The sequence below is a fragment of the Lathyrus oleraceus genome, chromosome 7 (assembly GCF_024323335.1).
Source record: "Lathyrus oleraceus cultivar Zhongwan6 chromosome 7, CAAS_Psat_ZW6_1.0, whole genome shotgun sequence".
Lineage (NCBI taxonomy): Eukaryota > Viridiplantae > Streptophyta > Magnoliopsida > Fabales > Fabaceae > Lathyrus > Lathyrus oleraceus.
The window spans coordinates 2,833,399-2,977,577 of NC_066585.1; the positions used below are offsets into that span (position 1 = coordinate 2,833,399).

Here is a 144,179-nt window from a genome sequence, read left to right on the forward strand (position 1 = left end):
CGCCGATGTGACGCCCTTTCGTTTATATGCGTGCTTATTTACTCTGATTATATGTTAAGTATTTTGGGATAGAAAAAGGGGTGTTACATTGGTGGTATCAGAGCCTGGTTGACCAGTTGGTCAATAGTCGTTAGGGTTTTCCATCCCGTTGTATTTGATTTGTGTATCTGACACGATCGATACTGTTTGTCTGGTTGTTTGGGCTGTTCAGGACGATGGTTGCAGGCAGGAATGACGATGCAATTGCTGAGGTGCTGAGGATGTTGGCTGACTCCATTGGTCAGATCCCTCAAGCGAATGCTGGTAACCGAAATGGAGATGATGATGAGTTCCGTGCTTTGGGGAGATTCCAAAGGAACAATCCTCCTGTCTTTGAGGGTGAGCATGAACCTGATAAAGCTCAAGCTTGGCTGAAGGCAATTGAGAAGATCTTCAGAGTCATGAACTATACTGATGCTCAGAAAGTGTAGTTTGGTACTCATATGCTTGAGAAAGAAGCTGAAGATTGGTGGAGTAACACTCTTCAGAGGTTTGAAGGAGACAACATTGTGGTTACTTGGGCTCTTTTCCGTGATGTCTTCTTGGAGAACTATTTTCCAGAAGATTGTCGTGGGAAGAAAGAAGTGGAGTTCCTTGAATTGAAGCAAGGAAATGGTACCGTTGCGGAATATGCTGCTAGATTTCAGAAGCTTATCAAGTATTGTCCTCATTACAATACTGCTAATGCCGAGAGATCTAAATGCTTGAAGTTCGTGAATGGCTTGAGACATGATATCAAGAAGGCCATTGGTTACCAACAGATTACTCGTTTTGTGGAGTTGGTTAACAAGAGTCAGATTTATGATGAGGATAGTAGGGAAAGTGCTTTTTTCTACAAGAGTTTGAAGGGGAAAAACCAGGATCGTGGGAAACCGTATGATAGCAAGAGGAGACAATCTGGTTTTGGCAAGAAACCAAGTGGGGGAGGATCTTCTACTCCACTTAAGTGTTTCAAATGTGGCGTTGAAGGTCATCGTGCTGTTGATTGTAGTAAGGATTTTGTGACGTGTTTCAAGTGTGGCAAGAGTGGTCACAGAGCAAACCAGTGTGGAGTTGGTTCGAGTGTGACTTGTTACAATTGCGGTGAGAAAGGTCACATTAGTACCAAATGTGATAAGCCAAAGAAGGAGCAAGCGAAGGGAAAGGTGTTTGCATTGTCTGGTGCGGAGGCCACTACCGATGATAGGCTAATCCAAGGTACGTGCTTTATTAAGGGTACACCTTTGATTGCCATTATTGATACCGGTGTAACACATTCTTTCATTTCTTTGGATTGTGCTAAGCGATTGAATCTTATATTATCTGATATGCGTAGAAGTATGGTTATTGATACACCTGCTATGGGTTCTGTTTCTACTTCCTATGTGTGTCTGAATTGTCCGTTGAGTATCTTTGGTAGGGATTTTGGAATTGATTTAGTTTGTCTTCCTTTAGAGCAACTTGATGTGATTTTGGGTATGAATTTGTTAATACCTTGGGATTGGCATTAATTTTGTAAAACAAATAATGTAATCATCTCTGTTGTTTTAATATGTTGGGTTGAAAAAGTTCAACATCTGGACCAACATGTCATGTACGATGTCACGACATCATGCCTGTGACATCGCACATGTGTAAAAAACTGAATTAATTAATTCAGTATATATTCTAGGATTAGTAAGGATATTTGGTGAATATCCTAACTCCCATGTGGAGGTCTTAAAGACTCAATCAGAATATATATAGGCTCCAAATATGGAGATATATATGGAGAGATTTTAGGATTGAAGACCTTGTTTGTAGCAGAAATTTTCTGCTGAATTTGTAACAGCAAAGAACAAGTTTGCTGCGATTTCTGAAGGCCCAAATCCAGTTGGGTGATTAGGTTATAAATAACATATTGTAACCTAGTTTTTGTAAGCCTCTTAGAATGAAAAATTAGGGGTGTGTGTGAGGTAAACCTCCCAACTTGTGGGAAGGTTACCATGTGTTTCTCAGTGGTCAAAGCTGAGAGTATTTGTAACTCAAAGCCTGTAGGCAAGAGTGATTATGGTCTTGAATGAAGCTGTGAAGCAAGTTCAAGTTGTTTTAACATTACATTGTATTTGTAGTGATAGGAATGGAAACTGGAGGTTTCTATCTAGGAGTTCCTAGGTATAGATTGCATTGGGTAGGGATTAAGTGAAGAGTTGTAAACGGGGGAGTTTAACTATGAATTAATACTGCTGATAGTGGATCTTCTTCCTGGCTTGGTAGCCCCCAGATGTAGGTCATGTTGGACCGAACTGGGTAAACAATTTTCTGTGTTTGTTTTCCTTCTGCATGTTATAATCCTGTCTGCCATAACTCAGGTTGTAAGTCATTATGCTTATCAAGTTAATAACAGACCTGATACATAGCCTTCTGTTTGAATGTCAATCAGAATGTTTTGACATTCATCATTAACAACACATACTGAATAATAGGCATGTTGATCTCAGTTCAGTATTTAGTTAAGTCTGGTCTTCAAGAGGATAACAGACCTGGCCAAAGGATCACAGTGAAATTGTCAAATTGGATGTCTTGACAGTTGTACGTGTAGGCTGATACTGAAGTAGAGATTGATTAGTCTTTCACAGTATAGTAAAGTTAGCACAGTCTGTTTTCAGGAACATAATAGAATCAGCATGAGGTATATGTTCTGAATGTCAAACTAAATGTTGTGACATTCACGCCTGACAGTTGGTGCTAAATTGTAGGATAATTAGTTTTTCTGTTTCAGTATTTTTCTCAGGCTAATTTAAGGAATCCAACAGCTGAGCTAAAATCCAGGAAAATAACAACTAACCTACAATTAATGAACCTAACAAATAGCCTATTTGTCAGCTCCCTAATGTGTGGAAATTAGGTTACCGTGTTTGACTTTTTGTTTAGGAAACACGAGTACTAAGCCAGCAAATTGGAATACAGTAACAGGTGATGTGTAAATCAATATTGATATATCATGCTGATAACTGTCCAAACCCAACAGAAGTAAGTGTGGTGTTTGATCTCTGCTGTGCCTTTGTACAAGAAGGACAGAACTAGGTGTTCTTCCATTCCAAGGTAATACAGTAGCGGATGTCGTGACTACTGTGAAATCATGCTTGAGTACAGGGTTTTAATTTGTATAACTGTCTTGCTGTATTAGTTACAATGTTGGATCAGATGTCATGACTTGGAGTAGAACATCTGAATTCTGACTACGCCAGAATTTCAATTGGTATCAGAGCGGGCATCCTGTCTGTTTCTGGATGAGATCCATGGGTGATACTTTCTGGTATCTTGCAAGGAGTTATGTTAGCACTGATGCTGGAACCTGTGAAAGGTTCTGTAATTTCCCTGAATGGTCCCTTGAAGTAGGTGGATGGACTGTTCATGACGGGAATGGTGTGTACCTGTCTCTGGAGGTTGGCAATTGGCCTTTGTGTGGGACAGCTGTGCCAGTATTGAATCATATTCAAACTTGGTATGGTCTTGGAGGCTGATCTGGTGAAGTGTGTGTTCATAGGTTGAGTTGTATTATGATTTCCGCTGCATAATACCTGTCAAAACTCAAACTCTGATGTAGTTTCCCCTCGTGTGGATGAAAGGCTGTTGGATTCAAGATGTTGTCATAATCTACTGAAGATGTCCAAGATACTTGAGTCTCCTCAAGTCCACTCATCATGGTAAGGATCACCTGATCACTGATTCCTTTTACTCCCTTGGGTAGTGCATATAAAGTCCTTGAAGACTTTCAAGGAGAGTTCGTACCAAGGAGGTGGAACTAATGTTCTATGAGATGTTAGAACATGCTGTTCAACAAGTATGCAGCTACTGGTTGAAGAGCAGATGTTTAGGTGTCAAACAAAGGGATACTTTTGTTTGGAACCTACTCCTGACCTGGAAGAGGAGACATCTGTGAGTGCTAAGTTGACAAGGGTAGGGTCAACTGTGTGTATGCTCAAGAAGGTCACTTTTAGAAGTCTGATCTCTAAAAGTGGAGATGGTTGAGATGTGACATTGTGCAATCCCTGATGTGTGCCTTATCCCTGTAGATTGATCAGGGTTGGATAGTTGTTCCCTGAAGTACTATGTTGTGTTGGAAGACAAGTCCCCTGGATGTTAGAAGTCAATAATGGGGTAACCTGACTGCTATTTCATTTAAGAGGATTGGGACCATGAATCTTGTTATTCAAACACCACGATCAGAAGTGGCAGTTCTTTCAAGGAGTGAGAATATGAAGATTCATATGTTGGTTGATGTAGTATGCTCTGGCAATGCATGTCTGCTATTGACTGGTGTTCCTTTAGTACTTATGGTCAGTTGGAGTCTGATTGGTGTGATTGGAGTATGTCTAGGTTTAACTCTTAGAGTTAGGTGCCACAGGTAGGGATGGTGTATGTACAATGCATGAATATTGGTGTGAAGTTTCCATGATTGTTAATTTGAGGGGGAGTTTTGGTTAACCTCCTCACGTTTGGTCAGCCTAGGGTCTGGTTGACTGTTGACCTGTATCACATGGTTCTGGGTGTTGTGTGACACATGTGCAAGGAAGGATTCATCTCTCTCATTCCTAAGGGTGAATCGAATCTGGAAAGATTCTCAAAACTGTTGAGGTACTTGCAAGCTGAAGATGTTGACACAATAAGAGTATTTTCAAAGTATTCTTATGATGAAAGTGTCTGGGAAAAGATTTAAGATCAATGTCTACTTGTGCCAAGTACAAGTATTTGATTGATTATCCTTGGAACTCAAGATAACTGATGTCCTAAAAGATGTTGGAACATCTCTTCTTCAAGACTCTGTGCAGAATCACAGGAAGGATAGTACATTGGTTTATGGTCTATCTCTTTGGTGGCAGCAAAAGCATATGATCTCTGAAAAGGTTTCCTGGCAAGAAACATGTTCAGACTTGATGTGTACAAGAAGAAGAAGACATCATAGTCTTGGTGATGGTTACTTGGATCAGTTTATTTCTGATCTAGGTAAGGAAGTGCATTGACTAATGCACACTGTGGAGTTAAGAATAAGTGGCAGCATTCTTAACATCATGGAAACAGCCTTGCTTTAGGAAGTGGAATCCTTGGTATAGCTGAAGGGTTAGTCTCTAACTGGTCCTTCTGAAGACTCATGCATCAGAGTGTCTGATGTCTTTGGAGAAGAAGCAGGGATTCATCAAGGTGTGAGCTTGGATGACTTAACTGCAAACCTGCAGGATGGAGGTTGTTTACTCAAACTTGGTTCCACAACCAAGTCTATGAGAGCATTGAACTCTTGTTCTGTGTAGGGAGGAAGTTCTTTCAAGTGGCAGAAGAAGGAGCTGAATTCAACAGCGAAATGTTAAAACACAATGTTGTGACATTTGGTTCAACATCAGAATCTTAGTTGGTGAAGTGGCGCATCAACTTAAGATAGAAGGGTCTACAGAGTTGTAGTTTGGGCACTTCAAAAAGATCGTTCTCATTGCAGTTCTTTGGAGTTGCTGGATGGAGAAGATGGTACATGTTCATGTCTTAGAGAATCTAAGTTTCGTTGAACATGTAGCTTGAAGTTCAAGTCTCACTTGGAAGGTCAGAATATCTTTGGGAGAAGTCTGATAAACTTGGAGAGGTCAAAAGGTGGCATTTGACTTGTTCATATGAGGATTCATGAAGGAGGTAATCAACCAGTGGCATTTGGTCTATCTCAGAAGTGAGTTCGAAGAATCAAGATAATCAACATATGGCAGCTGATTATTCTTGAGGAAAGTCTGAGACAAATTACTTTTGAGCAGAAAAGTAGTAAGTTGAAGACAAAAAGAGGTGTTTTCTATTCATCTCTTGGAGCTTGTGGTAGGAGTTCTGAGCTATCTATGGAAGATTATCTCTTGTAATGGGATGAAAATGTATATGTCCCAATTTATGTCTGGGATTTCTTGATCAAGCTGGTGACTCAGTGATATCTGAAGACTATCAGATGGTGTGCTTTGTTATGTTGTGAAGGATGTCCCAACTAATGTTAGAACATTTTGTGGAGTGGTGTTCTGTTCTGGTTAGAAGAGAGATTGACACAGAGTGTGGACGTGTTCAGCCCAAAGGGTTGAACAGAGGGGGTGCTCTTGAAGACATGAAGATGCGTCTTATGTTTTCCATTCATCAAGTGGTCTGAGTTCTCTTTGAATCAAGAAGTATTTGAAGGTCCAACTCTGGGGTGTTGGATATGTTCCTGTGTGATCACCAAGTATCAAGAGGAGAGTTGGATGTTAATGACAAGGGGAGTTATATCCTTGTGCTGCAAGTAATCATCAAGCTGGTGGTCTATGTGTTCTCAGATAACAAGGCATGGCACCTTGTTAGCTATTGGGATGATGTGGTGCATGTGAATGCTGAGTGAGCACAAGAATGTCTGACCGGATGTCATGACATTGCCTGGGACAATAGTTTTCCTTCTAAAGCTCACAGTCATTAGGAAATATGGATGTGATGTGTCTAATCAGAATAAGCCTGAGTGCTACAGTTGTGTGTTACAGGGGGGGTAACCATCTACTGATGTGTGGGATTTTGGCTGTAGTGGTGCCAGATGTCAAGCCACTACTGGAGGCACGAAGAATACATGAAGAATACAGACAAAAGCCACGTGGAATGTTAAGACATCGCGTGCAACGCGTCTGTCTGCATATATGGAATAGTCTTCATGCACTGGAACTGTTGTTTCGGAAAAGAAACAATCAAGAGCTATAAAAGGTATTCAAAGATAGCCTGAGATTTTTTTTGGTGATTCTCTGACTGTTTCTCAGCAGATATTAATGAATCTTGACCAAGCATTTATTCCCACCGTTAATTCCTAAGCACGGGCTGGACTATTTAAAGGATGTATCAGCTCTCCTCTTCTCACAAGAGATACATTCCATTCCCTCTAAACCATGGGGTATGTCAAGGTATGGGCAAACTGCGCTTGGATCTGGTTTTGTGAAGGGTTCAGTTGTAAATGTTTAGCTAAAAAGGGGGAGAGAAATAGGGTCCTGAGAATGTACCAGAAGCAAGCAAACTGTGATAGCAAACAGAAGTTGGCGTCAGGCACAAAAGCCACCAACTGGGTATATCACTTGTGTCTTGTGATCTGAGTTAAGAAGACAGATGTGTCTTGTGATCTGAGTTACATTCTCTATGTACTCAGCATTACATATTCTTCAGGAAGCCCTCCTGCTGAGGGGAAGGGCTGTGATGCAGCTGCGCCATGTACCTCTACTTCCTCATGTACACCAACTTTGGTGTTTGTGGTGGTGGAGATAATGACAGAGGCTTATTTGTTTTAGCTAAAATTTGCCAAAAGGGGAGATTGTTAATACCTTGGGATTGGCATTAATTTTGTAAAACAAATAATGTAATCATCTCTGTTGTTTTAATATGTTGGGTTGAAAAAGTTCAACATCTGGACCAACATTTCATGTATGATGTCACGACATCATGCCTGTGACATCGCACATGTGTAGAAAACTGAATTAATTAATTCAGTATATATTCTAGGATTAGTAAGGATATTTGGTGAATATCCTAACTCCCATGTGGAGGTCTTAAAGACTCAATCAGAATATATATAGGCTCCAAATATGGAGATATATATGGAGAGATTTTAGGATTGAAGACCTTGTTTGTAGCAGAAATTTTCTACTGTATTTGTAACAGCAAAGAACAAGTTTGCTGCGATTTCTGAAGGCCCAAATCCAGTTGGGTGATTAGGTTATAAATAGCATATTGTAACCTAGTTTTTGTAAGCCTCTTAGAATGAAAAATTAGGGGTGTGTGTGAGGTAAACCTCCCAACTTGTGGGAAGGTTACCATGTGTTTCTCAGTGGTCAAAGCTGAGAGTATTTGTAACTCAAAGCCTGTAGGCAAGAGTGATTATGGTCTTGAATGAAGCTATGAAGCAAGTTCAAGTTGTTTTAACATTACATTGTATTTGTAGTGATAGGAATGGAAACTGGAGGTTTCTATCTAGGAGTTCCTAGGTATAGATTGCATTGGGTAGGGATTAAGTGAAGAGTTGTAAACAGGGGAGTTTAACTCTGAATTAATACTGCTAATAGTGGATCTTCTTCCTGGCTTGGTAACCCCCAGATGTAGGTCATGTTGGACCGAACTGGGTAAACAATTTTCTGTGTTTGTTTTCCTTCTGCATGTTATAATCCTGTCTGCCATAACTCAGGTTGTAATTCATTCTGCTTATCAAGTTAATAACAGACCTGATACATAACCTTCTGTTTGAATGTCAATCAGAATGTTTTGACATTCATCATTAACAACACATACTGAATAATAGGCATGTTGATCTCAGTTCAGTATTTAGTTAAGTCTGGTCTTCAAGAGGATAACAGACCTGGCCAAAGGATCACAGTGAAACTGTCAAACTGGATGTCTTGACAGTTGTACGTGTAGGCTGATACTGAAGTAGAGACTGATTAGTCTTTCACAGTATAGTAAAGTTAGCACAGTCTGTTTTCAGGAACATAACAGAATCAACATGAGGTATATGTTCTGAATGTCAAACTAAATGTTGTGACATTCACGCCTGACAGTTGGTGCTAAATTGTAGGATAATTAGTTTTTCTGTTTCAGTATTTTTCTCAGGCTAATTTAAGGAATCCAACAGCTGAGCTAAAATCCAGGAAAATAACAACTAACCTACAATTAATGAACCTAACAAATAGCCTATTTGTCAACTCCGTAATGTGTGGAAATTAGGTTACCTTGTTTGACTTTTTGTTTAGGAAACACGAGTACTAAGCCAGCAAATTGGAATACAGTAACAGGTGATGTGCAAATCAATATTGATATATCATGCTGATAACTGTCCAAACACAACAGAAGTAAGTGTGGTGTTTGATCTCTGCTGTGTCTTTGTACAAGAAGGACAGAACTAGGTGTTCTTCCATTCCAAGGTAATACAGTAGCGGATGTCGTGACTACTGTGAAATCGTGCTTAAGTACAGGGTTTTAATTTGTATAACTGTCTTGCTGTATTAGTTACAATGTTGGATCAGATGTCATGACTTGGAGTAGAACATCTGAATTCTGACTACGCCAGAATTTCAGAATTAGTTAGAATTTAATCGGGTGTATATCAACTATTTCGAGAAGACAGTTATTTTTCCTGAGGTTGGTGCGAAGGAAGATTGGTTTGTGTCTGCTAAGCAAGTTGATGAATTGGTGCAAGGTGGTGGCGAGTTGTTTATGTTGTTGGCAACTTTGGATATTCGTGAGAAGAGGACGATTGAAGAATTGCCAATAGTTTGTGAGTTTGCGGAGGTATTTCCGGAAGATATAAATGATTTACCGCCGGAACGCGAGGTTGAGTTTTTGATTGATTTAGTTCCTGGAACTAGTCCTGTATCGATGACTCCCTATCGAATGTCTACTTCTGAGTTGAAAGAGTTGAAGAGTCAACTTCAAGACTTGCTCGAGAAGAGGTTTATTCGTCCTAGTGTGTCGCCGTGGGGTGCACCTGTTCTGTTTGTCAAGAAGAAAGAAGGTTCTACGAGATTATATGTTGACTATAGACAACTGAATAAAGTGACGATTAAGAACAAGTATCCACTTCCGAGGATTGACGATCTGATGGATCAGCTGGTTGGAGCTTGTGTGTTTAGCAAAATTGATTTGAGGTCTGGGTATCATCAGATTTGTGTAAAGGCTGAGGATATTCAAAAGACTGCTTTTCGGACAAGGTATGGTCACTACGAGTACTCCGTGATGCCTTTTGGTGTGACTAATGCACCTGGTGTATTTATGGAGTATATGAATAGAATTTTTCATGATTATCTGGATAAGTTTGTTGTTGTGTTCATCGATGATATATTGATTTATTCTAAGAGCGAAGAGGATCATGCCGAGCATTTGAAGGTTGCATTATCGGTGTTGAAAGAGAGGAAATTGTTTGCTAAACTCTCTAAATGTGAGTTTTGGTTGAGTGAAGTAAGTTTTCTTGGACATGTGATTTCGAGTGGTGGTATTTCTGTGGATCCTACGAAGATTGAAGATGTATCTCAATGGGAAGCTCCTAAGTCTGTTGCTGAGATTAGAAGTTTCCTTGGTTTGGCTGGTTATTATAGGAAGTTCATTGAAGGATTTTCTAAGTTGTCGTTACCATTGACGCAGTTGACTAGGAAAGGTCAAGCTTTCATTTGGACTTCGCAGTGTGAAGCGAATTTTCAAGAGCTTAAGAGAAGATTGACTATGGCTCCTATTTTGATTTTACCGGATCCGTCAGAACCTTTCGTTGTGTATTATGATGCTTCTTTGTTGGGTTTAGGAGGTGTTTTGATGCAAAAAGGGCAAGTGGTAGCTTATGCTTCAAGGCAACTTAAAGTTCATGAGAGGAATTATCCGACGCATGATTTAGAGTTGGCTACCGTTGTGTTTGTGTTGAAGCTTTGGAGACATTATTTGTTTGGATCGAGATTTGATGTGTTTAGTGATCACAAGAGTTTGAAGTACTTGTTCGATCAGAAAGAATTGAATATGAGGCAAAGGAGATGGTTGGAATTCTTGAAAGATTATGATTTTGGTTTGAATTATCATCCTGGAAAGGCGAATGTTGTAGCCGATGCATTGAGTAGGAAGTCATTGCACATGTCTATGTTGATGATTCGAGAGTTTGAATTATTGGAGCAATTTAGAGATTTGAGTTTGGTTTGTGAAGCGACGTCTTCGTGTGTTAAGCTTGGTATGTTGAAGCTTACGTGTGGCATTCTTGACGAGATTAGAGAAGGTCAGAAGTCAGATTTGAAATTAGTCGATGTTACGACATTGATTAATCAAGGCAAAGGTGGTGACTTTCGGATTGATGAGAATGGTATCATGAGGTGTCGTGATCGAGTTTGTGTTCTGGATGTTGCGGATTTGAGAAAAAGGATTCTCGAGGAAGGGCATAGAAGTGGTCTGAGTATTCATCCTGGTGCTACTAAAATGTATCAAGACTTGAGAAAGATGTTTTGGTGGCAAGGTATGAAGAAGGATGTAGTGGAATTTGTGTATTCATGTTTGACTTGTTAAAAGTCAAAGATTGAACATCAAAAGCCGTCTGGTTTGATGCAACCGTTATCTATTCCCGAGTGGAAGTGGGATAGTATCTCTATGGATTTTGTTTCGGGTTTGCCGAGAACATCGAGTAATTGTGAGGCGATTTGGATCGTTGTGGACAGGTTGACGAAATGTGCTCATTTTATTCCGATAAGGATGGATTATTCGATGGAGAGACTTGCTAAGTTGTACATCGAAAGGATTGTGTGTTTGCATGGTATTCCGTCGAGCATTGTTTCGGATAGAGATCCGTGGTTCACTTCGAGATTTTGGGAAGGTTTGCAAAGTGCTTTGGGTACGAAGTTGTGTTTGAGTTCGGCGTATCATCCGCAAACTGATGGTCAAACATAGAGGACTATTCAGTCACTTGAAGATCTTTTGAGGTCTTGTGTTTTGGAACAAGGAGGAAATTGGGATAGTTTCTTGCCTTTGATCGAGTTTACGTATAACAACAGTTTCCATTCGAGTATTGGAATGGCACCTTTTGAGGCTCTTTATGGCAGAAGGTGTAGAACTCCTTTGTGTTGGTACGAATCGGGGGAGAGTGCTGTGGTTGGACCCGAGTTGATTCAAGAGACTATGGATAAGATTAAGATGATTCAAGAGAAGATGAAGGCTTCTCAGAGTCGTCAAAAGAGTTATCATGATAAGAGGAGGAAGGCTCTTGAGTTTGAGAAATATGAGCATGTGTTTCTTCGAGTTACGCCAATAACGGGTGTTGGTAGAGCTTTGAAGTCGCGTAAGTTGACGCCGCGTTTCATTGGTCCTTATTAGATTTCCGAGAGGGTAGGTGAAGTGGCATATTGGATTGCATTACCACCGTCACTTTCTAATCTTCATGATGTGTTCCACGTGTCTCAATTAAGGAGGTACATTGCGGATCCATCGCATGTTGTTCCAGTAGATGATGTTCAAGTGCGGGATAATTTGACGGTTGATACATCACCTATGCGAATTGAAGACCGAGAAGTGAAGAAGCTTCGTGGTAAGGAGATTGCTTTGGTGAAAGTGATATGGGGCGGAGCCGCCAATGGCAATATTACTTGGGAACTCGAGGATAAGATGAAGGAATCGTATCCGGAGTTGTTCGTTTGAGATAAATTTTCGAGGCCGAAAATCTTTTATGTGGGGGAGAGTTGTAACAACCCAATTTTAGTATTTATTTCTTATATTATTATTATTATATTTTATTTTATTTATTTAGAGTGTTAATTAATTAATTGGTTGTTAGGTAGTATAATAATTGATTATATTAATTGATTTGGTGTGTTAATTAATTATTTAGTTGATATGAGATATAATTGAATAATTGATTATATTAATTAACTTGGTGTGTATATTGTGTTGGTTTAATTTATTTGAATTAAATAGAGATATTATAATACTAAGTATTATTGGGCCTAATAATTAAATTAGAGGTATCATTCTTTAAGCCCAAATATAATACTAGGATATAAGAGGTGAAGAGAGTGAGAAGTAGGATTCATTTGATCATTTGACGGCAACAGAGAAAAAAAAGAGGAAAAGTAAGGAGAAGAGGGGAAGAACAAGAGAGAAGCTAAGGTTTCCCGAAAATTGAAGAGGTAAGGGGGAGAATCCTTATTATTATGGGTTAGTATGATTGGGTCAATGGGTAGAAATATGTTTACGTTGAAATCCCTAAATTTCATGGTTTTGGAATTGTTAGGTTTTGATGAGTATTCTTGATTGTGGTGATTTAATTGTGTTAAAACTGAAAATTAACTTTATATACTTAGAGTATTGTATGAGTTATAATTTTCTGAGCGTTTGGCTTTTTACAGAATCGAAATCGGAGGTCCGAAAGTCCTCCAACGATGAAAAACGCAGAAAATTCTGCATTCTGTTTTTGTGTTAACCAGTTACCCCGAGAGCGTTAACCGGTTACTTGCTCAAAAACCTGCCCAGAAGTTGATTCTGTTTTGTGTTAACCGGTTACCCTGAGAGCGTTAACCAGTTACTTGCTAAAAATCTGCGCAGGAAATTGCATTTTGTTTTGTGTTAACAGGTTACCCTGAGAGCGTTAACCGGTTACTTGCTGTTGAAAAATGAAAAATTGAGATTTTAAAAGTTGTATTCATTTTGAAATGAAATCTAAGTGTGCGTATTTGATAATTAGCCTACAACTGTGAATGATATATTGTTATGAATGTGTATATGTACCATTGATGGATAATTCATAGAGTTGAATTATGGTGATATGTGGAATGTTAAGATGGTAGAGATGATCTTAATTGCATATGTGTTGGTATTTGTACATTCATTCATGGCATGGTCGGCTTCATGGTGGAAGCGGTGAAACTGTGGGTTCACATGGTAATAGACGTTGTTCCTTGAATGGAAATAGGCGTAGCAGACGTTGATCCTTAATTGGAAATAGACGTAGTAGCTTTGATCTTGTTCGGATCGGAAGCGTGGCTTGGATTCTAGATATTGAATCGGAAAGCGGTGAAACGTTGGGTTCACATTGCGGTACCACATGCATAGAGTCACATGTCCTGCATTGAGTCACATTAGAGTTATGTGATAATTGCATGTTTGCATTGATGTGATTGTGAGGTGTGTATGAGATATAGTAATTGAATTTGGTGATGTTTGGATACATAATTTGGCAAAATATGTGATTATGTGATAATTGTAGTTATGTGTATAATTGGGAATATAGTATTGGATTATAATATTATACTCCCTGAGTTCTTATGTGTGCTTGAAACATGTGAAATAAATATTGGTTAATATTATTGACATGGTTATACAAGGTGTGATGAATTCCGTGCATTGTTGATTTAATCATTGTGCTTTATTATACTTCTTCATAATGATTTGACTTCTCACCCTTCTGCTTGAATGTTGCTTTACATGGCATCGTGCAGATACTCCAGAGTAGTATTGCGGAAGTAAGTGGACGGTAACTCACTCGAGATTAGCTGGAGAGTTCCGGTGCTTTGTTTTAGAGACTAAGTAGTGAGTCAATGCTCTGATCATGTAACACGGGGTAGATTGGTAGTATTGAACTCATATCTGATTCAGATACGTATTATGTTATTACTTGTGAACATGTTTATTTGAAAATTGCGGTTTGAGAGGCCATAGTGCCAAATATTTTGGATATGGTTTTAGTTATCTTGAGGAGATTATTGAGAGATGATCATGGTATGGGACATGGATCATTTTATGAAATACATGAGTATTCATTATTTTCCGCTGCGAACGCATATTCTTGAATATTCATGATTAAGTGAAATGTGTTATTTTAAATGACCAGGTGTATTGTATATTGATGATGAATGATGTTGGTTTTTGAAAGCTTTTAGTTTTTGAAAACGCCGATGTGACGCCCTTTCGTTTATATGCGTGCTTATTTACTCTGATTATATGTTAAGTATTTTGGGGTAGAAAAAAGGGTGTTACACAGTGCACATTTAGCTGTATTGCTTTCCAGTTAGGCTATGAGTCTTTCATAACGGAAATCGTCGTTTATAGGCACTTGTTCAGGTTCAATACCTTCCATTCTTGACAAGTGGTCGGCCATAATGTTTTCAGTGCCCCTCTTATCCTTGATTTCTAGGTCAAACTCTTGTAGTAGTAAGATCCACCTTAGGAGTCTTGGTTTGGCGTCCTTTTTATTTAACAGATACCTAATTGCAACATGGTCGGTATAGATAATTATCTTTGCTCCTACTAGGTAGGAACGAAATTTATCCAGAGCAAACACTACGGCTAAAAGTTCCTTTTCTGTGGTGGCGTAGTTCATCTGTACAGGGTCTAGGGTTCTACTTGCGTAGTATATTGCATGAAGTTTCTTATCCCTTCTCTATCCTAAGATTGCACCTACAACATAGTCACTAGCATCACACATGATTTCAAAAGGTAATCTCCAATCGGGCGGTTGCATGATAGGTGCAGTGATAAGAGCTGTCTTCAGTTGTTCAAACGCCACTAGGTATTTGTCATCAAAGATGAATTTGGCGCCTTTCATCAATAAGCCTGTCAGTGGTTTGGTGATTTTTTAGAAATCTTTAATGAATCGCCGGTAGAAACCGGCGTGTCCTAAGAAGCTTCGTATTTCTCTTACGGTTTTTGGAGGCTGAAGGTTTTCTATAACTTCTATTTTAGCCTTGTCGACTTTGATCCCCTTATCGGATACTATGTGTCCGAGTATGTCGGACCATGAAATGACACTTTTCCCAATTTAGCACGAGGTTCACTTTTACGCATCTTTTAAGTACCGTTTCAAGATTCGATAAACATCCTTCAAAGCTCTGTCCGCATACAGAGAAATCATCCATGAAGACTTCCATGATGTCATCTATAAAATTAGCAAAAATTGACATCATGCATCTTTGGAATGTTGCGGGAGCGTTACATAGTCCGAACGACATTCATCGGTAGGCGAATGTACCATAGGGAGATGTGAATTCCATTTTCTCTTGGTCGTCAGAATGAATAGGAATTTGGAAAAATCCCGAATAACCGTCTAAGTAGCAGAAGTGAGAATTGTTAGCCAATCGTTCAAGCATTTGATCGATAAACGGTAAAGGAAAATGGTCCTTCCGAGTGGCTTTGTTTAATTTTCTATAATCAATGCACATTCTACTTCCAGTAACCACTCTTTGTGCTATAGATTCTCCTTTTTCATTATTAACAACTGTGACGCCTCCCTTCTTTGGTACGACATGTACTGGGCTGACCCATTGACTATCTGATATTGGGTAAATAATACCTGTTTCTAACAACTTTTGCACTTCTTTCTTCACTACATCACTCAGAATGAGATTTATCCTTCTTTGATATTCTCTAGAGGTCTTACTGTCTTCCTCTAGCATTATGCGATGCATGCACATGGAATGGCTTATTCCTTTCAGATCTGAGATGTTGTAGCCTAAAGCAGTTGGATACTTTCTTAAAATGTGTAGAAGCTTTTCGGTCTCTATCTGCCCTAAGTCTGCATTGACTATTACAGGTCGCTCGAGTTCAGTGTCTAGGAATTCATACCTTAGATTTTCGGGTAGCGTCTTAAGTTCTAGGGATGGATTCTTTGGGCAAGGCATATGATCGGGCGTTAGTGCTAGGCATTCACTTAGGCTGTCATCTTGGTAATCCTCACTCCAATTTTCATCTCCAAAAGTAGGAGGCCTTGGAATTTTCAGTATTTCGGAGTATGATGTTTGTTCATTCTTCATTTCTCTTATACATTCGTCGATGACATCTAGTAGACAACATGTATCGTCTATAGCTGGTGCCTTTAAGAATTGCGTCAAAATGAATTCGACTTTTTCCTCACCAACTTCAAAGGTTAGCTTGCCTTTCTTAACATATATAATGGCTCCGGCAGTAGCTAGGAATAGTCTTCCTAATATGATAGGGATATTGGAATCCTCTTTTATATCCATGATTATGAAATCAGTAGGAATATAGAATTATCTTATGCGTACCAGAACACTTTCTAACATACCTATGGGAAATTTGACAGAACGATCTGCAAGTTGTACGTACATCCTAGTAGGTCTTAGTTCTCCCATTTTGAGCCTTTCGCATATGGACAAGGACATTAAGCTAATACTGGCTCCTAAGTCGCATAGTGTTTTGCCTATGACAAACTTTCCGATTACATAGGGTATGGAGAAACTACCCGGGTCTTTCAGCTTAGGAGGCATATTGTTTTGTATTATGGCGCTACACTTAACAGTAAGTGTAACGGTTTCTTTATCCTCTATCTTCTTCTTGTTAGATAATATTTCCTTAAGAAACTTAGCATACGAGGGTTGTCGTACCTCGAAAAATGAGAACACGAAGCTCGTGAAGCGCAATTGCACGCTCGCGGGATAGACTGAACAGAGTCGCCACCAAAATTGATTTATTCCCAAAGAGGAAAAGGGAAAATATCAATAAAACTCCTAAAAGAAAGGATAAGATATGGTCGTCGCAACCAATATTAGGGTTCAGGAGTCGGTTACGCAAGGGGAAGGTATTAGCACCCCTCACGTCCGTTGTACTCAACGGGAACCGTTTAGTTAGTTTTAATTTGAATATTAACTTATGTTAGTTTCTAATCTTCTACTTATTTGGGATAGGGAAAGAGAGAGAAGAGAAATGTTTTTGAATTGTATTAATGAGAAGGACCTAAAAATATTTCCATTATTAGGGGGGCAGAAAGGAACTAAACCTAATTTTTTAATTAATGGACCTGACAAGATTTCGCAATCCTTCTCCTACGTATCTCCAGGTGCAATAGAGAATTCAAGGCTTACGTAGTTCTGGGTAGAAAAATGTTTGTTTATTGGTTGATTTTAGCGAAAGCTATATTGTATTAATCGACGAAAAACATTGTCTTACCCAAAACAGATGAGGAGCAGACGTATACCACACATCAAATGGATTTACAAATCAACATTCGGAAAAACGTGACTTATCTCAACTCAACAATTATGGACGGAGCATTGCTTTACATCATCTTAAGACAAAATGTCTTTCGTTTATGAAAAGGTTTTAAGATCAATCGTACGACGAAAAAAAAAGAAGTTTGATGCGTTGGATGTATTTTTTGGGTGAATGACGAACATTTGATGAGAACGAGACATAAGCCTCGGGACCAATCATTCAGGGTTCCACCAGAATGCTAGATTCCAACGGTCCTTTTTCAATCGAATTAATTGAGAAAATTGTTTGATGGACAACAAACGCTTGATAAGAATAAATTGTTCAAAGGGTTGAGCCAGAATGCTTGATCCCAACGACCCTTATTTTATCCAAGTTAATTAAAGTGTTTTAGGGATGAAAGAAAAGAATGAACGGTTAACTCAAAACGCGAGACTCAAGACCGATCATTCGAGGGTTTCCACCAGAATGCTAGATTCCAATGGTCCTCTTCTTTCGAGTTATTTGAAAAAAGGTTTTAATATTTTAACTTAAATAATAAAGCGTTTGAATTGGGATAAGAAACAAATTAATCAGATTAAAAGGTACAATTTGGGGTAGGACCAAAGTTTAAGAAATTAGTCATAAGTATTTTATTCTATTAATTAATTAACATCATTACTAGATATTTATTTAATTATTTATTCGTAATATTCTAATAATAATAAATAAAACTACAAATAAAATGATATTATTTAAAAAAATAATAATTCTATATTTATTCAAACATTTAGAGAAATTTAGTTGAAGAAAAATACAATTATATTCTTTTTATATCTAGTAAAATAAAGTGAGAAAATAAGACCAACTTAATATTAGACATATGCATATTATTTATTTGAAAAAAGGTCTGATAATAAAATAATAAAATACTTTTTTTTGTTCTCTTTGAAATCTAAATAAAATAATCACAAAAGAAAATAAATTAAACATAACCCTTTTTTAGTTTTCCTAACATAATCTAAAAATAATAATAAATATAACTAAATTAACTCTTTTTATATTTTTATAAAATAATTTGAAATAATAATGAAAATAACTAAATTAACTTTTTTTCTGTTACTTTTTATATTTTTATGATATGATCTAAAATTCAATAAAATAAATGGTAAACTCTTTTTATAAAATAAATAAATGCTTTGAATCTTGATGTTTTATTTTTCTGTTACTGTGCCTTCTTTTTAAAGTTGTGGTCTTTGTTTTTTGTTAAGATTTTTTTATGGCTACTAGTTTTTGATTATATGATATATGGTGGTTTTGAAATCTTTTTGAAGGTTGCTGGTTTTCGATTCTATGATGAGTTTTGATGCTGCACATTGTTTGAAATTTTTCTCCTTAAGTTTTTTTTTGGAACTCTGATATCTGGTGTTGATTTTATATTTAAAGATTAGGGTTTCAAAATGATATTTGTTGTTGCTGAGATATTATCCATGATAATAATAATGAAAAACTTTCTAAGATGCTATATGTTGTCTTGCCATTTCAATACAAACTTTCTGGTGTGTCTCAAATTATCAAGTTCTGTTATACTACTTTATGGTTTGACTTTTCTGTTCAAAAGCTAAGTAACTAAAATGTGTTAACTGTGTACTATAATTTTTGCAGGAACAAGACAAAAATCTTTTTCTTCTCAAAGACAGAAGTAGCAGTAAATGGCAGGAGCAACTGTGCTGAATTTTTTTAGTTTTTGCTTTGAAATGTCACTGTAGAAATTTGATTATAGTGGTTACTGCTCAATTGAGGACCCTTTACTTTGTAGAAATTTGATTATAGTGGTTACTGCTCAATTGAGGCCCTTTGCTTTGTAATTGCTACTGCAACCAATTTAGAAACATATTGTAATAACTAATGCATTGGAAACCAAATTATTTATTTATTTAGTTGCTATAAAAAATGCAAATGTCTAACTAAAGATTTTTTTTAAATGTTATGTTTTTCTTATGATGTAGACAAAAAGTAACATAAAAATTAATTTTTTAAAACTATTAAAATAAAATAATATAATATAATTATAAATGTTACAAAAAATTCAATTAAATTCAAATGAAGGAAATAAATTGTAAAACCAAGTTTAAAATTGTGAAACAAATTGTAAAATAAATTGTAAAACAAAATGTAAAACAAAATGTGAAACAAATTGTAAAATAAATTGTAAAACAAATTGTAAAACAAATTGTAAAACAAATTGTAGAAAAAAAATTATCATTATCATTTTTTTTAATTCATATCTTAATTTGTGAAACAAAAATTAATTTGTCAATACTTATTTAAATATAACATAAAAAACTTTCTTGCTAGAAATTTAAAAATAATACCAAGGCAAACCAGAAAGAACCTAATTTTTGAGAATGCAAAGATATAACTCTAAATAATTAAAGTTAAATCTTCTATAACAAAAATCTCTAAACCTACAGGTACTCAATATAATGCAACAAGTGTCGATATGAATGCTTATGAATGAAGATCATGTTTTTTTATGTGAATTGGTAAAAAGAAAAAATTCTAATGAAAATTAAATAAATATCATTAAAATGAAATTAAAAAAATGGAATGATTTATAAATATGAATGGATGCAAATTGATAAATACAAATGCTTGAAATGTAAATGAATGCCTTTAGGCGGGGCAAAATTTAGGGTATGACAAGGACATTTGAGTGATAGCTTCTGTAAAGGGTATTGTGATATTCAATTGTTTTAGAAGCTCTACAATTTTTTTAAACTGCCTTACACTTTTAGATTTAACAAGTCTTTAAGGATAAAGGATATGAGGTTTATACGGTGGTGGAGGCACATAAGGTTCTTCTTTCTCTATGGCCTCTTCGCTTTTATCTTCCTCTTGTTCGTTTTCTTTCTCAGTTACCTTATCAGGGTCTTGGTGCATGGTTGGGTTTTGAATTCTAGGGTCAGCCGGTCAGTCTAGTTTTGTCCCACTTCGTAGTATAATAGCATTTGCATGACCTTTCGGGTTTGGTTGCGGTTGTCCAGGAAATGTGCCTGCAGGGGAAGTAGTAGGTGCTTGTTGTTGAGCCACTTGCGAAATTTGTGTTTCCAATATTTTATTATGGGTGTCTAAAGCGTCTACTTTATTTGTTAACTGCTTGATTTGCTCACTAGTGTGTATGTTTTGATTTAGGAAATCTTTATTTGTTTGGGCTTGGGTAGCTATGAAGTTTTCCATCATTAATTCTAGGTTTGACCTCCTAGGAGCATTTTGAGTATTTGTGGCGGCTTTATGATATCTTGGTCGTACATCAGGTGATTGGTTAGGTGCATACAATGCATTTTTGTTTTTGTACAAAAATTTAGGATGGTTCTTCTTGTAAGACCCTAATTTAGACCCTAAGATCCCTCATGGAATCATATCATTGCACATTGCATTTGCCTCAAGGATCATAGCATCTTGACTCCTTAACCCTTGGGTTGGGACTTGTTGTGAGTTGGTTGGAGACCACCAAGCATGCTTGAATTGTATATTATTGCTTTTCTTATTTTGTTTACTAACCAAAAGCACAAAAATATGTCACTAACTTGTTTTGTTTTGTAGCTTGAGCAATCATGTGATCCAAGGCTCCTAGGAGGCCCCTATGCTCAAAGGATGGCCAGATGAAGTTGAAAGCAAGCATGACAATGGTTCACAAAGCTCTCAATTATCATATATGCCTCCCAAGTATCTCAATTTGTCAATTTGATCAAGATAAACCAAAGGGCTTGAGGATTGTTTCCTAAGGAAACCCTAATTCATCTATGCATTGACTGTGCCTTGCTCAGGAAGCAACCTTAAACCATGATCAAATACAATCAAGGGAAGTTCTTTCACTCATCATTTTATGCATATTTGAGCTTGTTTGAGTGTCCTCAATCATCAATTCATCAAGGTTTGTGTAGCCGGGTATTCGTTACCATTAGAGATATTGACTAAATCTAAGGTAAACCATACAAGTCGAGTCGCCGCCGCACTTCTATTTATCCAAAGGAATGGTTAGAAAGCGAACAAAAACTTAAAAGTTTTATCAAATCAAAAACTAGTAAAAATGTCAGAGATCTGGGTAAGGGGAGCCCTTTTCACACTTGTTGTAAGGTTGGTATTTTTTGTGAAAATTTATTTGTGCAAACATGATTGAAGAGATGAGAAGAGAATATACAAGTTATTCACATTTTGTGTTTGGATGGATGAACCCATTGCCTACGTACCAACTTAAAAAAGATTAGGATCAAAACCTCGTAGTTCGGGGTAAAAATCTCAAAATGGGTTAGTGAATTGATTGGTCCAAAAGCCTTAAGGTCTTTTGTTATCCAAGGGAGAAAACTCAACCTAAAACCACAAATCCACCATGTGAGGATAGCTTCAACATGCTAGTGAGGGGTTAACCCTATAATAAGCATGGATGACTCATTGTCCATCACTAAGGATATAGGTGAGCATTACATCTACCTCGAGGATAACTCAAACCTAATAACTAAAGGTTATGAAAAGTTTTAATAAGGAAGTGGCCATTGAAACCACAAAAGTATTTGAATGAGTGTTATTTACCGATGAAAAGTATTTACAAAATATGGTCAAAGTTGACTTAGGATTCAATTCAAAATAAGTGTTATGAAAAGAAAGTTTGAAAATCAAAAGCCTAAGGCTTAGGTTTCTAATGTTTGAAAAGAATGTTAAATGTTTGCACAAAAGTTTTGGCTTGGGTTAGAGTGGAGGGAAGAAGAAGAAGGGCTAAAGTCCTAATCATACAAGAGATAAGGGATAAGAAACAAGACCACAAATGGAGTTCCTCTCTTGAGATCATATTGATGATCCAAGTAGCCTTCATCCTTTGGAATAAGCAAAATAATAGTAAGCTCAAGCAATCAACATAATCAAACAAGCTCTTGGAAAGTTCCTCAATGGCTCTTAGATCTCTCTCTCTTAGAAGCTCATGGCAATGGTTCCTTACTTTGGGCTCAATGTTGGAATCCCTAGCACAAGAACACACACATTAAAAAGTTCTATCAAACAAATCAAGAGTGAACAAGCAAGGGTTTAGGAATTGGTCCTTCCAAAGTTCTCTTTAGCATTTATAGCATTCTAAAGGCTTAATGCCTAGTTGCTCTTTGACTCCAAATTTGCATAGGGAAAGTCCTAGAAACTAAGTCCATTTGTCCATTTCTTTGCATTTGGTCCACAACAATCAAAACAAAATACAAGCACAATAATATATACACAATTATGTGCTCAAGTGAGCAAAAGGCAAATTGCATTAACATAAACATGTGCTCAAATGAGCAAAGAGCAAAACAAATGAATAATATGTACAAGAATAGTAAATTGCATAAATGTAAAGAGCAAAAAAGTAAATGTTAATGGTTAATGGTTAATGTTAGTAGTTAGTGTGCCATAAGGAAAATTTAGCGCTATGTTAAGCAATCGTAATTGGACTTATGTAGAAGTCACAACTATCTGAGGCCGGTCAATAATAATGTAGGCAAACAAACACAAGTTAGAAGTCTTGATTAGTGAACCAAGTTCCAACAACTTGCCATGCCAAAAAGAAGATAAGAAATGATCTTGTATTGGTTTAAGTCCTTTGCATGATTTAAGAAGCAATCTATCCTTAATGCAAAGCCATTCACTTGATCATTTGATCAAGATGAATTAGATTTGAATCAAGGAAGATTAAACCTCCCTAATCAATGCCAACTTATCAATCTTTAACTCATTGATCAAAAAGAAAATAATAATAATAATAATAATAATAATAATAATAATAATAATAATAATAATAATAAGAAGAAGAATGGATAATGGAAATGAAGAAAATAAAGTGCATTAAAAGAAAATGGAATGTACCAATCCACAAATGTTGACCAAGGATAGGGAAGATCAAGGTCAAACCAAACTAGCAAGAAGTGAGATGAAGATTGGAGGTCAAGAAATAAACAAAATATTTTTGGCATTTTTAATATTTAAAATAAAAGCTTGAATTTAAATATTAAAGAAAGGTCAAACTTCAAATTCACTTCAAATCAACTTTGAAAAGTCCAAGTGAATTATCCCAAGTTCAACAAGGTCAAACAAAGTTTGACAAAAAATTTCAGCATTTTTAAAAGTCAGAAACTATTTTTAATCAATTAAAAATGAATAAAAATAACCTAATTGAACTAAAATCTCAAATAAATCTCAAATCAATTAATAAATTGATGAGAATATTTTTCATAGATCCATCATCATTCAAAGAGGTTAGAAAAATATTTTTGTATTTTTTGAATATCAAAAACTATTTAAAATGAATTAAAAATGACCAGAAAAGAGAAAATTATTAAAAAATAGCAAATGATAAAATAAAAAATATTAAAAATCATTTTTAGAAACTAGCAATTAAAAGAGAAATAAGGCAATTGGTCCCATATTTTTTGGACCAATAATAAAAGAGATATGAATTTTAGAAATAAAAAGGAATTAAAAGAAATAAAGAAAATAAAATCAGAAAATAAGAAAATACGAAAAAAGGAGAGGCGTTGGACCCAGTCTCATTAATTGAGCTGGCACATCACACGGCCTCTGAGCGCACTCCCACCATATGCCTTAGTCAACTGAGACACACGAGGCAATATAAAAAGTCATAACAAAGGAGGGACGAGATTAGATCTGGAGATTGAGATCAATGGCTCATAATCAATCTGGCAATGAGACGGTGGCCAGCGCCACCGTCTTCTCCGGTGAGCTCCGACGAAGGTAAAAAAACACAGAGATTCAAATGCTAACTAAAATGAACGATCCAGACACCATTCGAAAGGTGAAGTGATGTACATCACTCCTATACCACTCACTTCCACTCTAGATTCCTATTAAGAGAGAAATCAAAGATGGAAGTTTGGTGATGTTCAACTGAACTTGCTCGATTTCAACAATTAAGCACTCAATAATGATGCCTCTATAGAGAGGACTTCAGACAACACAAAGCCAAGGCAAATGGAGCAAAGTATAAGGAGATTCGAAGCAAAAAACAGTTGATCAAAACCTTTGGATTATGAAGATTTGAGTCTCTTTCCTTGGTTCCTTTTGCAAACAGAAACTTCAATAGATCAAATGATGAAGGTTTAGGAACTTTAGATTTGAAAATTCAACCAAATTCAATTGAATTTTAGATCTGAATTTTTGAAGAAAAATGAACTTTGTTCCTTTGGTATGGTTAGGGATTCACTCTTGCAGCATTTCAGGCGCCTCCAGGTTGGAGAATTATGAAGCATATCACATGTATTTATAGCTGGAAAGGGCCGAGTGCATGAGTTCACTCGTGTGCATGGCAAATGGATTTTGCATTGCATGGGCTTGTGTGATCATGTGGAAGGCCCAATGGAGACTGAAATGACCTGCTGATTTCATGTGAAATGCAAATGGACGTGTATATTAAGTGTAATCAGCTCATGCATGGCAATTGAATTGAATTTCACAAAATGCACTTAATCCTTCATGTCTTCGAAAATGGTGCTTCCAAACTCCAAATGCAACCTTGTGAGTAATGGTTAGAAAGCTTGTTGCATAAGGAACAAATGCTATGTTGATCATAATTCCAATTGGGCTTTGGAAATTAGTGAAATTTGAGCTTAAAGTGTAGGGTGCAAAACATGCATAAGTGAAGTTTCCAAATTTGGCCAATGTTCAAGCCCTTCTGTCTTAATGATGCAAGCTCCAAATGATAAACTCTTCAACATGAAAGTTGTATATCTTTTCAAGACAATCAATTTGGACTTAAAGTTTGCATCATTTGGATTTTTGATGAAGAAGTTATGGGCACTTGAAGTTGGACTTTTTTGTATTTCAATGCATTTGGCCCAAAGTGACCTATAATGTTTTGCATTATCACATGTATTTCTTTTGAGATTTTGCAATTTTTCTCAACATAACATTTTAAGTAGACACAATAAGCTTTCCAATTCATTTGGTCCCACCTCAAAATAATGAAAAATGAATGAGTTATGTTCTTGGGAAGTTGACCCAAAATTAGGGTTTCAGTCAAAATGTCCTATAATGTCTTGGAATGGATGATGATCTTACAAGATTCAAATAAAATTTTGATGAACATGAAAGTTGTTCATATTTCTCTTAAGAACATTGTTTCTCTTGGTATCATCTCCATTTGACCAACACATAAAAAGTTAGGTCTCAGTGCATTTCAAGATAGTCAGATGAATTGACTGATCAACTTCTCAAGTCCACAACTCATATTTTGATGAATTGATGATTGAGGGCACTCAAATAAGTTCAAATATGCATGAAATGATGAATTAAAGAACTTCCCTTGATTGTATTTAACCATGGGCTGAGGTTGCTTCATGAGCAAGGCATTGTTGATGATCAGATGATTTAGGGTTTCCTTGAGAAACAAACCTCAAATCCCTTGACTTGCTTTGATAAAAAATGATGAGTTGAGATGCTTGGGAGGCATATTTGATGGATGAGAGATTTGGGAACCATTACCATGCTTGCTTTCATCTCCTCTTGACATTATCACTGCACAAAGGATCTCCTAGAAGCTTTTAAACCTTGTGATTGCTCAAGCTACAAACAAGAAATGTTAGTGACATATTTTTGTGCTTTTGGTTAGAAAATAAAAATGAGAAAAGAAATGATATACAATTCAAGCATGCTTGGTGATCTCAAACCACTCACAAGAGGTCCCACCCAAAGGTAAGGGGAACCAAGATGCTTATGATCCTTGAGGCTTTGTAAATGCAATGTTATGATGCTATGAGGGATCTTAGGGCCAAAATTGGGGTCTTATAGTTTGAAGTTTGGACATGAGAAGTTGATGAGTCAATTCATCTGACTATTTTGAAATCCACTGAGACCTAACTTTTGATGTGTTTGTCAAATGAAGATGACCCCAAGAGAAAAAATGTTCTTAAGAACCATATGAACAACGTTCATGTTCATAAAACTTTAATTTGAAACTTGGAAAGTCATCATTCATTTCAAAACATTATAGGTCATTTTGACTGAAACCCTAATATTAGGTCAACTTCCCAAGGATCTAACTCACTCATTTTTCATTATTTTGAGGTGGTATCGAATGCATTAGAACGTTTAAGATGTCTACTTCAGTTGTTATGTTGGACAAAATTTCATAATCCTAAAATAAATACATGTGATAATACAAAACATTATAGGTCACTTTGGACCAAAGCCATTGAATCTTGAAAAAGTCCAACTTCAAGTGCCCATAACTTTCTCATCAAAAATCCAAATGATGCAAAATTTAAGTCCAAATTTATTGTCTTGAAAAGATATACAACTTTGATGTTTAAGGTTTCGTCATTTAAGGCTTGCATCACTGAAACAGAAGGGCTTGAAGTTGGTCCATTTTGGCAAAATTCTCATACACATGTTTTGCATCTTGAACTTCATGGCCTATTTTCATAAATTTCCAAACTCCAAATGGACTTTTGTTCAACATAGCATTTGTTCCTCATGTCAAGACCTTTCCAACCATTACCCACATGGATATATTTCAATTTGGTAAAGGGCATTTTCAAAGAGGAGAAGATTTATGTTCATTTATAGAAAACATGTTGAAACTTTGTGCACAAGCCAATTCATTCCAATCTGCACGTCCAAAACACTTCAATTACACTTCAGCTTGCATTTACAATCAAGTTTGGGCCTCCCATGCGCCTGTACAGGCCCATGCATGGAGGAACCAAGCTCATGCACACATGAGAATTTCATTGCTTGCATCATCTCTTGCTATAAATACACATGCCTGGCTTCATTCAAGACCAACCTCAAGGCGCCTGAATTGCTGCAGAAGTAGAATCCCAACCTCCATTATAAGGAATTTTGCTTTTCTCTTTCAATTTTCAAGTTCAATTTTAAACTTCATTGGTTGATCATTGAGCTTCAATTCTTAGACCTTGCTCCCTTGCCATCTCAAGAATACACTGCATCAAAGACTTGGAGGAGATCGTGCCTTGTAAAGCTGCACTTCAAAGGTTGTTGTTCAAACTTTTTTGATTCGAAACTGCTTGGATACTGATCATTTCTTGTGTTTGTTGGTACCTCTGAAGTCCTCATGTGAGAGGCAATTGATCTGAGCTTTTAATTTCATGAATTGATTACGTTCAGTTTGAACTCCATAAATTTCCATCTCAGATTTCTCTTCATATAGTGATCTTGAGTGGAAACCAATGGCACAGGGGTGATGTACATCACCCCAACTTTCTAATGATATAAGGATCGTGCATTTTAATGAGGTTTTAAAAACCTGCAAATCTTGGCCGGAGCGGTGAGTCTCGCCGGAGAAGACGGTGGTGTACACCACCGTCCCCGCGTGGATGAGCTCTGGACCATTGTATTTCATTTCCAGTTTTAATCCCAGCCTTTGGATGATATGACTTTATTAAATGCTTTGTGTTTCGCTTTGACTGGATCCACACCATGAGCGCGCACCTGAGAACCTTAGAATTGGCCATGTCAATTAATGAATGTGATCCAACGCCTCCTGATTTTTCTTAATTTCTGATTTTCCATTCTATTTTCTTTTATTTCATTTTATTTCAAAAATTCATAACTTCTTCATTTTTAATCCAAAAAATATGGGACTAATTGCATTATTTTCCTATTTAATTCTAGTTTCTGAAAATGATTTTTAATATTTTTTATGAGTCCATTTAATATTTTTTGTGAATTTTCTATTTCATAGTTATTTTTAATTCATTTAAAATAGTTTCCAATATTCAAAAATGCCAAAAATATTTTCTTAACATCTTTTGAATGATGATGAATCTATGAAAAATATTCTCATCAATTTCTTAATTGATTTGAGATTTATTTGAGATTTTAGTTCAATTATGTTATATTTTCTTCATTTTTAATTGTTTAAAATTAGTTTCTGTTTTCAAAAAAAATGATGAAATTTTTTGTCAAACCTTGTTTGACCATGTTGAACTTATGATGATCCAATTGGACTTTTCCAAGTTGATTTGAATTGGATTTGAAGTTTGACCCTTATTTGTTTATTTTAATTCCAAAAATACCAAAAAATATTTTTATTGTTTCTTGACTTTTAAGCTTCATCCCACTTCTGTTTACCATTGATTGATGTTGATTCATTTCATATTTGGTCAATGTATTTTGTTTATGTCATTTGACTTTCAATTATGTACATTTCCATTGCTTCTTCTTCTTCTTCTTTTTTATTTTTGATCAATGAGTTAATGATTGGTGGTTAGCCTTGACATATGAGGGGCTTAACCTTCTTTGATCCAAATTAAAGTTCATCTTGATCAAAGATCAAGTGAATTGCTTTGCATTAGAGATAGGTTGCTTCTTGGTCAGGCCAAAAAACCTAAATCCATACAAGATCATTCTTCTTTTCTTTTGGCATGGCAAGTTGTAGGAGCTTGGCTTACTAGTCATGGTCTCTAACTTGTGTTTGTTGCCTATAGTTTCATTGACCGACCTCAGATAGGTGTGACTACTACATTAGTCCACTTACAATTGCTTAACATAGCGCTAAATTGCCTTATGGCACACTAACACTAACTACTAATGACTAACTTTTAATTCAAGCATTTGATTCTTGAAATTTACTTTAATGCAATTTAATATCTTGCACATTAATTCATTTGCCTTTGCCTTTTGCTCACTTGAGCTCATGTTTATGTTATTGCAATTTGCCTTTTGCTCACTTGAGCACATTATTGTGTATATACTATTGTGCTTGTTTTGTTTTGTTTGTGTGAACCCAATGCAAATGGAGAAAGGACTTAGATTTTAGGACCTTACCTATGCTAATGGAGTTTGAAGAGCAACTAGGCCTCATGCCTTTAGAATGCTATAAATTGTCAAAGAGCAACTAGGCCTCATGCCTTTAGAATGCTTAATCTTGAAGAAGACATTGAAAGGACTCCTAAATTATAAACTCACTCTTGTCCATTCTTTCTATTGCATTGTGGAACTTTTTGATTTGTGTGTTTTTGTGTGCTAGGGATCCTAAACTTGAGCCAAGTAGAAGAACCATTGTCATGGATATTCCAAGATAAGAGATATAAAGCCCATTGGAAGATTCCTAGGAGCTTGATTATTATTTGATTGATTGCTTGAGTTGTTTGCTTATTCCTTGCTAATTCCAATGGATGGGAGCAACTTGGATCATCTTTATGATCTCAAGAAGGGAACTCCATGTGGTTTATTTCTCTTCCTTCATCTTTTCATGTTTAGGATCTAGCCATTCTCTTCTTCTCTCCACTCTAACCCCAAGCCAAACTTTTGTGCAAACATTAACATTGTTTTCAAAATTAGAAACCTAAGCATTATTGCTTTTGATTTTTCAAACTCTTTTCATAACACTTATTTTGAATTGAATCTTAAGTCAACTTTGACCATATTTTGTGAATACTTTTCATTTGTAAATACAACTCACTCAATTGTTTTTCTTTTGTGGTTCCAATGACCATTTGTGTTAAAGCTTTTCATAAACATTAGCTATTAGGTTTGAGTTATCCTAGAGGTTGATATAATACTCACCTATATCCTTAGTGATGGACTATAAGTCTTCCATGCTTATTATAGGGTTAACCCCTCACTAGCATGTTGAAGCTCTCCTCACATGGTGGATTTGTGGTTTTAGGTTGAGTTTTCTCCCTTTGATAACAAAAGACCTTAAGGCTTTTGACCAATCAATCCACCAACTTCTTTTGAGATTTTTACCCCGAACTACGAGGTTTTGATCCTACCTTTTTAAGATGGTACATAGGCAATGAGCTTATCCATTCAAACACAAATTGTAAATAACTTGTATATTCTTCTCTCATCTCCTCAATCATGTTTGCACAAATATTTTCACAAATACCAACCTACCTTACAACATTTGTAAAAAGGGCTCCCTTAGAATACTAAGGATGTTTTGGGTGCTTAAAACCTTCCCATTGCATAACCAACCCCCTTACCCAGATCTCTGACATTTTTATTAGTTTTTGATTTGATAAAACTTCTCGGTTTTTGTTCGCTTTCTAACCTTTCCTTTGGATAAATAGAAGTGCGGTGGCGACTCAAATTGTATGATTTACTTTTGATTTAGTCAATAAATCTAAAGGTAACGAATACCCAGCTACAGTTCCAACCTGGGTTGTAGGTGTTTGAGTAAGGGTTTCCTTGAGCATAGTTCACCTGGTCTGTGGAGGTTCCTGTAAGAAGTTGACATTCAGGAGCAGCATGCCCTGGAACTCCGCATATCTCGAAGTTAGGTGCTACGGCAGCCATGGTGGCTGCATGTGTTATGGTCAAGTTATCTATCTTTTGAGTAAGAGCGTCTACCTTGGCGTTGACATGGTCAAGACTGCTTAATTCGTACATACCGCCTTCCGTTGAAGGTTTCTCTATGGAGGTTCTTTCGCTTCCCCACTGGTAATGATTCTGGGCCATACTTTCGATAAGTTGATAGGCCTCATTGTAGGGTTTATCCATCAGTACGCCACCTGCGGCGGCGTCTATTGTCAATCTTGTGTTGTACAAGAGACCGTTGTAAAAGGTATGAATGAACAACCACTCTTCTAGACCGTGAAGTGGGCAAAGCCTCATCATGTCTTTGTATCTCTCCCAAGCTTCAAAAAGTGATCCGTTATATTTTTGTTTAAACCCGTTTATTTGGGCTCTTAGCATAGCCGTCTTACTAGGTGGGAAATATCGTGCTAAGAAAACTTTCTTCAACTCGTTCCATGTAGTTACGAAGTGGGTTGGTAGAGACTAGAGCCAAGCTCTAGCTCTATCTCTTAATGAGAATGGGAAAAGACGTAGTCTTATAGCTTCGGGGCTGACACCATTTACTTTCAGTGTGTCTACATATTGCAAAAACACTGACGAATGTAGGTTCGGGTCCTCCGTGAGACTACCTGAAAATTGGTTTTGCTGTACGAATGACAACAATGAAGGTTTTAGCTCGAAATTATTGGCCTCGATGGCAGGGGCAGCGATGCTGTTATGTGGTTCATCTTGAGAAGGCATTACATAGTACTTAAGAGGACGGTTCTGCGGTCCTTCGGCCATCTCTGGTCGTATAACTGGTTCAGGATTAGAGGTATTAGGATCGAGAATATTTAGCTTGATACGATGTTCTCGTATCAAGTCTCGTATCCGGATTTCTAATCTTAGATAATGCTCAGGTCCGTCGAACGATAACTTTAATTTCCCGCCTTGAGAGCGAGTACTTGGCATACACTCGACAAATTAGAAAGGGAAATAGAATTTTTTGCCTTAGTCTATACTGGGCAACACTGGAGTTAAGATATCGATTAAATTAGTCCCCGACAACGGCGCCAAAAACTTGATCGCGACTTAGTAAGTTTATGGGAATCGTGACGGCAAGTGCACATTCGTATCGTGTAGTTTTAAATATTATTGAACCCACAAGGACTAATAATCGAACGTATCGTTATCTAATGTTACTATGTAAATCTAAGGCTGATGATCGTTCTAAGATTGGAGGGATGAAGAGAAATAACTATAACGTAAATAGAAGATTAATGAAGATATTTGATAAAGGGATATCGGTATGTAACGCATCAAACTTCGGGGATTCGATAGATAGTTGGTGTAATCTTATTGATCAAAATATTCTTCAATAGAAATTATTTATAAAAAGGACTTAGTCTCACACTCTCGCTTTTATTGACTCTGACCATACTCTTAAACCAGAATGCTTGGCTCTCGCGGTCTCATTATGAACTTAAAAGTAATTTTTTAATATGAATAAAGTCTAATTAATCCTAAAACACTCTCGTTGTGTTTAGGATTAATGCCTAGTTTCAGCTGTCTGGTTAAAATCTCAAGCTCTCGTTCTTATTGACCGTAACCTTTGTTTGTTTTGTACTCTCGTACGAAAAACAGTTTTGAATGAAACAAGAAACTAAAACCGGAAAATAATATTTTATAAAAGCCAATACCAATTATTTACGAATCCCGTCGTTTCGACGGTCTTTACATACCGATACCTAGAGGTTTAGCCGGACATGGATCCGATAACATACATGGTATTCAGACAATCAAGCATACAATAAGGCATAAATAATTAAAATGACAATTAAAAAAAAACCTGGAATATAAATCGAGAACTTGAAATAAATCCCGATTCTTCAAATTAAATAATGCCTACAAGCCTTGGAAATCGAGTACACCGTTACAATCAAACTTAGATGCGTAAACAATAAGTTGCAATAGTCCCCGATGTGGAGAATCTATTGCTTTTACAAAGTAAGAAACTGCCTAAGAAAACTAACCAAAAGAATCTGACTGAAAAAATGCACACTTGAAAAGAAAACCGACCCTCCTTTATATACTTTTCACTCCCCTTAATTGTAGCATTCGTTGGTTGAAAAGGCAAGTGGAAGTCATGGCTAAAATTATGGAGGTCGTGGCTAAAAAGGTGGAGAGAAAATAGGGGGGACCGGGTAGATGGCGGTTGCCACAACCCTAGTATGATCTCCGTGGAGAGCTCCACCTTTTGAGGGATGGGATCCACCACGTCCTTGCTTTGTGGAGGGCGCCACCACTCCTTTTAGGTCATGTGGCGGGCGCCACACATCCAAATTGTGGGTGCCACATGTCCATTTGGTGTGGTGGGTCCCATGCTCTCTATTTTTCTCTTTTTCTTCTCTTTTTCTTTCCTTTTTTCTATTTTCCACTTTGCTTGCTTATACATATCTTATTCTATAAATACTTGCAATAAACATAAAATACTGCGTAATAATAAGTGTTAATCAAGTAAAAAGCAATGCATATGAAGCCAAATACACGATACGTTTTCGCGTTATCAGTTTATATGATAAATTTCTTATCTAACCACTAATCAAAATACCAAAAATATATCTTGTTTCCCTTAAGTTTATTATGCAAGGTAGGGCTTTTCAATCAAGAGCATCTCAATGTTTTGTGGCTTACTTCTCAAAGAAAGTCAAAGGTTCATGTGTTTATTTCCATGCCTTCTTCAACAAGCAACTTCAAGATTTGAGAAATTTAATCAAAAGGAAATCAAGGAAACCTTGTTTTGAGTTCATGTGATCACCCATGTGATTTGAAATGCAAGTAAAGTCCAAGTACACAAGCTTGTTCCGAGGGGTTTGACCAAAAAGTTAACATTTTGAAGTCAAGGTTCCAAAGATCACAACTCCTTCAATTCTCAACATTTTTGAATTCTTCTTTTTGCATATGACTCTTATCAACATACTCTACAAATTCTCTTTACATGATAAGAGCCAATTATTCTTGGAGGATCATCAAAAGTTTGGAGATATTATAGGTCATTTGTGGACTTAGTGAAATTTGACCTACTTTCTAGTGACTTTTCCCCAACTTTCAAGATTCATAACTTCTCCAATTTTCAACATATGAGGCCGATTATCTTTGCACAATGTCATTTGTGATTCCCTCTACAAGGTTTCTTCAAGGATCAAGGTCAGAATATGCTTCGAAGGCCGTGGAATTCATTGAAACATTACATGTCACTTTCAGCCATGAAACACTCAAACGTTTCTAAGTTATATGATCATCTTTTCGTGCCAACTTCAACATGAAACAATTTTATGCTAAAGCATCCAAATGCAACCTTTCTTGGAACATTGTAATCTTGGATATGACGTTAACACATTGCGAAAAGAAGGGGATCAAAAAGCCTCCTCAGTAGGGTGCCCCATTGGGTTGAACATGGTGACTTGTAACTGAAGAAGTTGCCATTGCTCGAGTTTTGAACTTCACTAATCTCAATTCCAAGCCAAATTAGCATGTGTTTTGGACCTAAACATGTTTAAATAATCCTTAAGAAGTTAATTGACCCTTAAGATGCATAATTTGGCTGAGTTTTGATGAGTTTCAAGTCACACTTTTCTCACACTCGGATCAAATTCATTTTGCACGAATTCTGCATCATTTCACATGTATTTGGATCCAATCACATTCCTTATAAATAGAGGAAGCTATTGCATTCATTTCCAAGATTTGGAGAGCCAAGAAATCCATGTTGCAACTTGAAATTTTTCTAGAAAGTTCAACTATCATATTTTGAGTTTCAGCTTGTTTCAATCCATTTTCTTGATTCCGTTAGCACCTTCGGCATCCTCTAAAACTTTTGAAACAATTACCAAGCTCTGAGACCTTCTGAAGTTCTCTAACCAGATCGAGCTTCATCAACTTCTGATCACCATTTGGATAAGGTAGTTCTGAGAATCATTTAAACTCAAATAAGTTACCACAATGTAGTCCTTCACTCTCTGATGCTTTCCTATAACTTATCTGGTGTTGATTGATCGTGTTCATCATTTAATTTTATTTTTCATGGCTTGCTTATTTCTGAAACTTATCTAAAATTCCCTTTGCTCAATTTATATAAATGAATTTGGAGCATGAGGTTGAATTCAGGACAAGAAGAGGATCATAATGGTGGTGGTCTCGTGTCTTGAATTTATCAAACGATGAAACTCTGGTGATAGCTTACCAGAGAAGATGACCAGAGTTTTCTTAGGTTATCTGAGTTTGATCAGACATGTTGGAGGAACGAAATGTTCTGATTGGTTGGATTTAAACTAGATCCCGTGTTTGGCTTGCAGCGCGTTCCATCATGTTCTCTAACATATGGAGTGTTGGATTTGCCACGTCAATTAATGAGGCGTGATCCAATGCCCCGTGTTTTTTCTGATTTTAATTATTTTTCTTTTATTATTTTTAATTTCTTTTTCTTTCAAAATTTATAGTAATTTCATTTTTCATCCAAAAAGTCCCAAAATAATTTCTAAAATTCTCTTTTATTTTTCTTCATCTAATTTTTATTTTTCCATATTTTATTTCACTGATTTTCTATTTTTCATGAATTTTCTCTTTTCTCCTTTGTTTTAATTGGTTTAAAAATACTTTTCTGCATTTTTAAATTCTGGCCATTTATATGCTTCTTATTTCACTTCCAACCTTCCATAATTTTCTTGGCCATTTATTTGGTGTTTCGAAGGACTTTAAGGATTTTCCATTTTATTTCTATTTTAAAATTCATTTAAAAATACTTTTGTTGCATTTTTATATCACTTAATTGCATTTTTATTTTTTGACCTTTCTGAACTTCTGTTTGGACCTTAAGTTTCATCAAACTCAATGGATATTGGGTGTTGATGGGGGTGAAAACCCTAACCCACCAAAATGGATGATTGATTTTAATGATGACTTGATCAAACTTTTGGTCCAGTTTAGGTGTGGCTTCTTTGGTTTCTCTCTTCTTCATCTCATTCTCTTCCCTTTGATAAATTGGATGGCTTGTGTCCATCTTGTTCATGATGTATGGATTGATACTTGATGAACTTTCATCATTTCAAATCTACCTTTTAAATAATCATCGGTCATTTAAGGTACTCTGGATTGATGCATAAATTTATCCTAAGTATCATGAACTGTGGATTAAAGTAATGGACCATCCTCATAGCCTTTGTGCTTGATCATCCCCTTTATTTTGTTGTGTGACATGTCTTTAGGAGAATGATTTACATATAATTTCTCTAGCATATATTAACACACACATTATTATTGACCGACCTCAGATAGTTGTGACTTCTACATAAGTCCAATTACGATTGCTTAGCATAGCGCTAAATTTGTCCCGAGAAAAACAAAGGCATTTTTATAAGTGAGATTGTAAGTCTCCTATTCCTCATGTTATTGTGTGAAAATGTTTCTCCTTTTCCATTTGTGAGAGCTAGTGGCATACTTGTTAATTTTATCCAAGTTGGAGCCATTTTCATGAATGAAGTATATGTTCATATTTTCATGCTTGTGAGTGGATAGTTGAGTGTTCTCCAAAATATGACCAAAGCATCTTTCATATTTGATCACTAATATCCTTTACTAACATTTTATTGTATTAACTTTTATTTTATGTTATTTACTTTATGCTTTTTATTCAATGTCATTTGCTTTATGCTTTCATCTTTATGCCATTTACTTTATACTTATGTTAACATCCCATATCATATTATTTATGATTTTTTCATTTGTTCTTTGTCCATTTGGAATTTTCTTTTATATCATTGTAAAGAAGGAATTAATAAATAAAAAACCTAAAAAGAAACTTGGTCATCCTGATTCATGGACTTGTGGTTACTATCCCTGTCATCATTATGGAGTTACGGACTTAGAATTAGGATCTTGACCATTGCTTTGGGACTTATAATTTGAGATCCTAGAATTCACCTGGTACCTTTGACTTGGGACTTCCTTTTGAAGATTTGGTTGAGTCACTCTGGTTTGAACTGATACATGGACTATTATTTACTTATTCTAGCTTGCTTGAGGCTTAATCCAAAAGAGGGAACTGTTGCTTGACTTATGTCATAAAGCTTGCTATTTTCTTGGTAGGATCTCTCCTCCCTACGTTTTATTTTATGCTCCAGTATAGTCTTTTCTTCTCCTCCCCTTCTTTAATTTTTAAAATCCTCTCTTTTTCAAAACCTTCTTATCTTTTAAACTTGAACTACTTTCTTAATAAATCTTTACTTTTGTCAAGTGATTTTCAAAACCTTTTTCCTAATAAATGTTAATCCACTTTAAACATGTTTAGACCAATTCCAAAAGACTAAAAAATGCATAAATCATTCAAATAATTTTGTGCCTTTGTGCATTTTTTCCTTTAAAACTTTTCTTAAGGCATTAGACATAAGTCATTTCTATAGTTGGATATAATTCTCCTATCTCCATAGTATTGATGCTAATTCTTTTTCCATCTGTGAGAGCTAGTGGTATACTTGTGGATCCTTATCCAAGTTGGAGCCCTTCTCATGATGATGCAAAGTTCTCATACTTGTGGGTGACTAGTTGAGTATTTTCCATAAAATCACAAAATGTATTTCCCATTAAAAATGAATCAAAACAAAGATCTTTGTTATTTTTACCATGAACTACGAGGTTTTGATCCTCCATTGCACTTTGTTGGTACGTAGGTATGAGACTTCAAAAGTCTTGGCAATACTTTGCGAGTTATGTTAATTGATATCTTAATCTCAAAACTTTTACCTCTGCAGAAAAGTGGCGACTCTGTTGGGGAGTAGTCCCTAGTGGGTTAAGCCCATCTTTGTTTATATGTATATATTATGCTTGTTATTGTTTGTTATGCCTGGTGCTTGGTGATCTCTATGTGGTGAGATAAGTCCTATACCCAGACTTGAGAGATCTTATGATAGGAGGGTGGTATAGTCATGTTTGGATTATGTGGAGTTAATCCTTAATAAGCTGACTTGAGACCCCCACTCAGTGGAGGCCCCTTTGGGATTACTGATGTCACATGAGTAGTCGCAGTTGGCATTACTTTTTCCGACCTAAGAGCACGAGGATCTGAGGACCTTAGAACCCTTAACCCATCTTGGCCTTTTAGGATGTAGTGCAGTGGCTATTCAGGTGTAGACTTGAATTAGTTGTTACACGATATTACACTCAGACGGGTTTCTCTTGAGAATATTATTGGTTGACGAGTAGTCGTTTAAGCCGGTAATATCCAAAAGACGGAATCATGATTAGGGAACTGTTTATAACCTTGTTCTACACTACATGTGATTATATCCTTAATACATACATTGTGGGTTGGTTTTTACCCTTGGCTCCATGCTCGTGACTCCAAACCTTTGGCCTTGTTTGTGTTCTTTGTGTGATCTTGTTTGTGGTTGTTGCATCATGCACTCATGTCATTCATACTAATTTTTCTCAATTTTCAAGGAACTTAGAGACTCTTTTTGCAAACATCGTAGATATTTTGATCATGGATATTGGAAAGAGGAATACTCAGAAATATAGTTTCAGATGTCTTGATCTTATGGAATTAAGGAAGTTAGAATCTTTTGTGGATAATCCTAAGAGTTCCAGAGACCGTTTTGGAAAACTTTTGTTTGTTATATCTACTGATGCTGAGGATGTCCTTCTTTGTACTATAGTTCAGTTCTATGATCCTGTCTATCGGTGTTTCACTTTCCCCAATTATCAGTTGTTGCCTACCATGGAGGAGTATGCTCATCTTTTGGGTATGCCAGTTTATGATAGAGTTCCTTTTAGTGGGGTGGAAGGAATTCTTGAGTCTCCAGTTATTGTTGAAGCTATTTATCTGATGAAGTCTTACATAGATGTTAATCTCACTATCAAAGGATGTATTAGAGGATTGACTTCGAAATTTTTGATTGAGAAAGCATTTTATTTTGCTAATGCTGGTAGCATGGCGGCTTTTGAAAATATTCTAGCCTTACGCATCTACGGTTTGGTCTTGTTTACCAACATTGACAACTTTGTTGATGTTAATACTATGAGGATCTTCTTGATTAGGAATCTGGTTCCAACTTTGCTCGATGACACCTAGTTTTCCATTCATCATAGGACTTCTAAAGGAGGTGGAACCATTGTCTGTTCTGTGCCTTTACTATACAAGTGGTTTATTTTGCACTTACCACAGTCTCTTATCTTCAAAGAAAACAAGGATTGTTTAAGGTGGTCCCAAAGACTTATGTGTCTAACCAATGATGAAATAGGTTGGTATTCTTCTGTTTATGATAATGTTGAGGTTATTGATAGTTGTGTGGAGTTCTCTAACGTGCCTCTTCTTGGTACACTCGGAGGAATCAACTATAATCTAGCTTTGGCAAGACGCCGACTTGGGTTCTCTATGAAGGACAAACCTAATAACACTTTGTTAGAAGGTTTATTTTTCCAGGAAAGGAAACACACTCAAGGGTTGAAATCCAGAATGATACGTGTTTGACATAATATTCATAGGAAAGGAAAAAGTGAGCTTGATTTGAAGAATTATATAGCTTTGGGGCCTTACACTAGTTGGGTGAAGAAGAGAGCAAAGGAATTCAAGATGCCATACACTTATGAAAGACCTATGTCTTTAGTAATGGTCAAATTTACCACTATTAAAGGCATATAGGAGTTGCAAGAGGCTTTGGATAAGGTGAAGCAAGAGAGGGATGATTGGGAAGCCAAATTTCACACGTCACACCTTGAGAAAGCATAATTGTAGAAGCATCAAAAGGAAAAGGACGGCTTGATAGAATTGCTTGAGCAACATGCTGTGAAGAGATCAAGGGACCAAGAGGATTTATTTTCCTCTAACAGTTCATCATCTACTCATCTCCCTACTTTCGGCATTTGGAAAGGAATTGTATACCATCTCGTGATAAAGAAGGATGCTATGAAAATCGGCTATGAAAGAGAGATCAAAAGGCTTCGTAAGAAGTATCAGCTTGGAGTTGGGTCATCATTAGACATGATTCCATCGATCTAGCTTCTTTTCGTTCATAATCATTAAAATTATATTTCTAATTGTAATCCTTTACATTATTAATAAAATGAGATTCCCAGTACAACAAAATGTGTTATTTATATTATGATGTTTGTAATTTATGTCTTAAAGTTCCTTGGAAAATAATAATAACAATAATAACAATTTCATCTGCATATCATGCATCATGTTGCATCTTGGTCTTGCTTTGAGTAAGTTCACCAGGGGACTTATTTCTTTATTGGTCTTCATCCAGATAAGATTTCTCTCTGATACAATAATTAAGCTAATTAGTTGAAAAAGATGGACCGCCTAGAGAAAGAGAAGCATGAACTCTGTGAAGAGGTGACAACCTTGAGGGACAACTATGAGAGGCTTACTGCTATGATGGAAGCTTTGGTGGCTGGTAAGAATCAGCCACCTCCTCCTCCTCAGACTCCACTTCAGAGGAATGTGATTTCTGAGATTGTCTATACGCCCATCTCTATGGATCCCTCCAGTTCTCTACAACACCACATACCTTCTGGTTTTCCTTGGGGCATGTCCCCTAACTTTGTGCCTAAAGGGTATCGACCTGCTGTTGAAGTTCCTATAGCTCAACCTGTGATGTCAGTTCCACCTCTCGGGGTTCATGTTGTTCCTTTTGTTAAAGAACCTATCTTTCATGCTGACCAGAGTGAGAATGTTGGTGTTTATGAAAGAATGGACGAATTCCAAGATCAGTTTCAGGCTATACAGAAAGAAATTTAAGCTTTGAGGGGGAAAGATCTGTTTGGGAAGAATGCTCATGATTTGTGTTTAGTTCCTAATGTGAAGATTCCACACAAGTTCAAGGTTGCAGATTTAGAAACGTATAGAGGCAACTCTCGTCCTCTGAGTCATCTGGTGATGTATGCTCATAATATGTCGACTATCCATTATTTTCAGGGAAGTTTGACTAGTGTTGCTCTAAAATGGTATATGGGGCTTGATAGTACTCAGATCCGAACATTCAATGACCTAGGTGAGGCATTTTTTTGCTAGTACAAATATAATGTCTACATGGTATCGGACAGGGATCAACTCCGTGCTATGTCTCAAAAAGATAAAGAAAATTTCAAATAATACACGCAGAGATGGCACGAGGTGTCTGCACAGGTTAGTCCTCCGTTGGAAGAAAAGGAAATGACAAAGTTGTTTTTGAAGATGTTGAGTCCATTCTATTACGACTGGATGGTTGCGAGTGCGCCTAGTGACTTTACTGAAATGGTAAATATGGGTTTGAGATTGGAAGAAGGTGTCCGTGAAGGACGATTGAAAGAAAATAGTTCGACTACGAGTTCCAGAAAGTACGAGAATGGGTTACCTAAAAAGAAAGAACACGATGCTAACGCTATCTCGCAAGAGAAATGTAGGAGGCTTTCGAGGAACAATCAACGTCATCAGCATGTGGCGTTTGTAACTCCAGTTATTAATTCTACTCTGGTCGTTCAAGCAACACCGAGCTATCAACTGCGTTTTCAGCAACGTACAAATCAACAGAATCAACATAGTCGTTCCTAGAGGCCCGCACAACTTGACCTAATTCAAATGACCTATAAATAATTATTCCCTTATCCAATTCAGAAGAATTTGGTACAAACAAGAACTCCACCAACTGTTTCGAAAGAGCTTTCGTGGTGGTATAAGCCTGATAAACATTGTGCCTTCCACAAAGGAGCGACTAACTATGATATTGAGAATTGTTTTGATTTGAAAGATGAGGTGAGAAGGTTAATGCAAAGTGGTATCTTGTCATTTTAAGACTCTAGTCACAATGTACAAGCTAATCTGTTACCCAAACATGGCAATGCAACTGTGGATATGGTCGAAGGATATCTAGGAAAGTACCACATTTTTTACATCAATCTAATAAGAAGATCCTTGGTTTAAATGCACGCAACTTTGTGCGAATTGAGCTATTATGAGCATGGCCATGCTTATTGCCAACTTTGTTTCATTGATCCCCGAGGATGTGATGTTGTGAAAAGAGACTTACAAGAAATGTTGGATCAAAACCTTATTCAGGCTACAAGGGATAGAAATGAAGATGAGCATGAGGTGAACCTCATAGTTCCCAATTTTAATCTTATAGAACCGGTTGTGATTGCATATGATGGTCAGAAGACTGTTATTTCTCCGTTGGTTATTCGCTTGGCGGGTCCTACGCCTTACAAGTCTGATAAAGTTATGCCTTACAAGTATAATGATACCATGGTGGAAGACGGAAAAGAGGTTACTATTCCTTCTTTTTCATCCGTTATGAATATTGCCGATGTAAGTGGTGTGACCCGAAGTGGTCGGATATTTGCTGCTGCAGCTCCTAAGAGAACTGAAGATGTGGTGATAGAGAAATCAACTCAAGAGAAAACTCCTGTTATACAAGCTGGTCAATTCAGCAGTGTGAATCAGAATGCTGATCAAGACAAAGTGCTGAAATTGATCAAGAAGAGTGATTTCAATGTGGTAGACCAGTTATTGCATACTCCATCTAAGATATCCATATTATCCCTACTGATGAGTTCATAATCCCACTGAGAAGCTTTGTAGAAGGTTCTAGAGCAGGCCTATGTGGACCACGACATGACTATCGATCAATTTGATGACATTGTGGTTACCGCATGTAACAATCTGAGCTTCAGTGATGAAAAGTTGCCCGAGCAGGGGAGGAACCACAATTTGGCCCTGCGTATCTCTATGAATTGTCAGGAAGATGCCTTGTCCAACATGCTGATGGATACTGGTTCTTCTCTGAATGTTTTGCCTAAGACCATACTGTCTAAGCTTACTTATGAAGGTGCTCCGATGAGATTCAGTGGAGTTATTGTGAAGGCCTTCAATGGCTCGAGGAAGACTGTAATTGGGGAGGTTGATATCCCAATAAAGATAGGTCCATGCTTATTTTAGATCACTTTTCAAGTGATGGATATTCACCTCACCTACAGTTGTATCTTAGGACGTCCGTGGATTCATGAGGCTGAGGCAGTTACATCAACTATACACCAGAAGAAGAAGTTTGTGAAGAATGGGAAGTTAGTGATCATGGGTGGCGAGAAGGCCATGCTAGTGAGTCATCTCTCTTCATTTTTATACATTGATGCCGATGAAGCCGAGGGGACATCGTTTCAAGCCCTTTCTGTTGATAATATTGTTGTTAAGAAGAATGAGGAACCCATGTCATCCTTGAAGGATGCCCAACATGTGTTGAAGAATGGTCAATCTGCTAAGTGGAGACAAGTTGTTGAGGTTGCTGAGAACAAGAACAAAGACAGTTTAGGTTTTTCACCTTGTGAAACCCAAAGAGATTTGAAGAGAATTCAGGAAGTGTTTCATAGTGCTGGCTTTATTCATTCTAGAGATCACTCTGCTGCTGCAATCTTAGAAGATGATGAACAACAAAGAGTGCCAAACTTCATGACAAGTGGATCAATGTGCCAAAACTGGATTGCTTTTGATGTTCCTTATGTTATTCACTTATCAAAGTAATATTTTTTTTGTTGTTATTTTGAAAAAATCCTTTCATTATGCCCAAGGTGAAAGTGGATCTATGTGTGGGCTTTGTTTTAGACTTTGTCATCATTAGTAAAATGTTATTTCGTTTATCCATATTATGTTTTCCCTTTTTAATTTTATGGAAAATGGAAACATAAAAAACAAGATAATAATCACTTTTATGTTTGCATCACAATGTGCGTTTATTTGTTCATATTCTAAAATCAAGCATAAAATCATTGTGCAGATTAATTGTTAAACCCATTGAAAACAATGACCCTATGCCCTCTCCAAACTTTGAATTTCCTGTGTTCGAAATGGAAGAAGAAAACGATGAAGAGATTCATGATGAGATTTCTCGGTTTCTTGAGCGCGAAGAGAAGACCATTCATCCTCATAAAGAGCCGTTGGAAGTGATTAATCTGGGTTCCGAAGATAACAAGAAAAAAGTCAAGACTGGGGCATTGCTTTGTCGTGATGTTAAGAACATGATTGTAGAATTTCTTAGAGAATATGTGGATGTGTTTGTTTGGTCTTATCAAGATATTCCAGGTCTTGATACTGATATTGTGGAGCATCGATTACCGTTGAAGCCAAAGTGGCCACCAGTTAAATAGAAGTTGAGAAGAACTCACCTTGACATGGCTGTCAAGATTAAAGAAGAGGTACAAAAGCAGATTGATGTCGTATTCCTTTTTACTGTTGAATACCCTCAATGGGTCGATAACATTGTACCGGTTCCAAAGAAAGATGGTAAAGTTCAAACATGTGTTGATTATAGAGACTTAAAAAAAGCTAGTCCGACATATGATTTTCCTCTACCACACATTGACATGTTAGTAGATAATAAACCTAAGTTTAATGTCTTCTCCTTTATGGATGGGTTCTCTGGCTATAATCAGATCAAGATGGTGTAGCGGTAAATTCATGACCATTAAGCTATAGATAAACTTAACGTCAATAAAACCAGAGTCGCTACCACGCTTTTATTTTTTCCAAGGGAAAAGGGAAAAGTACAAACAAGTTCGGGTTAGAACTTATCTCACCACTCAGAGATCACCAAGCACAACAGACAAATTATATCACACAAACAAGTATACAAAAATCAAATATACAAATATATGCACATAAGAAAGTAGGCTAAACCCACTGAGGACTACTCCCCAGCAGAGTCGCCACTTAATTTCTGTAGCGGTAAATTCATGACCATCAAGCTATGAATAAGCTTAACGTCAATAAAACCAGAGTCGCCGCCGCGCTTTATTGTTTCCAAAAGAAAAGGGAAAAGTACAAACAAAACCCAAAGATAAGAAGTTTTCAAATTAAAACTAATAAAATGCCAGAGATTATAGGTAAGGGGGTTGGTTACACAGAGAGAAGGTGTTAACATCCAAAGTGTCCTTGGTACTCCTAGGGAGCCCTTTTTTTTATGTGTGTATGCGTTTTGGTATAAAATATGTTTGAAACAAATAGAGTGTGGGGGGTGAGAAAAGAATTCGTTAATTATATTTTTGTGTTTGGCACGACCTTCGGACTTGTGCCTACGTACCAACATAAAAATGAGGGATCAAAACCTCGTAGTTCGTGGTATCAATTTCAAAATGAGTGGATTGCTTTTAATCAAAAGTTTAAGTTAAAAGAGGCACAAAGGGCCCAAAAGTTTGAATGAGTGTTATTTCGTTTTGTCTTTTGAAATTTTAAGTCAACATGGTTAAGTTCATTTACAAATTTGATTTAAGAAAAGAGTTTAAAAATTCAATGGCATAAGGCCAAAGTTTCTACTTTAGAATAAGGTCTAAGTTTTGAAATCACAAGCAAAGAAGATTTTTAAAATGGGGAGAGATTTTTAAATTTAAGAAGTGGGTGGAGATAAAGAGGCTAACCTAAGCATAAAATTAAAATTTAAGAGTTGAAAAGATCTGACCAATGGGATGCAATCCAGCAGACAAAAATGTCATATAGAAAACCTACTTTCCCTTTGGACTTTGAATCGAGCAATAATCAGCAAGCAATTAGCAATATTAGACATCATGAAGATTAAGGCATCAAATAAATATGTCCACATCCAAGCAAGCAAATCCCATAGCTAACAATCTTCTTTGTCTTCTCATGTATCCGATGAAATACTCCTTGATTAACTCAGAGTAAAGCATTAGGCATGAGATCAAAATAACAGTTGCATCAAGATCATGTAGCAGGTAAATTCAACTGGATCCCAATACTTGCATCAGATGAGAGCTCATATCACAATCACTTAGTCTCAGAAAATGTTGGCATTGGCTAAGTCCTTTTGCATATGGAATGCTGCCAAATCCTAAGTCCAAAATCTCAGATCAAACCCAACAGTTCACACAAACATTTTTTAGGGTTTTTGTTGTTTATTAGGTATCTTAGGGTCCTAAGACCACAAACACAAACAAAATACACAAGCAAATATAGACAATCACAATGTATGGCTCAAATGAGCAAAGTAAAAATGACACAAACATAAACAAGTTAATTGGTACGTAAATGACTTGAAATTAAATTGCATAAAGTAAATGACTTGAAAATAAAGAAAAGTTAATAAGAGTGAGTTAAATGTTAGTCAAAGTTAATTAAATGTTAATGGTGTTTTGCTTTTTAATTGATTAAGTCATTCTTTGGAGAACACTCAACTATCTATTCACAAGCATGGATCCTTGAACCAAGACATCTTCCAAATGAAGAAAAAAGGGCCAAGTTTCCACATAATACCATGAAATATGGGAGACTTTCAATCTCACTTACTATAATGCTATGCCTTTAGGGTCAAATTTAGCTCTATGTTAAGCAATCGTAATTGGACTTATGTAGAAGTCACAACTATCTGAGGCCAGACAATAAAAATTTAGGTGCTAATGCATGTTAGAGATTTGGTATAATGAACCAAACTCCTAAAACATACCACATACTAAAAGAAAAAGATCAAAGGATGGACCTATCTCATCCATACTTGTATTGGTTCATCTAACACAAAGTTATTGATGAACCAATTAGCCTTAGGATCTTGAGATTTCATTGGTCAATGAAAGGGATGGGAAAGAATGAGATTGAAGATAAAGAGGGGGGGGGGGGGGGAGATGAGAGAAACACAAATTGGTGATGGGAGGAATTTTGTCAAATTAAAATCATTCATTCATATTGGGAGATGAAATGTACATTTCCTCAATCCCCTAAATCCAATGAATTTAACTCAACAAAAGTCAAATCAACCTTGACCAAGGCCCAAACAAATAGTCAAACATCACAAGTCAATAAAAATGACTCAACATAATTTCTACACAATTAATCAATTAAAAATCAAATTAAAAATACATTTAAATTCAATTTAACTTGGTCAAAACCTAAAATCTCTTCCAAACACGAAACAAATGTCCAAGAGATTTATCCTAGGTCAAACAAGGTAAAAAGACCTTAGACAAAAAATTTCATGATTTTTGAAAAGTCAGAAGTATTTTTAAACAATTAAAAATATGCACAAAAACAATTAATTCATGAAAAATATCAAAATTAATCCAAAAAATAATTTTAATTCATAAAATGAAAGAGGAAAATATTTAAAGATTTTTGGTGAAAGTCTCATATTTTTTGGATTAAAAATGAAATTATTATGAATTAAACAAAATAAATGGATTAAATAGAAAATCAGAAAATAAAAAGAAATTCAAAAAAACAAGGGCCATCAATCTCCCTCATTAATTGAGGTGGTAGATCTGATGGCCACGCACATCATGTCCATGGTGTTCCAAAGTCAGCGCATGTGTACATGTGGTAATTAAAACCAATGGCTATGATTAAAACATTTAAACAAGATCTGATGGTTGAGAGGCATAACAACACACCACCGGAGCTAGGGATCCGATCTTCTTCTCTGCTGGACCTCACCAGACTGGTCCATCATCAACCATCACCAAAATAAAAAACAAGGACATGGATTCAAAGAAAAAATGCTCACGAGCTTGAATCTAGCCTCAATTTGCTTCGATTTGACCTTAAAGCAACTCAATCTTGTTGCCAATATTGGTAGGACTTCAGACAACCAAAAATCACAAAGAATGGTGAAGAATTGAGAGAGAATCGAAGAGATGAAGTTTCTAAAAAATCACCTTCGAGTTGCTTCAAATTCACTTGATCTTGATCTGGATTTGCTTGCTTTCTCTTCCTCTTGCTTGCAGAAACCAATTGAGATGAAAAGGGAAGTGAATTTTTGGAGTTTGAACTTCCAAACAGAAGATGGATTTCAAGTTTGATTTCAAATGAAATCTTCAAAAATCCTATGGAATGGAGGGTTTGTATTGGTCTGGCAAAGCTTGGGCAAGGTATTGATGGAGTTATGATCACAATGCTCCTCTATTTATAGCCAATGCATATGCTTTTCACACACTTTCTTTTGAATGTTCAAAAATAGCAAGTTTCTTCATAAGCTAGAATGGGCGTGTGCAAAACCCAAAGAATGATTACAATCATGCATAGGTCATGCTGAAAGTGTTGCATTAAGCCATGCAATGCTGAATTCAATTGGATCATGAAATTCTTCCAAATGGTACCTCACATTTCACTCATGTGCAAGTCCTTTAATATTGATCCAAATGAGATTATTTTGAACTTTTTGGAAAGGTGAGATCAATGGAAACAACTTTCATGCCAAATACTTTTCCATTTGAAGCTTTTATCAGGATGAATTTTGAGGTGGAAGTTTGGGAAATCAAACATATTTGAAAATTTTCTAAGTACCAAGTCAAATGTTCACTTCTTCCACCTTAAATAACTTTTTATATGGACTTCAAATGGAAAAAGTTCCTTCATAAAAGTTGTATATCTTTCAAACCTATTCAATTTGATCACAAATTTGACCTCACTTGGATTTGGCATTAAGGAGTTATGCATTTTAGAAGTTGAGGAAAATCACTTGTTCAATGGTAATGGCCCAAAGTGACCTATAATGTTTCCTCTTGGCACATTCATTTTCAAGTTGAATTTGAACTTCCTCAAAACATAAAATTTGAATTAGACATCTTTAGTTTGACCATGGAATTTGAATGGCTTTCATCTCAAAAAAAAAATGAGCAAGTTATGATCTTGGGAAGTTGACCTCCAAACTAGGGTTCAGACAAAATTAGCTCTAGCTCTAGAATAATTTTGGAATGTCATTTTGAGTAACGTTTCTCTTGGAATCATTTTCATATGAAAAATATTGTAGGAGATAGGGTATAGGGAACCCCAGTTTTAACTAGTTGACTTTATCTGGTCAACCACTATGAACCATCTTGCTAGCTTGATATTCTCTTGAGTTTTGGGACTCATGGAGGATAATATAGGCATGAGATGATGTAATATGAAGTATCCCTTGAAATATTTGATCAATTGATGAAGAAACTTGCTGAAGAAGTCACACAAGATACCCAGATGAATTAGGGTTTCCAAGGCAAACAAGCTTCAAGCTCTTGATGATTTCTTGATCAAAATGACATGGGAAGATCATGGGTATCCATATATGATGTTCTAGAGTCAATGTGAATCATCTCTTGATTGAAATCCTTGCATTTATGGTGTTAAACCCAAGATATGAGCTTGATATAGCATGGGTGAGCATACACACTACCTACAAAAGCAACAAACTATACATTGACATATTTTTGGTATTTTGGTTAGTAAATAATGAAAAACAAAGTATGATACAATCAAAAGTGCTTGGTGATCTCTCCCAATGCAAACCCAATGAATGAGGGGAAACAAGGATGCCAAGTGTAAGACCCTAATTTTGACCCTAAGATCCCTCATGGTATCATATCATTGCTCATTTGCATTTGCCTCAAGGATCACAGCATCTTGGCTCCTTAACCCTTGGGTTGGGACTTGTGTGAGTTGGTTTGAGACTACCAAGCATGGTTGAGTTGTATATTATTGCTTTTCTTATTTTGTTTACTAACCAAAAGCACACAAATATGTCACTAATTTGTTTGTTTTGAAGCTCAAGCAAGCATGATGATCCAAGGCTCCTAGGAGGCCCCTATACTCATTGATATGGCCAGAGGAAAGTGAAAGCAAGCATGCCAATGGTTCCCAAAGCTCTCAATCTTCATATATGCCTCCCAAGTATCTCAATTTGTAAATTTGATCAAGATAAACCAAGGGGATTGAGGATTGTTTCCCAAGGAAACCCTAATTCAACTGTGCATTAACTGTGCCTTGCTCATGAAGCAACCTCAACCTATGATCAAATACAATCAAGGGAAGTTCTTTCATTCACCATTTTATGCATATATGAGCTTATGTGAGTGTCCTCAATCATCAATTCATTAAGATTTGAAGTTTGGACTTGTGAAGTTGATCAGTCAATTCATCTGACTATTTTGAAATCCACTGAGACCTAACTTTTGATGTGCTTGTCAAATGAAGATGACCCCAAGAGAAAAAATGTTCTTAAGAACCATATGAACAACTTTCATGTTCATGAAAATCTCATTTGAAACTCGTAAGGTCATCATTCATTTCAAAACATTATAGGTCATTTTGACTGAAACCCTAATTTTGGGTCAACTTCCCAAGGACCTAACTCCTTCATTTTACATTATTTTGAGGTGGGATAAAATGTATTGGACAGTTTAAGATGTATACTTCAAATTTTATGTTGGACAAAATTTCCTAATCCTAAAAGAAACACATATGATACTACAAAACATTATAGGTCACTTTGGACCAAAGTCATTGAAATGTGAAAAAGTCCAACTTCAAGTGCCCATAACTTTCTCATCAAAAATACAAATGATGCAAAATGTAAGTCCAAATTGATTGTATTGAAAATATCTACAACTTTGATATTGAAGGTTTTGTCATTTGGGGCTTGCATCATTGAAACAGAAGGGCTTGAAGTTGGTCCATTTTGGCAAAATTCTCATACACATGTTTTGCACCTTGAACTTCATGATCAGTTTTCAATAATTTCCCAACTCCAAATGGATTTTTGTTCAACATAACATTTGTTCCTCATGTCAAGACCTTTCCAACCATTACCCACATGACTATGTTTCATTTTGGAAAATGGTATTTTCAAAGAGGAAAAGATTTGTGTTCAATTATGCATAACATGATTAAATTGCTTGCGCACCACATTGCCTTGCCATGTACACGTCCAAAATCATTTGTTTCATCATCAGCATGCAAATCCAATTGAGATTGGGCCTCCCATTCGCCTGTATAGGCCCATGCATGGAGGACCCAACTCCACATGCACATGAGTATTTCATTGCTTGCAGCATGCTTGGGTATAAATAGGAGCCTCCATTCTCTCCAAAAACCAACCTGAAGGCGCCTGAATTGCTGCAGAAGTAAAATCCCAACCTCCATTAAAAGGAATTTTGCTTTTCTCTTTCAATTTTCAAGTTCAATTTTCAACTTCATTGGTTGATCATTGAGCTTCAATTCCAAGACCTTGCTTCCTTGCCATCTCAAGAACACACTCCATCAAAGAATTGGAATGGATCAAGTCTTTGAAAGATGCACTTCAAAGGTTGTTGTTCAAACTTTTTTGATTCGAAACTCTTTGGATCCTGATCATTTCTTGTGTTTGTTGGTACCTCTTAAGTCCTCATGTGAGAGGCAATTGATCAGTGCATTTAAGTTCATGAATTGAGTAAGTTCAATTTGAACACCATAAATTTCCATCTCAGATTTCTCTTCATATAGTGATCTTGAATGGAAACCAATGGCACAGGGGTGATGTACTTCACCCCAGCTTTCTAATGATGTGTGGATCGTGCATTTTAATGAAGTTTTGAAAACCTGCAAATTTGGCCGGCACTGTGAAGATCACTGGAGAAGACGGTGGTTTCCACCACCGTCCCCACGTGGTTGAGTTCCTAGCCCTTGGATGCTTTGACTCTGATTTAATCTCATCCCTCAAACGTTATGACTTTCATTTAATCAGCGTGTTTCTCTTTTGACTTTGGTCTACCATGCGCGCGCATCTCTCAGCCTTCTGATTAGCCACGTCATTTAATGAGACTAGATCAGACGCTCCCTGATTTTTCTAATTTCTAATTTTTCATTCTATTTTCTTTAATTCCATTTTTATTTCAAAAATTCATAACTTCTTCATTTTTAACCCAAAAAATATGGGACCAATTGCATTATTTCCCTTTTAAATTCTAGTTTCTAAAATGATTTTTAATATTTTTTATGAGTCCATTTAATATTTTTTGTGAATTTTCTCTTTTCTGGTTATTTTTAATTCATTTAAAATAGTTTCCAATATTCAAAAATGCCAAAAATATTTTCTTAACATCTTTGAATGATGATGAATCTATGAAAAATATTCTCATCAATTTCTTAATTGATTTAGATTTATTTGAGATTTTAGTTCAATTATGTATATTTTCTTCATTTTTAATTGTTTAAAATTAGTTTCTGGTTTCTAAAAATGATGAAATTTTTTGTCAAACCTTGTTTGACCTTGTTGAACTTATGATGATCCAATTGGACTTTTCCAAGTTGATTTGAATTGGATTTGAAGTTTGACCTTTATTTGTTTATTTTAATTCAAGTATTATTTTTATTCCAAAAAATACCAAAAATATTTTTATTGTTTCTTGACTTCTAAGCTTCATCTCACTTCTGTTTACCATTGATTGACTTTGATTCCATTTATGTTTGACCAATGTATTTTGCTTATGTCATTTAAATTTCAATTATGTATATTTCCATTTCTTCTGCTTCTTCTTCTTTTTTCTTTTTGATCAATGAGTTAAAGATTGCTGGTTGGCCTTGAAATATGAGGAGTTTAATCTTCTTTGATTCAAATCAAATTCATCTTGATCAAAGATCAAGTGAATTGATTTGCATTAAGGATAGGTTGCTTCTTGGTCAAGCAAAAAACCTAAATCAATACAAGATCATTCTTCTTATCTTTTGGCATGGCAAGTTGTAGGAGCTTGGTTACTAGCCATGGTCTCTAACTTGTGTTTGTTACCTATAGTTTTATTGATCGACCTCAGATAGGTCTGACTACTACATTAGTCCACTTACGATTGCTTAACATAACGCTAAATTGCCTTATGTCACACTAACACTAACTACTAATCACTAAATTTTAATTCAAGCATTTAATTCTTGCAATTTATTTTAATGCAATTTAATTTCTTGTACATTAATTCATTTGCTTTTTCCCTTTGCTCACTTGAGCTCATGTTTATGTTAATACAATTTGCCTTTTGCTCACTTGAGCATATTATTGTGTATATACTATTGTGTTTGTTTTGTTTTGATTGTGTGAACCCAATGCAAATGGACAAAAGACTTAGATTTTAGGACCTTACCTATGCTAATGGAGTTTGAAGAGAAACTAGGCCTCATGCCTTTAGAGTGCTATAAATTGTCAAAGAGCAACTAGGCCTCATGCCTTTAGAATGCTTAATCTTGAAGATGACATTGAAAGGATCCTAATTCTAAACTCACTCTTGTCCATTCTTTCTATTGCATTGTGGAACTTTTTGATTTGTGTGCTCTTGTGTGTTAGGGATCCCAAACTTGTCAATTAGAAGAACCATTGTCATGGACATCCAAGATAAGAGACAAAAGCCAATTGGAAGATTCCTAGGAGCTTGATTGATTATTTGCTTGATTGCTTGAGTCATTTGCCTATTGCTTGCTATATCCAAAGGAATGGAGCAACTTGGATCATCTTTATGATCTCAAGAAGGGAACTCCAATGTGGTTTTATTTCTCTTCCTTCATCTTTGCATGTTTAGGACGTAGCCATTCTCTTCTTCTCTCCACTCTAACCCAAGCCAAACTTTTATGCAAACATTACATTACTTTCAAAATTAGAAACCTAAGCACTAGGCTTTTGATTTTCCAAACTCTTTTCATAACACTTATTTTGAATTGAATCTTAAGTCAACTTTGACCTTATTTTGTAAATACTTTTCATTTGTAAATACAACTCACTCAATTGTTTTGTTGTTCCAATAGCCACTTTTGCCAAAGCTTTTCATAAACATTAGCTATTAGGTTTGAGTTATCCTAGAGGTTGATATAGTACTCACCTATATCCTTAGTGATGAACTATAAGTCTTCCATGCTTATTATAGGGTTACCCCCTCACTAGCATGTTGAAGCTCTCCTCATTTGGTGGATTTGTGGTTTTAGGTTGAGTTTTCTCCCTTTGATAACAAAAGACCTTAAGGCTTTTGACCAATCAATTCACCAACTTCCTTTGATATTTTTACCCCGAACTACGATGTTTTGATCCTAATCTTTTTTAAGATGGTACGTAGGCAATGGGTTTATCCATTCAAACACAAAATTGTAAATAACTTGTATATTCTTTTCTCATCTCCCCAATCATGTTTGCACAAATATTTTTCACAAATACCAACCTACCTTACAACATTGGTGAAAAGGGCTCCCTTAGAGTACTAAGGATGTTTTGGGTGCTTAAAACATTCCCATTGCATAACCAACCCCCTTACCCAGATCTCTGACATTTTTATTAGTTTTTTTGATTTGATAAAACCTCTCGATTTTTGTTCGCTTTCTAACATTTCCTTTGGATAAATAGAAGTGCGGTGGCGACTCGAATTGTATGATTTACTTTTGATTTAGTCAATAAATCTAAAGGTAACGAATAACCCGCTACAGAAAAGTGGCAACTCTGTTGGGGAGTTTTGCCTAGTGCGTTTTGCCTACTTTTTACCTTTGTTGTATTGTATGTTTATATTATTTTGGTGATATATTTTTGTGCAAATTTGGGATGACTGTATTGTTTGTAATGTATGAATTGCTTGATATATCAATTTCTTGTGTGCTTGGTGGTCTCTTGTGAGATGAGTTTTATACCCAAACTTGAGTGCATTTATGATAGGAGAATGGCATAGTCTTGTTGACTTGTGTGGAGTGATTCCTTAGCAAGTTGACTTTCAAGCCCATTAACTTGGTGGAGGTTATGTTGGGATCAATAATGTCACACGAGTAGTCGTGGTTAGGCATTACTCTTTCCAATATATGCCTTAGAAGCCAAGGACCTTAGTTTACCAAGCCCATCTTGGCCTATTTTTAGAACGTAGTGCAAAGGTCGTTCAAGTGTAAGATTTGATACGATTGTTACGCGATACTACACTCATAAGAGTCTCTCTTGAGAATATTTTTGGAATACGAGTAGTCGTTTATCCGATAATATCCGAAAGATGGGATGATGACTATGGGAACCTCTTGTAGAACATGATCGTCAGGTTTAACCATAGTACACTCCCTTTGGGTGGTTCTTAACCGAGACTCCATGCTCGTGACTTGCAACAAACCCTTGATTCATGGTTGATCCGTTCTTGTATATCCTTAATATCAATGGGACTTGGGTGTTGATAAGGTATAAACCATAATCCACCAAGATGGATGATTGATATTAAGGATGGCTTGACCCATCCCGTGACCTTTGTGTGGTGTGATTTGCGTGATCCTTGAGTGTGATTGTTGCGTCCATGCATTCATGCATTCATACACATCCATATCATCAACGATGAGAAAATTTTCGAGGAACTTAAGAGGTCTATTTGCAAATTTTCAGACATGGATAAGCAAAGAAGGAATACGAAGAAGTACAGTTTCAGACAACCCGACTTGAAAGAGTTAAGGAGTTTGACATCCTATGTATTATATCCCTTGGAGTTCAAGGCTCGTCATGGGAAGCTTATATCTATTCTTGCTACTCAGGTGGATGAAGGTCTGGTGAGTGTGTTGGTGCAGTTCTATGATCCCTTGTACCTTTGCTTCACATTTCCGGATTTCCAGCTTTTGCCTACACTTGAGGAGTATGCCCATCTTGTGGGTATACCTATTCTAGATCAGTTGTTGTTCAGTGGCTTGGAGAGAGTTCCTTCTTCCCAAGAGATTGCTGATCTATTGCATATAGATGAAGCTGTTATTGGTGCTCATATGACTACGAAAGATGGAATTCAAGGCCTCCCATCTGATTTCCTCATTGCTCAAGCTACTTTGTTTGGGAAGGCCATGAGTGAGGACGCCTTTGAGGCCATATATGTGTTTCTCATCTATGGGCTAGTGTTATTCCCCAACATCGACAACTTTGTGGATGTGAACGCCATTAGGATTTTCTCTACTCTTAATCCCGTTCCTACTCTGTTGGGTGACACTTATTTCTCTTTGCATATGAGGAATGCGAAGGGTGGTGGTACCATTGTGTGCGGTTTGCCTCTGTTGTACAAGTGGTTTATTTTGCACTTGCCACAGACGCTCGCCTTCAAGGAGAACAAAGGATGTCTATGGTGGTCCACGAGACTTATGTCTCTCACTAATGATGATATCTTTTGGTACAACCGTGTATATGATGGTGTGCAGATTATTGACTCTTGTGGTGAATTCTCCAATGTGCCTCTTCTTGGTACATGTGGTGGGATTAACTACAACCCTATTTTGGACGCCGTCAACTTGGGTTCCCCTTAAAGGATAAACCTAATAACATTTTGTTAGAGGGTGTGTTCTTTCAAGAGGGTAAAGATCCCCAAAAGTTGAAGGGCAGGATGGTCCGCGCTTGGCGCAAGATTCATAGGAAGGGAAGGAAAGAGCTTGGTCCGAAGAATTGTATTGCTTTGGAACCCTATACCTCGTGGGTTAGGAGGAGAGATTTTGAGTACCGCATGCCCTATGACTACCCGAGACTTACACCTATGGTTATGGTTGGGCCTTCAACCCTCCCTGACCAAGGAGTAGAGGAGTTGAGAGATGAAGACCGTTCGCGTGCTTGGGTCCGTGGGCGAGAGGAGCTACTGCAGCAGCTTAGAGATAAGGATGCTTTGATAGAGTTTCTGGAGCATCAGGTTATCGATGAGCCTGATGATGTGGTGACTTCTCTTCTTCCTCAGGCTTCCAAGTTTTGGAAGAGGAAGTATGATCGACTCGCCAAAGAGAAGGCAGATTTGGAGGCAGCCTGTAGCGGTGTATTCGTCACTTTATGATTTATTGATTAAATCAAAAGCAAAGCATACAAAGAATCGAGTCGCCACCGCACTTTTATTTATCCAAAGGAATGGCTAAAAAGCGAACAAAAGCCTAAGAAGTTTTACACATAGAAAACTAATGAAAAGGTCAGAGATCTGGGTAAGGGGTTAATTACGCAATGGGAAGGTGTTAGGCACCCAAAACGTCCTAGGTACTCCTAGGGAGCCCTTTTCACAACTTGTTGTACGAAATGTTATTTGTTTATGAAATATTTATTGTGCAAACATGATTGAAGGGATGGGAAAAGAATGTACAAGTTATTATTTTTGTGTTTGGATGGATAACCATTGCCTACGTACCTTTACAGGATCAAAACCTCGTAGTTCGGCTAAAAGATTTCCAAAATATGAGTGGGTTGATTTTAAAACAGAAGCCCTAAGGTCTTTCGTTATCCACGGGAGAAAACTCAACCTATACAACCACAAATCCACCATGTGAGAAAAGCTTCAACTTGCTAGTGAGGGGTTAACCCTATAATAAGCAAGGAAGTCTTACAATTCAATCACTAAGGACAAAAGGTGAGATTAACATCAACCAACTAGGATAAATCAAACCTATGGCTAATGTATGAAAACTTATCAAGAAAGTGGACATGAGCCACAAGACAATTGAATGGGTGGAATTAATCAATTAGGATTTATTCACAAAAGATGGTCAAAGTGTGATTAGAATTCAATTCAAAAGAAGTATTGTGAAGATGAAGTTTGAAAATCAAAGGCTTAAGGCCTAGGTTTCTAATTTTAACACAAATGGAAATGTTTGCACCATATTTTTCAAGTTTGGGTTAACATGCAAGTGGAGGTTTAAAGAAACAAAAGGTGGGAGGGTGAGGAAGTAAAACTTCTTAGATGTTCACCTCTTGAGATCATATGTAGATGATTCAAGTGATTCCTTTGGAATAGGCAACAAGCAAATAACAGATGAACAAAGTAAATGGATACCGGATGCCAATCAATGGACTTATTCCAATCTCACAAAACAAAATGGACAACAGATGCCAATCAATGGACTTATACCAATCTCCTAAAACAAAATGAAACATGGATACCAGATGCCAATCAATGGACTTATACTAGTCTCCCAAAGCAAAAAGAAACATGGATACCAGATGCCAATCAATGGACTTATACTAGTCTCCTAGGAATGATCATAAGAAACAACTGCCAATGGCTGGACTTACAATTGACTCCTCCCAAGAAACAAACAACAAATGCAATAAGCAAGAGGAAACAAGTTGCCAATAAATGGTCTTACACTCGACTCCAAGGAAAAGGAATGCCAAAGAATGGTCTTAGTTCCAGATCCCACCAGATCATAGGAAACAACTGCCAATAAATGGACTTACAATTGATTCCTCAATGGACAAAGCAAAAATGTCACAAAGCAATGAACTATGACTATGAAATGATATACAAGAAGTGATGATAAATGCACAAAGGCACACATAAACAAATATGCACAGATGAATCAAGTAAGCAAACAAACAAGTCAATTAGCACACACTATATACAATCAATTAGGCTCAAGCAAGGTTAGGCTTTACAGCCAACTGGAATGAGGTATTTTGTGCTCTTAACCCTAACATTAAGAGTTAGGGTGAAGCAGATGAAATGGAGATGAGGGGTGTGCCTCATAGCTTTTATCCCTGGTCAAGGAGAGCTTTAAACAATAGAAAGTGTGGGAGTTCAGAAAGTTGGAACTCTTCTTCACAAATGATTGACTCTATAAGATCTTGGGTTATTATCCACAATGCATCAACACATTGTGTGAGCAAGGTGAATGACACACTGAGTAGCAGGAGATGGATTACACATCTCTTTTATCTGCCAATTGCCTCTTAAGAGGACTTTACCTGCTTGGCACAAAATTAAACATACACAAGCATTGCCTCTTAAGGAGGACTTCAGACAGGTGCCTACCAATAACAGTAGGTCTTCCAGACTACATGAAGATTAGGGATTATACCTAAGTGGTTAAGCAACCAAGCAAAAGCAAAGTTCAAATGAACTTAAAGCAACTTAGGTACCTATGGAAACACTAAACAAATCAGTACAATACTCAGACAAACAGACAACAATCAATAAGCAACAGACAATCCCAATGTACAAAATGTGTTAACCAAAAGGCAAACTCAAATGAGTTAGCATCAACCTACAAAACACACAAGTGTTAGTAATCAAAAGTAAACATCAATATTCAAATGATGAAGCATCATCAACTATGGAACTTGGATGCTCAACCTGAAATCAAAGCTCACATGTAAGCAACAAACCACTAGGTCAAAGCCTAGGGTCAAAGATGGAGAAACAATTCAAAACAGGAGCTAAAATTTAACACAAAGCAACTTCAAACACATATTGACATATTCCAAAAGGTCTCACATCAAAATCAATCACCAATAGCATTTCATGATCAAGTGAAGTTCAAGACAATTTCAAAGCTCATATGTGATCAACAAGAATCAAAAATTCAAATCAAAATAGAAATGATTCAAATAAATCTGGAAAAATTCATGCACAATCAAGACATCTAACATGATCAACATACAAAAAATCAGAAGCATTGGACATCATTTCGCATGGAAATTAAATGGCACAAGTTGGACATTCAAACGTGTGACACAAATTGTCACACCAAGTTAGCACAAGCATAAAACAACAATGGAGCATAGGAAAAATACCAAACCAAAACCAAATTGTCAAGCAATGTGTCTAGATTCATCATGCAAAATTTCAAGGCCATTGGATAAGAAACAAGCATTTCACAATGAGATAAGCAAGGCAAGGTCTCAATTAGACATATGATCAATCATTCTAGCACAAAATAATATCCAGCCAAGCACAACTTGGGAAATCATGATCATTAAAAAATAGACATCTCAAGGATCACTATGCAAAAAACCAGGTATTTTTTGGATTAATTTTCAAATTTGAAGCAAAGTCCTAGCAGATTCTGGAAACAATGATGTTCATAGGTTGAAGATGAAGATCATGATGATCTTCATCTGAATTTTCCAGAAAAATTAAAAAGTGTCCAGAAATCATAATCAAGCACATCATTCGAATCATCATCACATGCACATCAAAAATCAATAACCAAATCATGCAGAAACATCAAAACAAGCTCGGATCGAAGAAAATAAAATTCATCATCAAACTTTCAATCATCCATAACTAACTCAAAACAGCACCAAATCACATGATTCAAAGCTCAAATTCATCAGGACAACACGATCTATAACAATATAACAATGAATTTTAAAATTAAGAGATTCGAATTGTGACCTCTTGAAGTGCAGAGCCTTTGAATTCACACAATCTGCAACCTGGAAGTGTTCCAATCTACTCCACAATACTTGAAATGAAGTTTGATGAATCAATGGAAGCTCGACTGGCTCTAGATCTAGCTCAAAACAGAAACTCCATTTGCATCTTCATGGACATGAACTGCACTTTTCTTCCACGAATTCAGCACAACAAACCTTGATCTCTACTAAATCCAAGCTCAGGAACAAGAATCTGAAGTTAAAATGCAATGGTATTTGGAAGAAAATTGAATTATGAATGAGAGAAAAAATTTGAGAGAGAAAGAAATTTGGATCTTGAAGTGTGAAAAATGATTAATTCCCCTCAATTCTGTTAGGGTTTAGGTATTTATATGGTTTACTAATCAACTTGTTAATCCCTAATTAGTTTGGTTAATGATAATAAGGCAAATTACAAAAATCCAAATTTGCATGTGCATGTATCATTTACACGTGAACAGTACCACTTGCTCCATTATTTTCACTTAAAATCATTTTCTAAAACCAATGGCAATGGCAAAAAGTCCATACAATGCACCAATTTTGAATTTTGTAATTTCCCTCCAAAAAAACCATGGATTAACAAATGATCATGTGATGACAATTCATGTAATGTGATGCATGATTTGGAAATTAGAGGTCAAGAGGAGAATATTGCAAAAAGAACCACTCATTTTGGAGCTTTGGTTGAAAAGTTATGCTCATTTGAAGTCCCATGCACACTTTGCCATGATTTGATCATATCTCCTTAACCACACATTAGAAATTCATGATCTTGGACATTTTGGAAATGGGAGAGAAAGATCTACAACTTTCATGTTCAACAAAATTTCATTTGAAGCTTTCTTAATGATGTAATCTTGAGTTGAAGTTGGTTCAAAACCTTTCCATTTTTGGAAAGTTCAAATTATAGGTCACTTGCTATTTTGGGAAATTTTTGGCTGGACCTCAAATTCTTCAATGTGAGTGTTTGAAATGTCAAATGAGACTTGTTTGAACATGAATGAATTATTTCTAATCACTTCCCACCTCCAAATCCATAGTTAACTTTGCAGTTGACTTTCTAGGTCTTCAGATGACTTGACAATGTTCTGATGAAATTCAAGCCTCTACCACTTGGGATTTTGCTTCAAAATAACATCATATCTCATATGAACTCTTGTGAATGATTATGGGGTCCAAATCTCAAGAATGGCCACCATCTATTGCTCAATGAATGCCTTTGATTGCCTTGACCTGTTATTGCTTCATTTGCAAGACAAAGGTTAGATGACATATTTTTGTACTTTTGGTTAGTGATAAAAGAAAACAATGATATACAAATGCAAACATGCTTGGTGATCAAGAACCAATCAAAAAGAATAACCCACCCACAGGGAAGGAGGCAAGGTGTCCAATGATCCTTGAGGCAATGCAATGATATGATATGATGCCATGAGGGATCTTAGGGACAAAATTGGGGTCTTACACAGCCTATGAGAGAGAGGTGAAGAGGCTTCGTGCAACTTATCTTCCGGTCTCGAGAGCTTTGGATGACTGTTTCTAGGGTTGCATAGGATGTTCATTTTCCTTCTCTCTTGTATTTTATTTGGTTACCAAGACTGTACTTCTTTGGTGTAAAATTTTTTCTAGATATTATTGATGTGATTATTCCATATATGTCTAAATGATTAATATTTTCCAAACATTTGCAAATAGAGCTCTAAAGTTCCTCTGATTAAAAAATAAAATCATATGCACAAGCATTGCATGCATCATGTGCATAAGCAGGTTTTGTTCCAGGGCTTCTTGTTCAGTGGTCTAACTCTGTGTTCTTCATTTATTTCAAAGACAAGCTGACGCACCGGTACTACACCAGAGCCAACTCATCAAAGCTAATGGATCACCTCGAGCAAGAGAACAGAGAACTGAAGGAGGAAGTGGCAAGATTGACTGCCCTGATGGAGTCATTCTTGGCCGCCCAAAGCCAGTCTTCTCCAACACCTTCAACTCCTCCCCAGAGGACGGTCATTTCAGAGATAACCTCCTCTACCGTGCCTGTTGCTAGTGCCTATTTCGCTCCGTCTGCTATGCCAGCCGGGTTTCCCTGGGGGATGCCTGCTAATTTTATTCTAGAGGGTCCTACCCCTACTTTTGCTTCTTTGCCGGCATCTAGCCCGGTCCTTGTTGTGCCACCTCCATCGTGCATACTTTGCCGAGAGTAGATGACACCATTTATCACTATGAGCCATCTGAGGGCCCAGACGTGTATGAGAAAATGGACGCTATGAGTGATCAATTCCTTAAGCTGCGCAAGGAACTTAAAACTCTCCGAGGGAAGGACCTCTTTGGCAAATCTGCTGCGGAGCTATGTCTCGTGCCTAATGTCAAGATTCCTGTCAAATTCAAAGTGCCTGACTTTGAAAAGTACAAAGGAAACACTTGCCCGCTTAGCCATCTTGTGATGTATGCACGCAAGATGTCGACTCAAACCGACAACGATCAACTCCTCATCCACTACTTCTAGGACAACTTGTTCGGTGCCGCTTTGAGATGGTACATGGGTCTGGATAGTGCGAACATCCGCTTCTTCAACGACCTTGGCGAAGCTTTTGTCAAGCAATACAAGTATAACGTTGATATGGCTCCTAATAGGGACCAACTGAGGGCCATGTCCCAGAAGGAGAAAGAAACCTTTAAGGAGTACGCCTAGAGGTGGCGCGAATTGGCTGCACAGATTGTGCCCCCGCTCGAAGAGAAGGAGATGACGAAGATCTTTCTTAAGACTTTAAGCTCTTTCTACTACGAGCGGATGATTGCTAGCGCTCCTTCTGACTTCACCGAGATGGTGAACATGGGGATGCGTTTAGAAGAAGGAGTCAGGGAAGGGCGCCTAACCAGAGAAGAAGGCTTTTCTGCTAAACGTTATGGGGCGTTTGCTAAGAAGAAAGATGGAGAGGCGCATGATGTGTCCTCCCATGTCAAATCAAGAAGACCCTATGTGAAGAGGAAGATTGTGCGTCCCGCCAGTAACCAGTACCAGGTGGCTCATATAACACCTACATTTAGAGAAAACCAACATTATCAGCAACATCAACATCAACAGTATCAGCAACAACATCATCGTCCTCAACAGCAGGCCTACTGTAAGACCCCAATTTTGTCCCTAAGATCCCTCATGGCATCATAACATTGTATTTGGCATTGCCTCAAGGATCATAAGCATCTTGGTTCCCCTTGCCTTTGGGTGGGACTCCTTGTGAGTGGTTTGAGATCACCAAGCATGTTTGAATTGTATATCATTGCTTTTCTTATTTTATTTACTAACCAAAAGCACAAAAATATGTCACTAACATCTTTTGTTCGTAGCTTAAGCAATCACAAGGTCCAAAGCTTCTAGGAGATCATATGTGCAATGATAAGGCCAAAAGGAGATGATAGCAAGCATGGTAATGGTTCCCAAAGCTCTCATCCATCAAATATGCCTCCCTAGCATCATAGCAAGTCAAAAGGTTTGAGGTTTTGTTCTTCAAGGAAACCCTAATTCATCTGTGCACCACAATGCCTTGCTCTTGAAGCAACCTCAACCCATGATCAAATACAATCAAGGGAAGTTCTTTAATTCATCATTTCATGCATATTTGAACTCATTTGAGTGTCCTCAATCATCAATTCATCAAGATATGAGTCATGGACTTGAGAAGTTGATCAGTCAATTCATCTCACTATTTTGAAATGCACTGAGACCTAACTTTTTATGTGTTGGTCAAATGGAGATGATTCCAAAAGAAAAAGTGTTCTTAATAACAATATGAACAACTTTCATGTTCATCAAAAATTGATTTGAAGCTTGGAAGGCCATCTGTCATTCCAATACATTATAGGTCATTTTGACTGAAACCCTAATTTTAGGTCAACTTCCCAAGGCCATAACTCATTCATTTTTTATGATTTTGAGGTGGGATCAAATGAATTGGAAAGCTTAAGATGTCTAATTCAAATGTTATGTTGAAAAAAAATTCAAAATCTCAAAGGAAATACATGTGATAATGCAAGACATTATAGGTCCTTTTGGGCCAAATGCATCAAAAGGCAAAAAAGTACAACTTCAAGTGCCCATAACTTCTTCATCAAAAATCCAAATGATGCAACATTTAGGTCCATTTTGATTGTCTTGAAAATATCTACAACTTTGATGTTGGAGGTTTTTTCATTTGAGGCTTGCATCATCAAAACAGAAGGGCTTGAACATTGGCCAAATTTAGAAACCTTGCATTGACATTTTTTGCACATCACACTTTAAACTCAAAATTCACTAATTTCCACACTTAAAATGAGTCTTTGTCCAACATAATATTTGTTCCTTATACAAAGACCTTTCCAACCATTACCCACATGCCTATGTTTGGATTTTCTAAATGGTATTTTTGAAGAGGTGAATGTTTAGGTCAAAATTATGGAATGCACATGAAATCTTGTTGCACAAGCCAATTCAGAGCAAATTACACATCCAAACCTTTGGCATTGGAGTTCAGCTTGCAATTGGCATGGTTTTTGGGCTTTGTGCATGATCATGCAAGCCCATGCAAGTGGTATCCAAATTCATGAACACGGATCATTTTATCATTCCCTTGCCTTTCCCTCTATAAATAGAAACCCTATGCCATTCAAAATTCACGCCTGGTTCAACCTGAAATGCTACAGAATTCTCTCCATAGCCATTACTAAAGAAGCTAGTTCATTTTCTCAAAAAATTTCAGATCCAAAATTCAACTACATCTGGTTGAATCCTTGGATCTAGAGCTTCTAAACCTTCATCATTCATCTCATTGATCTTCTGTTTTGGCAAAGAAAGCAAGGATTCGAGCTCAAGTTTCCAGAAATCAAGCTTACTCTCCAACTGGTATTTTCTTCGAATCTCATCATCCCTTGACCTATTGGCTTAGATCTTGTGTTGGCTGAAGTCCTCTCAATAGAGGCATCATGCTTGTGCATTCAATTTTTGAAATCCATTGAGTTCATGATGAACACCAGATTTTTCAACTTCTGATTTCTCACACCATGGAAATCTAGAGTGAAAATGGATGGTATAGGGATGATGTACATCATCCCAGCTTTCCAATGATGTATAGATCGCGTGATTTGGTTAAGTTTTGTTTGTCTGCTATGGTGGCCGGAAACTGCAAGCTCACCAGAGAAGAAGGTGGCTCCGGTGGCTGCTTCACTGCCAGATCTAATCTGGACCGTGTGATTGCTTTCCCAGATTCAATCCATGCCTTTGATTGTTATGACTTTTATTTAGTCTCCATGTGGTTGCATTGACCGTGGACTACAATAGGCGCGCGCTTCTAGATCCTTGGATCTGCCAGCTCAATTAATGAGCTCAGATCCAAGGGCTCTCGTTTTTTGCCATTTTTAATTTCTGGTTTTATTTTCTTTAATTCCAATTATTTTCAAAAATCAATATCTTCTTCATTTTTAATTCAAAAATTATGGGACCAATTGCATTAGTCTCCAAATAAATTCTAGTTTCTATTTCTGTTTTTTAATATTTTTTATTTCATCATTTGATATTTTTTATGAATTTTCTATTTTTTGGTTATTTTTAATTCATTTTAAATAGTTTTTGATATTCAAAAAATACAAAAATATTTTCCTAACCTATTTGAATGATGATGGATCTTTGAAAAATATTCTCATCAATTTTTAAATTGATTTGAGATTTATTTGAGATTTTAGTTCAATTAGGTTATTTTTATTCATTTTTAATTGTTTAAAAATAGTTTCCGACTTTTAAAAATGCTGAAATTTTTTGTCAAACTTTGTTTGACCTTGTTGAACTTGGGATAAATTACTTGGACCTTTCAAGGTTGATTTGAAGTGATTTTGAAGTTTGACCTTTCCATTATTTTAATTCAAGTTTAATTTTGAATATTAAAAATGCCAAAAATAATTTGTTCATTTCTTGACTTCCAATCTTCATCTTACTTCTGTTTTTGATTGTTTGACCTTGACTTTCAATGTTATTGGTCAACATATGAGGATTGGTACATGTCATTTCATTTAATGCACTTTAATTTTGCCATTTCCATTTCTCTTATCCATCTTCTCCTTCTTCTTCTTCTACTTATTTTCTTCTTGATCAATGAGTTGAAGGTTGATAAGTTAGCATTGATTAGGGAGATTTAATCTTCTTTGATTCAAATCTAATTCATCTTGATCAATTGATCAAGTGAATGGCTTTGCATTAAAGATAGGTTGCCTTCTAAATCATGCAAAAGGCTTAAACCAATATAAGATCAATTCTCATTTTCTTTTTGGCATGGCAAGTTGTTGGAACTTGGTTCTCTAATCAAGACTTCTAACTTGTATTATTGCCTACATTATTATTGACCGGCCTCAGATAGTTGTGACTTCTACATAAGTCCAATTACGATTTATTAACATAGCGCTAAATTTGCCTTATGGCACACTAACTACTATCACTAACTATTGACAATTAACATTTACTTTATGCAATTTACTTTTATGCAATTTACTTTTATGCAATTTACTATTCTTGCACATATTATCCATTTGTTTTTCTCTTTGCTCATTTGAGCACATGTTTATGTTAATGCCATTTGCCTTTTGCTCACTTGAGCACATAATTGTGTATATATTATTATGCTTGTGTTTTTGTTTTGATTGTTGTGGACCAAATGCAAAGAAATGGACTTAGTTTCTAGGACTTTCCCTATGCAAAGAAATGGAGAATTGGACTTAGATTCTAGGATCTTCCTTATGCAAAATTGGAGTAAAAGGATCTTAATGATGAAGATGGATTAGAAGGACCAAATCTCTAAACTCACTCTTGTCCATTCTTGTTTTACTTCATGGAACTTTTGATGTGTGTGCTTTTGTGCTAGGAGTTTCCATTTGAGCTTATTGGAGGACCATTGCCATGTTCATCCAAGTGGAAGATACAAGATACATTGAGGATCTCTTATGAGACTTGTTTGATTGCTTATGCTTTATGATTGCTTATTCCAAAGGATGGGAGCTACTTGGATCATCAATATGATTTCAAGAGAGGAACTCCTCATGGTGGTTTTGTTCCTTCTTCCCTCACCTTTTTGCTTTACTTAGGACTTAGCCCTTCTTCTTCTTCTCTCCACTCTAACCCAAGCCAAAACCTTTTGTGCAAACATTAACATTTCTTTTAAACATTAGAAACCTAAGCCTTATGCTTTTGATTTTCAAACTTTCTTTTCATAACACTTATTTTGAATTGAATCTTTAAGTCAACTTTGACCGTTTTTGTATATACTTCTAATTGGTAAATATAACCCATTCAAATGTATTTTTGTGGTTCCAATGGCCACCTTCTTAATAAAAATATTTCATAACCTTTAGCTATTAGGTTTGAGTTATCCTTGTGGTAGATGTAATACTCACCTATATCCTTAGTGATGGACAATGAGTCTTCCATGCTTATTATAGGGTTAACCCCTCACTAGCATGTTGAAGCTATCCTCACATGGTGGATTTGTGGTTTGGTTGAGTTTTCTCCCTTTGATAACAAAAGACCTTAAGGCTTTTGGACCAATCAATTCACCAACTTGTTTTGAGATTTTTATCCCGAACTACGAGGTTTTGATCCTAATCTTTTTTAAGATGGTACGTAGGCAAATGGGTTCATCCATCCAAACACAAAATGTAAATAAACTTGTATATTCTCTTCTCATCTCTTCAATCATGTTTGCACAAACAAATTTTCACAAAACGACAACCTTTGCAACAAGTATGAAAAGGGCTCCCTAGGAGTACCTAGGATGTTTTGGGTGCCTAAGACCTTCCCATTGCATAACCAACCCCCTTACCCAGATCTCTGTTTCTTTTACTAGTTTTTGTTAAAACTATTAGGTTTTTGTTCGCTTTCTAACCATTCCTTTGGATAAATAGAAGTGCGGTGGCGACTCGACTTGTATGATTTACCTTGGATTTAGTCAATATCTCTAATGGTAACGAATACCCCGCTACACCTACCAGCCTCGAAACAACAATCAAACCAACACGAGCTATGACAGGAAGAGGGTCAGTTTTGGTCCTATTCCAATGACCTATGCAGAGCTATATCCTTCCCTGATTGAAAGGAAGCTGATTATTCCACGTGACCCACCTGCTATACCGACCAACCCTCAGTGGTGGTATAAGCCCGAGCTTCATTGTGTTTATCATTCCGGTGCCCCGGACATGACGTGGAGAACTGTTACCCTCTCAAGACCAAGGTTCAAGACCTTGTTAGTAGTGGTATTCTGTTTTTCGAGGACGTAGGTCCTAATATGAAGAAGAACCCATTGCCCGAGCATGGGAAATCTGTTGTTAATATGGTTCAGGGTTGCCCTGGAAAATACAAGGTCAGATATGTCAGCCATATCAAACAATCACTGGTCGAGATGCATAGACTGTTGTGTGGATACAATCACTATGAGCATGACCACGACAGTTGCCGTGTTTGCACTGTCAATGAGAGGGGATGTCGTCAAGTCTGAAAAGACATCCAAGAAATGCTGGATCAAGGTGTGATAGAGATACTTCAGAATCGTGATGAGGACGAAGTTAATGTGATATCCCCTGTCTTCAGGATACCTGAGCCTGTTGTTGTCTGATATGATGGCAGCAAGCAGAAGGCCTCTCCTACTCTCATAATTAAGCCAGCTGGCCCTGTTCCATACTCTTCCGACAAGGATGTTCCCTATCGATATAATACAGTTGCCTTGGAAGATGGGAAGGAGGTGCCTCTACCCTCCACTTCTGTTGTGAATATTGCTGATGTCAGTGGTTTGACCCGCAGTGGTCGTGTTTTCTCGGTGCCGTCGAAACTCCAGGCTGACACCAGAAGAGATGATACTGTTGATAGTGTCGTTCGTTCTATGGGGAATTCTTCTAATCTTCCGAATCCGGCACTTGCTATTGACAGACCTACCACTTACTGGAGCTCCTGTCCCTGCTGGCCAGAATGGCATGGTGAGAGAGGACTTTGATGAGATGCTGAGGCTCATCAAGAGGAGCGAGTATAATGTTGTAGATCAGCTGCTACAAACGCCTTCAAAGATATCAGTGATATCTTTATTGATGAAGATATCAGTGCTATCCACCCATCATATAGCTGTTTGTTGTCCAGGCACCGTGGCATCCACCCTACACCAGAAGTTGAAGTTCGTGAAGAACAAGAAGTTGGTGGTGGTAGGGGAGAGAAGGCTCTCTTGGTTAGCCATCTGTCTTCCTTTTCTTATATTGATACTGAGGATGAGGTTGGGACTCTGTTCCAAGCCTTGTCTATTGCCGAGCCTTCTAAGAGAGGAACTTCTTCATTTGCGTCCTACAATGATGCGAAGTTGGCCATTGAGCATGGTGCAACTACTGGTTTAGGACAAATGATTAAGCTGGAAGACAATAAATCCCGGGCTGGCATAGGGTATTCTTCAGGAACTTTCAACAAGCACGGTCTGTTTCAGAGTGGTGGTTTCATCCACACGATCGAAGACCAGGAAGCAGCTGCTGTAGTGGAAGATGATGCAGAGGAAGATTCTGGCAACTTTGTCATCCATGGAGGAGTCTGCAATAATTGGGTCGCTTTTGATGTTCCAACAGTTGTCCATAAGTCCACGTAATGTTCATTTTTGTTTAAATACCCTTCTCACATGCCAAAAGGAGAAGTGATGACATTGTTGGCACATAAATACAATGATATTCATTCAATAATTCATGTTAAATGTTTGTTTTTCCAAATTATTTTCACTTTTTGCTTTTTGCATGAAATTGGTGATCACCATAAAACCCTAAAACTAGAATAAAATCAATCGTTTCATCTGCATAATGATTTGCCTTGTTTGAATTCTAAAATCTCTTTTATATCCAAAATCATTATGCAGGTTGATCAAACCCATTGAACATAATGATCCAACACCATCTCCCAACTTTGAGTTCCCTGTATTTGAGGCAGAAGAAGATGATGTTAAAGAGATTCCTGATGAGATTACCCGTCTACTTGAGCACGAAGAGAAGATCATTCAGCCATATCTTGAGAATCTAGAAACAATCAACTTGGGGTCTGAAGATTGTTTTCGTGAGGTAAAGATTGGGGCACTCCTGGAAGAATCTGTTAAGAAGGGGTTGGTTGAGTTGCTACGAGAATACGTCGACGTCTTTGCCTGGTCGTATGAAGACATGCCTGGTCTGGATACTGATATCGTGCAACATTTCCGGCCTTTGAAGCCTGAGTGTGCGCCTGTAAAGTAGAAGCTCAGAAGAACTCATCCTGATATGGCAGTGAAGATTAAAGAAGAAGTTCAGAAGCAAATTGATGCGGGGTTTCTGGTGACTTTTACATATCCTCAATGGGTGGCCAATATTGTGCCCGTGCCTAAGAAAGATGGAAAAGTCCGAATGTGTGTGGACTATAGAGACTTGAATAAAGCTAGTCCGAAAGATGATTTTCCTCTACCACATATTGATATATTGGTAGATAATACAACTAAATTCAATGTCTTCTCATTTATGGACGGATTTTCCGGCTATAATCAGATCAAAATGGCACCCGAGGATACAGAGAAGACAACATTCATCACACCTTGGGGAACATTCTGTTATCGAGTGATGCCCTTCGGTTTGAAGAACGCCGGAGCCACGTATCAACGCGCTATGACTACCTTGGTTCACGATATGATGCACAAGGAGATCGAGGTATATGTAGATGATATGATTGCAAAGTCGAGAATGGAAGTTGAACATGTAGAGCACTTGTTGAAGCTTTTTCAGCATTTCAGGAAGTACAAACTCCGCTTGAATCCGAACAAGTGTACATTTGGAGTCCGCTCCGGCAAGTTATTGGGCTTTATTGTCAGTGAAAGAGGTATTGAAGTTGATCCTGCCAAGGTCAAAGCAATACAAGAGATGCCTGCGCCCAAAACTGAGAAGCAAGTCCGAGGTTTTCTTGGCCGCTTGAATTATATTTCCAGATTTATATCCCACATGACTGCCACATGTGCGCCAATATTCAAGCTCCTCCGGAAAGATCAGCGTCATGATTGGACCGAGGATTTCCAGAAGGCCTTTGACAGTATTAAAGTGTATCTGTCCGAGCCTTCGATTCTGTCTCCGCCTGTGGAAGGGAGACCCTTGATTATGTATCTGACTGTTCTTGAAGACTCTATGGGTTGTGTATTGGGTCAGCAAGATGAATCTGGGAAGAAAGAGTATGCTATATACTACTTAAGTAAGAAGTTTACTGATTGTGAGTCTCGATACTCAATGCTCGAGAAAACATGTTGTGCTTTGGCTTGGGCTGCTAAGCGCTTACGCCAGTATATGTTGAATCACACGACTTGGTTGATATCCAAAATGGATCCAATTAAGTATATCTTTGAGAAGCCTGCTTTAACTGGGAGGATTGCCCGTTGGCAGATGCTGTTTTTCTGAGTATGATATTGAGTATCGAGCTCAGAAGGCCATTAAAGGTATTGTCTTGGCTGACCACTTGAGGATTATCAGTCAGTTCAGTACGACTTCCCAGATGAGGAGATTCTGTATTTGAAAATGAAAGATTGCGATGAGCCTATGCTCGACGAAGGGCCAGAGCCTGGTTCCCGATGGAGCATGGTGTTTGATGGCGCTGTAAATCAATATGGAAATGGTATTGGGGAAGTGATTATTACTCCTCAGGGCACACATTTTCCTTTTACAGCAAGGCTAACTTTCAAATGCACGAATAATATGGCGGAGTATGAGGCCTGTATTATGGGTTTGGAAGAGTGTATTGATCTTAGGATCAAGCATCTTGATGTGTATGGTGATTCGGCCCTTGTTGTTAATCAGATTAAGGGTGAATGGGAGACAAATCATCCTGGCCTCATCCCATATAGAGATTATGCGAGGAGGATTTCAACGTTCTTTACTGAGGTTTACTTCCATCATATTCCTCGAGATGAGAATCGATGGCAGATGCTCTTGCTATGCTTGATTCTATGATTGTGGTGAAATTCTGGAATGAAGTTCCCAATATTATTGTGATGCGCTTGGATAGACCAGCTCATGTATTTGTAGTTGAAGAAGTGAAAGATGATAAGCCATGGTATTATGACATCAAGTGTTTTCTCCAAAGTCATATTTACCCGCCTGGGGCATCTGTTAAAGATAGGAAGACTTTGAGGAGATTATCTGGCAGTTTCTACCTTAATGGCGATGTGCTTTACAAGAGGAACTTCGACATGGTTTTGCTCAGATGCGTGGATAGACACGAAGCAGACTTGTTGATGACTGAAGTCCATGAGGGTTCATTTGGTACTCACTCCAATGGACATGCCATGGCAAAGAACATGTTGAGAGCGGGCTACTATTGGCTGACAATGGAGTCTGACTGCTGCAAATATGTGAAGAAATGCCATAAGTATCAGATTTATGTGGATAAGATTCATATTCCCCCGACACTTCTGAATGTGATTTCATCACCATGGCCTTTCTCTATGTGGGGAATCGACATGATTGGCATGATAGAGCCAAAAGAGTCCAACGGTCACAGATTTATTCTCGTAGCAATTGATTACTTCATCAAATGGGTTGAAGCAGCATCGTATGCGAACGTGACCAGGCAGGTAGTTATGAAGTTTATCAAGAATCAACTCATATGCCGTTATGGTGTTCCAGATAAGATCATTACTGATAATGGATCTAACTTGAACAACAAAATGATGAAAGAGCTGTGTAGCGAGTTCAAGATTGCACATCATAATTCTTCTCCTTACAGACCCAAGATGAATGGGGTTGTTGAAGCTGCTAATAAAAACATCAAGAAGATTATCCAGAAGTTGGCATGAGATGCTGCCATATGCCTAGCATGGTTATCGTACATCTGTCTGCACTTCAACAGGGTGTAGCGGTGTATTCGTCGCTATCTGATTTATTGATTAAATCAAAAGCAAAGCATACAATGAAATCGAGTCGCCACCGCACTTTTATTTATCCAAAGGACTGGCTAAAAAGCGAACAAAAGCCTAAGAAGTTTTACACATAGAAAACTAATGAAAAGATCAGAGAGTCTGGGTAAGGGGTAAATTACGCAATGGGAAGGTGTTAGGCACCCACTACGTCCTAGGTACTCCTAGGGAGCCCTTTTCACACTTGTTGTATAAAATTGTTATTTGTTATGAAATATTTATTGTGCAAACATGATTGGGATGATGAGAAAAGAATATACAATTTTTATTACTTTTGTGTTCGAACGGATGAACCCGTTGCCTACGTACCTTCCATCAAAGGTAAGGATCAAAACGCCGTAGTTCGGCTAAAAGATTTCCAAAAGTTAGTGGATTCAATTTTAAACACAAGCCCTAAGGTCTTATGTTATCCACGGGAGAAAACTCAACCTTATACAAGCAACAAGTCTACCATGTGAGAACAACTTCAACTTGCTAGTGAGGGGTTAACCCTATAATAGGCAAGGAAGACTTACAATTCAATCAACTAAGGACAAATAGGTGAGATTAACATCAACCAACTAGGATAAATGAAACCTAAGGCTAATGTATGAAAACTTAACAAGAATGGACAAAGCCACAAAACAATTGAATGGGTGAAGTTAATTGATTATGATTATTCACAAAAGGAGGGTCAAAGTATGATTAAGATTGATTCAAAAGAAGTATTATGAAAATGGAGTTTGAAAAAGTCAAGGACTTGGGGTCCAGGTTTTTAATTTAAAAGCATGAAGATGTTTGCACAATATTTATCTCAAGTTTTGAAAGCAATGTGTGAAATGGTTTAGGACAAAGAGGGATGAATGGATGAAGATGGAGTGTAAAACTTCCTAGAAGGTTCACCTCTTGAGATCATATAGAAGATGATTCAAGTGTATCCTTTGGAATAGACAATGAGCAATAACAAACAAACAAAGCAAAAGAGGAAAGTCAACAAAAGCGGATACCGGATGCCAATCACTGGACTTATACCAATCTCCTAAAACAGAACTGGATATCAGAGGCCACTCTATGGACTTATACCAATCTCCTCAACAAAGAAATAAAAAGTGGATACCGGATGCCAATCTATCTGGACTTATACCAATCTCCAACAACAAAGCAAACACTTGGATGTCAGATGTCAATCTATCTGGGCTTATTCTAACCTCCAACATATGATCATGGGAACACAAATGCCAAATTACATGGACTTACAATGGCATCCTCACATAAATCAAACAAATGCATCAAGCAAAGAGAAAGATGAGTGGCCAATGAAATGGTCTTATACTCACTTCCATATCATAGGAACAATGGCCAATGAATGGTCTTACAATTGTCCTCAATGGGAAAACAACAAAGATATGTCACAAAGACAAATGAAATGATCATGCACTAATGAGCAATTAATGATGATAAATGCACAAGGCATGCAAGCAGACATGCACAAATGAATTAAATAATCAATCAATCAAAGGCATTCAGCACACTTATAACCAAACAATGAGGCTCATACAAAGGGTAAGGCATTGAAGCCAACTGGAATAGGGTTAATGGTGCTCTTAACCTTGACATTGAGAGCCAAGGTGAAGCAGATGAAAGGATATGAGGGGTGTGCCTCATCACTCTTATCCCTGGTCAGGGAGAGAATTGAATATCAGAAGGTGTGGGAGTTCAGAAGGATGGAACTCTCTCCACAAGTTAGACTCTATAGATCTTGGGTTTTTACTCACTATGCATCAACACATGTGGTGTGAGCAAGGTGAGTGACACACAGAATAGTAGGAGATAGGTTACATATCTCTTGGATTCTACCAATTGCCTTATTTAAAGGACTTTTCCTGCTAGGGACAAAAGTAAACAAGCACAGACATTGCCTCTTAAGGAGGACTTCAGACAGTTGCCTGGCCAAGTAACAGGCCAGGTCTTCCAGACTACATGAAGATAAAGAATTCTACCTCAATGCAAATGCTATCAAGCAAAGCAAAGCAAGTTCTTAAAAGAACTGAGCAACTAAAGGTACCTGAAACCAGTCAGACAACATTAGTATACGACTCAAAGTCATAATCAAAATAAGATAAGGATCAACAGTCAACACAATCAGTCAAATGTGCAATGCACATAGCTCAAAGCATATGAGCTAAGCACCCTACAAAACACACAAGTTAGTTCATGATAATCAATCAAACTCAAATAACTTGCATAAGTTTCTTTAAGGCATTTGCTTCTTCACCTGAAAAAAACAAACTCAAACATGAGCAACAAGACCACTAGGACAAGCCTAGGGTCAAAAAGAGATAAGAAATCCACAACAGCAAGTGAAATCTATCCATAATCAAGTTCAAACGATTAAGAAACAAACCCAAGTGGTTTCATGTTCATATCATTCATCATTATCATTTCACAAACAAATTAGGTCAAGGCATGTCATATAGAACCTCATAGAAGTCAACAGAATGATTCAATTCAAATCCAATCACAAACATTTCAATAAATTCTCAAATAATTCATGATCAAACATCATCCATAACATGATAAGCATACCAAATTTCAGCTCATTTGGATCAAAGGAAGTAGGTCAATGAAAATCAGAAAGTCAAAGCAAGTTCAAGCAAGCTCAAAGAAGTCAACCAAACATGCACCAACTTTAATAAATCATAAAACAGTGACAACATATGATAAATGAATGGGACCAAAACCATGACAAAGCTTAAGATGTCTACAAATCACATGTCAAGTTTCAAATCCATCCAATTAAGCATGAGGATTTCACAAATCATATAGCATCATGTGTCACAAAGAGTCAACCATTTGGTCAAACAGGGGAGAAATTATCAATCAAATAGGAAATGCATTCCAAAATTCCAGAAAAACTCACATGTATTCTCAACATCCACAAGCATGTTCAGGCAAAAATCCAGACCATTTTGAGTTCAAGAAGCATGGTAATTAAAATCATGAAGTTGGACATGAATGGTGTGACAGAAATTGTCACACCCCTATTCAAAAAATCATAACTCAACAACCAGCAATGATAAATTCACAAACTCTACACCAAAATTACCATAAACATGTCTAGTTTGAGCACAAAAAATTTGGGAAGCATTGGATAAAGTATCACCATTTCACAATCAATTTGGCAAGGCATACATAAAATGGACAACATGAACAATCCCTAGCACATTTTAAAATCCATACATGCAAAAAATCTGGAAAAACTATCATAAAAAACTAGAGATCAATAGAAGCAATCCACAAAAAATCCCATGAAATTTGGATAAAAATTGAAGCACTTGTGATTTTTGGAAGATTGGCAATCAAAATGAAATAAAAATTGCAAAAGAAAATGATTTAATTAAATAAATAATTCGGCAGTGGCATTTCCGTAATATTTGGATCCCTTAAGTGAAACTCTGCGTTTCACTTAAGGATGCGTCGCACACTGATTGGTTCATGGCGATGTAACAGGGATTTCATGCAGGGCAAAACCATCCAACGACCAAACACGTTTTCTGGGTTTGAAAAAAATAGGGTTTTGTGTGCTTCAGTACATCATCATCTTGTTCATCATTTCCAAATTTGCAGCAAGAACTTTTTGCGACCAAAATCGAAAATCAACATATCAATGAACTCATCTTGCAATGTACATCAATAATACAACCATCATTAACCCTAATTCGAACTAACAAGAATGAACCAAGCTGAAACACATTCAAACATCAAATTTCATTTCAACATAACTTCTATAATACTCGACCATTTTCAACGATTTAAAGCTCATCATGTTCAGCATGGAAAGACCTTTCTAAAGCATAGCATGATTTTGAAAATGGTGTGATTCGAATTCTTACCAAATTTGAAAAGCAGTGATGATATAGTGATTGTTTGGTTGTGTTGTGTAGAAACAGATGCTTCTTCAAGTTCCAGATGATGAATGAATGAAGGGTTTTAGCTTAACAACCTTTGAAAAAGCTCCAATCCAGATCTGCCATGTGAGAAGCTTCAATGCAACAGTGACCTTCCTTTGCTTACAGTTGGAAAATGATGCTCACAAATGCTCCAAGAATGTTGGTAGGTGATGAAGCAACCAACAGGGCACGAGTTCCCTTGAGAATTTTTCAGAAAAGTTCAAGTGTAGAAAAATTGAGTGTTTGAGAGGAAATGGAATTTTGATCTGTTTTGCAAAGTGTGGCTAGGGTTGTTCTGCAGAAAATGTGAAATATATACTCTGTTTTATGTTGCTAATCATGGTTAATGAAGTGGTAATCCAATTTAGCTCAAAATGAAATGTTTTTACCAATTTGCTAAAACCACTCAAAAATGCATAGGGTGCATGTAACTGCACGAAAATGGGCCTTAGACACATCCCAAACTTGATTTCTGAACATTTTCAATTGGTAAAATATGTTGGAAATGGTTAATTTGCAAAGTCACTTTTTCACCTCACTCATTTTTAATTCATGCCACTTGAAAAAGGCCATTTTGATTGGTGAATTTTTGGTGAATTGTGATGAAGGATTTGGATAGAGCACATCAAATATGACTTGTAGCAAAAAACCTCACTCAATTTGGCCAAATGGTTTGGAAGATATGCCACTTTGAAGTTCAAAAAATTTTGAGAATGATTTGATCATAACTTGCCAACCATAAATGAGAAATGAGTGTTCTTGGACTTTTTGGAAATGGGAGAACAAGATCTTCAACTTTCATGTTGGACAAAAAATTCATTTGAAGCTTGTATGATGAAGTAATTTTGGGGAGAAGAACTTTCCATTTTTGGCAAAATCCAATTACAGGTCAACTTTCTATTTTTGGCAACTTCTTGTTTGACTTCAAATTCTTCACTGTGGATGTTTGACATGTTATATGAGGCTTATATGGACATGAATGAGACCTTTCAAACCAATTCCCACCATCAAATCACTGATTAAATGTACAGTTGACCACAGTTGACTTCAGTTGACTTTGCTAGGGTTTTGGTTGACTGAACCATGTTCTGATGAATTCCAAACCCTAATCACTTGATATCTTGATTCAAAATGATGTCACAACTCAAATGAACTCTTGATGAATGATCATGGTGCCCAAATTCTTCAAGAATGGCCACCATCTATTGCTCAATGACTGATTTGACTGTTTTGACCTAGTTTGCTTCATCTGCAAGTAACATGGTTAGATGACAATATTTTTGTACTTTGGGTTAATAGACAGATGAAAAGCAATGATATACAAATGCAAAACATGCTTGGTGATCAAGAACCAAACTCACAAGATAACCCACCCACTAGGAGGGAAGCAAAGGTGCACTAAGATCCTTGAGGCAATGATATGATATGGTATGATGCCATGAGGGTTCTTAGGGACAAAATTGGGGTCTTACAGATGCCCCTATTTAAGGTCATTCTAGCCGGAGAAGTGAAGTTTAGAAATCTTCATCTCGACGCGGTAGAATGGGCTTAAATAACAGTAATGAGACAAATTTTGGTCCCTAAGAGACCTCATGATGCAAATGTATGTATGCAAAAGGCACAAATTCTGTGGGGAATACATTTCACACAGAAGAAAAGACGATCCATCGGAGTAATACACTCACCAGGAACAGAGACTCTAACAAGACTCTTGTTGGGGATAGTAAAAGAGAAAAAATGCGTGAGCAGGACACGACTTCAAGTTGGGGAAAAACAAAACTGACACCGCGTGAACAAGACACGACTCTGATTAGGGAATAACAGAAATCAGACTGGAGACCTCACTGGGGAGTGAAGGACTCACACTGGGGAAAAGAAAATTCCAAAGGCAGAACATCCATTGGAAAGATACAAGCTGACTCCTGGGGAGAAGCAACAGGAAACTCCACTGAGGAAGCACCAAAGAATTGAGGTGTTACCGGTATAAGGGCAACAAACTCAGGAAGAATGAATATCTAAGACCGGTATAAGGGTGAGAGATATCAATCAACCAAGCATCTGAGGAAGACCTGGAAAAGGTACATAAACTCAGGAAAAATCTGACTCCACAAGGGACCAAAGTCATAATAGGGAGCAGAAAGGAAGGAACACCAGGGATACCGAGGTATATAATAGGTGACCGACCAAAGCGTGAATTGGTATATATGCCAAAACACTCATCATCCGAAAGGAGGGCTTGAAAAAGCAAATCGACTTACAGGATGGACATTCAAATCCACAATGGGAAGACGAACCTACTCAACTGGGGACACAAACCCAAAGAGTGCATGAGGTATAATATCCATTACCGGCAGACCGTGGATAAGAAAACTCGCATGAGATACATTATCTATTACCGTCAAAACGTAGATAATAAACTCGCATGGTAAGAAACACCAGAGATACCGAAGCATATAATAGGTGATCTACCGAACACGTGGATTGGTATATATGCCAACACACTCATCATCCAAAACACAAACCGGTTAAGGATGGATATTCGAAAGGAAAAGACACCAGAGATACCGAGGTATATAATAGGTGACTAACCAAAAAGAGAGACAATCGATACCAAGCATCCGGGTAAACGAAAGACAACCCAAAGGGATAAATTGCAAGCATCCGGCAATTATCCAACAACAAGGAAATATTCGACTCCGCAAAAGGGAAACAACGAATCTTACTCGACTAGAGAAACACAAAAGGCTTCAACTGAAGAGTGCATGAGATATATTATTCATTACCGGCAGACCGTGAATAATATACTCGCATGGAAGATTATCCACAACCGGTTACTGGGTTAATAAAGGATAAATCAACCGAAAGGAAAGGCATCGGGATACCAAACTAGGTATATAATGATGACCAATCAAAGGGAACAACAACGTTACCAACACAAGGGTAAATGAAAGGAGACCCACTGGGGATAAATTGCAAGCATCCGACAATTATCCACAACTGTACCGAAAGGCACAAACTCCGCTGGGGAGAAACATCAACACTTGGGATTTACAACTACCGAATACGGGGTAGAAGACCATAAACTCAACTGGGGATAGAAATCACCACAGGGAGACACCAACTCTGTTAGGGATAAAACCACAACAACAGGAATCCACTTATAATCAGGACGAACCACAAAGGTTACTCTGTAAGGGGAAAAGAGATAGGACTTACAATTACCGAATACGGGGTAATAGCCATACTCTGGTGGGGATAACCACGAATTAGGGTTTACATCTACCGAATAAGGGGTAGAAAACAAAAAAAACTCTGCGTGGGGATAGAACAAATCACAAATCCGCACGGGAAACCAAAAATAAGGTTTATAACAAATCACAAACTCTGTTGGAGAGTAAGAAACAGGATTTACAACTACCCCCTACTAGGTAGAAAACCAACAATTCTTGCCGAGGAATAAAAGGTATATAACCACCAATTCCGCTGAAAAGGCAAAGAAAATAGGACTTACAACTACCGGTATAAGGGTAGAGGCCCGAAAAACTCCGCTGGGGAACAACCCACTGGGAAGCACAAGACAGATGACAAATAGCCAATCCGGGAATAATCCGAAAAGACAGACTGAATCAAAAGACGTCCTAATGAGGATGTAACTCAAATAGGAAAATCCATCCCAATATATATGTTGGGAGGAAACGGAAGAAACCGTCATCCACGAGGATATATCTCAGTGGGGAACTGCAGAAGGAAAGACAACAGACACTTTCTGCTTATGGGGCTGACTCTATATGGAGAGATTTAACACCCGACATTTGCTAGGGGAGATCTATTAGGGATCTGCACCACCATAGCAAGGAACAATCAACAAAAGATACATGGCGAGAAATGCAACATGAATATCTGAATGTTTATGAATATGCATGAACATGCGTGATTTATGTTTGATGAATGCTGACAAAACAGACATATCTAACACAAACAGGTCCAGGAATCAAACACCCGGTATCATACTTCCAGGGGAAAACCAACTGGAAAGCCAATCTGCGGAGATCCACATGCTGTAAAGCATAGATCTGCGGGTACTACAGGGAAGCAGAGATATCAGGATACACCAAATCTCTGAGTAATGGATCAACGAAACAAACCAACCAGGGTACAGAAAGTCACAACGGGCAAAACAGCCACCAAGACGAATCTGTTGGGGAACAAGAGAAAATCTCGAAGATACGCAGGGGATCTCAGCACCAGCTGAGAAACAAAAAGCTTTGCAACTCTAAACAACTCCGGGGAACAACCCATTGAAGGAGAATAACATCATCCAAGTAGAATCCAACTGCATAAGCAACTCTACTGGGGAAAACTGCTGCTGGAGAAAACTGAGTCTTCAATAACACTCTGCTTGCAACTATGCTGGGGAACAACCCCATCACAAGATCTGGAGAAAGAAGATACAACCAAACCAGGAAATTGAACCAAATGTCTTACCTGTTGGAGATCATGCCACCCTTGGGAGAGCACTGAGAAATTCTTGAGTATCCTTTCAACATTGTGAATATTCACTTTGTTTAAAACAACAATTTTTTTGAAAAATTTGATTTGTTTAAAAACAATGATATTTTATCAATTAAAACATGCAAAACATTTGTTGAATTGAAACAAATAAGAGTGCAAATAATTGGATAGAAAGCTCAAATTGATTTGATGGAATGGTAGCCTGCAAATGGCAAGACTCCATAGATCTGTACAAATTTGAAATCAGTGATATATATTGGAAGAGGGCTACATTGAACATAATGATCCTTTCTCTACCAATTTGAATCTCGATGTATTCGAAGCTTCAGTTGACGACGAATCGAGAATCCTCTGACGGAATGACGGCTGTGGAACAGAAAGTCTTGTCAGGATGCAGTTACTTGCCGAATCCCTAATTTTTGCCTAGATTGCCCCAGAGTGAGGTACTCAATCTAGCGGGATGCAAATATTCTATTATTTTTTCAAGTCTCTAATTTTTGCCCGGATTACCCTTGCGGGTTCTCCACCAAGACGCTCATTTTTGCCTAAGCCGCCCTTTCGGGTTTTCAACTTAGCGAGCCATTCTGTTTTTTCATTTGCATATACTTTTTTTTTTTAGGCAAAGTATTTCTTGACTGCATCTGAATTTACAGGACGAGTGAAATCCTCCCCATCCATTGTTGTAAGCATCAAAGCTCCGCCTGAAAAGGCTCTCTTAACAACATATGGACCCTCGTAGTTTGGAGTCCACTTGCCCCTGGAATCGGGCGCGAAAGACAAGACTTTCTTGAGCACGAGGTCACCTTCTCGGAACACACGAAGCTTGACCTTCTTATCGAATGCTTTCTTCATTCTCTGCTGATATAACTAACCATGACACATGGCAATCAATCGCTTCTCTTCAATCAAATTCAACTGGTCATAACGACTCTGAATCCATTCAGCATCAGTCAACTTGGCTTCCATCAAGACTCTCATTGATGGGATCTCCACCTCTACTGGGAGAACAACCTCCATGCCGTAAACAAGAGAGAAAGGGGTTGCCCCTGTTGAAGTGCGTACAGACGTACGATATCCATGCAAAGCAAATGGCAGCATCTCATGCCAATCTTTGTACGTGACAGTCATCTTCTGGATAATCTTCTTGATATTCTTATTAGCAGCTTCAACAGCCCCATTCATCTTAGGTCTGTAGGGAGAGGAATTATGGTGTGCAATTTTGAATTCGGCGCACAACTCATCCATCATCTTGTTATTCAGATTAGATCCATTATCAGTAATGATCCTCTCTGGCACACCATAACGGCAAATCAACTGGTTCTTGATAAACTTCACAACCACCTGTCTGGTTACATTCGCGTACGAAGCGGCTTCAACCCATTTGGTGAAGTAATCAATTGCTACGAGAATAAACCGGTGTCCGTTGGACGCTTTCGGCTCAATCATGCCGATCATGTCGATTCCCCACATAGAGAAAGGCCATGGTGATGAAATCACATTCAGAAGTGTCGGAGGAATATGAATCTTATCCGCATAAATTTGACACTTGTGACATTTCTTCACATACTTGCAACAGTCAGACTCCATTGTCAACCAATAGTAGCCTGCTCTCAACATCTTCTTAGCCATGGCATGTCCATTGGAATGAGTACCAAATGAACCCTCATGGACCTCAGTCATCAATAGGTTTGCTTCGTGTCTATCCACGCATCTGAGCAAAACCATGTCAAAATTTCTCTTATACAGCACTTCACCACTGAGGGAGAAACTGCCTGACAACCTTCTCAAAGTTTTCCTATCTTTCACAGATGCCCCAGGCGGGTAGACCTGGTTCTGGAGGAAATTCTTGATATCAAAATACCAAGGCTTGTCATCTTTCACTTCTTCAATTGCAAATATGTGAGCTAGTCTGTCCAAGCGCATCACAGTAATATTGGGGACATCATTCCACCATCTGACCACAATCATGGAAGCAAGCGTAGCAAGAGCATCTGCCATCCGATTATCCTCTCGAGGAATATGATAAAATTCAACTTCTGTGAAGAATGTTGAAATTCTCCTTGCATAATCTCTGTACGGAATGAGACCAGGTTGATTCGTCTCCCATTCTCCCTTGATCTGATTAACAACCAGGGCCGAATCACCATACACATCGAGATGCTTGATTCTCAGATCAATGCATTCTTCAAGTCCCATAATACAGGCTTCGTACTCCGCCATATTATTCGTGCATTTGAAAGTTAGCCTTGCTGTAAACGGAATGTGTGAACCTTGAGGAGTAATGATCACTGCCCCAATTCCATTTCCATATTGATTAACAGCGCCATCAAACACCATCGTCCATGTGGAACCAGGTTCCGGACCTTCATCAAGTGTAGGCTCATCACAATCTTTCATCTTCAAATACAGAATTTCCTCATCAGGGAAGTCATACTGAACAGACTGATGATCTTCAATCGGCTGGTGCGCTAAATGGTCAGCCAAGATACTACCTTTGATAGCCTTCTGAGCTCGATACTCAATATCATATTCGGACAACAACATCTGCCAACGGGCAATCCTCCCAGTTAAAGCAGGCTTCTCGAAGATATACTTAATCGGATCCATTCTGGATATCAACCAAGTTGTATGATTTATCATGTACTGGCGCAAACGCTTAGCAGCCCAAGCCAAAGCACAACACGTCTTCTCAAGCGTAGAGTACCGAGACTCACAATCAGTAAACTTCTTACTGAGGTAGTATATAGCAAATTCCTTCTTCCCTGATTCATCTTGTTGACCGAGTACACAACCCATTGAGTCTTCAAGAACTGTCAAATACATAATCAGAGGTCTTCCTTCCACAGGCGGCGACAAGATCGGAGGTTCAGACAGATACTCTTTGATACTGTCGAAAGCTTTCTGGCAATCCTCGGTCCAATCATGAGATTGATCTTTCCGGAGGAGCTTGAATATCGGCACACATGTGGCAGTCATGTGGGATATAAATCTGGAAATGTAGTTCAAGCGGCCAAGAAAACCTCGGACTTGCTTCTCAGTTTTGGGTGCAGGCATCTCTTGTATTGCTTTGACCTTTGCAGGATCAACCTCAATACCTCTTTCACTTACTACAAAACCCAACAATTTGCCGGAACGGACTCCAAATGTACATTTGTTCGGATTCAGGCGAAGTTTAAACTTCCTCAAACGCTGAAAAAGCTTCAACAAATGCTCGACATGTTCAACTTCCGTTCGGGACTTAGCAATCATATCATCAACATAGACCTCTATCTCCTTGTGCATCATATCATGAAACAAGGTAGTCATGGCTCGTTGATACGTGGCTCCGGCGTTCTTCAAACCGAAGGGCATCACTCGATAACAGAATGTTCCCCAAGGTGTGATGAATGTTGTCTTCTCCATATCCTCTGGTGCCATCTTGATTTGATTATGTCCGGAAAATCCGTCCATAAAGGAAAAGACTTTGAATTTGGTTGTATTGTCTACCAACATATCAATGTGTGGTAGAGGAAAATCGTCTTTCGGGCTAGCCTTATTCAAATCTCTATAATCAACGCACATACGGACTTTTCCGTCCTTCTTAGGAACAGGCACAATATTGGCCACCCATTGAGGATATGTAGAAGTCACCAGAAACCCCGCATCAAGTTGCTTCTGAACTTCCTCTTTGATCTTCACCGCCATATCTGGATGAGTTCTTCTGAGCTTCTGCTTCACAGGCATGCACTCAGGCTTCAAAGGCAGGAAATGTTGCACAATATCTGTATCCAAACCCGGCATATCTTCATAGGACCAAGCAAAGATATCTGAATATTCTCGTAGCAAACTGATCAAATCTTCCTTGACAGACCCTTCAAGAAGTGCCCCAATCTTCACCAGGCGAACACAATCCTCAGACCCCAAGTTGACTGTTTCCAAGTCTTCGAGATGCGGCTGAATGATCTTCTCTTCGTGCTCAAGGAGACGGGTAATCTCATCAGGAATCCCTTCAACATCATCTTCCTCTGCCTCAAATACAGGGAATTCAAAGTTGGGAGATGGCGTTGGATCATTATGTTCAATGGGTTTTAGGATCAACCTGCATAACGATTTGGGTTAAGGAAAAACTTTAGAATCTAAACAAGCAAACCATTATGCAGATGAAAAAGATTGCTTTTATTTTTGTTTTTATGGGTTTTTTGTGATCACTGATTTCATGCAAAGAAAAGCAAAAAGTGAAAACAAAGGAAAAACAAATGTTAAACAATGCATTAATTGAATGAAAACATCATTGTATATATGCTTTGCCAACAATGTCATCACTTCTCCTTTTGGCATGGGAGAAGGGTTTTAAACAAAGTGAACAATTACTCTGATCTATGGATGACTGTAGGAACATCTACAGCGACCCAATTGTGGCAGACACCACCAGGAATAACGAAGTTGTTCACATCTTCTGCATCCTCTTCCAAGATAGCAGCAGCTTCTTCTTCAGGTTGATCAGCATGGATGAATCCTCCACTTGTGAACAAACCTTGCTCATTACATGCCCCAGAACAGTAGCCAATGCCAGCCCGGGATCTATTATCTTCAAGTTCAATCACCTTCCCTAGACCAGCGACTGCACCACATTCAATGGCCAGCTTCGCATCACGGTAGGAAGTGAATGAAGGAGACTTCTTCTCGATTGGTTCATCAATAGATAAAGCTTGGAATGGCGTTCCAACTTCATCCTCAGCGTCAATGTACGAGAAAGAAGACAGATGGCTAACCAGGAGAGCCTTTTCTCCCCCTACTACAACCAATTTCTTATTTTTCACAAATTTCAACTTCTGGTGTAGGGTGGATGTCACGGCGCCAGCCTCGTGAATCCATGGTCTGCCTAAGAGACAGCTATAAGATGGGTGGATATCCATTACCTGGAAGGTAACTTGGAAATCACTTGGTCCAATTTTGATTGGGAGATCAACCTCTCCAATCACGGTCTTACGCGACCCATCAAATGCTTTCACAACAACCCCACTCTGCCTCATAGGAGGACCTTGATATGACAATCTGGAGAGTGTGGTCTTTGGCAATACATTTAAAGAAGATCCAGTGTCCACCAGCACATTGGACATTGCATCAGATTTGCAATTCATGGAGATATGTAAAGCCATGTTGTGGTCTCTTCCCTCCTCAGGGAGATCAGCGTCACAAAAGCTCAAAGTGTTGCAAGCGGTAATGTTTGCAACAATACTATCAAATTGCTCAATGGTGACGTCGTGATCAACGTACGCCAGATCCAAGACTTTCTGCAGAGCCTCCCTATGGGGTTCTGAATTCAACAGCAGAGAAAGAATGGAAATCTTGGATGGCGTTTGTAGAAGCTGGTCTACAACGTTGTACTCACTCTTTCTGATGAGCCTCAGCATCTCATCAGATTCTTCATCTACAATGCCACTCGGGCCAACTGAAGAAACGGGAGTCTTTTGTACAGAGGAGGATGGTTTGGCCACATCACGTGCCGGATTCTGAATATTCACAGCGATCCCAACCGGACGCTCAACCGTATCAGAAGCAACAGCCTTAGGAGGCGCAGAAAACACACGACCACTTCGGGTCAACCCACTCACATCAGCGACGTTGGTTACGGAAGTTGAAGGTAAAGGCACTTCTACCCCATTTTGCACAGCAACAGGGTTGTATCTGAATGGTATGGCTTTGTCAGATGAATAGGGCACAGGACCTGCAGGTTTAATGACCAAAGAAGGGGAAACCTTCGGCTTGCTGCTATTGTAGCGAATAACAACAGGCTCGGGCAATTTGAACACGGGGGATATAACATTAACCTCCGGTTCGTCTTCATCAACATTGCGATTCTGCAGAATCTCAATGGTATCCTCATCCAACAACTTTTGGAGTTCTCTTCGTACTTGATCGCAACCCAAGCGGTTGACCGAGCAGACGCGGCACTTGTCGTGGTTATGCTCCAAGTAGCTGTACTGACACAGCAAACGATGTAATTCAACCAACGACTGCCTGATGTGGCTTACATATCTGACCTTGTACTTCCCAAGGAATTCCTGAACCATATTAACTTATTTCCCATGCGCAGGCAATGGGTTCTTGGTGACATTCGGGCCCGAATCTTCGAAGCTCAAAATTCCACACCTCATAAGGTCTTGAACCTTAGTCTTGAGTGGGTAGCAATTCTCGATGTTGTGGCCTGGGGCACCGGAATGATAAACGCAGTGCTGATCCGGTTTATACCACCACTGTGGATTTGCAGGAATGGCAGGAGGATCCCTGGGAGAAACCAATTTCCTTTCCAACAAGGAAGGATAAAGCTCTGCATATGTCATAGGAATTGGATCAAAGCTGATCTTCTTCCTATCATAATTCACGTTAGCTTGATTGGTTGTACTGCCACGAGGCTGGTAGGCCTGTTGTTATGGACGTTGCTGTTGCTAGTACTGAGGCTGTTGATATTGTTGCTGATGCTGATATTGCTGAGGTTGTTGAGCATTGTCTTTGAATACAGGTGCTATATGAGCCACCTGGTGCTGATGACCGGAACGACGTGCGGGCTTCCTCTGAGTAGAGGGTCTTCTATGCTTGGGATGGGATTACACAGCATGTGCTTCCCCATCCTTCCTCTTAAACGCCCCATATCATTTAGAAGAAGAGCTCTCATCCTTCGCCAATCGTCCTTCACGGACACCTTCTTCGAGACGCATCCCCATGTTCACCATCTCGGTGAAATCAGAGGGAGCGCTAGCCACCATCCGCTCATAATAGAATGAGCCAAGAGTCTTCAAAAAGATCTTGGTCATTTCTTTCTCCTCCAGCGGTGGAGTAATCTGAGCTGCCAGCTCTCGCCACCTCTGGGCGTACTCCTTGAAAGTTTCCTTGTCCTTCTGCGACATGGACCTGAGTTGATCTCGGTCAGGCGCCATATCGACGTTGTACTTATACTGCTTGACGAAAGCTTCGCCAAGGTCATTGAAGGATCTGATATTGGCACTGTCTAAGCTCATGTACCATCTGAGCGCGGCACCAGACAGACTGTCTTGGAAATAATGAATCAGAAGTTGATCATTATCAGTCTGGGTAGACATCTTCCTGGCGTACATGACCAGGTGAGCGAGTGGACAGGTGTTCCCTTTATACTTTTCAAAGTCAGGTACCTTGAATTTAACTGGTATCTTCACACCTGGAACAAGGCACAACTCGGCAGCAGACTTGCCGAACAAATCTTTACCTCGAAGAGTCCTTAATTCCTTTCTCAGCTCAAGGAATTGGTCATTCATGGCGTCCATCTTTTCATGAACGTCTGAGCCCTCAGATGGCTCGGAGTGATAGATAGTGTCGTCTACCCTTGGCATGGTATGCACGACAGGAGGAGCGGGAACAGGGACCGGGCTAGATGCCGGCATATGAGCAAAGGTTGGCGCAGGCTGATCAGGCATAAAACCTGGAGGCATTCCCCAAGGGAACCCGGGCGGCATGGCATTGGGCACCTGATGAGCACTGACTGGCACAGTCGAAGTGACGACCTCTGAGATGACCGTCCTCTGGGCAGGAGTTGCGGGCAATTGAGCAGGTTGATTTTGAGCAGCGAGGAGTTGCTCCATCAAAGCGCCAAGTCTGGCGACCTCTTCTTTCAATTCTCTGTTCTCTTGTTCTAGCTGCTCCATGACTCTTGCAGAATTGACTCGCGTATAATACCGGTGAGTCAGCTTGTCTTCAAAATAAATGAAGAACACAGTTAGGACAAGAAGACCAGAAACAAAGGGTACCTGCTTATGCAAAAATGATGCATGAAATGCTTGTGCAGATGCTTTTGTTTATTTTCAAGGAACCCTTAGGGTATTATTTGCAATATTTTGAATAGTTAAAGCATTTTAATTTTTCATGGAAAATATCTCATTTAATATATCGAGACAAAGAAGTACAACATTTTTTAATCATTACAAAGAGAAAAGGGAAATAAACATCCTATGGATCCCTAGAAGCTCGGGATGCTGGAAGACGAGAAGTACACAGCTTCTTGATCTCTCTCTCATAGGCCGCTTCCATGTCTGCTTTCTCCTTTGCAAGTCGATCATACCTCCTCTTCCAGAATTTGGAAGACTGAGGAAGCAGAGAGGTCCAAGTGTCGTTCGGATCGTCGATCACTCGGTGCTCGAGGAACTCAATCATAGCGTCCTTCTCCTTAAGCTGCTGAAGCAATTCTTCCCTTTCACGAATCCAAGCACGTGAAAGGTCTTCTTCTCTCAACTCCTCTACACGTTGGGTAGGGAGGGTTGAAGGCCCAGCCACATCCAACGGTGTAGGTCTCGGATGATCATACGGCATCAAGTACACGGCAGCTCTCTGTCTGACCCAAGAGGTGTATGGCTCCAAAGCAATGCAGTTCTTTGGACCCAATTCGTTCCTACTCTTCTTGCGAATACTGCGCCAAGCACGGACAAATCTGGCTTTCAGGCCTTGGGGATCTTTACCCTCCAGAAAGAACACACCTTCTAACAGAATGTTATTAGGTTTATCCTTTAGGGGGAACCCAAGCTGACGACGTGCGAGAAGAGGCACATTCGGGAACTCGCCACAATAGTCAATGATCTGGACGGTATCATACACGCGATCATACCAGGTGATATCATCATTGGTGAGAGACATGAGTCTCTGAGACCACCGTAGACATCCCTTGTTCTCCTTGAAAGCAACTGTCTGCGGCAAGTGCGAAATAAACCACTTGTACAGCAGAGGTAGACAGCAGACAATAACTCCTCCACCCTTTGCGTTCCTCAAATGCAAAGAGACATAGGCGTCGCCCAACAAAGTCGGAACGGGATTAAGAACTGAGAAGATCCTAATAGCGTTCATGTCCACGAACTTGTCGAAGTTGGGAAACAACACCAATCCATAGATGAGCAGCACAAACAAAGCCTCAAAGGCATCCTCACTCATGGCTTTCCCATAAAAGGTAGCTTGATCAATGAGGAACTCGGAAGGAAAACCCTGAATTCCGCCTTGGTAGTCAGATTAGCCCTAATCAAATCTTCATCTATGTGCAACAAGCGGGCAATCTCTCGAGCAGTCGGAATACTCTCTAGGCCACTGAACGGCACTTGATCCAGAATCGGAATCCCAATGAGATGAGAATACTCCTCCAAGGTTGGCAACAGCTGGAAGTCCGGAAATGAGAAGCAATGATACAGGGGATCATAAAACTGAGCTAGAGTACTCATCAACCCTTCATCAACCTAAGTAGTCAGCAGAGGCAGAAGCTTCCCATAGCGAGCTTTGAAACCCAAGGGATCTAATACATAAGATGTCAGATTCCTTAACTCTTTTACATCGGGCTGTCTAAAGCTGTACTTCTTTGTATGCCTTTTTGGTCTTTCCATGTCTGAAAATTTACAAATAAACCCTTTAAGTTCCTTGAAAATTTTCTTTTTCTCTGATGACATGAATGCGGATGAATGCGTGAATGCATGAATGCAACAATCACACTCAAGGATCAAGCAAGCCACACCAAACAAAGGTCATGGGAAAGCTCATTGTATCCCTAATATCAATCATCCATTTTGGTGGATTTAGGTTTTCACCTTATCGACACCCAAGTTCCATTGATATTAACGGTACATGAACCGGCTCAAACATCCTTAATATCAACCATCCTTTTTGGGGGATTTAGGTTTTATACCTGATCAACACCCAGGTTCCATTGATATTAAGGTTGTCTGAACACCTCAACCACGAATCACGGGTTTGCTGAGAGTCACGAGCATGGGGTCTCGGTTAAGAACCACCCAAAGGGAGTGTACTAGGGTTTAAACCTGCCAGACATGTTCTACCAGAGGTTCCCATAATCATCGTTCCATCTTTCGAATATTATCGGAGGAACGAATACTCGTATTCCAAAAATATTCTCAAGAGAAACTCTTATGAGTGTAGTATCGCGTAACAATCGCATCAAAACTTACATCTGAACGACCTCCGCACTACGTCCTAAAAATAGGCCAAGATGGCTTTGTTAAACTAAGGTCCTTGGCTTCTGCGGCACATGATTGAAAGAATAATGCCTAACCACAAATAACTTGTGTGACATTATTAATCCAACATGACCTCCACCAAGTGAATGGACTCGCAAGTCAACTGGCTAAGGAATACTCCACACCAGTCAACAAGACTATGCCATTCTCCTATCCTAGAGTGCACTCGAGTTCGGGTATAGAACTCATCTCACAGATCACCAAAGCAAACAGCAATTGTATATCAAGCAATTCAAACATTACAATCAATACAGTTATCCCAAATTGGTACAAAAATATGTCATATAACAAATAATAATATAGCACAACAAGGGTGAAAAGTAGGCAATACCACCAAGGATCTGATTCCCCAGCAGAGTCGCCACTTTTCTGTAGCGGTGTATTCGTCGCTATCTGATTTATTGATTAAATCAAAAGCAAAGCATACAATGAAATCGAGTCGCCACCGCACTTTTATTTATCCAAAGGACTGGCTAAAAAGCGAACAAAAGCCTAAGAAGTTTTACACATAGAAAACTAATGAAAAGATCAGAGAGTCTGGGTAAGGGGTAAATTACGCAATGGGAAGGTGTTAGGCACCCACTACGTCCTAGGTACTCCTAGGGAGCCCTTTTCACACTTGTTGTATAAAATTGTTATTTGTTATGAAATATTTATTGTGCAAACATGATTGGGATGATGAGAAAAGAATATACAATTTTTATTATTTTTGTGTTCGAACGGATGAACCCGTTGCCTACGTACCTTCCATCAAAGGTAAGGATCAAAACGCCGTAGTTCGGCTAAAAGATTTCCAAAAGTTAGTGGATTCAATTTTAAACACAAGCCCTAAGGTCTTACGTTATCCACGGGAGAAAACTCAACCTTATACAAGCAACAAGTCTACCATGTGAGAACAGCTTCAACTTGCTAGTGAGGGGTTAACCCTATAATAGGCAAGGACGACTTACAATTCAATCAACTAAGGACAAATAGGTGAGATTAACATCAACCAACTAGGATAAATCAAACCTAAGGCTAATGTATGAAAACTTAACAAGAATGGACAAAGCCACAAAACAATTGAATGGGTGAAGTTAATTGATTATGATTATTCACAAAAGGAGGGTCAAAGTATGATTAAGATTGATTCAAAAGAAGTATTATGAAAATGGAGTTTGAAAAAGTCAAGGACTTGGGGTCCAGATTTTTAATTTAAAAGCATGAAGATGTTTGCATAATATTTATCTCAAGTTTTGAAGGCAATGTGTGAAAAGGTTTAGGACAAAGAGGGATGAATGGATGAAGATGGAGTGTAAAACTTCCTAGAAGGTTCACCTCTTGAGATCATATAGAATATGATTCAAGTGTATCCTTTGGAATAGACAATGAGCAATAACAAACAAACAAAGCAAAAGAGGAAAGTCAACAAAAGCGGATACCGGATGCCAATCACTGGACTTATACCAATCTCCTAAAACAGAACTGGATATCAGAGGCCACTCTATGGACTTATACCAATCTCCTCAACAAAGAAATAAAAAGTGGATACCGGATGCCAATCTATCTGGACTTATACCAATCTCCAACAACAAAGCAAACACTTGGATGTCAGATGCCAATCTATCTGGGCTTATTCTAACCTCCAACATATGATCATGGGAACACAAATGCCAAATTACATGGACTTACAATGGCATCCTCACATAAATCAAACAAATGCATCAAGCAAAGAGAAAGACGAGTGGCCAATGAAATGGTCTTATACTCACTTCCATATCATAGGAACAATGGCCAATGAATGGTCTTACAATTGTCCTCAATGGGCAAACAACAAAGATATGTCACAAAGACAAATGAAATGATCATGCACTAATGAGCAATTAATGATGATAAATGCACAAGGCATGCAAGCAGACATGTACAAATGAATTAAATAATCAATCAATCAAAGGCATTCAGCACACTCTATAACCAAACAATGAGGCTCATACAAAGGGTAAGGCATTGAAGCCAACTGGAATAGGGTTAATGGTGCTCTTAACCTTGACATTGAGAGCCAAGGTGAAGCAGATGAAAGGATATGAGGGGTGTGCCTCATCACTCTTATCCCTGGTCAGGGAGAGCATTGAATATCAGAAGGTGTGGGAGTTCAGAAGGATGGAACTCTTTCCACAAGTTAGACTCTATAGATCTTGGGTTTTTACTCACTATGCATCAACACATGTGGTGTGAGCAAGGTGAGTGACACACAGAATAGTAGGAGATAGGTTACATATCTCTTGGATTCTACCAATTGCCTTATTTAAAGGACTTTTCCTGCTTGGGACAAAAGTAAACAAGCACAGACATTGCCTCTTAAGGAGGACTTCAGACAGTTGCCTGGCCAAGTAACAGGCCAGGTCTTCCAGACTACATGAAGATAAAGAATTCTACCTCAATGCAAATGCTATCAAGCAAAGCAAAGCAAGTTCTTAAAAGAACTGAGCAACTAAAGGTACCTGAAACCAGTCAGACAACATTAGTATACGACTCAAAGTCATAATCAAAATAAGATAAGGATCAACAGTCAACACAATCAGTCAAATGTGCAATGCACATAGCTCAAAGTATATGAGCTAAGCACCCTACAAAACACACAAGTTAGTTCATGATAATCAATCAAACTCAAATAACTTGCATAAGTTTCTTTAAGGCATTTGCTTCTTCACCTGAAAAAAACAAACTCAAACATGAGCAACAAGACCACTAGGACAAGCCTAGGGTCAAAAAGAGATAAGAAATCCACAACAGCAAGTGAAATCTATCCACAATCAAGTTCAAACGATTAAGAAACAAACCCAAGTGGTTTCATGTTCATATCATTCATCATTATCATTTCACAAACAAATTAGGTCAAGGCATGTCATATAGAACCTCATAGAAGTCAACAGAATGATTCAATTCAAATCCAATCACAAACATTTCAATAAATTCTCAAATGATTCACGATCAAACATCATCCATAACATGATAAGCATACCAAATTTCAGCTCATTTGGATCAAAGGAAGTAGGTCAATGAAAATCAGAAAGTCAAAGCAAGTTCAAGCAAGCTCAAAGAAGTCAACCAAACATGCACCAACTTCAATAAATCATAAAACAGTGACAACATATGATAAATGAATGGGACCAAAACCATGACAAAGCTTAAGATGTCTACAAATCACATGTCAAGTTTCAAATCCATCCAATTAAGCATGAGGATTTCACAAATCATATAGCATCATGCGTCACAAAGAGTCAACCATTTGGTCAAACAGGGGAGAAATTATCAATCAAATAGGAAATGCATTCCAAAATTCCAGAAAAAATCACATGTATTCTCAACATCCACAAGCATGTTCATGCAAAAATCCAGACCATTTTGAGTTCAAGAAGCATGGTAATTAAAATCATGAAATTGGACATGAATGGTGTGACACAAATTGTCACACCCCTATTCAAAAAATCATAACTCAACAACCAGCAATGATAAATTCACAAACTCTACACCAAAATCACCATAAACATGTCTAGTTTGAGCACAAAATATTTGGGAAGCATTGGATAAAGTATCACCATTTCACAATCAATTTGGAAAGGCATACATAAAATGGACAACATGAACAATCCCTAGCACATTTTAAAATCCATACATGCAAAAAATCTGGAAAAAATATCATAAAAAACTAGAGATCAAGAGAAGCAATCCACAAAAAATCCCATGAAATTTGGATAAAAATTGAAGCACTTGTGATTTTTGGAAGATTGGCAATCAAAATGAAATAAAAATTGCAAAAGAAAATGATTTAATTAAATAAATAATTCGGCAGTGGCATTTCCGTAATATTTGGATCCCTTAAGTGAAACTCTGCGTTTCACTTAAGGATGCATCGCACGCTGATTGGTTCATGGCGATGTAACAGGGATTTCATGCAGGGCAAAAACATCCAACGACCAAACACGTTTTCTGGGTTTGAAAAAAATAGGGTTTTGTGTGCTACAGTACATCATCATCTTGTTCATCATTTCCAAAGTTGCAGCAAGAACTTTTTGCGACCAAAATCGAAAATCAACATATCAATGAACTCATCTTGCAATGTACATCAATAATACAACCATCATTAACCCTAATTCGAACTAACAAGAATGAACCAAGCAGAAACACATTCAAACATCAAATTTCATTTCAACATAACTTCTACAATACTCGACCATTTTCAACGATTTAAAGCTCATCATGTTCAGCATGGAAAGACCTTTCTAAAGCATAGCATGATTTTGAAAATGGTGTGATTCGAATTCTTACCAAATTTGAAAAGCAGTGATGATACAGTGATTGTTTGGTTGTGTTGTGTAGAAACAGATGCTTCTTCAAGTTCCAGATGATGAATGAATGAAGGGTTTTAGCTTAACAACCTTTGAAAAAGCTCCAATCCAGATCTGCCATGTGAGAAGCTTCAATGCAACAGTGACCTTCCTTTGCTTACAGTTGGAAAATGATGCTCACAAATGCTCTAAGAATGTTGGTAGGTGATGAAGCAACCAACAGGGCACGAGTTCCCTTGAGAATTTTTCAGAAAAGTTCAAGTGTAGAAAAATTGAGTGTTTGAGAGGAAATGGAATTTTGATCTGTTTTGCAAAGTGTGGCTAGGGTTGTTCTGCAGAAAATGTGAAATATATACTCTGTTTTATGTTGCTAATCATGGTTAATGAAGTGGTAATCCAATTTAGCTCAAAATGAAATGTTTTTACCAATTTGCTAAAACCACTCAAAAATGCATGGGGTGCATGTAACTGCACGAAAATGGGCCTTAGACACATCCCAAACTTGATTTCTGAACATTTTCAATTGGTAAAATATGTTGGAAATGGTTAATTTGCAAAGTCACTTTTTCACCTCACTCATTTTTAATTCATGCCACTTGAAAAAGGCCATTTTGATTGGTGAATTTTTAGTGAATTGTGATGAAGGATTTGGATAGAGCACATCAAATATGACTTGTAGCAAAAAAACCTCACTCAATTTGGCCAAATGGTTTGGAAGATATGCCACTTTGAAGTTCAAAAAATTTTGAGAATGATTTGATCATAACTTGCCAACCATAAATGAGAAATGAGTGTTCTTGGACTTTTTGGAAATGGGAGAACAAGATCTTCAACTTTCATGTTGGACAAAAAATTCATTTGAAGCTTGTATGATGAAGTAATTTTGGGGAGAAGAACTTTCCATTTTTGGCAAAATCCAATTACAGGTCAACTTTCTATTTTTGGCAACTTCTTGTCTGACTTCAAATTCTTCACTGTGGATGTTTGACATGTTATATGAGGCTTATATGGACATGAATGAGACCTTTCAAACCAATTCCCACCATCAAATCACTGATTAAATGTACAGTTGACCACAGTTGACTTCAGTTGACTTTGCTAGGGTTTTGGTTGACTGAACCATGTTCTGATGAATTCCAAACCCTAATCACTTGATATCTTGATTCAAAATGATGTCACAACTCAAATGAACTCTTGATGAATGATCATGGTGCCCAAATTCTTCAAGAATGGCCACCATCTATTGCTCAATGACTGATTTGACTGTTTTGACCTAGTTTGCTTCATCTGCAAGTAACATGGTTAGATGACAATATTTTTGTACTTTGGGTTAATAGACAGATGAAAAGCAATGATATACAAATGCAAAACATGCTTGGTGATCAAGAACCAAACTCACAAGATAACCCACCCACTAGGAGGGAAGCAAAGGTGCACTAAGATCCTTGAGGCAATGATATGATATGGTATGATGCCATGAGGGTTCTTAGGGACAAAATTGGGGTCTTACAAGGGGCAACCCCTTTCTCCCTTGTATATGGCATGGAGGCTGTGCTCCCAGTGGAGGTTGAGATCCCATCAATGAGAGTCTTGATGGAGGCTAAGTTGACTGAGGCTGAATGGGTTCAGAGTCGTTATGACCTGTTGAACTTAATAGAAGAGAAGAGATTGACGGCCATGTGCCATGGTCAGTTATATCAGCAAAGGATGAAGAAGGCCTTTGATAAGAAGGTCAAGCCTCGTGTGTTCCGAGAAGGCGACCTTGGGCTCAAGAAAGTCTTCTCTTTCACGCCCGATTCCAGGGGCAAGTGGACTCCAAACTATGAAGGTCCATATGTTGTTAAGAGAGCCTTTTCAGGTGGTGCTTTGATACTTACAACTATGGATGGGAAGGATTTCACTCATCCTGTGAATTCAAATGCAGTCAAGAAATACTTCGCCTAAAATAAAAACAGAATAGCTCGTTAAGTTGAAAACCCGAAAGGGCGACTTAGGCAAAAATGAGCGTCTCGGTGGATTGAAAACCCGAAAGGGCGATCCAGGCAAAAGTTAGAGACATATAAAAAATTAATATATGTATCCCACTATCATACCCCAAAATTCACCCTACCCCGATACAATTTTCATTTGATCCATGACCCTACTACACATGCATACATTCATTATTTCTAAAAAAAATAATCATAAATTTGGGTAACCGGCCTACATAATCATTCACCACCACCACATAAACATACAACTTTCTTCCCTTCCATTTTCCTATCACAACAACCATAGCCACCCTCTTCCAAGCTTTTTGCTTCATTCTCAAACCCAAACACAACAACAACCTAGTTTTGACACCACAATCTTGGTAATATTTTGGACTCAAACTCCTTAATATTTTTGGTTTTGTTTTGTGTTTGAAAAATGGATTTTTACTCTTGGGTTGTATTTTGATAGAGTTTTGAGTCAACTTTGAGACAAATGGTTTTTGTTGGGTTTACACCCTTTTGGGGATTTTTTACTCTTACCACATTTTATCCACCATTTTCAAACAAACTTTGTTTCTTGTTATCATTTATATTTATTGGTTGATGAGATCTATTAGATCATGACTATGGTTGTTTAGAGTTGATAAAACCTTCAATGTCTCAAACCTATTAATGATTGATCAATAGATCCTTCATGATACTTTGAGACATTGATAGGTTGCCTCTATTTCAACCATGTTTGGGTCATTTGATACATAGATGAAACCATTTCTTTTACATTGTTTCTTGTTATTATTTAATATCTATTGTTGACTTGTTGTTACATTCATTTGGTTGACGAGTTCTATTAGGTCATGACCATGGTTGTTTAGAGTTGATCAAATCTTCAGTACTTCAAACCTATTAATGGTTGATCAATAGATCATTCATGATACTTTGAGGCATTGATAGATTGCCTCTATTTCAACCATATTTGGGTCATTTGATACATAGATGAAACCATTCTCTTTACATTAACTTGTTATTCTATTTGCTTATTGTTATTCTACTAACCACTAACCATTAACTACTAACTTCTAACATTTACATTATTTCACTTTACTTCCTTGCAATTTATTTTATTGTTCATTTACATTTAAGTACTCATTATCATCATCATTGTACAAACTCATCATGCATGTTTATTTACTTGTTATTTATTTTATTGTCACCATACTATAAAAATAACAAAAACATGATAAAATGATAAAGACCAAAAATATTCACTCCACTCTTAATCAACTTGGACTTAGAGGATTTCATCTTAGGACCTTTGCTTGGAGGCCTTCCTTTACTCTTTGTGATACTTTGTAAACACTTGGATTTTCATCCGTAACTTATATGCATGTTGTAAGAATGACATCATGGCACCACCTTCGGGGGACATGTTTATAAGACCGTTATCCTTTGTTTAGCTTAGGTCACTTTTGCACACAAAAGGCTTTCTCTTGGGCTACCTTACAATGAGACTCTTTAATTTCTTGTTGGTTACTTTGCATTCATGTTGCATAAGCCAAATTTCATAATCAAAATAAAATAAACCCTTGATTCAACGTCAAGTGGCATTTTTATAATCAAATTCAAAACACTTAATAATTACGATTATTATTGTGTGCCACGAGCCTTAAGTGGTGGAGAATGAGTGAGAATGGAGCATTCCTACCCTTACTCTGATTATTTTGGACGCAAGACGCTTGACTTGTTGTCTAGAAATATCACCTCTGCCCATAGACTTTAGTACAATATAATCACAAACATTCTTTCATAAAACCCTACCCTTTTTTTTATTTCTTTTCTTAGATAGTGTGTTAATCAATTAATTAGATAATACAAAAAAAAAACAAAATGTAAAATTAATCTTTCAAAACAATAAAGATATTTGGTCAACACCAAGCTCCATTTTTAAAATTCAAAAACACTTGGTCAACATCAAGTCTCAATCCACTCCTACTCTCCCAACTTCTCAACTTCACTTCCATATTTAATCATTAATCAATTTCAATTTCTTCAAACCATTCTCAATTCAAATCATTTCAAATAATTTTTTTAACTAATAATGAAGCAAAAGATTACCCTGGATGGAATATCCAGTCGTAATCCCGAATATTAGGCCCAAGTTGTAAGAGCTTGCAAGCCATAAGTATTCGTCTTCTCTTCAAAGCACTCCAATATTCAAATCTTTTTTCTCAATAAAATCCGAAGAAAAAGATTACCCTGAATGGAATATCCAGTCGTAATCCCGGATATTAGGCCCAAGTTATAAGAGCTTATAAGCCTTAAGTATTCGTCTTCCCTCTAAAAACACTTGTAAATATCCAAACCATCTTCTCAATAAAATTGAAAGAAAAAGATTACCTGGATGAAAGGTCCAGACGTAGTCCCGAGTATTAAACCCAAGTTGTAAGAGCTTGCAAGTCATAAATACTCGTCTTTCAAGCCCAAAAATACATCCAATCGATCAAACTTTTTTCACCGTCGTGCGATTGATCAGAAAAACCTTTTCATAAACGAAAGACACCTTATCATAAGGTGATGTAAAGCAACGCTTCAGCCACAATTGTTGAGTTGAGATAAGTGACGTTTTTTCGAATGTTGATTTTGAAATTCTGGTGTAGTCAGAATTCAGATGTTCTACTCCAAGTCATGACATCTGATCTAACATTGTAACTAATACAGCAAGATAGTTATTAACCACTGTACTAATATGCACACGTTCACAGATGTCACGACATCTCATTCTATGTCACCCTAGAATGTATGAACACCTGGTTCTGTGCATCAGGAAGAAAGACTCAACAGAAATCAATCCTAGCACTCACTTCTGTTGTTTTCTTACATGATGTCTTACTGTTGACATCATCTGTTACATTGTTCCAGTGTGTTTGTCTTTTACTTGTATTTCCTGAATTAAAGGTTGAACACGTTAATCTAATTTCCACTTATTAGATTGCTAACAACTAGGCTATTTGTTAGGTTCATTAATTGTAGGTTGGTAGTTGGTTTCCTGGTTTTTCTCTAAGCTGTTGAATCCCTGAAGAATAGCCTGAGAAAAATACTGAACCAGAAAAACCAATCATCCTACACTTTAGCACCGAATGTCACAACATTCAGTTTGACATCCAGAACATATGCTGATTCTGTTATGTTCCTGGAAACGTACTGTGCTAAGTTTGCAGTACTGTAAAAGACCAACTAGTCTCTACTTCAGTATCAGCCTTCAGTATCAACTGTCAAAACATCCAGTTTGACAGTTTCACAATGATCCTTCAGCCAGGTCTATTATCCTTGAAAAGAACAGACTTAAATAAATACTGAACTGAAATTAACCTGCTTATTATTCAGTATACGCTCACTGATGAATGTTACAACATTCTGATTAACATTCAAACAGAAGGCTATATACCAGGTCTGTTATCATCTTGATAACCTGACTGGAATACCAGCTGAGTTATGACAGTAATAAAAACACATGCAGAAGGAAAACAAACACAAGAAATTGTTAACCCAGTTCAGTCCAACATGACCTACATCTGGGGGCTACCAAGCCAGGAAGAAGATCCACTATTAGCAGTATTAATTCAGAGTTAAACTCCCCAGTTTACAACTCTTCACTTAATCCCTACCCAATGCAATCTATACCTAGGAACTCCTAGATAGAAACCTCCAGTTTCCATTCCTATCACTACAAATACAATGTAATGTTACCACACCTTGAACTTGCTTCACAGCTTCATTCAAGAACAAAATCACTCTTGCCTATAGGCTTCGAGTTACAAAAACTCTCAGCTTTTACCACTGAGAAACACATGGTAACCTTCCCACAGACTGGGAGGTTTACCTCACACACACCCCTAAATTTTCATTCTAAGAGGCTTACAAAAACTAGATTACAATCAGCTATTTATAACCTAATCACCCAACTGGATTTGGGCCTTCAGAAGTCGCAGCAGACTTGTTCTTTGCTGTTACAACTTCAGCAGAAAAATTCTGCTACAAACAAGGTCTTCAAGTTCCTAAACTCTCTCCATATATATCTCCATATTTAGAGCCTATATATATTCTGATTGAGTCTTCAAGACCTCCACATGGGAGTTAGGATATTCACCAGATATCCTTGCTGATCCCAGAATATATACTGAATTAATTAATTCAGTTTTCTACACAAGTGCGATGTCACAGACCTGATGTCGTGACATCGTACAAGACATGTTGGTCCAGATGTTGAATTTCTTCAACCCAACATATTAAAACAACAGAGATGATTACATTATTTGTTTTACAAAATTAATGCCAATCCTAAGGAATTAACAATCTCCCCCTTTGGCAAATTTTAGCTAAAACAAATAAACAATACACTGGACAAAACATCCCAATTTGGGAATGCTCTTCATCTTTGTCATTGGCTCCACCACCACAAACACCAAAGTTGGTGTACATGGGGAAGAAGAGGAACAAGACTCAGTTGTACCAGAACCCTTCCCCTCAACCGGAGAGCTTCCTGAAGAATATGTAATGCTGAGTACATAGACAATGTAACTCAGATCACAAGGCACAACTGTCTTCTTAACTCAGATCACAAGACACAAGTGGTAAACCCAGTTGGTGGATTTTGTGCCTGACACCAACTCCAACTTCTGTTTGCTACCACAATTAGCTTGCTTCTGGTACATTCTCAACCCCAGGACTGTATTTCTCTCCCCCTTTTTAGCTAAACATTTGTAAAGGCACCCCTCACAAAACCAGATCCAAGCGCAGCTTGCCCAAACCTTAACATACCCCATGATTCTGAGGGAATAGAGTGTTTCTCTTGTGAGAAGACGAGGGCTATTACATCCTTTAAATAGTGCAGCCCGTGCTTAGGAATTAACGGTAGGAATTAATGCTTGGTCAAGATTCATTAATTTTTGCTGAGAAACAGTGAGAGAATCACCAACAAAATCTCAGACTATCTTTGAATACCTTTTATAGCTCTTAACTGTTTCTTTTCCAAAACAGCAGTTCCAGTGCATGGAGACTATTCCATATATGCAGTCAGACACGTTGCACGCGATGTCTTAACATTCCACGCGGCTTTTTCCTGCATTCTTCCAGTATTCAACATTTCCCAAGGTTCCTGTCATACCTCCAGTAGAGACTTGACATCTGGCACTGCTATAGTCAAATTCCCACACTTCAGCAGATGGTTACTCCCCCTGTACCACACAGCTGTAGCCATCAGGCTTATTCTGATTTATCAGAATTTGACACAACACCCTTATAATTCCTAATGACTTTAAGACTCAGAAGGAATTAACAGCATTGTCCAGGGCAATGTCATGACATCCAGTCAGACATTCTTCTGCTCACTCAGCCTTGACATACATCACAGCATCCTGATAACTGACAAGGTGCCATACCTAGTTATCTGAGTACACATAGACCACAAGCTTGATGATTACTTGCAGCACACAGACAGAACTCCCCCTGTCATGAACAACCCACTCTCCTCTTGAACCTTGGAGATCACACATGGGTATATCCAACATCCCAAAGTTGGACCTTCACATACTTCCTGATTCAAAGAGAATCCAGACCACTTGATGAATGGAAAACATAAGACGCATCTTCATGTCTTCAAGAGCACACCCTCTGTTCAACCCTCTTAGCTGAACACATTCACACTCTGTGTCAATCTTTCTTCTAACCAGAACAGAAGACCGCTTCACAAGATGTTCTAACATCAGCTGGGACATCCTTCACAACAAGACAAGGCACACCATCTGATAGTCTTCAGATATCACTGAGACACCGGGTTGATCAAGAAGAACCCAGACATACATTGGGACATATACATTTTCATCCCATTACAAGAGATACTCTTCCATAGATATCTCAGAACTCCTACCACAAGCTCTAAGAGATGAATAGAAAACACCTCCTTTAGTCTTCAACTTACTACTTTTCTGCTCAAAAGTAATTTGTCTCAGACTTTCCTCAAGAATAATCAGCTGCCATATGTGGATTATCTTGATTCTTCGAACTCACTTCTGAGATAGACCAAATGCCACTGGTTGATTACCTCCTTCATGAATCCTCATATGAAAAGGTCAAATGCTGCTTTTTGACCTCCCCAAGTTTATCAGACTTCTCCCAAAGATATTCTGACCTTCCAAGTGAGACTTGAACTTCAAGCTTTTTGAAGTATCCAATCTACAACCCTGTAGACCCTTCTATCTCAAGTTGATGTGCCACTTCACCAACTAAGAATCTGATGTTGAACCACATGTCACAGCATTGTGTTTAGACATCTGGCTGTTGAATTCAGCTCCTTCTTCTGCCACTTGAAAGAACTTCCTTCCTTCACAGAACAAGAGTTCAATGTTCTCATAGACTTGATTGTGGAACCAAGTTTGAGTAAACAACCTCCATCCCGCAGGTTTGCAGTTAAGTCATCCAAGCTCACACCTTGATGAATTACTGCTTCTTCTCCAAAGACATCAGACACTCTGATGCATGAGTCTTCAGAAGGACCAGTTAGAAACTAACCCTTCAGCTATACCAAGGATTCCACTTCCTAAAGCAAGGTTGTTTCCATGATGTTAAGAATGCTGCCACTTGTTCTTAACTTCATAGTGTGCATTAGCCAATGCACTTCCTTACTTAGATCAGAGATAAACTGATCCAAGTGACCACCATCAAGACTATGATGTCTTCTTCTTCTTGTACACACCCAGGCTGAACATGTTTCTTGCCAGGAAACCTTTTCAGAGATCATATGCTTTTGCTGCCACCAAAGAGATAGATCATCAACCAATGTACTATCCTTCCTGTGATTCTGCACAGGGTCTTGAAGAAGAGATGTTCCAACATCTTTAAGAACATCAGTTATCTTGAGTTCCAAGGATAATCAATTATATACTTGTACTTGGCACAAGTTGACATTGATCTTAAATCCTTTCCCAATATTCCTTTCAGATACTTCCACCATAAGACTACTTTGAAAATACTCTTCTAGTGTCAACATATTCTGCTTGCAAACACTTCAACAGTTTTGAAACTCTTCTCAGATTAAATTCACCCTTAGGAAAGAGAGAGATGAATTCTTCCTTGCAAACGTGTCACACACCCACCAGAACCCATGTGACACAGGTCAACAGCTAACCAGACCCTAGGCTGACCAGACTTGAGGAGGTTAACCAAAACTCCCCCTTAAATTAACAATCATGGAAACTCCACACCAATATCCATGTATTGTACACAAATGTCTCAACATGACATGCACTATCCTACCAGTGGCAACTAACTCCCCCAATCAGACTCCAGCTGACCGTAAGTACTAGTGAGACACACAACACCAGTCAATAGTAGATATGCATTGCCAGAGCATACTACCTCAACCAACCTCTGAATCTTCATATTCTCACTCCTTGTAAGAACTGCCACTTCTGAACGTGGTGTTTGAATAACAAGATTCATGGTTCCAATCCTCTTAAATGATATAGTAATCAGGTTACCCCAATATTGACTTCTAACATTCAGGGGACTTGTCTTCCAAAACAACATAGTACTTCAGGGAACAACTATTCCACCCTGATCAATCTACAGGAGTAAGACACCCAGCAGGAAATTGCACAATGTCACATCTCAACCAGCTCCACTTCTAGAGATCAGACTTCTACAAGTGACCTTCTTGAGCATACACACAGTTGACCCTACCCTTGTCAACTGAGCACACACAGATGTCTCCTCTTCCAGGTCAGGAGTAGGTTCCAAACAAGGTCTCCCTTTGTTTGATACCTAAAAACATCTTCTCTTCAACCAGTAGTTGCATACTTGTTGAACGACATGTTCTAACATCACATAGAACATTAGTTCCACCTCCTTGGAACAAACTTTCCTTGAAATTCTTCAAGGTCTTCCTATACATTACCCAAAGGAGTAACAGAATCAGTGATCAGTTGATTCTTACCATCCTGAAGTGAGAGCGTCATGATGGGTGGACTTGAGGAGACTCGAGTATCTTTGACATCTTCAATAGATTATGATGAAATCTTGAATACAGAAGTCTTTCATCCACATGAGGGGAAACTACATCAGAGTTTGAGTTTTTCCAAGTATTATGCAGCGGAAATCATAATACAACTCAACTTATGAACGCACACTTCACCAAATCAGCCTCCAAGACCATACCAAGTTTGATTGTGATTCAATATTGGCACAGCTGTCCCACCCAAAGGCCAATTGCCAACCTCCAGCTACAGGTACACATCCTTCCTGTCATGAACAGTCCATCCACTTACTTCAAGGAACCATTCAGGAAAATTACAGAACCTTCCACAGGTTCCAACATAACTTCTTGCAAGATACCAGAAAGTATCACCCATGGATCTCATCCAGAAGCAGAACAGGATGCCTGCCCTGATACCATTTGAAATTCTGGTGTAGTCAGAATTCAGATGTTCTACTCCAAGTCATGACATCTGATCTAACATTGTAACTAATACAGCAAGATAGTTATTAACCACTGTACTAATATGCACACGTTCACAGATGTCACGACATCTCATTCTATGTCACCCTAGAATGTATGAACACCTAGTTCTGTGCATCAGGAAGAAAGACTCAACAGAAATCAATCCTAGCACTCACTTCTGTTGTTTTCTTACATGATGTCTTACTGTTGACATCATCTGTTACATTGTTCTAGTGTGTTTGTCTTTTACTTGTATTTCCTGAATTAAAGGTTGAACACGTTAATCTAATTTCCACTTATTAGATTGCTAACAACTAGGCTATTTGTTAGGTTCATTAATTGTAGGTTGGTAGTTGGTTTCCTGGTTTTTCTCTAAGCTGTTGAATCCCTGAAGAATAGCCTGAGAAAAATACTGAACCAGAAAAACCAATCATCCTACACTTTAGCACCGAATGTCACAACATTCAGTTTGACATCCAGAACATATGCTGATTCTGTTATGTTCCTGGAAACGTACTGTGCTAAGTTTGCAGTACTGTAAAAGACCAACTAGTCTCTACTTCAGTATCAGCCTTCAGTATCAACTGTCAAAACATCCAGTTTGACAGTTTCACAATGATCCTTCAGCCAGGTCTGTTATCCTTGAAAAGAACAGACTTAAATAAATACTGAACTGAAATTAACCTGCTTATTATTCAGTATACGCTGTCACTGATGAATGCTACAACATTCTGATTAACATTCAAACAGAAGGCTATATACCAGGTCTGTTATCATCTTGATAACCTGACTGGAATACCAGCTGAGTTATGACAGTAATAAAAACACATGCAGAAGGAAAACAAACACAGGAAATTGTTAACCCAGTTCAGTCCAACATGACCTACATCTGGGGGCTACCAAGCCAGGAAGAAGATCCACTATTAGCAGTATTAATTCAGAGTTAAACTCCCCCGTTTACAACTCTTCACTTAATCCCTACCCAATGCAATCTATACCTAGGAACTCCTAGATAGAAACCTCCAGTTTCCATTCCTATCACTACAAATACAATGTAATGTTACCACACCTTGAACTTGCTTCACAACTTCATTCAAGAACAAAATCACTCTTGCCTACAGGCTTCGAGTTACAAAAACTCTCAGCTTTTACCACTGAGAAACACATGGTAACCTTCCCACAGACTGGGAGTTTTACCTCACACACACCCCTAAATTTTCATTCTAAGAGGCTTACAAAAACTAGATTACGATCAGCTATTTATAACCTAATCACCCAACTGGATTTGGGCCTTCAGAAGTCGCAGCAGACTTGTTCTTTGTTGTTACAACTTCAGCAGAAAAATTCTGCTACAAACAAGGTCTTCAAGTTCCTAAACTCTCTCCATATATATCTCCATATTTAGAGCCTATATATATTCTGATTGAGTCTTCAAGACCTCCACATGGGAGTTAGGATATTCACCAGATATCCTTGCTGATCCCAGAATATATACTGAATTAATTAATTCAATTTTCTACACAAGTGCGATGTCACAGACCTGATGTCGTGACATCGTACAAGACATGTTGGTCCAGATGTTGAATTTCTTCAACCCAACATATTAAAACAACAGAGATGATTACATTATTTGTTTTACAAAATTAATGCCAATCCTAAGGAATTAACAGATTTGTAAATCCATTCGATGTGTGGTATACGTCCGCTCCTCATCTGTTTTGGGTAAAACAATGTTTTTCATCGATTAATACAATATAGCTTTCGCTAAAATCGACCAACAAAGAAACATTTTTATACCTAGAACTACGTAAGCCTTGCGTTTTCTATTGAGATACGTAGGAGCAGAATTGCGAAATCTTGTCAGGCCCATTAATAAAAAAACTTAGGTTTAGTCGCCTTCATTGCAAAATCCAAAGACATTCTTCTCTCTTCTATTCTTTCTTTCCCACCTATTAACTCGAGAAGCCTAACATTTCTAAGCTAACAGTAACGCACATAATTAACCTAATGGTTTCCATTGAGTACAACGTACGTGAGGGGTGCTAATACCTTCCCCTTGCGTAATCGACTCCCGAACCCTGATTTGGTTGCGACGACCATAATCATTGTCGTTCTTTCTTGGGTTTTATCAATATTTCCCTTTTCCTTTTTAGGAATAAATAAAGTTCGATGGCGACTTTGTTCAGTCCATCATGCGAGCGTGCGATTGCGCTTTGCTAAGTCGTGTTCTAATTTTTTGAGGTGCGACAGATGGTGACTCAGCTGGGGAACACATGTTTCCCTAAGTGAGTCAAGCCTAGTTAGGTTGTTTGTATGCTTTTTTTGTTTACTTGTGTGGCTTTTATTTATTACTTTTGCTATCTTTATTGTCATATTGATATAAATCTGTTGTATTGGTTCCATTATGCTTTCGTACTTGGGATACTCTGATTGCCAACCTTGAGGGAAAGACTTTTTACCCGAGTCTTGAGTAAAAACATAAGATAAGACGAGGTTGAGTAGTGCGGGTCCACGAGATGAATTTCTCGTTGGGTCAGTGCGAGAACCTTACTTAGAGTAGATCCTTGGGAGGATGTTGTCGCCCGACAAGTAAGTTACCGTAAGCTTCGATATTTTCTAATGGATCCATGACTCTGAGGATCATTTGTAGAACCTTAATCCTTTGGCCAACTAGGAAAGATGGTTGCGTAATATGGGTCTGCGAGATGAATTTCTTGTTGGATCGATGCGAGAACCTCACTTAGAGTAGATTCTTTAGATGGAGTTGATGCCCGACAAGTAAGTTTCCGCAGGCAGCAAACAGTCTAATGGATCCACGAATCTAGGAACTTTTTTTGAAACCTTAGACCATACCTGGTGAGAACCCTGTTCTACACGAAACAATCAGACTTATCCATGCCTCAAGCCTATTGAACTTATACAAAAAATGCATCACATTCATTCACATACACTGCATCAATATCATAAAAAGCAAACTCTTAGTTGTCTCTTATTTGTTTCAGGAATTGAGAACTTGAAAATGACAACTCCAAGAAGAAACACTTTCTCACTTAAGTACAAGGAACCTAAGCTTGACAGTCTAAAAGCTTTAATCTCTGATTTGACTCTCAGTAAGTGTGATGACTTCGGAAAAGACTATGTGAAAATTTGAGCCTTCTGACTAAGAAGGTTGACTATGGGATTATCAGCTCTTTGGCACAATATTATGATCCGCCTCTACGTTGTTTCACATTTGTTGATTTCCAACTAGCTCCTACTTTGGAAGAAGTTGAGAGAATTGTGGGTCTAAAGTTGAAAGATTTCAATCCATTTCCAAATCTCAAAGAGGAAGTGGGCCCAAAGAAGATAGCTTTAGCCCTAAGTATCAATGTCCCAACTGTTCTAGCCAATTGGGTTGAGAAAGGGGGTTTCAAAGGTTTTGCCATGAGGTTCTTGGAAGAATTAGCTCTGAAGTTCAAGAAAGAAGGAAATTGGAATGCATTCTATGTTGTGTTGGCTTTATTGATCCATGGGATTGTGCTCTTCCCAAATGTTGAAAAGTTTGTGGATCATGTAGCCGTAGAAGTCTTAGCTGACATTTACCATGCCCTTCACGCTCGACATGAAAAGAGGGGTGGAACTTTTTTATGTTGTGCTCCTTTGATTTATACTTGGTTCATGCAACATATGCCCGAAAAAGGCCCTTTGTGGCAAAGGAACTTAAATCTCCTCAAAGACTAGCTTCTCTCACTGCAAGTTCCATCATATGGTATATCCGAGAGTGGGAAACCCCAGACATCATTGTCAGTTGTGGGGAATTTCCTAATGTACCGTTGTTAGGTACTAAGGGTTGCATCAATTATAACCCTATGTTATCTCAAATGCAACACGGCTACTCCATGGATGGTCTTCGTGAAGCAAAGGACTTATAGCCATTTGTGCTCTTTGACATCCAAGCAAGTAATCCTAATGTAAGAGTGATCCAAAAGGCTTGGTTGAAGATTGTTAGGAAGGGTAAAGAGTTTGGAAAAAGGAACACTCTTGTCAAAGAACCTTACACTCGATGGGTGAAAGAAAGATTTGAAGAAATCCATTTGCCGTTTATCTTTAATGCTTCAGTTTTTCTTAAAATTCCTGAGCCAAAGCCCATACTCCCTGAGGACATGGAGAAACTCACTGCTAAGGTTAAGGAGCTCGAGTTGGAGAATACCGAATTACGGATTCAGATGAACCGAGCTATCTTGGAAAATCAAAATTTGAAGGATGAACATAAGGGGAAAGCCCAGGAACTTGAGGATAGTAACAAGAGAGCCAGGCTATTGGAAGACCAGAAGGACGATCTTGATCATATCCTTATAGGTTCCACATCAGTGATCCAGACCAGAAAAGAAGAGCTCAAGAAAGCTGATATAGAATTTCTGAGTTAGGGAGGATGTTGGATAGGTCTCTTATGGAAAAGAAATAAATTAAGCTCAACCTTGAGGCACAAATCCGTGAACTGGAGGACACTCTGAAGAAATGCAAAGAAAAGTTGTCTTGCGAAATACTCCAAAAGGAAGAAGCTGAAAGAAACTGTCACCGCCTCAAGTACCAGTTGGAAGAAGCTAATAGGAGGTTTGCAGTTTTGGAGAGCCATGAAGGTGATGCAGCCTACTTGCTCCTAAAGAATGATTGTGTGTATTGGAAAAGGCTGTATAGAGAGGCTAGGGCAACCTTAGATGAAGATCAGCAGGTCATCAAGAAACTCCAAGAGCTCTATGTTGAATGGAATGACAAATTCCACAACTTAGCTAGATTTGTTAACCTCAACATGTTGGAACTCCCAGAAAAACTCCAAGAAGCTGATTGGTGTATGTGTTTAGAAAACACACCTCCTTAAGTTTTCAATTTCGTCAAGTTTTGCAAGAAAATGGTGAAGGAGCTCACCACAGATCTTGCTACGATCATAAGAGCTGAGACGGAGCTTAAGTTTACTTGTACTTGAATCTGAATTGTTGGTGTTTGAATCTTTTGTATTTGAATTTGAATCATTTGTACTTGAAGTTAAATCATTTTGTATTCGAATTTGATTTTAATTAATGGAAGTTGTCATTTTGGGCCTCAATTACGTTTTATTTTTATTGAATATATTCTAACATTGCTGGAAGAAATAATAAAGATAACTAAGAGCTTTGCACAAAATGCACCCATAACATACATTCATGTCATTCTTCAAACAAAAAAACTCATTGTTGTGTCTTCTCCAGTTCCACACTAAGTCCTTAACACCACTACAACACCAGAGCCAGCGCTCGTCAAAAAATGGCAGATCAAGACAAGAATTGGAGAGAGTAAGCTCATAATTTGAAGACCTACGAGGAAACATGGGTCAAGTCATGGAGATACTACAAGTCATTAAGGCCAAGTTGGACACCTAAACAACGGTCGTTTCAAAAATCATTGGTCCTACGATTGAACCCCAACCTGCGAGGACAATGCCTACCACTTGGCCAGTCTACGGTTTAACTCCCGGCTTCACACCTCCAGTTGAAGGCGCCCATGGTTTTGTACAATCCACTCAGCAGACGGTTCCTCTACCAACTATCAATGAAACTCATCATGTGGTCCACGCGTTTGCACCACCCCTTGTCCGTGCACACGTGCAACCTTATTTTGAAGATTAACAACATGCTCCGTATTTTTCTGACGAAGATGATGAAATACATGAAAACATCAGAGGAATGAAAGAGAATTTCCAGATTCTTGAGAAAAGGTTAAGGGCTATGGAAGGTGACCAAGTCTTTGGTGTTGCTGCCAGGGAGATGTGCTTAATGTCTGGTCTTGTGATCCCCGCAAAATTCAAGACCCTAGATTTCGATAAGTACGAGGGCCACTCGTGCCCTATGTAAGAACAAAAATTGTTCTACAACAGATTCCTTGATTTTGATGATAACAAAGGATGAAACCAAAAATGGCACCCTAACGAAAAGTTTCTAAGTGTGCAGGGTTCTAAAGAAAGAAGGAAGAATTCATCAGATACACAATCATATCAGATACAAATTATCAGAAGACCAAAAGCATCTGAAGTGGAAACACGTTCAAGAAAGTCTAACTCTGAGCAAAACAGCAAAGTATCAGAAGCATCTGAACAAGAAGTAAGCTCTAGAAGTTCTGACTCTGAACAACGGTATGTCTAACTCCAGAAACTCTCAGCGCTATCTGAAGAATCCATCAGAACTCAAAAGAGATCTACATCAGAAGCAAGACTCCAAGATTCTCAGATACACGAAGACTCTGATCATGGAATTGCTAATTATGAAAGAGTAACGTTAAAGTCAAGTAAAGATTTGCAAATGGATTTCCTAAAACAGAAAGAGACGTTAATCTCCAATTTCAATGAAGAAGGTACTATATGTGGTAAGTAGTCATTTCAAAGAGAGAAAGTTATCCTGGCAGAAGATATTTATGTTATGGCGTAAATTCAGTTTATTACTCATCAGTTTCAACTACTACCTCACTGATCTATATAAAGGACTGAAAATCAACTTTCAGTATATAACATATACAAGGAAAATTATACTGAAACATCAACGCTCAAGAAAACTCTCTTGCTCTCTAAATCTTCACGAAGCTTTTGCTTATAACGTGAATCACTTTGTTCTTACTATTGTAATATTTGCTTTCTTAGAAGCACTCTAGATTACATAAATCTTTTATCTATTGTTTGTTTATTTCCTCAAGTGACTCTGTGTAGTCTGTATACTTGAGAGGACTAAGAGATCTTTCTCTTAGACGTTGTTTGTAATCAATCTTTCAAGATTAGTGGATTAAGTCCTTGTTGAAGGCAAAATCACCTCGGCCGGGTGGACTGGAGTAGCTTTGTGTTATAAGGGAACCAGTATAAAATCCTTGTGTGATTTTCATTTTGAAAAAGCGCTTATTTTTCCAAACAATTCAAACCCCCCCTTTCTTGTTTTTCTCACCTTCAATTGGTATCAGAGCTCCGGCTCTGTTATTGATTTTCTAATCAAACACTTAACAGTGTAGAGAGATCCAGTACGAGAAAAACTATGGCCCACTCAAATGAAAGAGATAGTTACAATGCTAAACCTCCTGTCTTTGATGGAGAGAAGTTTGACTACTGGAAAGATAGAATCGAAAGTTTCTTTCTGGGTTATGATGCTGACCTCTGGGACATTGTCACAGATGGATACACACCTCCAGTCTTAGAAAATGGAGCTGAAGTTCCCAGAAATAAGATGTCAGAAGATCAGAAACGTGTCTTCAAAAATCACCACAAGGCCAGAACCATACTTCTCAATGCCATATCATACAACGAATATGAAAAGATCACCAACAGAGAAACAACCAAAGATATACTTGACTCTCTAAAGATGACTCATGAAGGAAACTCCCAAGTCAAAGAGACAAAGGCTCTGGCGCTTATCCAGAAATATGAAGCCTTCAAAATGGAAGATGACGAAGCTATAGAGGCAATGTTTTCTAGATTCCAAACTCTTATTGCAGGTCTCAAGGTTCTAGACAAAGGGTATACAACTGCAGACCATGTCAAAAAGATAGTCAGAAGTCTGCCAAAGAAATGGAGACCTATGGTTACTGCTCTGAAGCTGTCAAAGGATTTGAACAATATCAGCCTTGAAGAACTTGTCAGTTCTCTCAGAAGCCATGAGATAGAACTAGAGGAAGATGAGCCTCAGAAAAGGATCAAGTCTGTAGCATTAAAGTCCAGACCTGAAAGACGCAAACTTGACAGAACCAAAGCTCTCCAGGCAGAAACTGAAGATGCTGACGACTCTGAACCAGAAGACTCTGATGATGAAGAAGAATTGTCCCTACTAACCAGAAGAGTTAAGCAACTCTGGAAAAAGAGGAACAACAACTTCAGAAGACCAAGACCCAGAGGGGATCGATCAGAATCAACTTCAAAAGGTAAATCTAACAAAGATATTACCTGTTATGAATGTAAAGAAACAGGTCATTACAGGAATGAATGCCCCAAGCTAAAGAAAGACAACTCTAGAAAAGGAAGCTTCAAGAAAAATACCTTCAGGACAAAGAAAGGACTGATGGCTACCTGGGATGATAGTGAATCTGGATCATCAGAATCTGACTCTGATGAACAGGCCAACGTGGCACTTATGGCTACCACATCCAGGAGTAGCTCAGATGAAGAATCTGAAGAGGTATTTTCTGAACTTAAAACAAAAGTTTAAAAACATTAAAGGCTGTCTTAAAGCAAAATTTGAAGAATGTAGTGAACTTGAGATGACAATTTTAGCACGAGAAGATACAATCAGATCTTTAACATTAGAAAGAGATGGAGCAAAGAGAAAAAGCTTAGAATTAGAAGAAGCGTTGTCTCAAGCACCACAAACTTCAAATAAAATAATTTATAAATACGAAGAAGCCTTTCAAGAATTTCTGAAGAATGGGATAGATAGGAGTATTATGGCATCCATGATTTATGGAGTAAGTCAGAACAATAAAAAGGGAATTGGGTATGATCCTAAGGAAGATAAAACTTCTACCAGTGACCAACTTAAATCTCCCTTTTCATATCATTACACACACACACAAGAACAAAAATTTAAAAATGCTAGAAAACCCAAAGTTATAAGAAACTCTTGGAAAACTAATCTGAAAGGACCCAAGAGATTCTGGGTACCAAAAGATAAGATTATCTGTGTTGCAGATATCCTATGCAGCAAAGTTCAGACACCAGTCATGGTACCTGGACTCTGGATGCTCGCGACACATGACGGGAAGAAAGTCTATGTTCCAAAGTCTGGAACTTAAAGACGCTGGATTTGTAGGCTTCGGAGGAGATCAGAAAGGAAGGATCAGAGGCTCCGGAACTATTGGTAATGGTACTCTTCCCTCTATATCTGATGTCCTTTATGTAGAAGGATTAATGCATAACTTGTTATCCATAAGTCAATTAAGTGATAACGGTTATGATGTAATCTTTAATCAAAAAACATGTAAAGCCATTAATCAGAACGATGGCTCTGTCCTTTTCACAGGCAAGAGGAAAAACAACATTTATAAAATTAATCTTTCTGATTTAAAAGAACAAAATGTTAAATGTCTGATGTCAGTTCACGAAGAGCAATGGGTATGGCATAGACGCTTGGGCCACATTAGCATGAGGAAACTTTCTCAGCTAAATAAACTCGAGTTAGTCAGAGGCCTACCTAAACTGAAGTTCTCTTCAGATGCTCTGTGTGAGGCATGTCAGAAAGGAAAATTTTCAAAAACGTCCTTCAAAAAGAAAAATGTTGTTTCTACCTCTAAGCCTCTGGAACTTCTTCACATTGACTTATTTGGTCCTGTGAAAACAGCATCAGTCAATGGAAAGAAGTATGGACTAGTCATTGTTGATGATTACAGCCGCTGGACATGGGTGAAATTCCTAAAGCACAAGAGTGAGTCTCACTATGTATTCACCAGTTTCTGTTCCAAAGTGCAAAAATAACTTGACTCTAAAATTATTAGAGTCAAAAGTGATCATGGTGGGGAATTTGAAAACAAAGATTTTGAGGAATTATTTGACTCTAATGGAATATCCCATGATTTCTCCTGCCCTAGAACTCCACAACAAAATGGAGTTGTAGAGAGGAAGAATAGGACACTCCAAGAGATGGCCAGAACCATGATCAATGAAACTAATGTGGCAAAGCACTTTTGGGCAGAAGCTGTAAATACAGCGTGTTACATTCAGAATAGAATCTCTATAAGACCTATTCTGGAAAAGACTCCCTATGAACTGTGTAAAGGAAGAAAACCAAACATTTTATATTTTCATCCTTTTGGATGTTCTTGCTTTATCTTAAACACTAAAGAACATCTGAACAAGTTCGATTTCAAAGCACAGAAAGGTATTATGTTAGGATACTCAGAACGCTCTAAAGGCTACAGAGTATACAACACAGAAACCAAAATTATGGAAGAATCTATTCATGTCAGATTTGATGATAAGCTTGACCCTGAAAAGTCAAAGCTAGTTCAAAGTTTTGCAGATTTAGAAATCACTCTTGCAGGATCTGATAAAACTCCAGAAGCAACTATCACTCAGAACTCTGAAGAAATTAAATCCCCAGAAATCCCAAAGAAAGTTAAAAGTCGTATCAATGTATCTGAAGATTTGATTCTGGGAAACAAGGACGAACCTGTCAGAACCAGATCTACCTTCAAGACTTCTGAAGATACTCCTCTGGGACTAGTCTCTCTGATTGAGCCTACGTCTTGTGATGAAGCACTTCAAGATAACGACTGGGTCTCAGCCACGCAAGAAGAATTAGATCAATTCTCAAAGAATGATGTCTGGGATCTCGTTCCTAAACCCAGAGGCACTCACGTCATTGGAACTAGATGGGTTTTCAGAAACAAGCTGAACGAGAAAGGAAAAGTCGTCAGAAACAAAGCTCGACTGGTAGCTCAAGGTTATAGTCAACAAGAAGGTATTGATTATAATGAAACCTTTGCTCCAGTCACAAGGCAGAATTTGAAATGAGTTTAATGCAAGAACTAAAGTTCTTTCTGGGAATTCAAATTAACCAAACCTCAGAAGTCACATATGTTCATCAAAGCAAATATATTAAAGATGTTCTGAAGAAATTTGACATGGCTGACTGCAACTCTGCAAAAACTCCAATGCATCCAACATGCATTCTTGAAAAAGAAGAAGTAAGCGCAAAGGTTTGTCAGAAGCTCTATCGAGGTATGATAGGCTCTCTTCTCTATCTGACTGCTACTCGTCCTGATATTCTCTTTAGTGTCTGTCTCTGTGCCAGATTCCAATCAGATCCTAGAGAATCTCATTTAACAGCAGTTAAGAGAATTCTTAAGTATCTGAAAGGAACTCCTAACCTGGGCCTGATGTATAAGAAAACATCAGAGTATAGACTTTCTGGTTACTGTGATGCAGATTATGCAGGAGATAGATTAGAACGAAAAAGCACTTCTGGAAATTGCCAGCTTTTGGGAAACAATCTGATATCCTGGGCTAGCAAAAGACAGTCAACAATCGCTCTATCAACTTCAGAAGCAGAATACATCTCAGCATCACTGTGCACAACTCAGATGCTCTGGATGAAGCATCAGTTAGAAGATCTGCAAATCTTTGAGAGTAACATTCCTATCTTTTGTGATAATACTGCTGCTATTTGTTTAAGTAAGAATCCCATTCTACATTCCAGAGCCAAACACATTGAAATAAAACATCATTTTATCAGAGACTATGTTCAGAAAGGGATAGTAACATTGAAGTTCATTGATACAGATCATCAATGGGCAGATATCTTTACTAAGCCTCTAGCTGAAGATAGATTTCTTTTTATCTTAAAAAATCTGAACATTCAAAATTGTCCTGAATGAATTATGCCTCTGAGAATGTAAAATGAGACTCTGATGTAAACAAATGTACTTCTGCCTCTGACTCTGATACTTCTACCAAGTTAAGAAGATATCTGAGTTAGAAATCTTCAGAAACCAATCCTTTAGTATTCCTGAAGATCAGATACATCAACACGTGGAGCACTTAGCGTCTAACCCTAGAACTTCTAGACAGCTGTCCAGAAGAAGATCAAAGGTGAAACGTTTGAGATCTCCTCGAGCAGTGTGCGTACTGTTGGGATTAGACATTCATTAATTAGCCTTAATCATTTCTCCCCCAAGCGTGCTAAATTGAAATTTGTGCTAACGCAATATTGTGTGTCGTTTTGCATGTGTTTTAACTTAGGGTATTTAAACACTTTTCTCACTTTTCACACACTTATCACTCTCACTCACTCTCAAACCCTCTCTAAAACCCTAAACCTCTCTGAAGCATTTCTACAAACTCTTCATCTTCTTCTTCAACCATGGACGCTCAACAACAAGAAGTTTTCAATTTCTCTCAACAAATGGAATCCACCACCACTGCTCAAACTTCAAGCATTTCAACTTCAATGGTTACAGGCGTTTTCATTACCCCAGTTTACAAAGAACCCCATGTTCTTGACCGTGCACCCCACATTAACCTAGCAACTCCCTTTGAGGGCCTGGATGTGTTATGTGAAACACTGGTGGATTTTGACAACTTGAGGAGAAATGGCGTTGATCTTACTGAAGAACTTCGTCAACAAGGTTGAGGAAACTACTTCCAAAGGCTCTATGGCCCTGTTTACCCACTTCTCATCAAGGAGTTCTGGAGATTTGCAGATGCTGATGACCACTTCATCGTCTCCTATGTGTTGGGGGTAAAGATAGTAATTACTGAAGAGTCAATTGCTTCATTGTTGAACATGGAGAAAGATGGAGGAAAAAGGATTTACAACATCAACCCTAGATCAAGGCGCGTTGCTGAAGTAATCAATCCAACCATCTTCAAATCCAACGCTGAAGGAAATCCTTCAAAGAACAAAGAGCTGCATCAGAACCTCAGAGTGTGGCTCAAGATCATTTTGGGAACTATTCACCACCGCCCAGCATCTAACTCCTCTGACTACATCAATGCAGATCAGAAGTGCATTTTGTATTGCATTCACAAGGGTGTGAAGATCTGCCTTCCTGCACTACTCTTCAGATACCTAAGAGACTCTGTCAGGGAGACCAGAAACAACATGAAGCCCAGATCCTACATCCCTCTGGGAAGATTGTTATCTGATGTTTTCATTGAGAATGGGCTGGTAGATCATCTGGAGAAGGCCAAGCTGATGCAAGATCTGGCAATAGATACTGGGAAGCCTCTGAACGCCAGAAATCTCAAGAGTATGGGAATAATAAAGAAGATTCAAGTCAGACCCACGCTGGACACATCCTGGGATTCCTTGAAAGATCAGAGGAAGCTGCCTCATGGTCTTGCTAGGTTCTACAAGAATGAACCCAGAGATGCGGTTGCTATCTATCTTAATCGTCTGCTGGATGAAGGTGTTGACATCTCTGACTTCAGCCTCGACGATTGTCTAGATTCAGAAGAAGACTTCGTCAGGTACAAGAGAGGTCTCTCTGAGAAGAAGATAGCATCACAGGCAAAGAAGGCAAGACTTGGAGAATCCTCTGGAAGCAGATCTCCAGCTCCTCTGCAAATTTCTTCTGGTACGTCTGTTCCTCCTATTTCCTCTGAACCTCTGATGGTTTCCTCTACTCCTTCCTCTAATCCTCTCCCAACACCACCCATTTATACAACCTCTAAAATCCCACCTTCTACAACCAGAACCTCACAACCTTCACCAATTTTAAATATCGCCCGTACATTCATACCTCCTTCTGAACCTGAACAAATGAACCAAAGCACTTCCTCCTCATCATCTTCAGAACCAGAATCACCACCATACCTTCAAATCTCCTCTGACCAAGAATACTCTGACCCTGAATCTCCAACCTTAGCCCAAATTCAGGCTCAAAACCTTGCTTCACAACAACCAACACAAAAACAATCTGAAGTAACTTCACCTCCACCAAAACAAACAAACAACATTACTTCTGAAGACCAACCCTCTGAAACTCAACCCTCTGACTTCCACACCTCTGATATCACCCCTCCAAACACCTCCGCTGAATCTGAACCTTTAGACTTAAACCCTCTTTATGCTTCACCCCAAAGATCTGAACCTCAACCTGAAGCAGAATCTGAACCTCTCACATTAAATCTCAGCCCTTCAATTTCTTCACCTCAAACCTCTGAACCAAACCTTTCTGTACCTACCCTTGAGGAAGCCATCATGCTGGTCGCAGGGGCTTCAGTACAAAAGGTCAAGTCTCTGACCACTAACTCTGAAGTCAGTGATGATCCTGACTCTGTAAGGACACACTGGAACAGAGTCATTGGCTGGATGACCTCTGAGGCTTTTAGACTGAAGAACATCTCTGAACAAGTCAGAAATGGCTACATCAGAGATGCTGAGGAAAGACTTCAGGAAAGACTTGCTAGAGAAGCTGAAGCCAGAAGGCTGGAAGAAGAGAGATTAGCAAGAGAAGCTGAAGAAGAGGCTAGAAGGCTGGAAGAAGAAAGAGCAAGAGAAGCTGAAATTCTAAGGATAAAGGAAGCTGAAGCACAAGCTGCTGCTGAAGCTGAAGCACAAGCTGCTGCTGAAGCTGAAGCGCTGGCTGCTGCTGAAGCACAGCAGGCTCTGACTCAGGGGGAGTCTTCTTCTTCTGTTATCCCTATGGTTCTCCAGACGCTGAAAGAACTTAAGCAAGATCAGAATGAACTCCGTGCCAGAATGGATAAGCAAGACACTGTCAACGACAACATTCAGAACATGCTGGCTATGTTGCTTCAGAGAATGCCTCCGCCTCCGAACCCCTAGGCACTTAGGACTTATTGCTTGTTGCTCTGATTTCTTTGTTTCTGATGTTTTGTTTCTTGTTGCCTCTATTGCTTTGCTTTTTCTATGAATACAATGTTTTTCTCTTAACTTTTATTTTTGCTATATCTTTTTGATTCTGACAAAAAGGGGGAGAAGTCATTAATAGCTCTGATGAAAATATTGTCTAAATACCTTAAGCATTCTGCAACATATTTTTCTTAAAAATAATTTTATCTAACCTGGACTTAAGAAATTGCAGAAGGTATCAAGAAACCTCTTTACTTAGAAGCTCTGGTAAGAATTTCTGAACTCCCTAGCACTATCTCAGGGGGAGCTTCTGTCTATCTGATCTAATATTATTCGTTTCATCTGCTAATTAAGTTTGTTTTGTCATCATCAAAAAGGGGGAGATTGTAAGAACAAAAATTGTTCTACAACAGATTCCTTGATTTTGATGATAACAAAGGATGAAACCAAAAATGGCACCCTAACGAAAAGTTTCTAAGTGTGCAGGGTTCTAAAGAAAGAAGGAAGAATTCATCAAATACACAATCATATCAGATACAAATTATCAGAAGACCAAAAGCATCTGAAGTGGAAACACGTTCAAGAAAGTCTAACTCTGAGCAAAACAGCAAAGTATCAGAAGCATCTGAACAAGAAGTAAGCTCTAGAAGTTCTGACTCTGAACAACGGTATGTCTAACTCCAGAAACTCTCAGCGCTATCTGAAGAATCCATCAGAACTCAAAAGAGATCTACATCAGAAGCAAGACTCCAAGATTCTCAGATACACGAAGACTCTGATCATGGAATTGCTAATTATGAAAGAGTAACGTTAAAGTCAAGTAAAGATTTGCAAATGGATTTCCTAAAACAGAAAGAGACGTTAATCTCCAATTTCAATGAAGAAGGTACTATATGTGGTAAGTAGTCATTTCAAAGAGAGAAAGTTATCCTGGCAGAAGATATTTATGTTATGGCGTAAATTCAGTTTATTACTCATCAGTTTCAACTACTACCTCACTGATCTATATAAAGGACTGAAAATCAACTTTCAGTATATAACATATACAAGGAAAATTATACTGAAACATCAACGCTCAAGAAAACTCTCTTGCTCTCTAAATCTTCACGAAGCTTTTGCTTATAACGTGAATCACTTTGTTCTTACTATTGTAATATTTGCTTTCTTAGAAGCACTCTAGATTACATAAATCTTTTATCTATTGTTTGTTTATTTCCTCAAGTGACTCTGTGTAGTCTGTATACTTGAGAGGACTAAGAGATCTTTCTCTTAGACGTTGTTTGTAATCAATCTTTCAAGATTAGTGGATTAAGTCCTTGTTGAAGGCAAAATCACCTCGGCCGGGTGGACTGGAGTAGCTTTGTGTTATAAGCGAACCAGTATAAAATCCTTGTGTGATTTTCATTTTGAAAAAGCGCTTATTTTTCCAAACAATTCAAACCCCCCCTTTCTTGTTTTTCTCACCTTCACCCTAAAAGTCACCTCATTATGTACTACCAAAAAATGGTTGCGCACGTAGAGGACGATAAACTTATGATACATTGCTTCCAAGACAACTTGAGGGGTGTTCCCTCTAAGTGGTACTTAAGCCTTGATCAAAGTAGAATTCGCTGTTTCCAAGACTTATCTGATGCTTTCATCCAACATTATAAGTATAACATGGATATGGTCCCAGATAGGAGGCAATTGCTCAGCATATCCCAGAAAGATAACGAGTCTTTTAAGGAATATGCACAACGATGGAGGGAAGTGGCCTCGCCTGTCGAACCACCCCTTGTTGAGAAGGAGTTAGCAGATTGGTTCATGGATACGGTAAAACCTATGTTCTATAAAAGGATGGTGAGTAGTGTATCAGCAAGCTTCTCTGACTTGGTTGTCGTGGGCATAAAAGTCCAGCTTGGATTGAAGAATGGAAAAATGATAACCACCACTGAAACATCTAGTAATAATGTCAAAACGTTTTCCGGAGGTTTTCAAAGAAAGAAAGAGGGTGAAACAAACGCAGTGTCAACCAGTCAAAGAAGGAGTCACTCGTGGAAGAAGCAACATCAATTTTCTCAGCAACAACCAACTTATCCAGTGCAGTATATTCAACAATCATATGTGGCAGCAGCCATACCAGCTTTCAACCAATCACAAACTCCTGTCTATCTACCTGTTCAACAAGCACCAGTATACCAGCAAGCACCTATGGCATCCGCTTATCAACAACCAAGGGCACAGGCTCCACGTCCACAAAATATTCCATATCAAAATAGGGTACAAAGAGGTAGACCTCCTTTCTCTTCAATCCCTATGACGTACACCGAGTTATACCCATCGATGTTGTAGAAAGGGTTGGTGACTCCCAGACCTTTGGGTCCCCCACCAAATTCTTTACCTCCATGGTACAATCAAGATGCCCATTATCCATTCCATGAGGGTGCCCATGGGCATGATTTAGAGGGATGTTAAGCTTTGAAGCATATTGTGCGAGAGCTGGTTGAGAAGAAGATCCTTTAATTCCGAGATGTTGGACCCAACGTAAAAAGTAACCCTCTGCTGGCGCATGGTGATGTTAATGCCATTGAGGATGTTTCTGATGTTTGTATAATCAAAAATGTTAAAGATGTTACAACTCCGTTGATAGAACTCCATGCAAGATTGGTGGGAGCTAGTTTGATTGATACTTGTCACGACAACTGTGAAGAATGTGTCATTTATCCAAGGGGATGTAAATTCGTTTGAACTAATATTCAAAACTTAATGGATCAAGGTGTATTAAAAGTTTGTGGTCCTGCAACAAACGAGGAAATTTCAGTCTGTAAGACCCTAATTTTGACCCTAAGATCCCTCATGACATCATATCATTGCTCAGTGCATTGCCTCAAGGATCATAACATGTTTGGTTCCTTAACCCTTGGGTGGGATTTGTGTGAGTGGTTTGAGACCACCAAGCATGCTTGAATTGTATATTATTGCTTTTCTTATTTGTTTACTAACCAAAAGCACAAAAATATGTCACTAACTATTTTTGTTTTGAAGCTCAAGTGATCATGTGCTCCAATGCTCCTAGGAGGCTCCTAAGCTCAATGCAATGGCTAGATGAAGATGAGAAAAAACATGAAAATGGTCCACAAAGCTCTTAATCATCATATATGTCTCCCAAGTATCTCAATTTGCCAATTTGATCAAGATAATCCAAAGGGCTTGAGGATTGTTTCCCAAGGAAACCCTAATTCAATTGTGCATTGACTATGCCTTGCTCATGAAGCAACCTCAACCTATGATCAAATTTAATCAAGGTAAGTTCTTTCATTCATTATTTTATGCATATATGAGCCTATTTGAGGTCCCTCAATCATTCATTCATCAAGATTTGAAGTTTGGCCTTGAGAAGTTGACCAGTCAAGTCATTTGACTAAATTGAGGATCACTAAGACACAACTTGTGATGTGTTTGTAAAATGAAGATGCCTCCAAGATAAAAAAATGTTCTTAAGAACAATATGAAAAACTTTAATGTTCATCAAAAATCCATTTGAAACTTGTAAGGTCATAATTCATTTCAAAACATTATAGGTCATTTTGACTGAAACCCTAATTTTGGGTCAACTTCCCAAGGACCTAAGTTCCTTATTTTTTGTGATTTTGAGGTGAGACTAATTGAATTGGAAAGATTACGATATCTAATTCAAATGTTATGTTGGACAAAATTTCATAATCCTAAAAGAAACACATGTGATAATACAAAACATTATAGGTCACTTTGGACCTAAGTCATTGAATTTGAAAAATGTCCAACTTCAAGTGCCCCTAACTTTCTCATTAAAAATCCAAATGATGCAAAATTTAAATCTAAATTGATCATCTTGAAAAGATCTACAACTTTGATGTTGGATGTTTTTCCATTTGAGGCTTTCATCATTGAAACAAAAGGGCTTGAAAGTGGTTGCTTTTGTTGAAAATTTTCAAAGGGAACCTAGACATGTTTTGTACCCTAAACTTCACAGCCAATTTTCATAAATTTCCAAACTCCAAATGGATTTTTTTTCCAACATAACCTTTTTTCCTTATTCCAATAGCTTTCCAACCATTACTCACATGACCATTTTTGGATTTTCCATGTGGGCGTTTCGAACAGCTTAAAGTTTATGTCCATTTGTGTAATTCTCATTATAACTTGATGTACAAGCTAATGCCAAGCCAGCTGCATGTCCAAATCATTTCTACTTGACCTCAGCATGCATTTCCATTCATTCTTGGGCTTTGCAAGCGCCTGTACAGGCCCATGCATTAAGGATCCAAGTTTCATGCACACGAGCATTGCACCACCTTGCATCAAGTTCAGCTATAAATAGAAGCTCTTGCTCATTCAAAAATGAACCTGAAGGAGATCTGAAACGCTGCTGGATTGAAAACCACACCCTCACTCAAAGGAATTTCAGTTTTCATTTTCAATTTCAAGCTTGAATTTCAACATCCTTAGTTGATCTTCAAGTCTTAATTCCTCAACCTTGCATCCTCATCACACTCCCAGAACAAGATTGGATCAAAAGCTTGGTGAATTCGTGTTGTTTGAAGTTGCTTTTCAGAGGTAGAACCTCAATTTTTCTTGATCTAGATCTTGCTATACAATGTGAATTGCTTGAGTTTGTGTTGTTTTCTGAAGTCCTCAAGCATGAGGCAGGCCAGTGGTGGTCTTAATTTCATGAATCGTGCCATTTCAGTTTGTGTACCATGATCTTCAAGCCCATGTTTCTCTTTAAATAGGAACATTGAGGAGAATCCATGGTTACAGGGGTGATGTACATCACCCCAGCTTCATTTTGATACCTTGCTTGTTCATTTTCATTAACATTCAAATCCCTGCGCGTGGTGGCTGGAATCAGTTGGTTGGCCGGAGAATATGGTGGTTTCCACCACCATCCCCACGTGGGAGCCTCAGAGCCATTGGATCTTGGTAAAACGTTATAATCGTGGCCTTCCATTATGTGGACTTATTTTAATTCAAAGTGTGACGTGTTTGACCAAGGTGTTTCGTGCATCCGCGCTTCTTAACCGTGTGATCATGGCCATGCCATTAAATGAAACTATCCAAGGGCGCTAGATTTTGGCTATTTTCCTATTTTCTGATTAATTCCATTTAATTCCTTTTATTTTCAAAAATTCATAAATATTTTATTTGAAGTCACAAAAATATGAGACCAATGCCAAAAAAATTCTTGAAAAATCTAGTTTCATATTTTGATTTTTTATTATTTTTGTGACTTCATTTAATATTTTTTGTGAATTATTTGGTTTTTAACAGTTTTTAATTCATTTTAATTAATTTTTGATATTTGAAAAATTCAAAAAAATATTTTCTTAACACATATGGATCATGATAAGTCAATGAAAAATAGTCTCATCAATTTCTTAATTGATTTGAGATTTATTTGAGATTTTAATTCATTTGTGTTATTTTTCATTGTTTTTAATTGTTTTAAAATAGTTTATGATTTCAAAAATCATTGAGAAAATTTGTCAAAGCTTGTTTGACTATGTTAGACCTATGAGAATTTAATTGGACTTGTTGAAGTTGATTTGAATTGAATTTGAGGTTTGACCATATTTTGTTTTTTTTATTTTACATTTTATTTTTAATTCAAAAATACCAAAAAAATATGTTTGACTTGTTGACTTGTAATCTTCATTTCTCTTCTGTTTAGCATTGGTTGATGATGATTTGATTCACTTTTGACCAATTGTGTTTGACACTTTATTTCTCTTTATATCCATTTCATCTTCATCCCATTTCTTTTTATTTTTGGCCAATGAGTTAATGTCTTATGGTTGGTCTTGACATATGAGAGGTTTAACCTTCTTTGATCCAAATCAAACTCAACTTGATCCATGATCAAGTGAGTTGCTTTGTGTCCAAGATAGGTTGCTTTTTGGTCAAGCAAAAATCCTAAAGTCCACACAAGGTCTTTCCTCTTTTCTTTTGGCATGGCAAGTTGTAGGAGCTTGGCTTACTAGCCATGATCTCTAACTTGTGTTTATTTTCATATAGTTTTATTGACCGGCCTCAGATAGGTGTGACTACTACATTAGTCCACTTACGATTGCTTAACATAGCGCTAAATTTTCTTATGACACACTAACATAACTATACTAATTACTAACTTTAATTTGAGCATTTAATTTCTTGCAATTTACTTTAATGCAATTTACTTTCTTGCTCATTTATTCATATTGCCTTTTCATTTTGCTCACTTGAGCATATCTTTTATGTTTATGTCATTTTCCTTTTACTCATTTGAGCTCATTATTGTATATAAATATATTGTTGCCTTGTGATTGTTTTGTCTCTGTTTATGTGAACCCAATGCAAAAAGGAGAAAGGACTTAGAATTAGGACATACCTATGCTTAAAGGAGTTCAAGAGCAACTAGGCCTCATGCCTTTAGAATGCTAAATTTGTTGAAGAGCAACTAGGCCTCATGCCTTTAGAATGCTAAATCTTAAAGTTGACTTCAAAGGACTTCCTTGTCAAACTCGTTCTTTATACATTCCTCTTATTGTATTGTGAACCTTTTGATGTTTGCTCTTGTCCGATAGGGATTCCATCTTGAGATAGTAAGGAGGATCATTGTCATGAGTATCCAAGTTAAGAGAGACAAGCCAAATGGAGATCCTAGGAGCTTGAATCTAAATTGTGTGATTGCTTGTTGTTTGCTAAATCCAAAGGAAATGAGCATCTTGAATCATCTCTATGATTTCAACAAAAGGAACTCCAAGGGTTTTATCTTCTCTCCTATCTTTGTATGCTTTAGGAATAACCCTTCTCTTCTTCTCCTCACTCTAACCCAAGCCAAACTCTTTTTGTGCAAACTTTGACTTTGTTTCAAATTAGAAACCTAGGCCCTATGCCTTTGACTTTTCAAAATCTTTTCATTAATACTCATTGTGGATGAATCTTAATCCAACTTTGACCTCATTTTGTAAATAAATCTAACTTGTAAATACAACTCACTTCAAGTTATTTTTGTGGTTCCAATGGCCACCTTTGTTAAAACCTTTTCATAAACATTAGTCACAGGTTTGAGTTATCATAGTGGTTGATGTAAATCTCACCTTATCCTTAGTGATTGGACTATAAGTCTTCCACACTTATTATAGGGTTAACCCCTCACTAGTATGTTGAATCTATCCTCACATGGTGGATTGTTGGTTTAGGTTGAGTTTTCTCCCTTTGATAAAAAAAGACCTTAAGGCTTTTGACAAATCAATTCACCAACCTTTCGAGATTTTTACCCCGAACTACGAGGTTTTGATCCTACCTTTGTGATGGTACGTAGGCAATGGGTTCATCCATTCAAACAATAAAATTGTAAATATAATTTATTCTCTTCTCATCCCCCCAACCTTTTGCACATATTTTCATAAGTACCAACCTACAACACATATTTTGCAAAAAGAGGTTCCCTTAGAGTACTAAGGATGTTTTGGGTGCATAAAACCTTCCCATTTCATATCCAACCCCCTAACCCTGATCTCTGACATTTTTATTAGTTTTTGATTTGATAAAACTTCTTACTTGGCTTTTGTTCGCTTTTTAGCCTTTCCTTTGGACAAATAAAAGTGCGGTGGCGACTCGAATTGTATGTTTACTTTTGGTCTAGTCAATAAACCTAAAGGTAACGAATACCCCGCTACACTATCATTGAACCCTTTTTCAATCTTCCAGAGCCTATTGAGATAACTTATCAAAGAAAAGATGTTGTTCATCCATCACCCGTGGTAGTTTGTATGCCTACCCCCTTTCCCTTCGAAAGCACCAAGGTGGTGCCTTGGAAATATGACATAACTGTGGTAGATGGAGTGATAGATGAAGAACCCAAAGATGTTGAAGGTGAGAAAAGCTTGGAGAATGTTGACACCAATATCCCTAACATCACAGGGACGAGCGGAATGACCCGCAGCAGTCGGATTTATACTCCCTATTTCAATATAATCCCTCAAGAACCAACAAGGGAAGCTACAATTGTAGTTCCTTCCCCAGAATATGGAGGGGTACAGCCAGCGGTGCAATTAGATGAAGCGATTGAATTTCTGAAAATGATAAAGAAAAGCGACTACAAGATAGTCGATCAGTTACATCACACACCGTCAAAAATATATATCTTGTCCTTGCTTATGAATTCTCAAGCTCATAGGGAGGCTCTAATGAAAGTTCTTGCTCAAGCTCATGTTACCCAGGATATAACGGTTGGCCAATTCAATGGGGTGGCCGCCAATATCACATCTTGCAACACTCTAAGTTTCAGCAATGAAGAGTTACCCAAGGAAGGGCAAAATCACAATCGTGCCTTGCATGTATCCATAAAGTGCCAAGAAGATGCTTTGGCCAAGGTTTTAGTTGACACTGGATCATCCCTCAATGTCTTACCAAAAAGGGCGCTTGCTAAATTATCTTACCAAGGTTCGGAGATGAAACCTAGTGCACTTGTGGTAAAAGCATTTGACGGTTCTCGGAGGATAGTAGTTGAGGCGGTAGAGCTACCAATCCAAATTGGACCACATGTATTCCCCATCAATTTCCGAGTCATGGACATAAATCCCGCTTATAGCTGCCTTTTGGGATATCCGTTGATACATGCTGTTGGGGCAGTGACTTCTACTCTGCATCAGAAAATGAAGTTTGTCATCAACGACAAGCTCGTCATTGTCTCAGGTGAAGAAGATTTTATAATTAGTCAACTCTCCTTTTTCCTTTATATCGAGGTTGTTGAAGATGCCTTAGAGACTTCTTTACAAGCACTTGAAAGATCCAATGCCACACTTGCGGAAGTAAAGGATCCTGTTGAGAAAACCAGTTTGTCGTTCTCCTCTTTGAAGAGTGCAAAGTCAGCAGTTGAAAGTGGAGGCCCTACAAGTTGGGGGCAAGTCATCAATGTCAGCAAGAAAAATGATCGTTTCGGTTTGGGGTGCAAGCCTTCTACTAAGGAAGGAGCCTTGGTCCCTGCAAAGGACCACATACGGAGCATACAAGAAGTTTTCCTAAGCACAGGATTTATCCATGGGGATCAAGTTGGTGCAGTTGAACACGACACTAAAGATGAAGAAGCATCAAATTTGATATACCATTGTGAAGCAGCCTTAAGAATTGGAAGGCAGTTGAGATTCCAGAAGTTTCTCCCGTTTCAAATTAATTGTGTTTATTTTTGTTTTTCAAAATCCTTAGCTTTGTCCAAGGCTAACGGATTATTTGTAGGGCCACTTTAAATTTCAAAATCATTATGATAAATAAAGAGCATTTTATTCAAATTCTTATCGTTCATTTATTTTTTCCCTTCCTTAAAATGGCAATCTTTTCAAAAACTATAAAAATATTTTTAATTCTTTTGCATTTTATTTCCACTTTTCTAAAAAACCATCATTTAAAAAACATGCAGAATAATCAATAAACCAGTTGAATTCGATGACCCACTACTTCCTATAACTTTGTATCCTTTTCCAGTCATCCGTTGATGTCTGGTCGTGGTTCCTTTTTCATTGATAGAAAATCAAAATCCCCAGTGAAGTCATTGGTAAACGTCTTGTCTGGTCCAGTAATAAATATCAGATCCCAGTGGAAGTTGCTATTGGTGAACTTTCTTTTTCTTGGATCCCCGCAGAGTGCAAATTTCTACGGTTCTTTGGTATTCAATCCCTGTTTACCTTGAAGGTCTGACAGTCGTTGCTCTCATCCGTTCAGGTTCCCAGTTGATTGAATAGGGGCAGCTGTAGCACCTCAAATTTGCACCTCCCATTTGTATATACATTTCATTTTTAGGTCATTAGCATTGCATAACATGTTGCATTTCATCAGTCAAGACTGATCAGGAGAATCCAACTGTGCAAGCGAGCAAGGGTTTGTCCATGAGATGAAGGCCCCATGGTTGTTCTAGTGAGCTTGTGTGAACCCAAGGTTCATTTTGAAGCAACTTGACCAGAGGCTAGAGGCTCAAGGTCATCAGTACATGTCCAAGTCATCTAAGGCCCATAAAAGTCAACTGAAAGTCAACTTAGGGCTAGGAGGTGGAGAAATGGTTTGAGACACCTCATTCATGTCCCAAAGAAGGTTATTCAACATGTCAAACATCTACCTTGAAGATTTTGAAGCCAGATCAAAAGTTCCCAAAAATGGAAAGTGACCTGTAATTTGAAAGTTTCCAAAAATGGCAAGTTTTAGACCAACTTCAACTCAACTTTCCAACATCAAAGAAGCTTCAAATGAAATTTTGTCCAACATTAAAGTTTAAGATCTTTCTCTCCCATTTCTAAAAAGTCCAAGATCATGAGCATCTGATGATTGGTTGAGGAGATATGACCAAATCATTGCCAAGTGTACATGGAACTTCAATAGACCATAACTTTTGATCCATGACTCCAAAATGAATGGCTCTTTTTGCAAAATTCTTCTCATGACATGTAGTTTCCAAATCATTCATTACATTGCATGAAAATTCATCATATGATCATATGCATATTCATGTCCATTTTAGAGGGAAAATCATGAATTCAAAAGTGGTGCATCATATGGACTTTTTAATCATTCCAACATGTTCATAACATGGTTTTAAGTGAAAATGTATGGCAATTGTTACTGTTCACGTAGGCTTGCATGCATGGGGTGAAAAACCCCAAATTTTGCATAACACCTCTTTTCTCATTAAAAAATAATTAGCCAAGCCTAAGCATGATTAGAAAATGGATTAGCATGTCATATAAATACTCTAATCTAACAAAATTTGAGAGAGGTTAATCATTTTTTCACATTTCAAGATCCAAAAACTTTTTCCCTCCAAAATTTTCTCTCAATCAAAACTTGAAAATTCTCCACATAGCATAGTATTTTTCTTCCATATTCTGGTTTATTGAGTGTAGTGGATGAAGAATCAAGCATTGGATCATTGAATTCGAGCAGAAATCAAGCATACTCCAAGCAAATTCATGAAGATGGTAGTGGAAAATTAATCAAGATCTAAGCCACTACAAGCTCCAATTTCTTCATAAAGCTTCAGGTCATCAATATAGGAGTGGATCTGGACGCTTTAGGAGCTTGAATCACTGGTTTTATTGTTCTGCTCTTCAAGAGGTAAAAATTTGAATCTCTCAATTCTACAATCCATTGCCATGTTTAGGTAGAGCTTTTCATGCTGATCAATCTGATATAAAATTCGAGTGAAATGGATGAGAAATGAATAAGTTATGCTTGATTAAAGTTTGACATGTCAAAATGTTTTTGCTCGTATCTCTTAATCCATGGCTTGTTAGGCTTAGATGTTGATTGATCTATAACCTATGTTGAAGGAGATTTTGTTTGGTATAACTTTTGCTGGATTCTGGAATATTTTTCTGAACACATGCACTGTAACGCCACCGTCTTCGCGAAGAAGATGATGGAAACCTCCGCGCGCCATACGCGTACCACCTGCAGTTTTTTGACCTTACGTGTACCATACGCGTACCAGCGCCAGGGTTTTGTCTGGTTCAGGCGCGCACACGCTTCGATTCCTGGCTGGTGAAAATATTCAAATGTTCTTCATATTTTTGCTTTCCCTCCACTTTTGAATGCTACATGCTTCATTTGTTTTTTATTTTATTTTTCATCAACTTGTAAAATGCATATCAAATTGAAAATTGATCCAAAAAATACCTGGTTTTTTGCTAATTGTTCCTTGAGATGCCTAGTTTTTTATGATGATTTTTTCTGAAGTTGTGCATGGCTGGAAATTTATTTGCTCTAGGTTGATTGATCATGTGTGCATATGTGACATTGCCTTGCTCTTTCTATCATGAAATGCTTGATATTGATCCAAATTGCTTGAAATTTTACATGCTGATTCTGGGCATATTGTTGGATGTTTTAGGCTTGGTTCAGTATTTTTCTCATGCACCAATTCTGTTTTATGCTTGTGTTTGCATGGTGTGACAATTTGTGTCACACATTTGGTTGCGCTTACTTATGCAATTTGATTTCCATGACAAATGACTTCTAATGCTTATGATATTTTGCATGATGGATGTTTTGGATGTGTTGAATGTTCATGAATTTTTCCAGAATTATTTGAATCATTTCTGTTTTGATTGGGAATTTTCATTCTTAATGTTCAAATGTGTGCCTTGAATTGGTCATTGACTTCTCTTGCCTATTGCATGAACTGGCATGATGATTTTGCTTTGATCCTTTTTAGGACTTGTTCTTGATTGGTTAAACATGACCCATGTTGAATATCAAGTTCTGTTTTGGGTTTTCGATTCACTTATGACCCTAGGCTTTGACCTAGTGGTTTGTTGCTTACATTTGAGTTGTGAATTTCAGGTTCAAGTATACATCTCCATGGTTGATGTTGCTCCTTCATTTGAGCTTGATCATTTGTTGTTGTTGGCTAACATTTGCTTGTTTTGTAGGCTTTGAGAACAACTCACTTGTGTTTGCTCATTGTGCACATGGGATTTGTCTGTCTGTCTAATATTGACTGTTGACTGTTTGTCTGGATTTTGTACTGATTGGTTTAGATGTTTCCACAGGTACCTAAGTTGCTTTAAGTTCATTTGAACTTTGCTTTGCTTGCTTGTGGTTGGTATACCACTGAGGTATAATTTCTTGATCTTCATGTAGTTTGGAAGACCTACTGTTATTGGTAGGCACCTGTCTGAAGCCCTCCTTAAGAGGCAATGTTTGTGGATGTTTAGTTTTGTGCCAAGCAGGTAAAGACCTCTTAAGAGGCAATTGGCAGATAAAAGGGATGTGCAATCCATCCCCTGCTATTCAGTTGTGTCATTCACTTTGCTCACACACCATGTGTTGATGCATCTTGAATAAGAACCCAAGATCTTGTTGTGTCAGTCATGTGGAGACGAGTTCCTACATTCTGAACTCCCACACTTTCTATTTTGATTCAAGCTCTCCCAGGCCAGGGATAAGAGCTATGAGGCATAACCCTCATCTCCATTTCATCTGCTTCACCCTAACTCTCAATGTTAGGGTTAAGAGCTAACCACACCCCATTCCAGTTGGCTTGTTTGTCGAGGTTGACATGACCCCTTGACTAAAGCCTAGCCTTGTATGAGCCATTTGTTTGCATATAGTGTGTATGCTTGCTCTTGTGCTTTGTTGTGCTGTTTAGGCTAGCTTGCTTCCTGTGCAAGTTAGGATAGAGACCTCAACATAGGGATCATATGCATGACAACTTCTAGGCTCGAGTCGTAGTCTCCCTAGTAGTCTGTTATCTCCCTTTGTCTCTGGTTAGGTTAGAAGTTCTTTCCCTGTTAAGGGGAACTACGTCGCCCTGATCCTCATGCCAGATGAGGTACGTAGGCAGGAGATTGAGCTGATCTCTCCGGGCACTTTCTTTTCCTTTTGTGTGTGTTTGTTATCCTTCTCTGGTTGGAGTCTGACATAAGTCCAGCGATTGGCAGTTGGTTTCCTGTGTCTTGTTTGCTTGTTGGAGTCTGACATAAGTCCAGCGATTGGCAGTTGGTTTCCTGTGTGTGTTTGTTGGTTCGGAGTCTGATGTAAGTCCAGCGATTGGCATTCGGTTTCCAGGTTTGCCTGTTTGTGTGGAGTCTGACATAAGTCCAGTGATTGGCAGTCGGTTTCCTGTTTGTGTTTTGTTTGGCGTGCGTTAGCCGAGCTACGGGTGCTCTGATTCTTCTCTGGTTAGAGAAGATATGTATGCATAGGGTGCGACATCCTAGTGAGCACGTTTCCCCTGTCCCGAACTACATCGACTCTGATGTCTGTGCCTGACAGACTACGTAGGCTCAGGATGCAATATCCTGCCGAGTCCGTTTCTTCCGTCCTTCCTGTGTTTCCTTCCCGTGTGTGTGTGCAGTGTGTGAGCAGTCTTTAGCAACCTCTCTTCTATTCTTTCTGAGCGTGGATCCCGTCGAGTACGACGGATGCGTAGGGGTGCTAATACCTTCCCTTCGCATAACCGACTCCCGATCCCATCTCTCTCTGGTCGCGAGACCATTCCTTTCCAGGTTTACTTCGAGCGTTTCCTTTCCCTCTTTTGGGATAAATAACGCACTGTGGCGGCTCTGTTGTTTCGTTTTCCCGCCGGTTTTTCGCGTAATGCGACAGCTGGCGACTCTGTTGGGGACTCAGAGAAGTTGACCTCTTGCTGGTCCATCTTCCCTAAGCGAGTCACTCCTAGCGCTCTTTAGGATAGGGTTTGGTTGCTTTTACTGCTTTATTTATTGCATTTATGATTATGATGTGATTGTATATAGGTGCATTATGTGTTTGCATGCATCATATTATCATTATGCTGGCTGGCTGTCTGTTTCTCTGTGGGGTGGGAGTTACAAGAGGTAAAAGGCCCAATACCCAGGCTATGAGTGAACTCTAGGATACCTAGGAATAGAGTGATTCATAGGAAGCGGGTGGTATTGCGCCACTTAGCGGAACATGATATCACGAGCAGTTCAGACTCTGATGGGGTATTACCGGTACATACATCGGGTGTGTACAGGATGATATTCTTGAAAGGGTTGTTTATCTTGCGTTTCTCTTGACCTTACCCTGGCCTAGGTGACACCCGTGAGTGGGGAGGGAATGAATCATTACAGGTACAGGTGGTGACTTGATCTGTTGGTGACCGTATTCTGTTGGTGACTCTTGGTTCCTGTTGGTGACTTGGTTCTGCAGAAGGGGTTCCAGATGACTTTGGGTTTCAGATGACTTTGTGGTTCCGAATTCAGGCCGAAGCTTTGATCATGTACTCCGTGATACACAGCCAACCGGTCTTGTTTGCATCATTTGCATCATAGCATATTTATTTTCAAAAAAAAATAATGCAATAAAAAAAGAAATGAAAAAAGGAAAAAAGGAAAAGAAAAAAGCTAATCTCCTCATGCATATCATTTCTCAGGTTCATTCAGGAGTCTATTCACTGTGAGAGATGGCAACTGTTCCAAAGTTGAAGAGGAAGACTTGCACCTACAATTTTCACCGTGAGCCATTGACATCTTTGATAGAGTTGAGCAATCTTGTGACCGACGGTAATCAGAAGGTGTTTGTTGATCAGTATGGGGATTTATTGACACTATTGAAGATGGTGGTAGATCCAGTACCGTTGCAGACCCTCATACAGTTCTATAACCCAGAGCTCTGTTGTTTCACTTTCCAGGATTATCAGTTAGCACCCACTCTTGAGGAGTATTCCATCCTGATGAATGTCCAGATCAGATATCAGGTGCCCTTCTTGGATTTGCCAAAGGAGGTGGATTTCAGGGTTGTTGCCAGAGCTCTTTATTTGAGTATCAAGGAGGTGAGTGACAATTGGAAGTCAAGTGGTGATGTTGTGGGTTTGCCTTTGAAGTACCTGGTGAGGATGGCTAAGGAAGAAGCCAAGAGGGGAAATTGGGAAGCTTTCAATGATCAGTTGGCCATTATGATCTATGAGATTGTGTTGTTCCCGAGTATGCCTAATTTTGTGGACTTTGCTGCTGTCACTATTTTCCTTGGAGGAAACCCAGTTCCTACCTTGTTAGCTGACACTTATTATGCTATTCACAGTAGGAATGGTAAGGGTGGAGCTATCAGATGCTGTCTCCCGTTGCTACTCAGATGGTTCTTGTCCTTGTTGCCAACCAGTGGACCTTTTGTGGATGCTCAGAACACTCATAAGTGGACTCAGAGGATTATGTCTCTCACATCCTATGACATCAAGTGGCAAGCTTACAGATTGAATGTGCGTAGTGTCATCATGAGTTGCAGAGAGTTTTGTAATGTGCTACTCATAGGGACTAAAGGTTGCATCAATTACAACCCGGTTCTTTCTCTTCGTCAGTTGGGGTTTGTCATGAATGGAAGACCACTAGATGCTGAGATAGCTGAGAGTGTGTATTTTGAGAAGCGGAGTGACCCTGCTAGATTGGAGCAAGTGGGAAGAGCTTGGAGGACTATTGGTGTCAAGGATGGAGCTGTGTTAGGGAAAAAGTTTGCAGTTGCTATGCCTGTTTACTTTGATTGGGTCAAGAAGAGAGTTAAGACTTTGTTGTTGCCCTATGATAGGATGGAGCCATTGCAAGTGCAACCACCTTTAATCCTTTCTGAGAGTGTGCCTGCTGAGCACTACAAACAAGCCTTGATGGAGAATCGTCGGTTGAAAGAGAAGGAACAAGATACTCAGATGGAGCTTTACAAAGCCAAAGCTGATAAGTTGAACTTGGCTCATCAACTCAAAGGCATGCAAGGTGAAGATGCTGCTATATTGAAGAGCAGGAAGAGGTCCTATGAGGAGATAGAGACATTGTTGAATGAAGAACACCGTGAGTGCTTGAGGTTGCAGAAAGCTGAAGCCAATTATCAGAAGAAGATAAGAGACTTGGAAAAGCAGCTCAAAGACAAAGATGTTCAGTTGAAGAAGGAGGTAGACCTAAGACGTGCATCAGAGAACCAGCTTGGAGGAGAAGTTGTGGAGCTCAGAAGGCAATTGAAGGAGAAGCTCACTCCTCTGCCTGAGTGTTCAGAATGTGACCTGTTGATAGACCAGTGCCAGTACCTGAAGACTCTCATTCCTGGAGGACATCTTTCTTAGATTGTATCTGTTGTTTATGTTGAGAATCACCTCCAGGATTGTTGGATTGGATTCATTGTTGTACTCTGATCATTTGGATCTTTGCTTGATTTGTTGTATGATCTTTGTTGCTCATGTCTATAGATGAGGTTGTTGATGTTTCACCTTGTGCTCATTATTCTATGTAGGTTGCTTCTTTGTTGTTCATTGTTGCAGGTTGCCATTTCTTCAAAGATGAATTAGGCTCTTGAATGCCTGAGAAATGAACATATCATGTGCATCATACGCATCATAAGCATCATACCCATATCATTTTGCATTACAGGTGTTCTTGAACGAGACTTCTCACTCTGGTTCCTGTTTTAGGCAGGATTGCTGATCAACGTCCGCACCGCTACGCTACAAGGTTGAATCAACAGAGGAATATGGATCAAGTACAAGCTGAGTTAGCAGAGATGAGGGCTAACATGGCCCAATTCATGACCATGATGCAAGGGGTCGTTCAAGGGCAAGAGGAGCTGCGTGCTTTAGCCCAGAGACACGAAGCCGTGCTCCCATCTGCCAGTCGTGCTTCGCTAGTGGGTGTTCTTGTGAATGATAACGCTGATGCTGCTGCTATTCCCGTCAATGAGTATGCCGTGGGTGATGAATTGAGGGGTATAAGAATTAATGGACAGCCTCTTGCTGCAGAGACTGTTAACGTCAGAGCAACCCGTGCTCCAGTGCGCCATCCTGCTCCGCTGGTTGACAGGCAGGAAGATATGTTCACCTTGCTCAGTGATGAAGACGAAGTTGTCAGGGTTGAAGAGAGGGACAGAAAGGTTGATGCCTTAGCTGAGAAGATCAGAGCCATGGAGTGTTAGAACTCTTTGGGGTTTCACGTGACGAATATGAGTTTGGTGGAAGGACTGAGAATTCCCTACAAGTTCAAGGCGCCATCTTTTGATAAGTATAATGGCACTTCTTGTCCTCGCACTCACGTGCAGGCCTATTATAGGAAGATCTCTGCATACACAGACGATGAGAAGATGTGGATGTACTTTTTCCAGGATAGCTTGTCTGGAGCTTCCTTGGACTGGTACATGGAGCTGAAAAGAGAATCTATCAGAAGTTGGAGGGATCTGGGTGAAGCCTTTTTGAGGCAATACAAGCACAATATGGATATGGCTCCGAGCTGAACTCAGTTACAGAGCTTATGTCAGAAATCAGGAGAAAGTTTCAAGGAGTACGCCCAGAGATGGCGAGAATTGGCTGCAAGGGTGCAACCTCCGATGCTGGAAAGGGAGTTGACTGATATGTTCATTGGGACATTACAAGGTGTGTTTATGGACCAGATGGGGAGTTGCCCGTTCGGTAGTTTCTCTGATGTGGTAATCTGTGGAGAGAGGACCGAGAGCCTTATTAAAGCTGGAAAGATTCAGGAGGCTGGTTCCTCATCTTCAAAGAAGCCATTTGCTGGGGCACCCCGAAGAAGAGAGGGGGAAACTAATGTCGTACACAGTCGAAGAAGTGTGAACAGAGGCCAGTATCGTCAGGTTGCTGCTGTAACTATCCCAGCACCTCAACCACGACAACAACAACAACAACAACAAAGAGGACCGCCACCACAACAACAACAGCAACGTCCGTTTCAGCCAAGACAGAGAATGCCGGATCGTCGTTTCGACCCGTTGCCTATGACATATGCTGAGTTGCTGCCAGAATTGCTCAGATTGGGGTTTGTTGAGTTGCGTACTATGGCTCTGTTGACAAAGATACCTGCTGGGTATGATGCCAACGTTCGTTGTGACTTCCATTCCGGTGCACCGGGGCACCATATTGAGAACTGTCGGGATTTTCATCACAAGGTCCAAGACTTGATTGATGCCAAGACAATCAATTTTGCTCATGTTCCGAATGTTGTGAACAACCCTATGCCTCAACATGGTGCGCATAGAGTGAATAATGTGGAAGATGAGGAGGCCTTAGACTTGGTGGTTGATGTTGATGAGATTCAGACACCATTGCTGGTTGTGAAAGAGCGTTTGTTGAATGGAGGAGTATTCCCGGGCTGTGAGAAGTACTGTTCAGACTGTGAAAGTTCAGAGAATGGATGTATGTAGTTGAGGAATGGTATCCAGGGACTGATTGATGAGGGTTGTTTGCAGTTTGCTAGGGCCGTGAAAGATCGTGGAATGGTGTCAACTGTCACCATTTATTTCAAACCGTCAGAGGGACGTGGCCAGAGAACTGTTAGTGCACCTGCAACCGTTGGTACTCCTGTTACCATATCCGCTCCAGTAACTGTCAGTGCTCCCACTACTATTGTTGCTACTGGTAGAAGGGCTGTTGAGAATAGTAGGGTTGTGCCGCGGAAGTATGATAATGCTTACCGCAACAACAGAAGGGCTGAAAGTCAGATCAGGCCAGTTAATCAAACTCCAGTGACGATTGGTTTGCCAAGTAGAGCTCCAGTGAATGCTGGTCCGGTTGTGGACAATGTAGGGGGACCTGGAGGTTTCACAAGGAGTGGACGTCTGTTTGCCCCATAGCCTTTGGGAGACAACAATGCTGAGGCTCTCGCCAAAGCAAAGGGTAAACAAGTTGTGGTTGATAGAGAACCTGTACAGAAGGAGGCGCCTGAGGGCTCGTTTGAGAAAGATGTGGAGGAGTTTATGAAGATTATTAAGAAGAGTGACTACAAGATTGTAGATCAGTTGAATCAAACTCCGTCCAAGATTTCTATCCTCTCGTTGCTATTGTGCTCTAAGGCACACCATAATGCCTTGCTGAAGATGTTGAATCTGGTTTACGTGCCTCAGGAGATTTCTGTCAACCAGTTGGAGGGTGTGATTGCTAATGTGAGCACAAGGCACGGTTTGGGGTTCACAGACTTGGATCTGACGCCTGAAGGTCGTAACCATAATAAAGCCCTGCATATCACCATGGAGTGCAAAGGCGCAGTATTGTCACACGTGTTGGTGGATACTGGCTCGTCTTTGAACGTGTTGCCTAAGAAGACCTTGAGCAAGATTGATGTTGAAGGGGTTGTCCTCACTCCCAGTGATCTCATTGTTCGTGCATTTGATGGATCCAAACGGTCTGTTTTTGGAGAAGTCACTTTGCCAGTGAAGATTGGCCCGGAGGTATTTGATATTATCTTCTATGCGATGGATATCCAGCTAGCATATAGTTGCTTATTGGGGCGTCCCTGGTGTAATACCCCAAAATTTACCCTTCATTTTTCCTGAAAAAAAAACAAAAAAAAAACAAAAAAAAAAAAATAAAAACGAAAAAAAGAAAAGTTAAAAATAAATAAATAAATAAAATATAACAAATTTTTTTGGACTTGGGTCTCCCTCATTTGAGCCCACTACCCACGAAAATCAGTCTATAAATAATGAAGTTTCAGTAGAGGAAAAGACACTTGGAGTTACACTTGGAGTTACACTGGGAGATTCACTAGAGAAAGATTTTGAGAGAAGGAAACCTAGGAACTACTCTGCAGCGACCTTCAGGCAGCCCTGAGAAGTTCACTCCGCCTCACACAAACCCTAGTATTACTTTGCAGATCTGGCCGTACCATTCAATCTTAATCAATCTCTCCAATCAGGTTTGCCATATATCCATCATCTTTATGCCTTTAATTTGAATGCTCTAAATGTATGAGGTATTATGGGTGAATTTGATACCCGTTTGATGCATGTGTTTGACAAGAGGTTTAGGCCTCCTACCCTTGATTGCTTTTTGTGAGCTTTTTGTGAATTTTGATGGAATTATTCATGTGGTTACATTTTGATTTAGGGGCAACTCTTGGTTACCCTATTTTGTTTCTCTAACCTGTCTTTGTGTTGCCATGGCATTGTTTTTCCCTGGATTTCACCTTGTTTGTCTAACCTTTCTGTTGAGTTTTCGTGAGGGCTCACATACTCTTGCAGGGATACCATCCGGAGGTTTATCCTGATTAATCGTATTGACTGATTTTCTTGGATGGTCTAGCTGGAGAGATCTCAGGGTTGCTAATCCTTTAATTGCTGTAACTTCGGATCTTTATCCGTGTGGTAATTTTTTCCCTTTCTCGTACTTTATCGCTTTCTTAGCTGGAAGACCTCGATAGGAGGCAATGTTTGAGCCCCTTGGTGGCATTTTACTTTGAGATACATGTTTTGTGTTTTGTATTCATATCCCCACATGTAGCGCGGTTCCTTCGTCAAGGACTGCCTGTTTGCCCTCGAGCATCCCAAACCCTAAAACCCAAAGCAACACGTTATCTCCTTCTACTACAGGCGAGTAAGTCTCCAAAGGTCGAGCATCCGGTAGATTGCGTAGTAACGTTCTTCGTCCAAAACCCAATCCATAACCCCGTTAGTTAGCCGAACTACGGCTTGCTCTGATTCTCATTCCAGATGAGATACGTAGGCATAAGACGCGATGTCTTAGCGAGCACAATTACCCTTAACCCCTAGGTAGCCGAGCTACGAAGACTCTGATTCTCATATTCAGATGAGATACGTATGCAGTGGATGCGACATCCGCGCGAGTCATTTCTCTTAACCTTTTTAGTAAATAAACACATTAGGTAAACCCACACCCTTTAGACAAGAACCACAAAAGTGGATCCCGTAGAATACTACGGATGCGTAGGGGTGCTAATACCTTCCCTTCGCATAACCGACTCCCGAACCCAAGATTTGGTTGCGAGACCCCGTCTTGTCCTTTCCTTTTTCAGGTTTACTTCGAGCGTTTCCTTTCCCTCCTTTGGGATGAATAACGCACGGTGGCGACTCTTCTGTCATTTTCTTTCGCCGGTTGTTTTTTTTCGCGCACTGTATTTTTCAGGTTGCGACAGCTGGCGACTCTGCTGGGGACATAGAAGTTGACCTCTTGCTGGTCCATCTTCCCTAAGCGAGTCCCTTCTAGCTTTTGTGATTTCTTGTTTATTAGGTGTTCATGCTTTTGTACATTTATTTACTTACTTACTTGCATTCATCTGCTATATCTGTTGGAGCTGTTGTTTGTTTGTTGGGATGGGATGTTCTACGAGAGATAAGCCCATTACCCAGGCTTGAGTGTACACACGGGTTTTAGAGTGGATGATCATGAGGCTTGCGTGGCATGTTGCTACGTTAAGTCGTTCGTGAAGAACCACACCCAGACGAGGTTTCTTTTGGATATATTATGTCCTACGGATGTTCCGTAACGACATGATGTTCCTTTAGAAATCGTCGACTCTGGTGACCATTTCCCGAGAACTCAGTCGAGGCCTCTCCTCCGAGACGTGATTATGTTAGCTCTGGTGGGCGCATTCTCGCTGATCAATCCGAGGACCCCGAGACTGGGAACTTGCTTTAGGATGTCCTGTTGAGGGGAGTCAGTGGAGGTCTTTTATCCCGTAATAATGTCAAACCTTCAGTGGTAAACGTATTATTCGCGACCGAAGGGCTGAAGTTGACGAACTTCTGTTCTTAGAACCTACTAGTGAGGGGCGGGCTAAATTCAGGAAACCTTAACCTCCAACCAACCCGGTTTTCTGGAGCAGAGCTTTGATCTAGTATTATATTCCTCAGTGGTTTTTGTAGCACCTCAAATTTGCACCTATCATTGTATATACATTCTCATATTAGGTCATAGCATATCATGGTCCACTGCATAGCATTGCATTGTCCCATTTGCCTCAAGTGCAAGTCAATCAAGAAATTAGGTCAAACTGATCAGGAGATCAGTCAGTCAAGCAAGCAAGTGAGTTCTTTCATTGAGCCAAGGCCCTAGGGTTGGTCCAACATGTTCACATGACTTGGGGATCCATTTGAAGAGTTTTGGTCAAAGATTGGAGGCTCAGAGGTCATCAGTTCATGCACAATCAGTCAGAAACCCTAGAAAGTCAAACTTGGTCAACTGTGGCTGATTTTATGGTTTTGATGGATGGATTTGGTTTGAGAGAGCTTATTCATGTCCCAATAGGCCTCATATATCATGGCAAACAACATCATTGAAGAATTTGAAGCCAAACAGAAAATTTCCAAAAATAGAAACTGGACCTGTAATTTTAACTGCCAAAAATGGAAACTTCTTGATCCCAAACTTACATCATGATACAAGCTTCAAATGAATTTTTGCCCAACATGAAAGTTGAAGATCTTGTTCTCCCATTTCCAAAAAGTCCAAGAACTCTCAATTCCCATGTATGGTTGGCAAGTTATGATCAATTCATTTTCAAAATTTCTTGAACTTCAAAAGGCCATATCTCTCAAACCATTTGGCCAAATTTGGTGGGGTTTTTTCCAACAAGTCATATTTGATCCCCTCTTTCCAAAAATGTCATCCTCATTCACCAAAACTTCACCATTCAAAATGGCCCTTTTTGAACTTTCATGTTTAAATTTCAAGTGTGGTGCAAAATTGGATTTTTGAATTAGGTATTTTCTATCACAATGGCCAATTGGAATTGATTTAAAATGATAATTGTGACTTGTGCAAGGCCCATTTCGTGCCCTAGCCAATACATACCTCACCATATGGACCAATGTGACAAATTAGCAATTTGCTTCATTAAGTAAAACATGCTTAGCATCTCATTAAACAAAACTTAAACAGCACATAAAAACTCATTTTCTGATCATTTGGTAGCCCTAGCAGCCACACAAACACAGAAATTCACTCACTCTCTCAAAACTTCATTTTCTTGCCATTTTCGAAATCTTCAAAAACCTCAAGAGAACTTGACCTTGCCTTGCTCGATCCACCATCTAAACAGCATTGTGAGCTTGTTTCCACCATCATTCTCCAACTGTAAGGCTGTTTTGCTGGACTGGTTTTTCAAAGCATCATCCATGGCAGAGTTGGGTTTGAACTGTTCCAAGCATCTATGAGCTCAAAGCCTTCAAGCATTCATCATTTGGGACTAGGAGCTTCACCTGTTTCGGATATTTGAAGCCAAATAACATCAAAATCTCAGCTGCACTTCAGACCTGGTAAAATTTCAATCTCTTTATTTCATCAAATAAATACATGCTTTAGAATGGCCTATCCATGCTGAGCTTCATGATGGTTTTGTTTTTGAAAATGGTTGGTTATTTCTGAAGTTATGTTGCTTTGAAGTTTGGTGATGAAACTTGTTTGTGCTCGATTCTTGAGTTTTGTGATGTTTTAGTGAAAACCAATGATGGATTCGTGTTATTCATGCTTTGCTGATCATTTGTGTGTGTCCAATTTCATTTTCTGGAAAAATCTTTGATGAACTCGATTTGGGGAAGATGAGCATTCATGTTGTTCATGTTAAAACCCTAGGTTTCCATTGCCTTGCCCAGAAACTGGTTTTTCACGTGCTGCATGGCACTGTTGGCCCATGAGCCAATGAAAACATTTCCTCCCCGTGTCCAAAACGACTGTGTTTCGTTAAGTGACCTCCCTATTTACCAAAATGCCATCCGGTCCATTTAAATCCAAATTAATTCATTTTATTTTCTCTTTTTTATTTCACTTGGCATGGCTTACTTGCAAAAATCATAATTCATTCATTTTAAATCCA

General features: G+C 38.4%; 1 non-coding gene across 1 annotated transcript; it reads left to right on the plus strand.

Moving 5' to 3' along the window:
- The first annotated feature begins 31,048 nt into the window (after positions 1 to 31,048).
- Positions 31,049 to 31,155, plus strand: LOC127108965 (small nucleolar RNA R71). Its single transcript, XR_007796458.1, has one exon. It is a non-coding gene; the product is annotated as a small nucleolar RNA R71 (small nucleolar RNA).
- The last annotated feature ends 113,024 nt before the right edge of the window (positions 31,156 to 144,179 follow it).